This window comes from Astyanax mexicanus, chromosome 22, assembly GCF_023375975.1.
Source record: "Astyanax mexicanus isolate ESR-SI-001 chromosome 22, AstMex3_surface, whole genome shotgun sequence".
In the NCBI taxonomy this organism is placed as follows: domain Eukaryota; kingdom Metazoa; phylum Chordata; class Actinopteri; order Characiformes; family Acestrorhamphidae; genus Astyanax; species Astyanax mexicanus.
In genome coordinates this window covers 25,252,422-25,355,634 of record NC_064429.1, presented here as the reverse complement: position 1 = coordinate 25,355,634, position 103,213 = coordinate 25,252,422, and the positions used below count along the sequence as shown (strand labels likewise).

General features: G+C 36.8%; 5 protein-coding genes across 11 annotated transcripts; 2 read left to right on the top strand and 3 right to left on the bottom strand.

The window, feature by feature from the left end:
* The first annotated feature begins 12,039 nt into the window (after positions 1-12,039).
* fam169aa (family with sequence similarity 169 member Aa) lies at positions 12,040-35,361 on the top strand. Of its 2 annotated transcripts, none has more exons than XM_007243920.4 (12): positions 12,040-12,177; positions 19,595-19,730; positions 21,078-21,177; positions 21,281-21,366; positions 21,520-21,691; positions 21,781-21,960; positions 22,078-22,200; positions 22,303-22,418; positions 22,520-22,550; positions 23,086-23,185; positions 24,293-24,368; positions 25,071-35,361. In XM_007243920.4, the coding sequence occupies exons 2-12, from the start codon at positions 19,596-19,598 to the stop codon at positions 35,352-35,354; spliced, it is 11,403 nt and encodes a 3,800-aa protein (XP_007243982.3). In that variant the 5' UTR covers positions 12,040-12,177; position 19,595; the 3' UTR covers positions 35,355-35,361. The 2 variants fall into 2 exon arrangements, with proteins under 2 accessions (XP_007243982.3, XP_049326774.1); XM_049470817.1 differs by lacking the exon at positions 12,040-12,177 and adding an exon at positions 14,611-14,884.
* Positions 35,362-38,964: 3,603 nt separating this feature from the next.
* pomt1 (protein-O-mannosyltransferase 1) lies at positions 38,965-48,986 on the top strand. Its single transcript, XM_007243922.3, has 19 exons — positions 38,965-40,074; positions 40,923-41,029; positions 41,108-41,158; positions 41,323-41,469; positions 41,569-41,677; positions 42,014-42,073; positions 43,025-43,118; positions 43,222-43,377; positions 43,677-43,807; positions 43,914-44,009; positions 44,578-44,670; positions 45,082-45,178; positions 45,298-45,390; positions 46,046-46,166; positions 46,421-46,518; positions 46,701-46,814; positions 47,442-47,568; positions 47,675-47,852; positions 48,365-48,986. The coding sequence occupies exons 1-19, from the start codon at positions 39,956-39,958 to the stop codon at positions 48,537-48,539; spliced, it is 2,166 nt and encodes a 721-aa protein (XP_007243984.1). The 5' UTR covers positions 38,965-39,955; the 3' UTR covers positions 48,540-48,986.
* Positions 48,987-49,999: 1,013 nt separating this feature from the next.
* On the bottom strand, positions 50,000-70,991 carry ccdc180 (coiled-coil domain containing 180). Of its 3 annotated transcripts, none has more exons than XM_007243924.4 (37): positions 70,757-70,991; positions 69,252-69,397; positions 68,631-68,716; positions 68,311-68,420; positions 68,037-68,165; positions 66,773-66,883; positions 66,590-66,685; positions 66,339-66,502; positions 66,025-66,144; positions 65,848-65,927; positions 65,660-65,748; positions 65,453-65,572; positions 64,751-64,924; positions 64,532-64,647; positions 64,083-64,209; positions 62,977-63,019; positions 62,748-62,884; positions 62,463-62,650; positions 62,199-62,374; positions 61,864-62,044; positions 60,775-60,921; positions 60,543-60,687; positions 60,338-60,454; positions 59,985-60,083; positions 59,811-59,897; positions 58,936-59,123; positions 58,058-58,128; positions 57,868-57,958; positions 56,640-56,720; positions 56,062-56,131; positions 55,810-55,954; positions 55,160-55,320; positions 53,364-53,501; positions 53,172-53,277; positions 51,860-51,935; positions 50,740-50,881; positions 50,000-50,581 (listed from the first exon to the last, which is right to left on the bottom strand). In XM_007243924.4, the coding sequence occupies exons 1-37, from the start codon at positions 70,814-70,816 to the stop codon at positions 50,453-50,455; spliced, it is 4,446 nt and encodes a 1,481-aa protein (XP_007243986.3). In that variant the 5' UTR covers positions 70,817-70,991; the 3' UTR covers positions 50,000-50,452. The 3 variants fall into 3 exon arrangements, with proteins under 3 accessions (XP_007243986.3, XP_049326775.1, XP_049326776.1); XM_049470818.1 differs by having other exon boundaries at positions 62,748-62,875; XM_049470819.1 differs by lacking the exon at positions 68,037-68,165.
* A 231-nt stretch (positions 70,992-71,222) lies between these two features.
* card9 (caspase recruitment domain family, member 9) lies at positions 71,223-82,236 on the bottom strand. Of its 2 annotated transcripts, none has more exons than XM_022667569.2 (12): positions 81,703-82,236; positions 81,493-81,630; positions 80,230-80,555; positions 78,111-78,290; positions 77,798-77,944; positions 77,251-77,379; positions 74,962-75,156; positions 74,645-74,680; positions 74,410-74,458; positions 73,498-73,604; positions 73,287-73,360; positions 71,223-73,125 (listed from the first exon to the last, which is right to left on the bottom strand). In XM_022667569.2, the coding sequence occupies exons 1-12, from the start codon at positions 81,908-81,910 to the stop codon at positions 73,014-73,016; spliced, it is 1,701 nt and encodes a 566-aa protein (XP_022523290.1). In that variant the 5' UTR covers positions 81,911-82,236; the 3' UTR covers positions 71,223-73,013. The 2 variants fall into 2 exon arrangements, with proteins under 2 accessions (XP_022523290.1, XP_007243985.2); XM_007243923.3 differs by having other exon boundaries at positions 71,224-73,125; positions 77,251-77,376; positions 81,703-82,198.
* A 923-nt stretch (positions 82,237-83,159) lies between these two features.
* Positions 83,160-102,129, bottom strand: snapc4 (small nuclear RNA activating complex, polypeptide 4). Of its 3 annotated transcripts, none has more exons than XM_007243927.4 (25): positions 102,045-102,129; positions 100,221-100,365; positions 98,071-98,111; positions 97,570-97,672; positions 96,593-96,627; positions 96,359-96,502; positions 96,122-96,238; positions 95,365-95,443; positions 95,002-95,083; positions 94,779-94,880; positions 94,490-94,562; positions 94,229-94,393; positions 93,325-93,475; positions 92,072-92,178; positions 91,557-91,651; positions 91,323-91,417; positions 90,770-90,858; positions 90,051-90,479; positions 89,013-89,084; positions 87,582-87,786; positions 86,641-86,711; positions 86,484-86,543; positions 86,144-86,174; positions 83,901-86,041; positions 83,160-83,530 (listed from the first exon to the last, which is right to left on the bottom strand). In XM_007243927.4, exons 2-25 carry the CDS (start codon positions 100,342-100,344, stop codon positions 83,459-83,461), a joined length of 4,683 nt encoding a protein of 1,560 aa, XP_007243989.3. In that variant the 5' UTR covers positions 100,345-100,365; positions 102,045-102,129; the 3' UTR covers positions 83,160-83,458. The 3 variants fall into 3 exon arrangements, with proteins under 3 accessions (XP_007243989.3, XP_007243991.3, XP_007243990.3); XM_007243929.4 differs by lacking the exon at positions 102,045-102,129 and adding an exon at positions 101,738-101,893; XM_007243928.4 differs by lacking the exon at positions 102,045-102,129 and adding an exon at positions 101,742-101,893.
* Positions 102,130-103,213: the final 1,084 nt, after the last annotated feature.

Genomic DNA, 103,213 nt, shown 5'->3' with positions numbered 1-103,213 from the left:
TCACAGCTCTGTCAGCAATTGGCACAACTTAAAGTGGTTACAGAACACATTCATTAGAAATGGTGTCCACGTGTATTTGGACATATTTGACAGTCTACCATACAGAACCCCTCTTTTATTTAGAAGCTTATAGAACAGTATAAAACGAACACACTAACCCTAGAAAAATATGCCACCTGTAGCCACTGCATTTATTAAAATAGTTATGTAAATCAGCACACCATGTTAACTGACAAGGGCTTCAGAAGAATAATTGCCCTGGTTGCTAAGAGGCATTTCCGTATCTGATAACACCTGCAGCCACGCTACAAAAAAACAGGGATGGTGTCATTTCCTCTCTACGCTGATTAGAAGCCTGTTTCGGTATAAATGTTGAGATGGTGGTTAGAGTACATGCCACATGTCAGTATTGAGAATCTGATGCTGAAATGAAACTCAGGGCCAGGACAGTGAACCACATCCTTTGGTTTAGATCTACTTTGGACTTCTCAGAATTACTATTTCAAGCAACTGAATAATTTTGAGTGAAATAGACCGTATAATTTAATATCCCTTAAATTCATCATTAGGGTAAATTTCTCAGACCTTTAAAGACGGCAACATTAACAGATGCAGCCTTTTCCTATGGGCACTGTGGCCTTAAAACAACGGTAAGTCACAGGGTCAACCATTACGTAAAATATACTTATACTTAAGAGGAGGTAACCCAGGGGAAATGACTACACACTGATGATGAGAGTCAAGGACAGAAAGACATATCCAGTATGCAAATTGGTTGTGCCAGGAGCCAATGGGAAATGTGTTTCACTAGTTTTACTCATCAAGGTTGCACTGTCTAAAAAGTTATTGTTTCACCCTGAAATTAACAGAATCACATAGAGAAGACATGGTTGGTGATATTAGACAACAGACAGTAAATTCACAAGTATGCATGCCAGCCAGCTGTATTGCTAGACATAACTACATGCTAAAAACATAACTATATACTAGAGCCATACAGGGGTTGAACAATGAAACTGAAACACCTGTCATTTTAGTGTGGGAGGTTTCATGGCTAAATTGGAGCAGCCTGGTCCACCTAATTCACTAATTGCACATTGCACCAGTAATGTCAATGTACCACCAAGAAGGTCGAACCACATCCAACAGGATTAACTGTGGACGCAAGAGGAAGCTGTCTGAAAGGGAAAATTCAATGTGCACCTCAACTCTCCTATTTCCACCAGAACTGTCCGTCAGGACAATAAATTATTGTGGTTTAAAACCAGGTGTTTCAGTTTCATTGTCCTACCCCTGTAACTACATGTTAAAGAGACTAAATGCTTATGTCCACATCTGCTTCCATTTTAAGCATCGGTTCTGCACATTCTCAGAAATAACCTTGACGTATGTAGTGATACTCTTCAAATTTAGTATTTAGCTTTAGCAAAGTCTAACACACATGGGGAAACCACATAGGAGTTTTTAACCCAAAGGTTGCATATAGATAAGGTAAGGTAAGGTGTTTTGTGTTTGAAACAACTGAAAAAAAAACAGGTACTTTACAGATATTTTTATATTAATTCATGAAATCATGGTGGATTGGATGAGGGGCACAGTGTTTTTCGGGGTGCGTGTGTGCGTGTGGAAACACACTAAACATGCTAGCTAATATTTATCCTGCTTAATTAGAACATTATAGGCATGTAATGTATTGATTTACCTCATGGTTCAATCCTTAAAACTACAGTGTAAACTAAACCATGAATTTTGTGCACCGATACACCCTTATTAGCTATGGTACTCTACTGTGTATCATTCCATTCAATAGGATGTATATGGCAAGAACCAGTATCAAAGACATAATAACAATAGTAACAGTGTTATTACATTGATATGACATGGACTCTTGTGTACACTGTATATGATGAGCACATGGAGGTTTCTGAGTGAGAGTTCTGGCACAGGCCTCATAGATGAGGTCTCACCTTTGTGTTATTCTTCTCTGAGCTATTTCAGAATGTCACACCCTTACAACAATCTAACACGGGCATTGGCTACACCAGGATGCAGCGTGAAATGTAATTTATGCTCATTGGTATATTAATCTTGCATTCTCAGCTAGTGTGGCAACCTATGAACAATTCAATTTTGATCAAGTCCAAAAAACAGACTAAATTAAATTTTCTACACTCTTAAAACAGAGACACCAAAAGAATTAGCTGGTAGCATACAAAGGAAGATCTTTGTTTTTTCCTCAAAAAACACAGTGTACTTTTCTTCAAGCCAGTAAATATTTCACAAACTTGTAAAATGTAAAATTTGATCCATAGAGGTTCTGTGCTCTTAAAATAGAGCAACAAAAAGACCCTGTAGGCAGGTAACAGTTTTAGACATTATCCTGATGTAAAATGTTTGTCATCTGACATCATGACCAACATTCAACCTGAAATTAATGTCTGCCGATATTGGTGGCCAGCTGGGGAATTTGATGGATGCTCTTTATTCTTTCAAAATGTTACAAGCTAAAGTAAACTAAAGAACCACTTTAAGTTTAATAAACATCCCCAATTTCCACATCAAAAGTTGTGACGGTATCATTGGTAATTATATTATCACAATATAAGATTTTTTTAATGATAAATCCTGTGATAAAGACTTGAAAATCAGCAAAGTTCAATTGTAATACCTCTGTTCAGCAAGTACAACACAGAGTGAGGTAGATTGATTTAGAGTGAGACAGAGTAAGATGTAGGATGAGAATGTAGCAGATAGCTGGAGATGTTATGGAGATAGTATGTTAATACATGCCCGCATGCAACAAAAAACGTGGGGCGAAGTGAGCGACTTGCATTCGTCTGCCAGTGTGCACACAAATTAAATTAGGATCTTAATTTATCATGTTTCACATCAATATCCAAATATCCAACACCGTTACTGTACTGTACATTTTAAAGGTTCAACAGTCTTGTAAAGAGCTCTCTGGAGTGATCGCACACCTCTCATCAATTTTACCCAGCCATCTTTCAGTGGTTCTCGCCACAAGCCACTGCAGCCTGATCCGTCCTGCACTCTGGCCTCCTCTGACCATGATCATCATCCAAGTAATCAGACCTGTAATCATATCCATTGTGTTCCTCATGACAGGAGCCTCAAAGCCATGACACATATTCAACATGCATGGGATGGATTATCACAGGACACCATTAGGCACATTTACAACTTCAGGCCGAGACTTCTGGAGTGTTGCGTTACAGATGCGTTACACACTACTTCTGATTATGATGATTATGACCAAGAGTTTTTTTTTTATTGTTATTGGTAACCTTTACTGTATATTCCATCTGAATAGCATTGCAATTCATCACTTGGATCTAAGCTTGATTTATCTTTTTAATTGTAGCCTCTACAATTAAATTATTTTATGTGTGTATTGTTGTGGCCAGTTAGCATGCTAGCTAATCTAGCAAGCTACCTATTGAGCAATCTGCTACTTTCTTCCTTGCTTAATTTTTCTTCAGATGGTCAGAAAAAGAAGAAACAGTGGTTATGAGCCCACGTCTTCCATGTAAAAAACTACACTGTTGAGAAAAGGAAGTAACTGCAGTAGGAACTAAAAGTTCAGAGAGCATAAGCTGGGAACCTTGTACCTTCGTGTCTTAATTTGTTCAGCCAGTTGGATTAGTTGCGTCACTGCATCACAAATAATTTGCTGAGGAAAAAGTAAAAAAAAAAGAAAGAAAATCCTGTCACTCTGACACTGTGTGACTAGCTGCTGGTTGCTAAAACATGGCTGTAAATCGTCTCCACACATACAAAATGACTGGTTGGTTGTTGCTCTGTCACCTGCTATTGTGAACGCAGGATAAGAAGTAGTTCTGTGGTTTGAGGTTCAATATGGAACTCTACCTTGCTCCACCTCCAGCTTTGTTATGTCACGTGAGTAAGTCTGCAATCTGTTGCTGTTTAAGTTTACTGCTTTTTCAATGTGTTTACGCTGAAAATTTATATCGCTATAACGTTAAAAGTGCATCTGCTAAAGGCCTTAAATGTAAAACCAAAGTCAGACTTCTTTCTGGGTGCAACTATTTTAGTTTGGAGTGAGCACACAGACCCCACAAATGTTTCCCAAGAATCTTTCAGTGGTTCTTGCCTCTGTCACTGCAGCTTGATCTGGCCTGCTCTCTGGCCTTCTCTGACCACGACCATCATCCACGTAATCAGACCTGTAATCATACCCATTGTGTGCTTGATGACAGAGGCCTCTAGGTTCATGACAGACAAGCAAGCGCCATGGCGACTGCGAGACAAGCCTTGTCACTCAGCAACGCCCGCCCAGAGCCGGCCTGAGGACACTGGAACAAAGAAGCTTTATCCAGAATCCTCCAGTCCTCAGTGCTCAGCCCTCCACAGTGTGAGGGAATCACCCCCACCCTCCACTCATCTGCCCCAAGGACAGTGGCTAGAGGTCAGCCAAGACAGACACAGGCAGAGCTTTATTGGAAAAGACAAATACAGAGCTGCTATCTGTCACTGTTTAAATACTGCTGATTGTTGGACTGAAGGGGGTGGGGTCAAGTGTTAAAAACATGTTTGTTAAACACATTTAAAGTGTTGTCTGAGATTCAATTGTATTTCTAGATGATCCTTTAAACATTAGTTTGAGTAGTGTGTAGCCACAGTTAAACAGTCCAACAGTGTCATTCCCTTCCAATATATCAGAACAAAAACTGAATACTTTTGTCATTTTTGTCATGTCACAAAACCCTGCAGTTTTAGAGACACTACATGCCTTCAGGTAAACTGGAAAGGAATTAGTCTGCTCAATTCAAGTTGGGCACTTTGGCAGACCAACATTTCGTAAATGAGGATCCAACAACCTCCAAACTACCTCCTATGAGCCCAACTTTGGTACACTCTGGTTTCAACAGTACAATGCTCATCCACATACTGTTTTCTAAAGAGCTTGTCTTGAAGACCAAGGTGCCATACCATGAATTGCCACATCAGTAAAGCTTTACCCAGCTAAAAAATGTGTGGGATGCTTTTGGGTGACCTATTAACACTCCACCCTTACCACAAAATCTGAAACTCTACATGTCCAAAAAGCATTGCCATACGACACATCCTGCTACTATTTTTGCAACTATTTCTTTAAGTGTATATGTAAAACAAATCAATTTTTCGACATCATTAAAGCAAATAATTTGAAATAAACCTTTTGTGGTGGATTTTAAAATTTTAATGTTTTAAAGGAACTGTAGATATTCCATGATATGGTCACTTTAAGCTATTTTAGCCAAAATGGACACAATGAAAAGCAGACCCTATCTAAGTGTGATGGCTACCTGTTGAATATATTTTTGGTTGCTTTAAAAAAGGCCTTAAGAAAACCATCATCATCACTGTCCTGTAATTGTCCCATCATGTTGCCCTTCTTTAAAGGGTAACTTCAGAGTGTACTGACCACTGTACTTTGGGAACACCACAATAAACCTGCCTGACAGGGTCAGTTTTGACTGGGTCAGTTGTCTTGCTATCGTCATTTTGCTCTGATACTTATGCCCATTTTACTGCTTTCAAAACATCAAGTTTTCAGAACTGACTGTTCATTTGAATTCTAACGTCTATGTCCCACCCCTCGACAGGTGCCACTGTTACGAGATACTCACTGTGATGTTATACAGTTCACCTGTCAGTAGTTTTAATTTAATGACTGATAAGTGTACTGCCTATCTAAAAAGAGCTCAGAATTACCTGTGGTGTTCTATAATCTGAGCTATGGCTTTGCTCATGGGCAGGATTAGTTTTGAACATTCATTACACACAGCGTTTAAACAAAAGAAATATACTTCAAAGCCTTGTGCTTTGGCTCGAACCACAAGAAGTCACAGTTGTAAGGCAACACCTGGTCTTGTTCTCAGCCACACAAGGCCGTAGTTGTTAACGGCATGGATCATATTTTTCTATTTAATATGCCGTCGTCTACATCCTGCCTGCCTGGGCTCGCAGCTGGAGGGGTATTTAAAGAATATTGTTGGATAAGTTCATTAATAAAAGAAACTAGGTGGGCAGGGTTTCCTTCAATAATTCATACCTGGGCTTGTGTGTCTTATGGCTTCCTGTCTTTCTCTTGCTGGGTGGTGACAGGTCAGCGACCCACCCCACAGGGAGCAGCAGTATTTGGGGGAGTGAATATGGACAGATGAGCCGGCTCTTACATGATGCAGGTTATTCTGCGGCTTCCTGGCCTCCTCGGGAGAAGTGTGGGCAGACACAGAGGAGTACCATATGGTGCTGTGGCAGCAGAGAGAAGGAGAGAGAGAGCTTAAGAGAGAGAGAGAGTTTATTATCTCTGTTTACTTTATTATCTGTATCTGAATCCATAGATATTATTTGAGTCTTCAAAACAAGTTCTTAAGACAGTAGCAGTAGCTGGATGGGTGTTGCCCTGTCGAAATAGCTCATCACATATTCTCACAGCTGGAAGGGTCGTTAAAGAATATTGTTGGATTAATATCTCTATTATTATGCATATATAATCTCTATTATTCTCTCTTCATCTCTTTTATCTTTATCTCTATTAAAGGTGTGGCAGAAACAGAGGAGTACCATATGGTGCTATGGCAGCAGAGCGAATGAGAGAAAGAGAATGAGAGATTGTGTGTCATCTGTTTCTTTGTATACCAGTACTGGTGTCATGTAGTTTTAGTGGTGTTGACAGATAATAAAACATGGCTAATAATTAATCTCTGTCATTTGCCATATTTTCCTTTCACAAGCGTTATCATGTTCAGGACTTTTATGGGCTGCTCTAACTGAAGTAGCTCATTGCTATTTAACAGTGAGCAGAATAAACAATATGCTACTTACAATAAATGTCTGTTACAAACTGTAAATATTTCCTGTAAAATCCTGCTTAAGACCAGCTTTTGCTGTTAGCTGGTTTTTAATATTAAAGCTGGTTTTCCCACAAATAAAAACAATTGATATGTCGCATCCCACCTGTTACGGAAGTTTAGGGAGTCTTCCACATGTCTTTCAAAGGAGAACTCCAGTGTAAAATTGACTGTTGGTCTAGTAAAACATGATAAAGAGTATTTACCTTTGTTGAATAGCCCACCTGCACTCTCTCACAGATTTCTGAGATCCAGTAATTTTGTGCTTTTTGCCCATCACTCTATACAAAGGGCTCTACTTGCCGCTACATTATCCAGGCTCAAAGTAGGTCCACACCTCATTGGTAGAATTCGGAGAGCCCTGACATTTTAAGAACTTTAAAAGTGCATAAGACGTTTATTAAAAACCACTGTTTACTACCTGTAGTGTAACCTAATCTCCGGGCATCGCCATCTTAAAGTAAAGTCATGATCAATACAGTGATGGCAGCGCCCGGAGATTAGGCTACACCACAGGTAGTAAACAGTGTTTTTAATAAACGTCTTATGCACTTATGTAATAAGCTTCTTGTGAACTTTTAAAGTTACTAATGCCTTGTTTTAAATGTCAGGGCTCTCTGGATTCTACCAATGAGGTGTGGAGCTACTTGGAGCCTAAATAACGGTGTAAAAAGCAATTTATCTTCAGGGGAAAAAATATGCCCCTAAGCCCTCATTGTAAAGTGTGCTGGGCAAAAAGTACAAAATTACTGGATGTCGGAAAGCTGCGCGAGTGCGGAGGTGTGCTATTCAACAAAGGTTAGTACACTTTATCGTGTTTTACTACACTGAAAGTAAATTTTAAACCAGAGTTCTCCTTTAATAGGGGCTCCCTGATGCCTGTAATCTTTATAAACAAAATCCTGTTCCTGTTCTGTAAAAAAAATATATGTATTTTCAGTTGAATGCAAATGAAGCAAGCAAGTGGACTAGAACTATTTTAGAGTGGCACCAAACACAAAAACAGGAAACATGAACTTTCTGTGTGCAAAATATCCTCTTTGTACTTCTTCTTAAGAATCCAGTATTTGCTGGTTAAATCTTTGTGGTAACATGGTAAAATGCAGCCTTGAATTTTATTCTGTTTTGCTGTTTTATTTGATTTTTTCATCTTTCAAAAATGTTTGTCTTGCGTTTTACACTATGTTTGTCTACAAGTGTAAAAATGCTTCAGTACAGTCTGTCAGTAAAGCCCACTTAACACTTTTAATACCATTTAGTACTCTGGAATAATGGTTCTCCATCCTATACTGGAATATTGGGATGAGTTGATTGACCTGATATTGATCCTGATCTCACTACCACTAACTCTTATCGCGGAATGCAATCAAATCCTCACAGCAATACTCCTCCAAAATCTAGTAAAAAAGTCCAACAAAATCAGAATAAAATCTCTCTGATTAAACACCCTTGATGTCTGCTATGAATGAACAAGGGTTTCAATATTTTCGATTACATAGTGTATGTAAAATATGTAAGGAGAAATATGTACAGCTCTGGAAAAAAATAAGAGACCACTTAAAAATTATGAGTTTCTTTTTTTTTATCCTTATTAAAAACCTGTGGAAAATAATTAAGAGGAAGATGGATGATCACAAGTCATCAATTCAATCTGAACTGCTTTAATTTTTGCACCAGGAGTGGCATAAAGTTATCCAAAAAGCAGTGTGTAAAACTGGTGGAGGAGAGCATGCCAAGATGCATGAAAACTGTGTTTAAAAAACATGGTTATTTTACCAAATATTACTGAACTCTTAAAACTGTATGAATATGAACTTTTTTTTTGCATTATTTGAGGTTTGAATTATTGGTATGACTTATTTTTTTTAATCAGCACAGGCAATGAGTTGAAATTGATTAAATAAATGGGCACAATCTATAAAGGACCTCTGTATGAATTCTGACTATAACAGGCCAGTATCAGGTTGATAGTGGGTGTTTTAGACATTTCTGCTACAACGGCGCCACCATGTGGTCAACAATGTACTTGCAATATTTTAGACATTAGATCTGTAATTCCCAATCCTGGTCCTGAGTAAGGCTTGAAGCCACAATATAATAATGAGATATTCTCTAAATGCATTTATTGGTTTATACCTAGCTAAGCTAACTGAGGTAGCGTCTCTAATTTGCATGAAAATGTTAAGTTAAGATTTTTCATTGCCAAATGTGTTAGCATCCCTTAAAATTTTCCAGAAAAGTAATTAATTTTGAAGTTTTGCAATTGCCCCTTCCTGGTGTCCCCACTGTTAACCAGCAATGCTGAAAAAAACAATGTGCTTTACTTTTTATGAGAAAAAATGATCAAGTTCCCCCTAGGGTGCCTAATTTATGATTATTTGCCCACTACATCCAGAACATTTAATAAGTGTCTTAACTTATGCCCATCTATGGTGGGACTGATGCATTTTTGCACACTGGTGGGGCCCCTATTTTGTGGGGTATGTGCCCTTTTTATTTTTTTGTTCCTGCATTTAAAACCTCCTGCATTTAAAAGTCCAAGTATGAAGTCTTGTGTGGTTTTGCCTCTTCATGCTTTTGTCTGCCTTTATCTTCCACTGCCTTATTGGCTCTCCAATAGTCAAGAATACATTTACCAAAAGTGGTTAAAAAATTCTTGGATGTGTTTTTACTCCACCCTAAAAACTGAGGATGCATCGTTGTTTGACTCAATGAGAAAAAACGGATGGAATGGAAATACCAAGCATTCCTAGTGAATTCAGTTTAGTTCTTGTATTTTATTTTAAAAGTGCTCCTGGTTCTGCTTTTTTTTTTTTATAAAGATGAGAAATAACTAGTAATGTTGTCAAATATTTATCAAAAGTTAATTTAATACAAACAACAATTGTTTATTTTGTTTTGTTATGAGACTTGTATAACCCTGCAGTGGTATCTTAGCTAAGCGGGCTAGCTTTGAGTAACAGTGACTAAGCTAAAATGTGGCTTTCATTGTTATAAATAATAATACACAGCACATCCTAACAGGTGTCCACGCTCCTCCTTTCTTCTGTTTTTGCGAGTTCATTCTTGCAAGGTAACTTTTAAGAAGAATGGAGAAAAAATAAACACACAGCCCAAGTGGGTTCGAAAACGGGTGGAAAACGAAAACCGGTATGAAACAGAAACAGGTGGTAAATGAAAGCGGTTGGAAAAGGCAAACCGTTGGAAAACTAAAACGGGTGGAAAACGAATACGGGTGGAAAACGAAAACGGTCGGAAACAAAAACGGGTGGAAAACGAAAACAGGTCGGAAACAAAACGGGTGGAAAATGAAAACGGTTGGTAAACAAAAACGGGTGTGAAGCGAAAACGGGTGGAAACAGAGATCACGCAAAGCGTAAGCGAGGAAGACAACAGGTAGGGTAAACAAAGGCTATCCTGGGAAGCCAGACCAACACACTGGAGAGAAGCAGGAGGCAGGAGGAGCCAGGGAGAGAGCAAATTCTGGGTCCTGTACACTGTCAATGTCAGTGGGCCCCTATCCATGCCAGTACACAAGAAACATGGGAGAAAAAAAAATCTGGATTTTCATGGGTCCCTCTCCCTACTGGGGCCTTGGGTAGTTAGGTCCACTTTTCCCCCCACTACCACGCCCATGCTTGGTATTAAGGAACAACTTAAGGAAGAACTTATAACTGGTTACTTTACAGCCCTGGAAAAAGACATGAAATGTTTTCCCTGTGGATAACTCCATGTTTTTAAAGTTGCTAAACTTCTGCATTTGCATTTCTGGCAGTGGCAGAACCTGAATGTTCTGACAGCAGCCTGAAGGAGGGGGCGTGGGTGTAGTATTTTAAGCAATACAAGTTTAAGAGTTTTTTAAAGAGCCAACAGCATTTTTTTTACTCTATTTACATTTAGTATCTACATGTAACTTACATGTTCTTACATTTTTTTAGATTGACTGACCTTCATTTACTTAGCTGAGTAGTTCTTTCCATTATATGCCAGTAACTTTTAACCTTTTCACACCTTATTAATTGATGCTCTCAAACACATTAAGAGGGAAAGAAATTTCAAGTTGATAATAAAAATAAATAAATAAACATTCTATTAAAATGAACAAATGAAAATCTGACGTTGATTTTGAACTGTGGTTCAGCAGAATTATTTTAAAAAGTAAACTCATGAAACAGGCCTGGGCAGAAATGGTTGTACCTCTGAAGCAATGTCTGACTTTCATTTGTTCATTTTTTATAGCATTTTTATTTATTATAACTTTTGTCAGATTCAAGTTATTTCTGTGACCATTGACTATCGTTGAATTTTCTTTCATTAACCGACCAGTTTCTGAATCAGTTTCTCTGATTTTGCTATTTATAATTAGATCTTTGAGTAAAATGAACATTGTTGTTTAATTCTATAAACTACGACAACATTTCTCCAAAATTCCAAATAAAAATATTGCCATTTAGAGTATTTATTTGCAGAAAATGAGAAATGGCTGAAATAACAAAAAGATGCAAAGCTTTCAGACCTCAAATAATGCAAAGAAAACAAGTTCATATTCATACATTTTTAAGAGTTCAGAAATCAGTATTTGGTTAAATAACCCTGTTTTTTAATCACAGTTTTCATGCTTCTTGGCATGTTCTCCTTCACCAGTCTTACACACTGCATTTGGATAACTTTATGCCACTCCTGGTGCAAAAAGTCAAGCAGTTCAGCTTGGTTTGATGGCTTCCATCTTTGATCATCCATCTTTCCCTTGATTATATTCCAGAGGTTTTAAATTTGGTAAAATCAAAGAAACTTATCATTTTTTAAGTGGTCTTTTATTTTTTTTTTCCAGAGCTGTACATATATATGACACACACAAAAAAAATCAAATTAAAATGTACTTGTGGGATCCCCTTGTGGCTCAGGTGGTCCTGACTGAATAATATGCTTGAAGCTCTGCTTTTCTCTGGTGACACAGAACTAAAAACACGGCTTTACTCTTTTTTATCATTACATAACCACTGTTTACTCTGTGCAGGCTGGCTAGCCACTCAGTCCTATATTCTGAATTTAGGACGCCGGCAGGGCTTTAGCGCTGATTGGAGTTATGTAATGCGATTGCGCCGCTGCTGCTGCTGCTGTAGTAGCGCCGGTGTTCCGCCGGTGTTCCGCCGACAGACGGCGCTGCGCTGCACGCGGAGACACGGCGCTCTCATGAAGCTCTCACATAATGCCTGAGCCACGGCGGATTACGGAGCTGAATTAATAAAAACACAATTATTTCCTGCAGAACTGAGGAGATATTGGGAACAGAGACCAAGTAAGTGTTTAATTCTGTGTTGGAAGTGCGTTAAAAGTCTGTAGTTTAAGCGCAAAGTGATTTTTTTTCTGTAGTAAAAACAAAACAAACTGCATTGAGGTTTATTTAGCTTGTGCTGGGGGTGTTTACACACGCTTTTCTAACCCATATTACACTATTTTATTATTTTTGGTTGTTTTTATTGATTATGCATTTTTTTTATGTTGTCTTAAGTCTGTTTGGCGCTTACATTGCTTGCACAGAAAAATAGAATAGAAAAAGAAATAGAAATATTCTATAGAAATAGAATATTCTTTATATTTATATACATTTTTTTAGTTTAGCCATTTAAATGCTAAATTTCTGTAAATAGATATTTATTTATGTGCATGTGCATTTATGTGTAGTGGAAAAGTGCATGGTTTGAGTTGGGCTCTTGAATTTGTGTGTCTTTGTTAGGTAACGTTACAGTATGTCCATACATAACCCTATATAGCCCTGAACTAGCAAAATAAACTTGGGAAATGTACTTATTTTTAACATTATCATAATTTGATAATGTTAGCCTTGACACAGCAGCTCCTCACACACCCACTTCTGCTGTTACTCAATGCGCGCAGTATGGCCGTCCTTCTCCTCGCTTTTCTGCGCGTTGTTGCTGTTTCAGCGTTTTTCTCATCTTTCTGCGCTTTTGGCACATAATTGAGTATAACCGTGCGGCCAAAGCGGCTGTAAACATCACACCAACTCCCTCTCACACTATAAAACAGTTCTTTAAACAAGGCAAAAATGTTTAAATGACTTCCAGATGTGTAAAGATTTTCACATATAGGCATATAAGTAGGCAGTGTTGTCTCTTTGAGGAGGGGTGGTCAATATGGGCACGATATTGTTTAATTACTAGTGACTGAGGCAAGAACTTTGTGATTCGATACATATCACCATACACGGGTAACGATTCAATATATCATCATATATTGCAATTGATTAAATCAGATTTTTGGAAAACTTAGGTTAAGTACAAAAACACACCATCATATTAAAGCTGGACAACATATCAACATTCAATCGCATTGTGATAAATGTTCTTATCATATCAACTACATGCTTTTTTAAAAGTCTAAATTAATCATTTTTTATTAATTGTTCGGTGATTATTGTATGAATAAATAAATGCACAATGACCGTTTTTTTTTGTGAAGAAAGTGCTCCGGTGGTCCTGTTTCAGGCGGTTTTAGTTCAGTGGAAGAGTGGACGGGAAAAAACATTTTTTTTTTTTTCCAGCTCTCATAATCAATACTGTGTTTTCAAGTAGTAATACAGTATTGCGACATGTAATGTGATATGTCAATAAAAAAATCTAGAAATATATTTATATTGGCTGATATTTGCTAAAAAAAACAATACTGAAATAAACAAACCTTAAATGTCCATTCATGATGAACCTGGCAGTTGCTGTTTACATTGTTTGTAATCCCTTGGATCAGGGGAAATGTTTTAAATTTTATGGACTGCCATTAAAGTTTTTTACCCCAAGTTTTTCCTACTTCCATTTCTGTAAAGTTTGGAATGCAACACTTATCTGTGATGCAAGTAGATGTAGATTCATGTGAAAATAGTTTATGTAACAAAATTGACATGTAAGTGAAGAATATCAGACATCGACAGACATCAACCCAGAATCTCCATATTTGTGCACCCATAACTTTATTCATGTGGAATTAAACACATTCAAATGTATTCAAAGCACAGCGGTTTCATCAGAAGCTCTTTTGTTTATTAAGTCAGAGTCTATAATTTAGTAATATGTATGCAGGACCTCCATGTACATGTACATGTTTACTCCATGTAGAACTACATTTTTTCATAACTTATGTAACACAAACTTTTGGACACATATGTTTTGGTGCACATTGTGTTCCAGGTTTGGCTGTGCATGCAGCAGACTGCTTGCTGCTGGAAGTGATATTTGTTGTTGTGTTCTCCTTTCCTGCTTAGTGAGACAAATATGTTTTTTAGCTTGTGCTTCTTGTAGCAGGCTACCCGTGAAGCCATCGAATGAATCCAAATGATAGGCTGGAGAAAGTCTTCTAATGGAATCCATGTGAAGCCAACATTGTGGAAGCGCAGTGCGAGGGGGGTGGACTTTTTTGCGAGCTTTGCGGGTGTTGGAATCTCTGAGTTAAAGGTACACTGTGTTCTTTCCCAGTTTTCCAGTGGCTTCTGTTCATTGGGACCTTGAGAATTGTAATTTCCTCACATAGACAAAAGGCTGGAGTTTTCAGTGTATTGTTTTTTTTTGTTGCAAAAATAGAACTGAGGAAATCTTAATCATGCCAAATGGAAAATTCTCTGCTTACTAGCACATTAAAATTGCTTTTATACCTAAGACACTCCTAGAACAGTTTAGTTTTTTGGCTGCATGGTGCATGTGAACAGTGTTGTAGTCTTTTAGGACAGTACAGTGGAATGGACGTGCAGAAGAAGTGCGCCACAGCTCAGAAGCGAGTGCTGGTTTTGAGTTCCTCTTACCCCGCGGGGGTGCACAGGGGTGGAGGGAGTGTATGGCAGCTGGTTTTTCAGCGAATCCAAACACGCTCATGCACATGGGCTTGATTTTCTGCTTCACTGGTAATATCCCCTGACAGGGGAGCCATTGACTGCTACAGTGCTGATTCACAGACGACATACACTCGGACTGTTCCCAGCCTGACACTCCAACACAGAGGTACACACCCCCTTTCTACTCTGTATCTGTATGGTGGGGTATTACACAACACACACACTTTCCATGTGGAATGACAGACGATGAGTTATTGCTTAGCTTTCCATGCATTTTCTTTTTTAAATCACTTGCGTTCTGAAATATAGGTGCCAAAAAGGAGATAATTAAATGTACTAGTCTGTGTGATGCCATTAAAACATAACATAAAAAAGTGCATAGAGCTGTTTATGTAGAACATCTTGTATTAATAGAAGAGCTAAAAACTTATTTTTTCATTATGTATGCCCTTTAAAGTATAGCACTATGGAAAATGGTGCTTTAACCCAACACGATTTATACTTCTGTATCGAAGAAAAACAGTCAAAGACATACTTTGACGAAACATGAAGTATGCATTGTGTTGAAGCTGTTATTTTAAGGTAAAATGATACATAATGCTAATTTAAAGTGCAATTTTAAGAGTCTGTCATTTGCACAAGCAGTTGACAGCAAGAATGCATCTAGACTTGTATTTCTGGTGTGTCACTCCACTCCACTCAAGTTCTTCAGCTGAAGCAGATATTTATGTTAACCCTGACCTTTCTTCTCTCTAGAGTGTCATTATAATATACACCATACATATGTTGTTAATCAGTGAGAACAATGTCTTCTGTGTGGAGCTCATGAATTCAGGTTTGGATAATAAACCCTAAACTCTAACTGTGAGATGTTCTGGGAGTTTCAGACCTGATACATAGATCTTCGCCTGACTGATACAGAGGGATAAAAAAGGCATTTAACACATAGTGAAAAGAGTCCTGCTGTTGGAGAATGTTTTGCATGGGTATTTATACTTAACTGTGAAATGTCTGTTAAAGACTGCTGCTAATTTTGAAGTGATGAACTTTTATATTTATGAATGCATCTGACCAAAAGTTTCACACTGGACATGTTATATTGATTCAGTTGGTTTGCAGTTTTAATGATATATTAATATTTTAAAATGTCAGATACTGCCCTTTAAAATCGCCACTTTAGCACATAGTCCAAAACCAGCAGAGATCCGGTCAACATGCATTCAAAAACAAAATGTTTTTGGAGTGTCCAAAGCATTTAGGCTCTCTGAAACCAGAAATGCTGCTTTTTTCTACAGTATGTTTCTAGAGAAAACACTGTTCTTAGTCTGGTCCTGCGTGCTTCACCCTGCCCAGAAGCACATGTCTATCATAAAAACCTGTCATTTTTGGGGGGGGGGAAAAAAGAAACAACCTTCATCAGTTGCTTGATGGATCTCTTAGACAGACTTAGGGTTAAAGCTCAAGTTCACAAGCCAACTTTTGAAGTACTTTGCATTTTTGTGTGAATTGACCTACCGTTCAAACACGTATAGCCTATTATAGGGGTGCTGAAATGCAGCATTTGTGGGATCTCAAGAGTAAAGGTCCTAATGTGTGACTCACACTGGCTGTGCTGACTTGTTTTCATACTGTCCAGTCAGTTTTGCATAAGAAAAAAGCCCCCAGGCCCTGAACGTTCCCATAAACCAGCCTGAAGCTGAGCACAAGAGAATGTGTAACATTCTTCTCAATGGAGAAAAAGATGAGCCGCTCTTTGAGTCAGTATGGCCCACGAGCAGTCGTTGCGTAACTTGGCGTAAATGTTTCATGATAACTTATAAATGCTGCAAGCTTCTGCATGTTCATAAATATACACCACATCTAAAATAATGTGGAGTCAATAAGCTGAACTCGTTTAATAACTTGGGGTTCTGCATGTGTGTTTTTTTTTGCTGAAGCTTGATTGCTGATACCCCCTTGAGGCCTGAAAATAAAAAGTACAGGGTGGAGACTGGGTGGTGCAGGGTGCAAGTAATAACTGCATGATAAACAGGCAAGAGCAAATGTGTTTATGCTTAGGTATGAGTGGAGGGGGGTGTGGGTTTAGTATTTTCTACAACCTTGCAAACTGTTATTGCATAATAAAATTGCATAATTCCTAATTTTGGTAAAGGAAGAAGTGGAATAATGCCTTATAACACGTGTTATGAACATGATGTGTTATGAAACATCAAAACATTGAAAGTAGTTAGGTATCTCCAGTCCCTCCTTACAATCGAACATTCTATAAATATAACTCTTTAATCAACAACATGACATATGACATGACATTGGCAACATGATATATCTCTTTCCTGGCTCCACTAATCAGATAGGAGAGAATAGCATCCTATCACCTACTACTGAAGGTATAAGCTGAACTAGCCCTCGATTATTATATGTTGCCAAATTTGAGAGTAACTACCCATCTCCTTTCTTTATTTTACCCCATTTTCTATACAATTTGGAAGGCCAATAACCCAAATTCCATTCCTCTTTATATTAATACCCACAGCACTTGGAAACTGAAAACCAGCACAAGCCTCCTCTGATACATATGATGCCAGACTCCGCCTCTTTTCACACTGCCACAGACACAGCAACACTGGGTAGCCAGTACACTCTGAGTAAAGCACCGGATCCCAAACTCTGAAACTCAGCTAACAGAGACCTGCGCTGATTCACATCATACAAGGAGGGATGAGGGGAGAGAGTGCCATCTCCCCCACTAAATCACTGCCACTATGATTCTAGGATCGCTGATTCTGAATTCTTGAATTCTGGCTCATGCTTGCCATCAGTCTGAGAGAGCATTACCAATTGTGCTTCCAATGGCAAGCAGCATGAGTCAGGATTCTAATCGGCAGTCCTCAAATTATAGTGCCTGGACCTTAGTCTAAAGGACCACTCTCTTCACCTATAATGAAAATTTTTGGATCTAAATATTATATTTCCTTTGTAAAAGTAGTGATTCCATACTTTCTGGCTACTGGTAAAAAGTATATTTCTTCAATCTCATATTAGAGCTGTGAATTGGCAAAACTCTGAAGATATAATATTTATTACAACAAAGGGGTTGTGATTAAATATATTGTGATACTGTAAGCAAGGTGACATGTAGTTTGGGGAAACTGTCATGTACCAATGTCTGACACCTGTCTTTGCATGTAAACTAATAATTAAAAATCAATGTTCTTTTGAGAATCAATAAAGTATTGCAAAACATAATTTTGAAAATTTTCCCATTTTCTCTCCAATTTACACGACCAATTACCCAACCTGCACCCCCTATCACTAGTAATGCCCCAATACACCAGGAGGGTGAAGACTAACACATGCTTCCTACGATACATGTGAAGCCAGCCAACGTTTTTTTTTTCGAGCTGCTGCTGATGCAGAATTGCCGAGCAGCCCGCACACTTGGAGGAAAGCACAGCGGCTCGGTTCCAATACATCAGCTCACAGACGCCTTGTGCTGTGGACATCACTGTAGTAGTTATGTGGGGAGAGAGCGCCATCTACCCACCCCAGGGAGCGGGGCCAATTTTGCTCCCTCTGAGCGCCAGCAGCTTAATGGCAAAGCTGCATGAGCGGGGGATCGAACTGGCCGCTGGACCACTCTGCGCCATATCGAGATAATTTGATATATTCATATTTTCTCTCCTACAAACATGGTTCTCAATGGAAATAAAAAGTGTCCTTATATGGTATTATTCCAGAAACCATTTGAAACACCTTTTTTACGAATACAAATTAGTAATTTACTCAACACCCAAAACTAGCAGCTGCGGAGATACTTTAAAATGTACTGCTCTAAACTAACAGGTCACTAGTGCTTTCATCAAAATAATTACTGTCCTGGATTTGCACATCAGTCACGTTTCAGATGTCACACTTCAATAGTAACTCACGACTGTGCTGGAGGGCTCTATAGGTGGAGCCTCATTCCTGTGAGAGCTTTGTTTACCTCAGCATTTGTGCAAACTCTTTCTCAAACAAGGAACATCAGTTTTGCTGGAGGCTCTGTGAGGCCTCTGTGGCCTTATTGAAAAAGTAGTTATGCTGGCATCAACACAAAACCATAAAGCCCTCGAGGCTGTTCAGAAAAATACTCTCTTCAGTGGTTTTAAATTACAGAGTATCACCAGCAGGTAACACCATTTCAATTATGTGTTTAACTCTTTTTTTGATGGAATGCTCTTGTTAACCTCTTAACAGGCATGCATTTTTGTCTAATTCTTTACCTGTTATTACATGCCTATATCTTGATGATTTCAATTAATGCATTACATAACATATGTGGTTTCATGTTTGATGAGAAACGTTACTGAAAATACTAATTGAAATTGTAACAGAAAATATTTTACAAATTTGAAGTAAATCTGCAACTGTCAAAATATGATTAATACAGTCACAAAATTGGTGCTTTACTAAACTTTTTACGCTTTTAACTCAATATTTCATTAATATTAATATTTTTTCCTTTCATTTCATTATGATTGTCTAGATTGTATGTCTGTTTTCAAACATGCAAAATTAGGGCTTGATTTCTCTTACTGATCTGAAGTGTAAAGTGGTGTAGAGAGTGAACAGGCAGCTTCTCCAAATGTCCTTTGGGAGTCTCCAAAGCCCTCAATGTTTTTAGAATTCAAAAAGTTCCTTTTTTACTGCAGATAAAAAGAGTTTTGTATAACCTACACTTGTAGCTAGTCTACAGGCGAAGGCCTGTTTTTGTACACTGTACACTGTAAACTGTCACTGTGGTACAAGGTTATACAGAGGTTATGAAATGAGAGTCAGGTTGTGATTTACAGTATCTACATAAACATCTGTGACACTTGTGATTTTTGTCCCTCAGGATGAAATTCCCAGTGGATTTATTGGCCAGTGTGGACCCTGGAGCCCTGGAGCTGTCAGCAAAAGACTGCATGTCTAAACTGCTCTATAGGAGTCCAGAAATACAGGAGTCCCTCAGACTTCCTGATTCCAAAGAGGTAACAGCCATTGTTAATTAGATCAAATGGATCCAAATGGAACAAATGGATCAAATCAAGCAAATATGACAGGTGTGCAATTACCCCCCTTTATACCAGTTTTAGCAGTTTTAGCATGTTTGTCAAGTTTATATCAATAATTAACAGAAAAACTTTTTTTGCTGTCGCTTTAGAAATTATTTATTTATAATGAGTGTTTTTAGGGACTAATGAAGCCAAAATGAAGTGGTGACTACATATGAAGTACACCAATCAGCCATAACATGGGTCCCATCAAGGTCACTTGGGCAACCATGTGCCTGCGTACCAGGAACATCCCCCAAGACCTGCCTAATGTTTCGGATTTTGGTGATATTCTGACCCAATCGGCTAGCCATTAGAATTTGTCGAAGTGACATGTTATACAGAGAAATACAGCTTCAAAAATATTTGGCACTGCCAGCCTAGCTGTTAGCATTGTGGCTAACTACACTATTGTAGGCCTTATGAGTTCTCATGGCAGATTGTATTAATTAACAATATATACTAACAAATAATAAAATTATGAAAAATAATAAAACGTTTTTTTAATTTATTTAAATAAAAGTATGTTAAACTATTGAAAATTGGTCTAAAGTTCTAGGAGTGATGGCCGTCATTTATTTTTGATATCACCATTATACTGTGAAAGAAATATATTGGGACTAAAATGTAAACTTTGATCCTGCCCTACTTTAAGCATTGACTGTTTCTTGCTGCCTTTGCTGCCCTTGAGAGAAAAGACTGGTAGAAATAATCAGTGTTGTTCACTTGTCAGTAGCCGCTAATGTAATGGCTGGGTAGAATTTAGAAACCTTGTAGGAGATAATAACGATTCCTGAATTAAAAAACTTTTAATGTAAAAAGCTTTTAGATAAAGAAAGAGATATAGAGATAAAGAGATATGGCTAATGGCAATAAGAAGGCTAACTGTAAGGGCTGTAGTAAGATGGAGCTGTTTTGTTAAAACCACTTTATGCCCAATGCCAGGAAGAAGAGCCTTTAAAGTATTTTTATTATTTTGTTATAATTTTTAAGAAGTGTGGGATTCAGTTACAGGTTTAAAGGTAAATATACATATTTAATTTGTAATTTATGTTTTTTTTGATGAAAGGATGGACAAGAATAATCATTAATTCTTCTGGTGGGTTTTAAATGTTGTCTAAAGTCTAAATTGTGGAAAACAAGATGGAGGATGACTATTGACCAGCAGTTTGTCTCCAGCCAAATCGATTAAAAATTTTTTTAACTGAATTAAAGAGACTGAAAAACATTAGAGATATTCAAAACATATTATAATATATGAATTATTTTTATTTCTTGCTGTAGATTGCCATTGACCTCTGCAATGTGAGCTTCGTGCCCCTGTATGGATATGACACCGATCATAAGATTCTTGGATTGTACTCGAGAGAAGACATTCACACAGGTGACAAGATTGAAATGAAAAGTTTTTATTTTTTTATTTTAAAGTCTTTTAAAGTGATTAACATTAAAAAAGAAAGGCATCTGACTCTGTTTGATTTTGCCAGCTGTTGGATTTCATCTGTTGGGGAAGTGGTGGTCATTTGAGGATATTCTGAAAACTGCTGACCCCTCTCGAGCAGGACTGCTTGAGGTGTGTTTGAAAAAGATATTTTATCTGTTGCAGATAAAAGTGCACATCACATTTATCACCTGCAGCTCAAAACACCAATACTGTTTTTTTTGTAATTACTAAATACAGTTTTATTCATTTTGTTAAAAAGCCTGTTTTGTCTTTTCACTTCAGGTCAGAACACCTATAGAGCGAATAGTCCTGCATGTCCTCAACAAATTTATATACAAAGCGAAGGAGAAAGACAGTGATGAGGACCCCTTTCTCTGCCATAAGGAAAATCAAATCGCTAAAATCCTCTGGAAAGATGGAGAAGCTATTGGATTCTACTCATTCATACCAGAGGGTACTAATGTTTTTTAAAGAGGAAAGCAGTAAATATAGAATCAGTGTGTTTTTGCTAATAAAAATTCTCTATTTCTCTCCCATCAACAGGCACCTTATGTGATAGCTTTGTGACACAGTGCTATCAGCTTCCTGTCATGGATACTCTATTCGTCAGAAAGCTTCATCGTGGTAAAGGATATGGCCTACAAATGCTGGAAGACTTTGTGCACACTTTCAGCAATAAATCTGTTGGTTTAAAATATCCACTTCCTGCAGCAATGTATAAAGGTACCACCATTAACCATTACCATCAAATGTTCCACCAAAACACAGTGAAATTATTATTATTATTAAGGTTTCTCAGTTTTCTTTCACCTCTTATATGCCAGTCTGTGTTTTGTCCAGTTTGTAGAAGCTATCTCAGTGCCTACCCAGACGAAAAACAGCTGCTGTGGGAGGTACATGATGTAGGAGCCCCCTACCAAAGAACTCTAATATCTAAAAAGCTGCAAACAATGGAGCTGAAGGGTAAGAAATGTGTAAAATTACAATAATATCCAATTCAAAGAAAGTCAAATGAAAGTGAGTTGCAAGCTAAATTTATTAATTTCCATGATCATTTCTTGATAGTGCATCATCAGTTTGTTCGCAAATTAAACTTTGAGACAGAAAACTCCGGTGTCCTAATGGATAAAGTGATCCACACTCCCCCACAGAAGACAGGAGTGGAGTACACTGTCATGGAGGTTGTGATTAATATTCTTTTTCATTTTAATATGCTCTCACTCTATTTAACATTCCAAAAAGACAAGCTAAACTTGATGTTCTTTCAATTCTCCACCTTTAGGAGGAGGAAGTCCAGCTTAAAATAACAAAAGGCAAGTCAATTTTTGTCATACCATGACTAGAGGTGCACAGAAGCAAACATTTTTGACTGAACAAAATTTAACATTTAGCTGAAAGCTGAATAATGAATGTTTTATAGACCTTATTTTCAAAGCTGATTAAATTTAGTAGCCTAAATGTACTTTTGTCTTACAGGACTACAATTTAAAAATATCTATTTACTCATATACATTATAATATCCCAGCAGGCATACCAACAAAACACAATACATTTACCTCTCATATTTTATTTGAATAAAATATTCATGGTAAAAATGAAGTTAAACCTGCCATTTATTTATTCCCTCACTCATCAGTAGTAACACTTGTAAACACTAAAGTAAACACTGAAATAGGGCTTACAATAAACAAGTCATTGTTCTGTAGAAAGTATTATTATCATCATTATTCACTAATTCTATTTTTGGCCAAGTAATTTTGATTGCCAAATGTTTATTGTATTAATAATCATGTCTACTAGAATGTGATTCTTAAGTCTTAGGTACTATTATTTGTTTTATATTTTAGAGGTGAACGACACACCTGTTACAACACTTGCCAGAAGCGGCAATCTGAAGCGCAAAATGCTTGGACAAGATACAGAAGCAACAATGGAGAAAACTATCAGGTTAAATAAAATTTATGATTAACTCTCTGGGGTCCACACACTCACTGGCATATCAAATTTGATCGTTATTTATGCTTATTTATGCGATAATACTGCACAGTTGAAAAATTCCACTTTTGCTTTTTGCCATGTCTAACTGGTGGAGTCAGAGACTGTAAAAAAGATGGACGCTGAGTCGCCGTTCCCATTCATTCAATGAAAATGAAGCCAAAATCTTCTGCCATGTTGGCGATCCTGAAACCCGAGTCTGCGCAGTAGAGACCAGAGGAGGGAGAAAGACTGTGGAGAGACAGCCTACTCATTTAAATAACCCCGCCCCTGACGGCTGCGTCCACAGAGCTATACACAGTCTATGGTCCCACCCATACAGTCATTGGTCCCACCCCGGCTAGGTGTTACCCAGCCCTTTTACAATAACCACACCTTTTTGAATAGAGCTGAATACCGTTTTAAAAAAACGAATTCTGTGGGGATATAAAAAATTTACAATATAAGCAGAGGTTACACTAGCTGTTACATTGAAATAATGGAGTTAGAATTACAGTATATTGGAAAAAAAATGTGATTGAAAGTTGTCTGTTTTGCCATTGAAACCTATGGGGATGGGTGGGGTTACACAGCTTTCTGCAACCGAACAGCAGGGGGCGCCCGACCTGTGGGGACTATACTTTTGAGAGATGATGCTCTGTCCAGCTATACACAGTCTATGGGTGGAGTCTATGTTTTGTGTGAAACTGATCAGTGGAAATCATTATGGGCTTAATTGAGGAAGTTAAATTACAACATTAGAGTTTCCAATTAAATTTGCTTTTTGGGCAAAGCAACAACAGGTGATGAAGTATGATGGAAATCTCAACTTACATACAATGTTGTGATGATGGTCTATGGATTCAATAAATATTTGAACCTTGTTTCTGTGCTGTATTATTGCAGAGATATTGAGAGAAATATTAAAAAACATAAAACATTTGATAAGCCAATGCATTTGGTGACCCAAGAGTGTTAAAATTTACTCTAAATGATAGTAACACAGCTTATGCAGAAATTTCACTTTGATTGCTTGTGGATTATTTTTGTAGTCCTAAACTGATAATATGCCTACTACAGGGTGGAGGCCATTGAGGCTGCAGTTCAGTCTGCAGTGCATGAGGCTGAAGCGGTCAGAAGTGGTCAGAATATAAAGGTAAGGTTAAGCTCTACATTTAAAATGCAATGTCTATTTTTAACAGAAATAGCTATTTGTGTCAAATATTATCTTTTTATTAGTCTGCCACTGCCACTTCTTTGGTTTGCCTTTTTTGCTTCTTAAACTTAAATTTGTTATTTTAAGTTTGTCCTTTACCTTAATTTCACCACTGATACTCTCACTGTCACCCGTCCCAAATCACAATGTTTTTGGCATATTTTGATTGTATGCAGATTGATTGTTTGTAGTCTGGACTTCCAAAAACCATATGAAATCAGATTTGTACATATATGTCTTGGTGAGCTGGTAATGGAATGGGATGTGCGGAGAAGAGCTCCTGTCTAGATTTCCTTTATTTTATATTTTATTGCATTTTTTTTTGTGCCAAACGTTTTAACTCTAATATGTGTAAGGACATTAAAAAAAGCCAGTTGGATCCATATAAGTTGTACCTAAGGCCGTCATTCTAAGTACAAGTAAGTAGTTGGCCTAAAACCAACCCGCCAAAGCAACACAAATCAGTGGTTAGCCCACCGCTACAATCAACCATGGACACAGAGATATGTCTCAGTGTATCTCATATTACACCCTTCACTGGACACTCTGGATACTCAAATCTGGCTGAATTGATTGATTATATATATATTATAGAGTTTTACAGCCATTTGTAATACTGTATATTGTCTCATTTCTTTGCAGGAAACAACAACCACAGTGAATCGCAGTGAGTCAAATGTGGTATGTGTCACCTGTGTTCACTGTGGAAAACATATAGAACAGACCACTGAATCTGAAGAGTTTGTGCAGGAAATGAGTGCTCCACCCAGAACAACTGCAGAGCTAGCTACAGTAACTTCAGAAAAAGGTATGGAGCAGACAGTGTTACTACAAATGACTTCAGATGTTGCAGAAATGCAGAGTATGAACAGCAGTGAGGAAACACAGATATCCGAATCTGTTGAAGCCTCTATTGGTGCAGCAAGTCTTCAGGCATTAGAAGTTCAGCAACTGGTAGAAGAGGATATTGAGAAGTTGACATCAGAAAAAGCTACGGAGAAAACAGAGTTGCTCCAAATTACTTCAAATGTTGCAGAAATCCAGAGTATGAACAGCAGTAAGGAAACACAGATATCAGAATCTGTTGAAGGCTCCATTGGTGCAGCTGATCTTCAGGCATTGGACGTTCAGCAACTGGTAGAAGTGGAGATTGGTAAATTGACATCAGAGAAAGCTATAGAGAAAACAGATTTGCTCCAAATGACTTCAAATATTGCAGAAATTCAGAGTATAAAAAGCAGTGAAGGCACCATTGGTGCAGCTGATTTTCAAGCTTACGAAATTCAACCACTAATAGAAGTGGAGATTGATAAGGAACTGGCATCGGAAACTGAAATGATAAAAGAAAGAACAGAGAAGGCTGGAGGGGTGAAAGATGGCAAAGATGAGGCTGATGACAAGATGTCTGAAAAAGTAATAAGTGAAGTATCATCCCTAGAGAAGTCTTGCCAACAAACTGGGCTTCATTTTCAACCGGTCACAATGGGCTCAGAGAACAGTTCTACCACAGAAATGAGAGTTTTGAGAAAAAGCACTGCAGCTTCTCAGCAAAAATCCACATATCTCCACACAGAACTTCAGGTGACCAGCGAATCATGCCCAACAAAAGCTACTAAACCTGTGATCAAACACAAATCAGTGCAAAGGAGCTTTAAAGCAGTTCAGCAAGAAGAAAGTGGACAAATACTGGACATGACTGCAAATGAAGCAGACCAGCAAATGAGGAGTGAAGTGCAGATGGTAGAAGAGGTTGTGGAGAAAGTCAAAGGTGCCAACAAAATATTACAAGAAAAAGATGTCCAGAGTCAAGATGATGCAGCTATACAAGATGAAAATATTGAGATATATGGTGAGAAAATGATAATTGAGGTAGTGGAAATAAGTAAAGAAGGTGCAGAAATACAAAAAGAAATAGATTCTGAAATGAATCTACAGGAAAAGGGAGAGGAATCTTCAGTTGTTTCAACTGTATCACCAGCTACCGACGTAGAGCAGCATGATACCACTCAAGAACTATCACAGCCAGACCACCAAGCCATTGCTGAAGAAACAGAGGAAAGCAGGAATGAAAACATGGAGATTGACCAAGCTGGTGTAGCCATGAATGAATCTGAGGTGAATGTAGAGTTGTCTGTGATGGAAAAGGAGAACACAGAGCAAATACCAGAGCAGGAACTTACAGAAGACACCAGAATCATTCAGAAAAGCATGAAATGCAAGGAAACTGTGAAAATAACAGAGAAGAATGAAGAGTTTCAATCAGATTGTACTATACCAATTGAAGAGGAACCTGATGCACCTCTGAAAGAGACCCAAACTCATCAAGAAATCCATGGCCACCTGGAAATAGATGCCATTAAAGATGCCAGTGAACCAAGTCATGTAAACGTAGGCGAGAAATCATATAACTTAACAGAACCTACTGAAAAGGAAGTGTTAAACAAGCCAGGAACCTCTGGAAAGCATGGTGGCAGCCAAAGATCAGACTATTCAACACCAGTAAGGCATTCTGGGAGATTTAAAGATCAGTCTGTAGAAGGTGAACTAACTAAAATAGTTCTCAGAAGTGGTACAAAATTAACCACACCCATTTCCATACAGAAGCAAGTACAACACACCAAAATTGTTAAGCAACAAGAGTCCAAAATGACTGAAAAGGACTTGGGAGCAGAAGATGGTTCTAAAAAGGAAACAAGTGGGGATGTCATGAAAATAACCATTGTCGATACTCAGGATGGTGATGAATCAAAGGATAAAGATCAAGGAAGAGTTGCAGACTCTGCTGATACAAACCAAGGCATAATGGAGGTGGCACAAGAAGAGGAACCTTTGAAAGAGACCCAAACTCTTCAAGAAATCCAAGGTCAATTGACTGGTAGAGTTCTAAGAAGCGGTACAAAATCAGTCACAACCATTTCCAAACAGAAGCAAGTGCAACACACCAAAACGGTGAAAAAAAGTATACAAACAGAAGATAAGTCTCAAAAGGAGAGTGCAGAAATGGAGACTGTAGACACTACTAATGTAGAGTCCATTACCAACCTACAGTACATTGTTGAAGAGGAGAACAAGTTGGAGGAGGAACATTTCGAAACCGAATCAACTGCTGAAAAGGACGTAAAGGAAGTTGAAGGTGGTTCTGAGGATAAAACAATTGGAGATGTTACGAAAATAGTAGCTGTGGATCTTGATGTTTCTGAAGTTATGAATGATGGAGAAATACAGGTTGAAGGAAAAACAACATTACAGTCAGATGTAGAGCTTATTGAAGAGCAAGAGAAGGAACCAGCAACTGAACTGGCAGAGAATGAGGATAGTCAGAGTGTAGTAGTGGTTTCCTCAAAAGAAACAGGTGAAATTAAGATTGCTATGGAACAAACAGCACAGTCTCAGGAGGATCAAGATCAAGACCTGGCTAAATTAGCATGTACAGAAACAAATGTTGAGGAGAGCGAAGAAGATGAAGTAGAAAAATCGAAGCAGACAGAAGCTCTGATTGAACTATCTGAAACAGAGCAAACGGATGGGAAAGATGTGGCTTCTACTGAAACAGTTTACACTGTGGAGGAACATGAGCTACAAAAGGACAGTAATGCAGAAGAAATGGATGTACTTGCTGCAGAGTCTCATGTTGAACCAGCAGAAAAAGAACAAAAAGATGGAAATGATGATATATCTGCTGAAATTATGCATACTGAGGAGGAAGATCACCTACACAAGGCCGTCATTTCAGAAGAAATTGATGTACTTGCTGCAGAACCTCTGGTTGAACCCGAAGAAGAGATACAAGAAGATGAAAGTCATAAGACATCTGCTGAAACTATTCAGCCTGAAGAGGAAGACCATCTAAACAAGGCCATTGTTGCTGAAGAAGTGGATGCATTTGCTGAGATGGGTGCAAAGGAGCCCATGGTGCAAATGTTAGAAATGCAAGTTGAAGAAGTGAGTGAAGATAAACCTCCAAGGACTGACAGTGGTCAAGAAGAGAGTGTGCCAGTTGGAGAAGAAGTAAAAGATGATACAGTAGAACCTGTTACATTAGAAGAAGAGTCTGTTGCAGCAAAACGTCACACAAGTGAAAGAGCAAAAAATCAGACAGCAGTTCAGGAGAGTCTGACATCTAACAATGAAGTGAATATCCAGAAAACCTCACCTGAAGAAGGCACACCAATTATCACAAGCAGGAGTCTCAGGCAGAGAATAGTAACTGTCCAGGGTTCACCACAAAGAAAGTCCAAACGCTTTCAAAAATCTAAGATGGAAATAGCAGAAAATGAACATGTGGTTGTGGTTGAGGTTACAGACAAAACTGATGAGAGCAGAACTGAAGAAACAGAAGAAAACAAAAGTGAAATAATGGAGACTAAGGATGATACTATATCAAAGGACCAAGACCAAGGAGGAGTCCAAGGGTCAGCTGATGCAGACCAAGACCTAATGGAGGTAACACAAGAAGAGGAAACTCTAAAGCAGACACAAATTCTTCAAGAAGTGCAAGGTCAAGAGTCTAGTCATGTTCATGTAGGGGAGAAATCAGCTATCTGGACTGAGCCAACTGAAGAACAAGTTTCAGACAAGCCAGGCACCTCTGTAAAGCATGGTCGCAGCAGAAAATCTAACTATTCAACCCCAGTAAGACGTTCTGGAAGATTTAAAGATCAGTCTGTAAAAGGTGAACTGAGTAAAATAGTTCTCAGAAGTGGCACAAAATTAACCACAGCCATTTCCAAACACACACATGTGCGACACACCAAAACTGTGAAGCAACAAGAGAAAAAAAGTGTACAATCTGACGATGAACCTGGAGCTGATCTACAGGACAGTGTTGTAGAGCACAGCAAATTGGGTAACGAATGTTTAGAACTAGAAACAACCAATGATAGTTACCTTAAGGAAGTGGAGATCAGAATAGAGGATGGTTCACAGGATGAAACTACTGGTGACAGCGTAAAGATAACAGTTGTTGATGTGGCTGAAGTTGGGAAAGATATTGAACCAGAGGTTGAAGGGAAACCACAGCGTGAAGAGGAGGAAGAGCTAAACAAGACCAGCATTTCAGAGAAAGAAGATGCATTAACAGAGATAGGTGTAGGAGAACCCATTACAGAAGGTCTAATAGAGCAAGCTACAGAACCTAGTGCAGATAGATTGACAAAAGACATTGAGGAAACTATCCAGGAGAATGTACCAGAAGAAAAGACACCAGTTATCACAAGCAGAAGTCTCAGGCAGAGAACAGTGATGGTCACATCTACACCACAAAGAAAATCTAATAAGAAAGTTGCAGAAATTGGTCAAAACATAGATGAGGAGATGGTGACTGAGATCAGTTCTAAGTCAAATGATGAAGACAAAACCACAGAAGGACAGGTGGAGGTAGACAAAGCAGGAAAAATGTCCTACACTCTTCAAGAAATCCCAGAAATTGAAGCAACAAAGGACAAAGAAGATGCCTCACAGAATGAAACAATAAGAGAAGTGGTAAAAATAACAGTTGTGGATATGGCTGAAGAAGGTGAAGGGGAAATAAAGGAGCAAGCTATAGAACTTTGTGCAGATTCAGATACATTGGTAATAGACAGTAGTGAACAAGGAGTGAGTATGCAAACAAAAGGAGAAGATAATAGAATAGGAGATACCTCATTGAATAAGGAATCCACTGCAGAAATGGTTATTGAGACATCAAAGGTGTATACCAGAGAAGATCAAGAGGTTCTAGAATCTGACCATGGGGAAACTGTTCAGGAAAGTGTACTTGAAGAAGAGACATCAGTTATCCCAAGCAGAAGTCTCAGGCGGAGAACAGTAATGGTCACATCTACACCACAAAGATCTAAATCTAAACATCTCCAAAAGAAAGAAGGGGTACTGGTTACAGAACAAATTGAGGACAGCATTGCAGAAACAGATCAAAGCAAAGATGAAAAGATGAAGGCTGAGGTCAGTTCTAGATCAAACAATGGAGACAGAGCTCCACGAGGACAGGTGGAGGTGGTGGACAAAGAGGAAATTGTAAAAGTGTACACTTATCAAGAAATCTCAACAACTGAATCAAGTCAAGCTGATGAAACACAAGAAGAGTTGCCTGCAGAGCTTGTAGAAGAGCATCATTTGGAACCAGTGATAGAAATAGCACTTGGACAAGGTGAACAGAAAGATACAGAGATAGCAGAGGAAGCAGTAGAAGCAGCAGCACCTTCAAAACTGCAGGAAGCCTCAGTTGTGCTTGTGGATTTCTATAAAGCTTCTTCCAAACAATCAGCTGAGATAATTGAAACATCTAAAGAAACCGATACAGTGCCTCATGAAGAGATCACTCAGGATCTGGATGAACCAGCAAGTACCAGCATGTATGTAGAAGAGAGAAAATCTGAAGAAGACATGCTAAAAAAAACAGATGTTTGTTTTGTACAAGCTTATGAAGAAGTAGTGGTAATTGCAGAAAATAAAAATGTGGCAATGCATGATGATGTCAGTAAACCTTCTAAAGGGGAAACCTCTGAAGGAAAAGTTGATAGCAATAATGAAAATATGGAAACAGAAGAAGTTCAAGGAAAGGACCTTGAATCAGTCATTAGCATTGTTCAGGAAATCCAAAGTGACACTCAAGAACTAAAACAATTTGGAGAACAAGAGAAATTAGCTTCTCAACCTGAACTGGCTGAAGTAGAACACTCAATCAAGAGAGACAAAGCACAGTCAACAAGAATAACTGAAATTTCAGCTGTTGGAACCCCTGTAAGACTTTCTGAACCACTTACTGAGCAGCCTACTACAAGTGAATTGACCATAAGAATTCTCAGAAGCGCTACAAAACAAGTCCAAAGCACTCCTAATAAACGATCCACACGGCAAACCAAAGCCATGAAGCTGAAGGACATAAGCCAAGCTGTGGATATGGCTGAAGAAGAAGCCAAGAAGAGCCCTCCAGAGGTACCAACTGAAATTGCAATGGAAGACAAAATAGAGGCAATAAGTGTTACTACTGAGGAAACAACAGTGCTTCAGGACATCGAGCTCAGGGTAGCCGATTCTCATTCTGGAGATGAAGAGATGGAGGAATCAAGTATTAGGTCTGAACTGTTTCCAGAACATGAAAAAGATACTGAGGTTCTGCAAGAATCCAAAGAGGCAACCAGAGAGAAGGACTCTGAAAAAGACATTAGCACTGATCAGGTAATCCAAGGTGAAACCCAAGAGCAAAGGCAACTTGACAAAGAGAAGAAATCAGATACCCAAATTGAACTGGTTGAAGCAGAACACTCAAAAAAGAGAGGCAAGGCATACTCAACTAGAAAAATAACTGAACAATCTGCATTTGTAACCCCTGTAAGACATTCTAAACAACTTACCGATCAGCCTACTACAAGTGAACTGAGTCAAAGAGTTCTCAGAAGCTGTACAAAAGAATTCCAGAGCTCTCCCAATCAACGATCCACACAGCAAACCAAAGCCACAGTGCGAAAAGGTAAAACAATCAAAGCTGTAGATGAGGCTGAAAAAGAAGAGAAGGACAAACCTACAGAGGTACCAACTAAGCTTGCAAATGAAGACAAAATAGAGACAGTAGGTATTACCACAATTGAGCTAAGTGAAGAGGATTCTCATCATGGGGATGAAGAGATGGAGGTATCAGATATCAGGACTGAACTGTTTCCAGAACATAACAAGGAAGACGAGGTTACAACAGAAGATGTGGTTCTCAAAGAAGCCACAGAGGCAACCACAGAAGACAAAAGAGAGAAAATATCAGATCTTTATGATAATGACATTGAGATAAATGCTGAAGGTGAAAATAGGACACCAGTAGAGACAATGGCAGAAACTGGGCCAGAGGAGGCACCAGTGCCTGCAGCTGAAAACGGTGTGGGTGAAAAGACAGACTCTCTGCTTGAACCAGTTGAAAAATCTGTTGGTGGTAATGAGACATATACTGAAACAACACAACCACCACGAGAGGAAGAGGATGAGCTAAACAAAGCCAGTGTTGCAGAAAAAGAGGATGCTTTTGCAGATACAGGGGTAGCGGAACCCATCAAAGACGCATTATTGGAGCAAGCTATTGAAACTGGTGGAGATGCACATACACTAATAATAGACAGTGGTGAGCAAAAACAGAGCACGCAGACAGAAGACACAGACAATACATCAGGAGAGACCTCATTGTACGAAGAATCCATTTCAGTAGTGGCAAAAGAGACTGTAATGGTATATACAAGTGAGATTCCAGAGGTTCTTGAACCTGACCATGGGGAAACTGTTCAGGAAATTGTACCTGAAGAAATGACATCAGTTGTCACAAGCAGAAGTCTCCGGCGTAGAACAGTAATGGTCACTTCTACACCACAAAGGTCTAAATCTAAAAATCTCCAAAAGACCAAAGTGGCTCTGGTTACAGAAAAAAGTAAGGGCAGAACTGCAGAAACAAATCAAAGCAAAGATGAAAAGATGGAGGCTGAGTTTAGTTTTAAATCAAACGATGGAGACAGAGCTCCAGGAGACCAGATGGAGGTGGTAGATGAAGAGGCAGTTGTTGTGTCCTATACTCCCCAAGTAATCCCAACAAGTGAATCAAGTCAAGCTGATGAAAGTGCAGTTACTGAAACTTATCTTACTGAAGGTGTGAAAGATGCTGGACACACAGCACAAGAAGAGTTACCTACAGAGCTTATAGAAGAGCATCATTTGGAACCAGTGATAGAAATTTCACCTGGACAAGGTGGGCAGAAAGATATTAAGATAGCAGAGGAATCAGTAGAAACAGCAGCACCTTTGAAACTGCAGGAAGCTTCAGTTGTGCTTGTGGATTTCTATAAAGCTTCTTCCAAACAATCAGCTGAGATAAGTAAAACATCTAAAGAAACAGATTCACTGCCTCCAGAAGAGGTCATTCAGGGACCGAATGAACCAGTAAGTAGCAGCAGTTACATAGAAGAGAAAACATCTGAAGAAGACATGCTGATACAAACAGATGTTTGTGTTCTACAAGCTGAAAACAAACAAGCTGATGAAGAAGAGGTAGGGAAAATTGCAGAAAATGAAAATGTGGAAATAGATGCTGCCACCAATAAATTTTCTAAAGGGGAAACCTCTGCAGGAGAAGTTGACAGCAATAATGAAAAGATGGAGACTGAAGAAGTTAAAGGAAAGGACCTTGAATCAGTCATTAGCATGGTTCAGGAAATCCAAGGTGACATCCAAGAACCAAGACAAGTCGGTGAACAAAAGAAATTAGACACTCAAACTGAACTGGCTGAAGTAGAACACTCAAATAAGAGAGGCAAGGCACTCTCAACAAGAATAACAACTGAAAGGTCAGCAGTTGTAACCCCTGAAAGACGTTCTGAACAACATACTGAGCATACTACTACAAGTGAAATGACCATAAGAGTTCTCAGAAGCTCTACGAAACAAGTCCAGAGCACTCCTACTGAAGGATCCACACAACAATCCAAAGCCACAGTGCGGAAGGTTAGAAGCAACCAAGCTGTGGGTACAGCTGAAAAAGAAGACAAAGGAATACCTACAAAGTTACCAACTGAACTTGCTATGGGAGACAAAATAGAGGCAATAAGCATTACCACTGAGGGGGCAACAGTGCTTCAAGACATTGAGCTCAGTGTAGAAGATTCTCATTCTGGAGATAAGATAGAGGTTGATATTAGGACTGAACTATTTCCAGAGCAAGACGAAGTTACAGAGGTTCTTGAAGAAGCCAGAGAGGCAACCATAGGGAAGGACTCTGAAAAAGACATCAGTACTGTTCAGGAAAAGGAAAATAATGACACACAAGAGCCAAGACCAGTTTGCGAAGAAGAGAAATCAGTTACTCAGATTGAACTGGTTGACATAGAACATTCAAGAAAGAAAGGCAAGGCACATTCAACAAAAAAAGCAACTGAGAGATCAATAGTGAGAACCCCTGTAGGACGATCTGAACATCTCATGGATCAGCATACTACAAGTGAATTGACTGAAAGAGTTCTCAGAAGCTCTACAAAACTAGTCCAGAGCACTCCTAATGAACGATCCACATGGAAAACCAAAGAACAGGTGCGGAAAGGTAAAAGTGCCCAAGCAGTGGAAATGGCTGAAGAAGAAGACAAGGAGACAGAGGTACCAAATGAACCTTCAATGGAAGACACAATAGAGGCAGTTAGTGTTCCCATTGAAGGTACAGCAGTGCTTCAGGATATCGAGCTCACAGAAAAGGGTTCTTCTGAAGATGAAGAGATGGAGGAATTGAGTATTTGGACTGAACTGTTTCCAGAACAAGACAAAGATACTGAGATTCTTGAAGAAGCCAAAGATGCAACCACAGGGAAGGATATCAGCACTGATCAGGTAATCAAAGGTGATACCCAAGAGCCAGGGCAAGTTGGCGAAGAGGAGAAATCATCTTCTCAGATTGAACTGGTTGAAGCTGAACTCTCAAGAAAAAGAGGCAAAGCATACTCAACCAGAAAAACAACTCATCGGTCTGCACTAGAAACCCCTGTAAGACATTCTGAACAACTTACTGATCAGCCTACTACAAGTGAATTGAGTCAAAGAATTCTCAGAAGATCTACAAAGCAAGTCCAGAGCACTCCCAATCAACGATCCACGCATGAAACCAAAACCATGATGCGAAAAGGTAAAATAGTCCAAGCTGTAGATAAGGCTGAGGATAAAGACAAGGATAAATCTACAGAGGTATCAGCTGAGCTTGCAGAGGAAGACAAAATAGAGACAGTAGGTATTACCACAATTGGGCACAGGGAAGAAGATTTTCATCCTGGGGATGAAGAGATGGAGATATCTGGTATCAGGACTGAATTGTTTCTAGAAAAAGATAAGGAAGATGAGGTTATAATAGAAGATGGGGTCCTCATAGAAGCCACAGAGCCAAAGGAGGCATCAGTGCCTGCATCTGAGTCTATTTGAGTTTTCACAGTGCAGAAACCTACTGTTGTGCTGGTGGATTTCAAGAAAGTTACCCCCAAGCAAACAAGTGGCATACAAGCTACTCAGGAGTCTCAGAAAGAAGATGAACAAGAAGATGGAAGTGGGATTGAGGCTTCAACCAAAGCCACGCTGGAACTTGAAGAGCAGTATGTCCTAAACAAGGCTGATGATTTAGAGGAACAGCAGAAAGTGATAGAAATCATGGTAGAGAAGTCCACCACAGAAACCCTAGAGGAGCCATCTGTTGAAGAGGGCAAAGACACTATACTGAATAATGACAGTAAACAAGAGAAGGTTATGTTGGTGGAGGAAAAACTCACAGAAACAATCATATTAGAAGAAGAATCTACTGCAACAGAGGTCGAAAAGATGGTGGCAGTGTGTACAAGTACCACTGAAGCAAGTCAGAAAGAGAATCAGGAGAGTTTGACACCAGACCACAGAGGGAATGTATTGGAAAAATCTCCTGAAGAAGAAACACCAATTATCTTGAGCAGAAGTCTCAGAAAGAGAATAGTATCAGTCAGTTCTTCACCACAAAGAAAAACTAAATGCCTACCAAAACACGGGGTAGAAGCGAATGCTGACAGTGTAGAACTAGACAAAACAGTTGATAACGTAAACACAGTAGAAAATTCAAATGTGGAGGTTACAATTTTAGAGAAATCTGTGGAAAAGGATGAAGAAGTTGGAAATAAGGCATCCAATTCTGAGGAAATGCTGCTGGAGATACCTGAGGCAGAAAGTTGCTGTCGTAAAGACATTGAAGCAATGGCATCAGAAACATCAATCACTGTTGAGGTAGAAGCCACAACCTCACCAGAAGAGCACCAGGTGTCAGTAGTGAAGATCACTGAAGTGAATGATGGACATGAATATATTAAGAATAAAGATGGTGGGTTGATGGAGGGTTCACATGTTAAGGATATGGAGGAGGAAAAGGATCTGGACAAGATACCTAGCGGAAATGATACCAGTCCAACAAATGTGGTGGTAGAAACCACTTTACTAACAGAGGAAGGAATAGAAAGAGATGTGGAAGTATCTGAAATGAAAAATACAGAGTGCCATTTAATTAAACCTGCTCAAGAGAAGAGGTATGAAGAGAGTTCAGATGAAGATGAGCTAATTCTTACAAAGAATCTCAGACGAAGATTTATAACAGTTGAGTCTCCAAAGCGAAGAAAAGGAAAACGTCACAACATTGTGGAAACTCGTACTGAAAAAGCACAGCCTGTACCTGAGGAAACAACAATATTGGTTGAAGTTTCAAGCCAGAGAGAGGCTAATACATCAGCGGGAATACAGATTACAGAAACCCCAACAAATTCCAAAGATGGCAGTGAATATCAAGCTCAATGTATAGGCGAAGTGATGAGAAAAGAAGTCACAAGTTCAGAAAAGCAAGGCAGCACAAATGTTACTGTAATTGTTGTAGAAACAGAGGAAAGACAGAAAATTGGGAGTATAGGTATGGTTGAAGGTGCTCCAGAAGAAAACATGGAAGAGAGAACGACTGAGCACACAATATTTGAAAAAGTGGAGGTCAAGGACCTAACAGTTACTAATTTACAAGAAAAAGCTGCAGGTGCAACCTCAGAGAAAAAGAGTGGTCAACAACCACAACAGGAGCAGGAGGTGCTGAACAAGGCTGAGGAACTGTTAACTGAGGAAAAATCTGAGGGAGTGTCTAGAAGAAGAGTCGTAGGAGAGAAAAAACAAGGAAAGCAACTTACTGAAAAAAAAGATATTGGTAACGAATCAACCGCAGAAGAATTGTTTTACGAATTTGAGGAGGGAGCAGAAGATGGAAGAAGGTTACTGAGAAAGAGAACAATAACTACCACTAAGACAACTAAAGCCACCACCGAGAGGAAATCCAAACGCATGTGCAAACAATCAGACGTGGCACATGCTGGAAGTGCCTTGTCTGTAGAAGAGCAAGCGACAGAGCAGAGTAGTATAGTGTTAACTGCAGAAAAGGAGAAAGAAAAAGAAACTACAGGTCTAACTGAACAAGACAATGAAAAAGATAGAGGAGAAATGCTTCCAGAAAAAGCTAAGGACCGTGGAAATCCGGAAGGTGAGGGAACCTGTGGAGAAACTAATACAAGCATAAGTGTCAGAAAGGAGACAACCAAGGACATAAGTGTCTCAGTGGAAGAATTAAGCACGAAGATAGAGATCAAAAAAGGAGAGAAAGGAGAGGAAAAAGATGGCGTCACAATAGTTGAAACAGTGAAAGAGCTAAAGGAGCTAAATGAAAAGAATCCAGTGGAATACAGTGAAATCACGCTCGCTACAGATGAAAGCTTCATTTTGCAGTTAGAAGAGGAAGATGAGAATAATGGCCCAAAAGAAACAAACATGGTTGAGGAGATGGAAGTTTCATTAATGGGATCTTCAAATTTGGGCTCCCCATCCATTCAAACACAAGAGCACATGACACAAGGAACAAAAGTGGAAAAAGAGGGAAAAGAAGCTGCTGTGAAGTCCGAAAGAGTTTCTAAAGGCAGATCACCAGTGACAGCTTCACTTCAGCAAATATCATCTAGGCAGAGCAAGCGATTTCTTCAGGAGAGTGAACTAGAAGGTAAGTCAGAAACGATAAAAGAAAAGGCAGAAAAACACGTCACTGAGGAGCAATCTCAGCTAAAAAGAAAAGCCATAGCTGACACACCTCGTAGATCTAAACGCCTCGCAACACCAAAATCGGTATAGATCTTCGTCTCCACACTGCTTGCTATGCATCTCTTCAGGAACCAAATTTATATGCGAATTCTCTATTTTTTTACACTTACAGTTTTGATATGCAAAATAAAATGTACACTTTTAATTTGGTATTTTAACATTTTGTCAAAATAAATGAGACTTTTTGATATTCTTAAGATGTTTATTGATTGTTTATTTCAGACTATATTTTATTATGCACTTCAAAGGGATTGCTATTTTTTAATGGGGTAATAAAAGCCATTTCTTTTTTATTCTTTTGATTATTTTGTGTATTATCAATTAGCTGCCAAATCTATAATGCGAACATCTCATAATGCATTATAAACTATGGTCAGAAATGTTTTGCTTTTAATATCTATTTTAAAGTTTTTATGAAGCAGGCAATCGTGTATATAATCTATTTTTTGTGTGTGCATTTTGTCACAATTTTTGTTTTTCATATTTCATTATATTTTACATTAAGTAGACGAGCATAGATCTGACTTAAAACAATTAGCTATTAGTTGATATTAACATTAACAGCAACTGTGAAACAGCTTAAATAATTTTTATATTTCTTTCCTTTGGTCTTTTGTTAAGTCTAGCACTTTCCAGAAATTGTAACACATTATATCAGTAAAACATAAAGATATTATTCGTTTGACAGGTGTAAACATGAGCAGATATATACAGTATGTTCTACTTTCCAGTATAATATAAGTAAGTTGTGTTTCTTTTCTGTATTGTTTCTGTGCCACTATGCAATTGTTGCAGTTTTTTCTTTAATAAAGTTTTTAACTTTCTCAGTGATGTGTCTCTGAGTGTGTTATTAATACTTTTATAAAGCTGCTTTATATTTAATATAGTTGATATTGATAAAATATCTCAATTTGTGTTTAACGAATTAACACAGTTATTTTGTTTTAAATCGATACAATACGAAGTGGACAAGGTGCCTCTCTTTATAAGAACAATGCTCCACATATTTAGAGCATTTAGTGTTTTTCTTTTCTTTTCTTTTTTTCTACATTGTAGATAATATTAAATACATGAAAACAAGAGTCACGTATGGGATTAAGTAAAAACAAAAAAGTGTTTTTCCTCCCCTGACCTAAACCTGATGGGGAGTATAATTGAATTTTATATTGTTATATTAATGTTTACGGTTTCACAGCCTTAAAACATGTTTAAAGCTTTTCAGCAATGTGAATTTTGGGAACAAAAAAAGTATCTCTGGACATACATATACATGCAAATAATATACTAATTCAATATACTAATTGTCTATTTTGATAATTACAGTTTTAATATACAAAACATTCGGTTTGCATCCTGCAAAACCGAAATAAACTTCTAAACTAAACTTTAATTAAATATCTGGTGTATAATTTCAATGGCTATATCGCGGGAGGCTTTTATTTTGAAAGCGTCAGAGGAAAGAGCGGAAGTGCTGCTGTTGGCAACACAGAGTTCACTTGGTTAAGCCCCTGCAGGTTCAGGTACCTAGAATAACACTTGTTTATATTAAATAATACCTATAGTTTTAATAATGTAGCTCAACCAGCGTCAGCTAATCTATCTGTTAGTATTAAGCAGTGCTTTAAGGGTTTACTGAAGTCGCGAAGAGAGCAGTGAGGAGTAAAATATGAATGAAATTCAAAAGTTAGCTAGGTAACTAAACTGACTGAAGGCTCATTAAAATCCAGGCTCATTAACTTCTCACCATGTAACGTTAACTAATTTAACTAACGGCGGGAGGATATTTGTGTCTGATAAATATTTTAAAACAGCGGACACAGACTCCAGTACTGTACAGTTACAGTGTTTCGTTATTCTTTTATTAATAAAGGTAAGCTAAAGCTACAGTCATGCAGGGGCTTAAACTGCCGCTTACTGTAAAGTGTGAAGTGGATCTGCTGCTGGTGGCGGTGACCGTGCTGAGCTTTCTTACCAGACTGTCCGGGATTCAGTTTCCTAAAGCTGTTGTGTAAGTATATTACAGTACAACACTGCCTTAGAATAGAAAAGAATATCTTTATACTCTTTGTTATATCAAGTATAGCGAGATTATGATGCAAACCTCTCCAGTTTCATAAACAATAAAAAATATACAATAGCAGATAACGGTGACTTCATGTTATAAAATAAAATAATCCGTGGCCACAACTTACTAAGGTGTGGGAATTTGATCCTAAGGCGGCCCACGACTTATTATAGTGCTGGAATGAGATCCAAATTACTTCACATTGCATCTGTCTGACTTTCCCATACTTATCCCATAATACAGCATTCTGCACCCTGTACTTTCCACACAACTCATTCTCTACCTGCACTTTATTCATAATTACTTTGTCACCTACTGGACTATTTCTTCAATTCCACAAACACATTGTATACTTTTATAGTCAGTCACCAAATTACCCATCTCATTTAGGTTTAGGTCAGGGGATTGTGGAGAAAAAAAAACACTTTTTGTTAACCACATAAGTTTTAATTGTTTAATTGTCTTTTTCTGTCTTTTACTCACTCACCCACTCATTCACAATTTTACAAAATTCTGTCTCGAAGGAAAACTTTAAAACTTTCTCACAAATCTAGGGGCAACAAAGAAAAATAAATCCTATTAAGGCCCATGATTTTGCCGAAAACCCTACAATATAGGGGCAGGTTTTACAACATTCATTAAGCCTAGTCTTAAACTAAACAGCATTCTGAATAGAGAATTTACAGTAAAATGCATAAAAATATATACAACTAGGGTTAATCCAATGTCTGGAAGCTCCTTATTGTATGAAATGTGAAATTTCTGAAGTTTATTGTGCCTTCTTGCCTCAGGTTTGATGAGGTTTACTATGGCCAGTTCCTGTCTCTGTACATGAAGAGAGTGTTTTTCATTGATGAGAGCGGACCACCTTTTGGCCATATGATTCTAGCATTAGGAGGTTAGTATTTTCCTGCATATAATTACGGCATTATCTGTAATGTTTTTGCATTATATTTTAATGGCATTTGATTCACAGGCTACCTGGGGGGCTTTGATGGCAATTTTGTGTGGAACAGAATTGGAGCAGGTAAATAAATATGAGCATATATATTGAAGTGACCTGTTAATCTCAAATGACTTCAGTCTCTAGCATCTGCTACTAACGAACTAATAACTAATAATATTAATACTAGTTGTAATTCTGCTAAACCAAACCTTAAATATTTTGGTCTTTTTTCTCCACCATCAAAGAATACACCAGTAATGTTCCTGTGTGGACCCTCAGAGTGATTCCTGCCTTGGCTGGGTCATTGTGTGTGCCCCTTGGCTATCTTCTCATGGTAGAACTGGGATTTACTCATCTCACTGCTCTTGGTGCTTCTGTGCTGCTGCTTCTAGGCAAGTATACACATCTGTGACTGATTGCATACTGTTATAGGGCAAGATTAAATATTGTGATTACATAAGTGATTCATATTTCTTTTTAACTTTTAATAGAGAACTCGCTGATTGTGCAGTCTCGCTTCATGCTGCTGGAGTCTGTCCTCATCTTTTTCCTGCTGCTTGCTGTTGTTTCCTACCTGCGGTTCTACAACGCTCCAAACAAGTAAGTACACAGTAAATGCATGAGATGATTTAAAGCTACACAGGAAATTTGCCATTGATAAATCAACTTTGTTAGTGTTATTTTTTTTCATGTAGGGTCATTGTTTAGTGTTAAATTTACACTATATTTTACTTTTCATGGGAAAACTCTATTCAAAATGCTGTGTAGTACAAGAATAAGCCTAATCTCTGTCTTGGAAACTGCTCTTACAAATGTGGATTTTAAACTTAGCAATTTTACTGTCTGCTTTGCAATCATGGCTGTTGCATAATTCTCCTCTCTTTGTTCATGCAGTTACTTTATATATGGTGATTGATGAGCTTCCTTGTTTTTCAGTTCTTTATGCAGGTGGCTGTGGCTCATCCTCTCTGGGGCAAGTTGTGCATTTGCAGTGGGGTAAGTCTAAACAACAGTCTAAACTTCACAGTGTTTCCATAGACCAAACAGTTAGTTTGTACTATAATACTTATCCTACTGATCCCTACTAGTTCCTACTATTTTGCATAGGAGGGCAGTATGTAAACTAATTGAGTGTTACCTCAGGGGACAGTTTAGAAATGGTCACACCTGTATAAGTTGTGTGCTCTGAGTTTGAGTAAGTCTGGAAGTGGGTGCCACATGGATGGTATGTCCCATTTCTGAAGTTTTGCAGGCATTGAACCTTTTCTTAATCCACACAGTGTCACAAATGTACCGGTAATACATCATAGAAGGCATTACCACCAACAGTGTAATGATTGTGACCTGTGGTGTCTGGCTGGAATTGTCAGTGCGATCAAACAAGTTACCCTGGCAGAAAGCACATTCACATTCAGTACAGAAGACCCTACATTCCCTAAAGTCCCATTGCTTTTTGCATGTCAATTATTTTTATTTATTTTTTTATTATTTTTATCCCCCTATCACTAGTGATGCCCAACACTCCTCCAATACATGCCCACCACCTCTTTTCGAACTGCTGCTGATGTAGCATTGCCGAGTAGCATCACAGCGCTTGGAGGAAAGCGCAGCGACTTGGCTCCTATACATCAGCTCACAGATGCTTTGTGCTGACTGACATCACCCTTTGGAGTGATGTGTGGGGAGAGCGCTATCTACCCACCCAGAGAGAGCAAAGCCAAGTTTGCAAGTTCGCTCCCGCAGGGCTCTGGTAACCACATGCAAGCGTCATGAACAGGTTTCGAACTGGCAATCTTCTGATCATAGTGGCAGCGCTTAGCTCGCTGGACCACTCTGAGCCCCCTCATGTCAGTTTGTTTTGTACTATTACTGTGACTTGCTGGTATAATTTATATGTTCAGCTAGAATAAGCTTTAGTATTAATTAGTATTAAACTCCTATTCCCAGATTGAAGTACATGGGTCTCTTCACCTACTTGCTGCTGCTTGGTCTGGCTGCAGTTCACACCTGGCATGTCATTGGAGATAAAACACTAAGCAATGTGAGTTTTTATTGCTATGTTTTAAAATACTGTAAAATCCAATGTAAGTGAGTACCACTGCTTTTAACTGCAGCAAACTCTTTTTTTTCTTCTTTCTCTGTAGGCCAAAGTGTTGGTTCAGGTTGTGGCTCGGTTCTTGGCGCTTGTTGTGCTCCCGGTTGTTATGTACTTAGGATTTTTCTATGTGCATCTGACTCTACTGTACCATAGTGGACCACACGATCAAATGATGAGCAGCGCTTTCCAAGCCAGTCTAGAGGTAAGGCTACTGTCCAGTAGACACTAATTTATATGCAATTTTGTTATTTTTTAAAAATAGTGTTAATGTTAAGTTTTAATTATTATTTTTTTATTGTTTAGCCTTTTAAAACTATGATATCTCTGTTTACGTCTTAGTGTTACTTAATGATTAATGATTTATTTTAAAGTTATAGGAGTTTTAGAGTTGAAGAGGTCAATTATCAATGATTGATTACTGACCACTGATACACAGTAACTATTAAAGGCTGGTTTATGCTTAGTTTATAATCGGTTTGTATTTAAAACTGTCCATTCCAGGGTGGTCTGGCGAGGATCACTCAGGGTCAGCCTCTAGAGGTGGCATTCGGTTCCCAGGTGACTCTGCGCAGTGTGTCCAGTAAACCTCTTCCATGCTGGCTCCATTCCCACAAAGCCAACTATCCAATCAGGTCAAACACTATAAGTCTGATGCATTAATTAAAATATATCCAGATATAAATCCTGGATTACATGGAGTTATAATATATGTTTTTTTCTGTTTCTGTTGGTTCATAGATATGAAAATGGTAGAGGCAGCTCCCATCAGCAGCAGGTGACCTGCTACCCTTTTAAAGATGTCAACAACTGGTGGATAATCAAAGACCCCAGCAAGTATGCATACATTTATCAATGAGTATTTTAGTTCCAATATAGATCATTATTAGTGTCTATTGCATCTTCACTGTATTTCATGAAGACCCAGCTCATTACTAAGAATTTAAAAGAACATTTATCTTGCACTTATATCTCAGACGGCACTGAGTATCAGCTATTGCATTTCTATATATTTACATTTCAGCTAAAGTGTATATTTAGACTGTAGCCCATTTGCACAACCTGGGATATATCTTAAGTGTGGAAAACAAGCAAATGTCTAAATAAGGGATTGTATAAACAGCAATTGGATTTTCTGTCCAAATGTTATGTTTTGTTTTAGATTTCATTCTTCCCAGAATCACAGGAGCTATTGGGTAGTTAGTTCTAGTGGCTGATAACTAGGTTTTTACAGATAATTTGTTTGAGCTTTCTTTTATAATTTAACTTAATTTTTAAGATTTTCCTTTTGACGCTGCAGCCACATCCGGTTGTGTGCAGGTTGGGTGACCTGTAATATTCATGTAGAATTCCAATGCCATGCAAAAGGTTTGTCTAATATTGTAATTAACTCTTTTTTTTCAAGGCAGAGTCTTGTGGTGAGCAGCCCTCCCCGACCTGTCCGACATGGTGATATTATACAGTTGCTGCACGGCATGACGTCAAGATTCCTCAACACGTAAGAAAACTCCATGTTCACTCCTTTACTTTAAACAAGAATACACTAATAGACAAACTTCAGGCCAGGTCTGAACCCAGACACGGCCCTAAATGGACCTGGACTAACCCTAAACACTAACCCTAGGTAATATATTTAATTTGAGAATATCTGTTATTTATATATTTAATTTAAGAGTATCTGTAATTTATTATATTTTATTCAGATATGGTTAAAATATTTTTAATTTGATTTCTCATTCAGTTGTTGAAAGCATACAATGTTAATGTAACTACTAGGCTGCTTCAGGATATAGATTTGGCAGGTTACAGGTTAACTGAAACTGATTGATTTTAAATTAAATACATCTGTTCTAAACACTCTCTACATATATAAATACTTTAGAGAGTCATCTGTGTGCTGTTTTAATAGACATGATGTTGCAGCTCCTATGAGTCCTCACTCTCAAGAAGTGTCTGGTTACATTGACTTTAATGTATCGATGCCAGCTCAGAACCTGTGGCGCGTGGTAAGTAACCTGCCAACACTTTTAAAAAAGTAAAGTTTTTATATTTAAATACTAAAATAATTCATTGATGAGCTGTTAGAAAGGCTTAGTTGTATGATGATAAACTGTCCTCTGTGCAGGACATTACAAATAGAGAGTCTGACCGGGATGTGTGGAAGACTATTCTGTCGGAAGTGCGGCTCATCCACGTTAACACTTCTGCTGTGCTGAAGGTGTGTATGTATGTCAGACATTAATTGGACTTTATCTCATTAATCCTTTAGACTCTATATATAAGTCCATACTTTATATTACTATCATATTATTATAATTAATATCAAGTATATAGGCCAATGGTACTCAATAAGCAGACTCTGGACACGTTGACTTGTATTGTAGGCCGAGCATAAAATCAAGGAGGAGATAAAAACTCTTCATAATCTGCCTAAACTTCATAAGATCTACTTATGTTTCCTGCAGTCCAATCACTAACTATAATAAGACAGAGATGATCATTAGTTTCTTTAGGAGTGGACTGAGAAATTTAAGGACCATTCTTTCATTATCAGTCTTGTTTTTTGTACTTTTTGGAATGCAAGACATTTGTGTCAAATGTTTATTATCTATAGACCTTCAATCCAGTGGAAATTTTGTAAACTGGCCTATAAGATAGGTGCTAAAATATGTTTTGCTCTGGAGTTACAGTATAATCTAAACACTTTAAGAGTTTAAGGGATTATGGTCTTTCCCTTCTTTCTTTTTTACATGTTGTATTTTGGTAAACAAAAGTGTACTTTCACAGATTTTTTTTTTAGCATTGAATTGGAATTGATTTTATTAGTGTCTTGATTCTGATTCTGTTTATTAATATTTCCGTATATTTCGCAGCTGAGTGGAGCATCTCTTCCAGACTGGGGCTTTAGGCAGTTGGAGGTTGTGGGAGATAAAATCTATAAAGGCTACCAGCAGAGTGGAGTGTGGAACGTGGAAGAACATCGCTATGGCAGAAGTATGATTTTTTTTTTCCTTTGTGCAAATTTATAATTTGGAGCTAATGCTTTTATATCTGACTTTTTCTCATTCTGTGGAACAGAAAACAAACCGTGGTTTCATGTTGAGCTGCTTTCATACTGAACTAGAAATTTTGTTCTACTTATGTCACTTTTTTTTGACAGAGAAGATTTTTGAAAGGTCTCTTGTACTTTATACATGTCTGTTTAAAAGATACTTGATTTGTAAAGCTGTCCATAATTTGGTGTTTAGGTCATGAGCAAAAGGAGAGAGAGCTGGAGCTGAATTCTCCCACTCACGATGACATAAACAGAAACCTCACATTCATGGCCAAGTTCATCGAGTTGCAGGTAGGTATGGCTGTAAACTTTGGTCAGTGAAAAATGCTGCATTTTATATGAACTCTGATGGGGAAATTTCAGAGTAGGACAATTCAGATTTCCCACTCAAATTCATGGGAGTCCCAGTACTTTTGTCCATGTGATCTAACTATCTTTTTGGCCTCACGTTTGTGTGTTTACACATCCAACAGTGGAAGATGCTGACAGTCCGAAATGAAGAGGCAGAGCACAAATACAGCTCCTTACCTCTGGAATGGATCAGCATGGACACCAACATAGCATACTGGCTTCATCCATCTAGTAATGTAAGTCTGTGTGTGTGTGTGCATCCCCTTCCATATACAGCTCTGGATAAAATTAGGGACCACTTATAAATGATGAGTTTTTTTATTTTACCAAACTGAAAACGTCTGAAATATAATCAAGAGGAAGATGGATGATCGCAAGCCATCAAACCAAGCTGAACTGCTGGATTTTTTGCACCAGAAGTGGCATAAAGTTAACCAAAAGCAGTGTGTAAGACTGGTGGAGGAGAACATGCCAAGATGCATTAAAAAAATGTGATTAAAAACCCAGGGTTATTCCACCAAATATTAATGTCTAAGCTCTTAAAACTTTATGAATGTGAACTTGTTTTCTTTGCATTATTTGAGGTCTGAAAGCTCTGCATCTTTTTTGTTATTTCTGTCATTTCTCATTTTCTGCAAATAAATACTCTAAACAACAATATTTTTATTTGGAATTTGGGAGAAATGTTGTCTGTACTTTATAGAATAAAAACAACAATGTTTATTTTACTCAAACATATACCTATAAATAGCAAAATCAAAGAAGCTGATTCAGAAATTGAAGTGGTCAAAACAGTAGAAAAAAAAATATTAGTTTAATAAGTAATTAACCTACATAAGTTGTTTTTTGTTTGTTTTGTTTAGGCTCAAATCCACTTGATGGGGAACATTGTCACCTGGACGTTTGCGAATCTTGCACTGTTTGTGTATGTGCTCCTGTTTTTAGCTTATCTGCTCAGACGACGACGGAAAATAAATGATATTCCTGAAGGTACGTTTGTTTTTTTTGTTTTTTTATTAAAACAGTGTTTTAACTTTATTGTCTTAGGCTAAGTTTAATGTTGGACAATAACAGTACCCTCTGTTCCTGTGAACAGCCTCTTGGGAGCAGCTGGTTCTGGCTGGCGTTGTGTGCTCTGGTGGATGGGCTGTTAACTACCTGCCTTTCTTTCTGATGGAGAAGACCCTGTTCCTGTACCACTATCTTCCAGCCCTCACATTCCAGATCCTGCAAATACCTGTTGTTGTAGAGCACCTTTACATTTATGTATTGAGGTAATAATTCTATGTAATGCTTGTGTATGCAAATGATATATAAAATTGGCTTCAGTATAGATATCACTGTTATTAGATACATATATGCATTTCGCAGGATATACAGCTCTGCAAAAAGTTAGCAGACCACTTTAGTTCCTTAATCAGTTTCTCTGATTTTGCTATTTATAGGTATATGTTTGAGTAAAATAAGCAGAAATCGAGAAATGGCTGAAATAACAAAAAAGATGCAGAGCTTTCATACCTTAAATAATGCAAAGAAAACATTTATAAAGTTTTATGAGTTCAGAAATCAATATTTGGTGGAATAACCCTGGTTTTAAACACAGTTTTCATGCTTCTTGGCATGTTCTCCTCCACCAGTCTTACACACAGTTTCAAGCAGTTCAGTTTGGTTTGATGGCTTGTGAACATCCATCATCCACTTGATTATATTCCAGAGGTTTTCAATTTGGTAAAATCAAAGAAACCTATCATTTTTAAGTGGTCTCTGTATGTTTTTCTTCCCCCAGATCTGCATCTCAGCAGAAGGCTTTTGGTGGAGTTGTCCTGGCAGCTTTGTGCTCTGTGTATCTTTGCTACCACACCTTCAGCCCCCTCACATACGGCCAGCCTGAGCTCACCTCAGAGCAGCTAGCCGCACTGCGCTGGAGAGAAAGCTGGGATATTCTCTTTCGGAAACGCTGATGCTAAAAATTCTCCCTGATGGTTTCCAACAGCACTAAACAAATTTGTGGTAAAAGCAACATATGGGCTGTGTCTGAAAAGTGAGAAATGCTGACTTGATGCCTTGCTGCCTACGTCTAGCTCACTTAGAAGGCACTATAGTGATAAAGGTCTCTGGTGTTAAAAAAAAAAACGAAAAGGTAACAGTATGTCCTGATTTTATTAAGGTAATGGCACCTCATTGAGAGATATTACTGAGACTGTTCCGCTGTGTTAGTATTAGCTTTTCACCCAATAAAAAGTAGACTAGACTACTAAACTTGAGTTCAGACATAACTTGCCTTCCTGCCTCAGAATCCTGCCTGAGTAAGCAGCATTTCTTACGATTCAGACACAAACCATGGACAGGAGATGGGATTTTACCAGAGTGTATTTATCACTGTAAAGCCAGATTTGAAGAAATGTTAATTACCAGGTGTAGTGTCTGTCTTTTGTCTGTCTGTAAGCAGGGAAATGACCAACTGCTGGACACTGGCCCTCCAGGCCTTTTTAATGAAACTGAGAGTGAGGCCTACAAGACATTTCATGTGAGGTTTGAGGACTTTTGGACACAAATGTGAAAAGCATTATCCATAAAAGCTGCTAAATCTAAAGATAAAATAATAAATATTTATTCTGATCTAAAATAAAGTTAATTCGTTTTTGATAGCTTTTATACTGTGAATGTTTAAATACTGTGTGTTAAATGTAAAGTATTTTACATTTAACACATTACCTTGCTGCTGTAACTGGTTTCCATTAATTCTTACACAGCACTAAGCAACGATACTTGAAATGAGGGAATACCTGTTTGTTTGTTTTTAACTATTGCCAGTTGTAGTCCTTTTTCATATTCATTCACCAGTTGAGCACTTCCAACAAATAACCATAAATTGACCCTTTTTTGAGAAATCAAGCAGTTATTTCCTTTAAAAAAACTAAAAAACTAAAATGTGACTTTTTATTCATGAAGGCACTTAAAATAAAATAACTCAATAATATAAAAATCTTATTACATAATAAATAATAAATAATATTACTCCCAAAAGGGAGAACTGTTTATATATATATATAGTTATTTATTGGAAGAGCTTAAATGTGATAGAGAAATGTAGTATCAAAAGTATTAGAAGCTAAGTGTTTACATCATGTTCTGAAAATAGATTGTCTATCATGTATGATGGTTAAAAATTACTTTTTTTTTTACCAGTATATTAATGAACTAATCATTGGACAATCACAGCAATACAGATGTTTTTTTTGTTAAACACTGTAGAATGTTCTTAATTTTGTATAAATGCAAATGAACAAAAGTGCTGTACGATTTGTTGTTTCTCTTTAATTAAGGATTGATTTTATAAAGTTGGTAGTGGAAAATGGTAACTGTGCAAATACTTTTTTATTTTTTATTTAAGCCGATTTTTCAAATTGAGCCAAACACATTAAAGAATGGTGCTGTTTATTTATCATATTTTTCACAATGTAGATTATTTAAGTAAATACATTTTTAAACAAATAAATATATCATTTAATCCCTTTTAAATTTTTACACATTGCTTACTCGGATGCTTTAATCTGTATATATATAATTATTCAAACCAGCTTAATGAAGAAGAAAAGATGGGTCGTGTTCTTAGTAGCCTTACTGGTCACACGTCTAATCTGTGTGCTTTTTCATTTCCTCGCAAACATTTTTGCTTTATTTTTGTGGTGCTGTTTTCCTTTTACCCTTAGCATTTTATGCATGCAGTGAATTACCTTAGTTTCATTCTCCAAAATATTTTTTGAACATCACCTGCAATACTCAAGGATCTTTCAGTTTGGAACAGCCTTTTCTGATGTAGTGAATAATCTGCAGCCTATGCTTCGGAACAGCTTGTGTCTTCCAGTCTCTGTTAGTTGAGTGTAGACAGAATCTTGAGCTGGTGTCTCCAATGCTCCTGCCAATTCCGCAGCTCAGCCAGCTGCTGCTGGCTGGATTTCTCCATTCTCTTCAGCTCCTCCATCACCTGCTGCTCAAAGCTCTAGGGTTAAACAGACACATACAATACATACATGTTGAGCACAACAACAAAGCTATCCTCAGGCATGCTAAGAAGGTACTTGCCCATTAAGAAGTATGGAGTTAACAAGTGTAAATGTGCTGCACCTACTTTTACATTATTATTTTACCTTCACTTACCTGATGCAATGCATTTCGAACTTCTATAGCTTTAAGATGCACCATTGTGGTCTTAACTGTGGTGATGGTGGCAGTTTGTCGCTGTTGTTGGTTAGCAGAGGAGTTATCGGTGCCCCCAAAGTAATTAATTCCTTGCCAGGACCTGTAAAATAAAGTTCAACAGATGGATCACACTGTATATTCTATAGTGAAAAGTAAAAGTTATTAATTAAGATGCTAGATAAGTCGATTTTTTGATTTTCTGTGCTCTACACTAAAGCAACTACACACAGCTGGCTAACAATATTTAATATTGAATGATACTGATTAATATTGCTTATTAGTTTTACCAGTTCAGTAGAGTAAAATCAGTTAGTCTAATGAGGGAGGAATGCTGTTTAGTTCACCATTTTCTTTACCACCAGCCTTTCCTTAAAACCAGTAAATAACTGGAAATCGACACAGTTAAACAAGAGTTGAATTGAAGGGTTGTTGAATTCATATGGGTGGTATCAGCACGAAGCAGACATCAAAATACCATGTGTTTTTTCTGCAGTTTATTCTTCAGTTTTTTTTTAGAACTTAATTTTGCAAAAACTTTGCAAACTTATTTTGCAATATAGCACAACATAAAAACACAATTTTACCTTTTCCTTTTTTCAGTTTTTGATTCATTCACACCAAATTAAAAACAAAAGTAAGTATAAGTGGGTAACGTCCAAGTTTAAAAAAAATCTCTACTTCAAATGATTCATAGTCACATACAAAATGAATATGTAAGAAAGAAATGTACAAATAAAAGGTGAGGGATAAAGTATAACAACAGGTAATACACAATGAAATTCCTTACTGGTATAATTAGACCCACAACAGGACCACATTGCTTAGTAAAATGTCTGTTTTGAAGCCTTATTGTATATGTTATTTGTTCCATCTGCTAAATATTCCATAGCTTCATAACACTTAAGTACACTTTGGAGTGTGTACTTCTTACTTTTACATGAGCAAAAATTTTATTCATACTTTAACTTTTTATCAAGTATTTTCTAACTAGAGTATTTGTACCTTTTATTAATTGTGGCACTTTTGTACTTCTGCCACCTCTGTTGACTGCTACAGGTGTTAGAAAATGTGTCCTCACCTGCTCCCTCTCTGCAGTGCAGCTGTGTTTTTACGGTGAAAAAGAGTTCTGCTGTTTTCCATGTTTTTCTCATCCACTGTAATCAGAAACAAATTTCAGGCAACAGATATTTAATCACTTAACTATTAATCAAGTGCAAATGTTTGTGGACAACTTTTCTAATAAATGTATTTGTCAAATTACTTTGCATTGCTAGAAGGAAATAAAGACCCCTAGCATTGAGCTCTGGAGTAATGGAGCTCTATCCAAATCATATACTTTTTGGGGTGAGTTGGATATTTAGGGTGGGTGGTGATAATCCAATACCATGGCCAAATGAATGTTCTGGTCACAAAATGCATCAATCAAATTCTCACAGCAATGCTCCAAAATTTAGTAGTAGTAATCTAGTAGAAAACATTGGATTCCATTATTACTTGACAGTGTTGGAGACAGTTACTCCAGTAAAAGTAAACCAATATTTTTTAATACAATTTGTTTCTGAAGAAAAAAGAAGAAAGAGTGTCATAATACTTTTGTCTATATTGTATAGGTATGTGTGTACATTTACGCTGAAGGGGAACTAACAGCACTGACTATTGTTTAAATGCCAGTAAGTGATACATAATACAGAAACCACAGATCTCACTGGTTCTCAATCAGAAATCAGGAAACCCAGCTATGAATATTTATTCATTTAGAGATAGTAAATCTGACAGCATTACAGATTCCCCTTAAATAAATAACTGATTCAACTTAAAACTGATCTACATTAAGCGTGTTTACATGCATTTTTGTTATCAGATTACTGCAGCTATCTAATCATTCAGATAGTCATATAAACAGCATACCCAAAAATAGCTTGGATCTAAATATCTGATTAAGAAACCTTGTTGGAGTTTAGGTCTGTATTTAGATTTCTTAATGCATGTATACTCCAAAGTATTCTTGGATTTCTCAGTGTGCATAAGAGAAAACAGGCTATGGTAGCGGAGACAAGTAAGCAGTGTTTAACACAGCACTCGTAAAATGAAGACAAGACACTTTCATGGCGAGTTGAAAATAAAGGATTAAATATCTTCATCTTCTAGTTGATGTACTGTATGTTCATATTGTGGCTCCATGTGTTAAAAAGCCACAGCATGAATTCTTATCCTGTGAGTTTTTTTGGCTGGATTATTATAAATAATCTGATTATTATTAACAAAGTTTACTTATTACCTGACTACCCTAGTTTACGTAAATATGTTGTTTGAATTACTAACAAACTTTGATTCTGTTCTGCAGTAATCAGCAGTAACCCAAGTTTTCAACCTACTGTACTGCACTCCACCTTGGATCTCTTCAGTAGTCAGAATGTTATCCAGCTGAAACAGTAAGCTCTCTGTCAAAGTGGCGAGCGCAGTCACAAACTCTTCTGCACTCTTCCTAATACAGGCCTTTTAGGGAAAAAAAATCATGATAGTCTTTATGTACATTGACTCAATTATCTACAGAGACAAGATAAAGGATAAAGCAGACTAACCTGGAGTTCCAGTCTGGTGTTCTGAATGACCTTCTTCTGCTCTTCTTGTCTGTCTTGCTCATCTGTGATCAGTCTGTTCAGCTCCTCCTCGTAGTCCAAGTGGCTCAAACGCACACGCAGTCTGCTGATGTGATTTTTCTGAAGAAGGGAATTGGAAAGACTTTTAGTGTATTAAAACATTTGGACTAAATTTACATCCGATTAAAATCTTGCTTAGCTAGTTTAGCTAGTAGATTAGCTAGTGTTAGAGTTTGATTGGGGGTATATGCAAGGCAAAAAGGTTCTCTAGGCCTGGGAACCAAGTTAAAGGTTTTCTTATGGCAATTTTCCTCTGTATGGAACCTAAACTACTTCACTTGAATCAAATGGGATTTTTTGCTCCTCCATGTAGTACCTCGTATTTTGCCAATACTCTATCTTGTGTATTTACAGAATATTACATTTAAATAAGCAAAATTTCTATACATATTAACAAATAATAAATTAATACGATAATTATAACTAAACTATTATGTGCAGGTGTAGCAGTTTTTTTTTCTTGTATGTTTGTCTTTCTCTCTCTTGATTGTCGGCCACCAGTAGCCCTGCTCACCTGCCCTAATAAGAGATGGAATCCAGTCACCAATGGGTGTCCTTGCTGGAGAAGTTGGGGGAGGTGCCAACCTTTTAAATGGAGGAACCAAGATGGCTGTTTAAGAGGGGACTGTTGTGTCACCATGTGTTTTTAGTTTGTTTGGGTTTTAGTGTAGTTTGTTTTAGCTTTAGTGTAACTGTTACTTTTTCTGGGTAATTTACCAACATATTCCCTATTTTCAAATTCAGTTTTACTCTCGTTTTTAGTTTTTTTTTACCAGTAGCCCTTGATTTATGCTTGGTTTTATACCAGGTTGTTTGTTTTTGTTTGTTTTCCACCTGGGAGTTTCAGGCAGGTAAGAAAGGTGCACCTATGGATTGCTTCCCAAAGATAGGTGGTGGAATTCAACTGCTATATTTGTTATTGAACAGAGAGGCTTAGAATAGTGAACTTTTGTGTGATTTGTCTTTTGTTAGCTGTTTTTTTTTTGGTTTGTTTTTCTTTGATGCTTTCCAGTTCCCAATTCTCCCATTGTGTAATTGAATTGCTTTATTGTAAATAAAACTAACCTTTTCTCCACAACAGATTATAAAATAAATAAATGATTAGTATACAAATTGATTGTTTAATCTGAGTTCAATAAATGTGTACAAACTGAATACCATTTAAATGTGTTTCACATGTGTACAAGAATGTTCAAATAACTAAATCTCTACAGAATGTACTACTTTCTTAGGTTAGGCCAGGTTTTGGGCACAGGTTTTTTGAGAATGTTACTAGCTCTGTAGCTGTGCTCATATGGTCAATACTTCTGTGAGTCTGTGGGTTATATAAAACATGTTCTTGAGGGTCTTTGCACAAAATCACATCTCTCCAGCTGTATTCTTGCCAGTTTCAGTCCCTTTCAGCATGAGCTGTTTAAGGGTATATAATAAAAAATATATATATTTTGGAGTGTTTTTTTTTATTTTAATAGGAGTAGGAGGCCCAAGTGGACAAAAATGTTCTGGGACCTTGATTTAACTAGCACTGAGGTACAAAAAAACAAACAAAAAAAAAGTTATCTGTAAAGTCATTGTAAGCATGGTAGCATTTTACTGAGTTTTCTAGAATGAAATATGAACGTTATCCCCAGAAACAAAGACCCATTTATGAATCCTGTGCCACACATGTGCCATGTGTTTTATTTACTACTTATGTAGAAACTGTATTGTCTACTTGCCTTCTTTTGTTCCGTTTGTTGCTGAAACTGTTCAAACTGCTGCTGAATGAGCACCACACTGTTGCTCAGATCCTCTATATGCTGGTCCGTCAGTTTTTTAAGGATCACTTCTGGCATCTTGCACATACACTCCTCTATATTAATCAGCTGCTCCTGAAATTCTAGTTACAGAACACATGATCAGCTCATATTGCCTGAAATCACATCAGTGTTTTTTTTTTTTTTAATTTTATTTCTAATTTTTTCCCATTTTCTCCCCAATTTACACGGCCAATTACCCAACCCATTCATTAGGACTCCCCCTATCACTAGTGATACCTCAACACACCAGGAGGGTGAAGACTAGCACATGCTTCCTCCGATACATGTGAAGTCAGCCACCGCTTCTTTTCGAGCTGCTGCTGATGCAGCATTACCGAGCAGCCAGCGCGCTTGGAGGAAAGCGCAGCGGCTCGGCTCCAGTACATCAGCTCACAGACGCCCTGTGCTGCAGACATCCCCGTGGGAGTGATGTGGGGAGAGAGCGCCATCTACCCACCCAGAGGGAGCAGGGCCAATTTTGCTCCCTCTGACGCCGGCAGCTTGATGCATCAGAGTGTTTTATTAGGATTGCTTAACTTTATTTGAATGTGTCAAAGAGGCTTGCTTACCTTGCACACAGCGGTTCCTGTAATCCTGAGATTGACTCTGGTAGACCAGAAGCCTCTTATTTAGCTCTTCAGCACATTCCCCAAAAGAGTCCTGAATGTGCTGAGGGCGGCTCACGGGACGGCGCTCTTTCCTCTTGTAGTATTCCTAATGGAGTAATAACACTTATCTTGTAATGGAGTAATAACACAGATCTTGAGTTGAGAGTTTATTTTTATATTTTTTAAAATGGTTAGAATTAGTGTTGAACGTACCTCAGCCACCTGGAGGAGAACATCATTAGCCTTCCACAGAATGTTGCACATGAGGCCCTTAAATGTGGGGCTGAAAAATTACAAATTTAAGATCATTTATTAGTATTTTTTTTTTTAGTCAAATAACTATTTAACATAATACTGAGTTAAGTGGAAATCAAAGCCAAAAAGATCAGCTTTCTGTCTAAAATATCTCTTCTAATTTCACTGTTCTATCCATCCCCTTTTCTGTACATACATTCTAAATGAACTGTTAAACAGTCATCCTTCTTAAATAGTTAATAAATAAATACAAAAAGGTTAGTATGTCTCATTTGTTACAATCTTTCCCTTACATCCCAACAAATTAGCTTCCATGATTTGAGTAGATGATTTGGTTTTATTGATTCTGACTGTTGACAACTCAAACATAGCTTTATCATAGATTAATTAATCAGTATTGTATGTTTAAATTGTGCAGGGGAAGCCACCTCTGTTTGTTTGCTTTAGTTAGTCCACATAACTTATAAAAGTAATTCCTGTATGAAATGCAGGATATGAATGTGGGATGTGTTTTTCCTTTTTACATAATGACTTACTTGCCCTGCTGATCTTCTGGTTTAGGGCCAAACACTTGGAACCTTTTTTCAAGCCGATTAGGTTTGCAGTATCTTCTCATACTGGAAAAGATGGCACAAAAAGGTTTATGACTTTTCACACCTCTCAACAGTTAGTTCTGCTCTGAATCAGTTAAGTTTTTAAATTTGTAGAGTTTTTCTATAGCAGATTAACACCTGGCCAGGGTATCTATTTAATTCATACTTGCAGAGTACACTTGATGGTTGAAAGAGAACACTCCTGAGTTTGCTTGGACTTGTGAGACACCATTTCCCCAAAATTTCAGCGTAGGTGTTTTGGTCTGTGTTAGAGTGCAATAGTTGTCTACACACGTGCCTATACTATTCACATCAATTATGAAATCCAGACCAGGGTCTAATTTAACCAGACTAAAAAGTGCAGATGTGAAATATGTGTATTATATGGCATTCATAATTGTAAACGTATAAAGTACAAAAGAAGAGGGATGTTTTCATATATAGAAATGAGCAGATGGCACAAATAGACACATTCTTCATGGAAGAACAGGACAGCTTAGTCTATTGACCCGAAGTAATGTTATTAAACAGGCTAGTACAGTAAAACTGAATATCAAAAAGAAGAACTAGACCAATAAAAACCAGCATGACTCAATACAGGAAAAACTCAGAAAGATTATTAGTTGGAAACCACTAGAAAAGTACATATGACCGATCCACAAAACCACAAAGATAATGCTTTAGTCAGCTACAAGTCTGATTTGACAACAGAGTTGCTTCTCAATGTAAAAGGGGCCCAGACAATAACCTTGTTTGTCAATTTAACATACTGTAGATTACAGTTTTGAATATTATATTTGAAATATACAGTATTTTATATATTTGTTTTATATTTATTACTTTATTAATTTACAGAATAAGTATCATATATAGGTACACTCAACATTATAGACATATCTACAACTTTTTCCCCAAACTTTTTCCAAAACAATAGTTTTAACAATTTTAAATTAACAGCCAATATCCTGACCAACACAAATAATATTTAAAAACACCGACATACATAATATGTCTAAATCTTTGTGGAAACTCCTTTTAATAAATGCATTCAGCTACTTTAGGTTCCACCCAGAGATAGTTACATGTGCACTTCTAATGCCTTAAGTGGTTCAAGCAACTGTGTCTACTGCTTACTCAATGTAGCAAAACAACCTGCTAAAATGCTTCTAACCTTTGAGAGCTGCCAGTCTCCAGGCCTGTCCTGCCCTGGCTTCCTCTTGACCTTTGGCCTGGCCCCACAGGAGATCTTGGTCTGGCAGTGACTGATGGGTCAGAGAGGACACAACATTGTTACATGTTACACTTCAACTGAAAGAAGAAGTCTGTCATAAATAAGGATTAAGAAAAACCCTTTTGTGTACCTGTCCCTGCTGCTGACTGCCTGACTTTATCAGCAGCTTCGATCTCATGACCGGCTTTGGGTTTGCTAAACCTGCGGTTTTGATAGGAGAAAAAAGTCAGATATCACATTCACTGTGTCATGTGTCAACAATCAGTTAAAAAAACTTCCTGTTCATGCATGTTCCCTGTTGAGAGGGTATTTTCCAGGGTGATGAAAGAACTGCTCAAAGAAGCATAAAGCAGTGGATAAAATATATGATAAAATATCTTATCTATAGACATAAATATCATTAGATATTACATACTTCATTGTGTTTAGAAATAAAAATGCAAATTCCATACAATGGGTGTATTTTAATGTGTAACCAGCGTCTGTTAGCTAATGTATGAGAGCTGGGTCACTGTACGTAGTGCTCTGGAAACCCGGTAATGCTACATAAGGGCAGTTTAAAAAGAGATGAGGGTTGGCTTCACGTGTGTCAAAGAAGTCAAGTGCTAGGCTTCACTATCCTAGTGCTGGGGGAGTTTATATGACTGGTAATTTTTTAATTATAAAAATAAAACAGAATATTTATTTATAGAAGTGGGAATATGTTGATCATGTTTTACATACTTTGTAAAAGGTATTAATGTGTGTAGAGTCTTGTTTTACATGAAGAAATTCATCAATCAACTTCACTCGATTTGTTGTTTTCAATGCTTTGTCATCACTTCACATCAAAACAGATGAAAAAGTGCAAAGAAGTGCATACCTGAACCTTCTGATGCAGAATGTGAATCACACTGCATACCTACATAACCAACTTCATTGCTTAAAGTAACAATTCTACTTATATTAAGATTTCTAAAGGTTGATTTTAAACATTTTAGGCAACTTTTCACTGTATGGCCTGTTTACCTCAGCAGGTCTTTGATGACCCCTACAACTGTATCGCTCAGGAAGTCAACATCCCTGCTGCTGGGCTGGAGAAGGTCACTCCCAGCTGCAACTGTAATATTCTCATGCTTACGGGAGCGGGGACGAGTAGCCACAGCAAATGACCCCTGCAGAGGGACATCAGGCAATGGAACAGCCATGGAAGGGTCCTGCAACAGAAGATTATAACCAACACTCATAATCACCATCATTGTTATTAGAATTACATAATTATGTTATAGAAAGTGTTCAATACAATCAGCCTAATGACTTGTAGGTAAGAACAATGTACAAACTAACAAGTTTGATAATTTTCTTCTATTCTCTTAGCAAAGCGACCTGTGATTTTTGTCCATATTAAGAAAGCTAATTCTACAGATATACCCATCATGGATGTGTTTAAAAATAACAATTAATCTTAGGTGGTTTACAAACTTTAAAAAAGAGATATAATTCTAAGAACTGCAGTTTTAGCAGCGTTTCCTTAGCGTCTTCTTAGGTCTCCAAAATTACAAATAAGTAAGTAGTTCATTGTTGAATCTGCTACTTGATTTGTCAGTATACTTCCAGGTAGGTAAATAGCAAAAATGGCATTTTTGAAGTAGAACTGCTGGTGAACCTCAATTTAAGAAGTGATTAGTAAATTATGAATGGCCAGAAATGCACATATTTTTTGGAATGTTTTTAAGTATGAGGTTATGAAGCACTATGAATTTCAAAAGTTTTGAAAACCCCATCCCAAACATATGTTTTTATTTCTCGCAGATAATCGTGATAAAAGTTGCTCAGAAAAATCATTTTGCCCAACCAAAACACATTAGGTTGCTTCTCATTCTCCCTATGGTGCTCTGACGTACCAAAAAGCAGTCAAGATACTGACACCTCTTCTTTAGTTCTTCTATCAGCGAATTTGTCATACTGATGATGTCTTCTGATGTCACAACCTGCAAGATATTGCAGAGCTCTTTACATACTGCACATTATAATTAACATAAATCTGAACACATACATTTTATATTTGGATGTATCACCTTCTTATCTGGTGTGGGTTTAGAACAAGCATGAATCAGTTCTTCCAGTTCACTCATCATAGTGTTGATCATTTTCTTCTGCATATTGCTTTTTACAACCTGTGGTTGCAAACACATATAGCTTTTTCTATAGTTTCAATTTTTTTTTTGATCAAACAACAGAAGTGAACAAATCCTCTACAAAATGGCAGCCCATTGTTACAGCATATAAACAGCAATTATGGTTTAGAATATGTACTAATGTTTTTTTTCTCAAAAGAAATGATTTTTGCATGTTACGCTAACATGGATGGATGGATTACAGAGAGTGGCAGCACAATTGTTTTAGCATAAAAACAAAATGCTTCAAATACCTCTGATTTGAGCTTGACCTGTGTGTTAGTCAGGACTCTTTGGATTTTCTCAAGAAACATCAGATCCACTGTGAGAACGTGAAACTTCTCTTCAAACTTGCTGCTAACATGTTTTGCCTTATTAAGAGACAAACAAATAGAAGTCCAGTTTTATTCAACTGAGCAATATTCCAGCACTAATACATTGTATTAGGCAGATTGTTACCTGTTCTATCCACTTGGACTCAGTGCTCTCCATCTCAAGCATCAAAGCCTCATCAGTGGAGTCAATGTCCTTGGCTGTCTTCTTGAGGTGTTTTTGGTATTTTTCAATTTCTATGGGGGTGAAATTTCCTCCTTCAGAAAACAGCCTTTAAAAAAAGCACAGAACAATCACATATTTATTTACTGGTTTGTAGAGAATTCACTTTAGAACATAAACATTATCACTTACTTACTTGAAAGATTTCATGAATTGGGAATTAGCCTCTCTGAGACCCTCAAACTTGTCCTCTGTGTTTTGTCGAAAGTGTCGCTGTTGTTCTTGAATGACATTTGTATGTTCGGTTAAGCTGGTTTGTAGCGAAGCACAGAGTTTTACCAGTCTGTTAAGGACAATACCAAGCATATAGTTAAACATGGAGCATGCACAGTTAAGTTTAGTTTATTAGCACACATCTAAATAAATGTAATACTGAAATCATTATTAGACTATTACAGAGACCCCATTTTCACGTAGTTACTTTATGTGACAAGCTTATAGATTGTATCCTGAAGATTTAAATAAGATTTTAATATAACAATTGATAAGTAAACTAGTGCTGAAAGTCACTCACTAGTGCTGAAATCATTACTGTATTTCAGTTGCACTGGAGGCTTAGCAGGTTAGAGTGACAGTTAGTTGTCCACCAACCTATTGACAAAAGGGTTGTGAGATATAATAACAGCCCATATACAATAATGCTCTCTGTGGGCACTGCAGCATTGGTTACCCACCGCCTTGGGCATGTGTTCTCACTATGAGTCACAGTGTTTGTGTTCACTAGTGTGTATGTGTGTGTTCACTGCACAGACAGGCTGAAAGAGGAAGCCAAATTCCATGGTAAAGTATGGTAAATATGGTTGTCTTGTTTTATTTTCGATTGGATGGTAGGGCCCCATGATACAGTATTTTATTCCTTAATAATATACAACTGCAACACAATAAATGTTAAAGTTTTACTTATTACATAAAACAGTAATCTGTTTTGTAACTAAAATAACTTATCAAGAGTTTGATTTTATATAAATTAATCAAAATGTAACAAAATTAATAATGTAACATAAAAATACAAAAAAGAGTGCAGAATATTAAGTGTGTGCACATAAACTTAAAACATTATATGAAAACAATTTAATGAAATTTATAACTGTTAAAAAAAATCATAGAAAATAATGAAACAGAAAACTGCTATTTTCAAAATATAGATTTTGTCTTTAAAATATTACTGTGTCAAGATATACTGTGTACAATAAAATATGATAAACTCCTTCACAGAGATACTTACTTATCAGACTTTGTTGCAGTTTTAAAAGTTTCCTCCATGTTGTAGATTTGAGTGTGAAAACCTTCAGTTAATTCCTGCTGTCTGACCTGCAGCTCAGTGAAGTCAGTTCGTAAATCAGCTAAGGCCTGTAGAATACCCTTGCAGTGTCTATCAACACAATCCTGATGTAAGCTTAGTTCAGCTGCCAATATCACAGAGAGACACAAAAAGAGACATTTACTAAATACATAAACTTAAAAACACAAACAGACCAAAACCACAAAATCATTTTTATTTATTTCTCACTTGTGGCTGTTTGTAAATAAAATCAAAATTAGTATGTAGTACTGGGGTACCTGCTCGGATATTATGAATGTCCATTTCAATCCTCTTGGCTTGAGACTGGAGAAGATGGAGGCGGAGCTCTAACTCAGACTTCAGCTCCTCCTTTTTGCCTTCAACAAAGGTCACTGTGTTATTCAGTACTTCCTGATATCTTTCCTTAATGCGATTAAGGAATTCCTCTTTCACACTGTAATAAAAAGCAGATTAATAGTAAAATAATGAAATAATGACAGGCTTATGCTGTTTGTTTGTGCTTTTGAACATTATGGGCTTACATTTTTTGTAAGTCAAGCGCTAGATCCTTTGGAAACAAAACTCGCTCCACTTCCACAAGGATCACATCCACTTCACTATCGCACGACATTACAAAGCTGTGGTCGCTGAATGTGTTTCCGCTTGCAGTTATGAAAGTTTCAATGGCTTGTGAGTCTTTAAGCTCATGTGAGACAGTATCAAAGTGTTCCTGGAAAACAAAAACGTGCACAACAGGTTTTTATACAGATGGAGCAGGAGAAAGACAGGAAAAGGTGAAAATAGGTGAAAAGAACACAAACATCTACCTTAGTGAGGACTGAATCAAGGGAGCAATGAGCTCGAGAATGAGCTTTTAGGGACACATCTGTGCAGTGCTTCCTTCCAGGACTTCCTAATGTTTTCTTCAGCTTTATACTGGCATTCAAACTGACGTCTGAGCAAACTGAACAGTCAGACATCAAGTACACATCAAAAGATTACCAAATTCTAAGACATTTGGAAGTTTTAAATGACATTTTGGAAGTTTTGACTCACCAAATTTAAGAGAAGGATGCAGCTTTTGGAGCTCCTCAATGTCCTAGTATATGTAAACAGATTAGTTTAGACTCCAAAAAAACAAAGTATACAAAGTTATTGAGACACCGTCTCAAAAAGTGTTTACTGTTTAGATCTTGAAGCAAATGCAGTGAGGATTTGATTGTATTCATTTGAAGAGAAGTTCCACAGTTTGCTCCAACAAAGTGTCATATTTTATTGGAAATTCTTACTTATGGGAAATAAATAAAATGTGTTCATTTGCACATCTGTTTTAACAATATGTGCAACTTAAATAGCTGAATGCATTCATCAGGGGTGATAAAATGAGCAATATATACCAATTTCCTTGTGTATTGACATACATTTTGTTATTGTTAGGAACAATATATGTTTCTAGACATATCCTGGATTTCAATGTGCCTATGGTAACATGTTGTAATAAATATAGTCTATTATAAGATGCCTTTGTGGATTCAATCTATTAAAAATATGAATCAAATTTATCACTATAGATTTCTATAATTATTCACAATTAATCACACTTTTTCTTCCTTAAGACTAAGCTTTTGATCATGCGTATGTTTTATTAAATGTGAATAAAACAAGCAGTGTTAGAAACACCTACATTTGTATTATTGGTGCCAATATTATTATTATTATAATATCCGGTGACTAAATCATGCATAACATCATGATAATATTTTTTAAATGCTGTTACTTAACTGTATTTTTGTGAAGGGGACAGAATTAATAGTGTATTGTTGTTTACACCTGGCAGAGCATAAACTAAAAATAAATAAAAATAAATAAAATATCTTCTGAACAGAACAGTAAGCGTTGGTGTGTTATATCATTAAATAAGACTGCTAATACAGCGCCAGGCTCTGTCAATTTTGTCATGTGATTAATTCGTATTAAAGTTTCCAGATAAACTTAAATCATTAACCCATTAATGTTGACAGCCCTAATCGTGATATAATATAATATAATTACCATATCACATAGCCCTAAGACGTGTCCTCAAACACATACAGTTTATGGCTACACTGTAACAACATGTCCAACTGCAAGTTTGTCAGCTATCATGCTAACTGAAACTTTACCTGGCTGTATACTTCTTTGACATCAAAGTATTGGCTCACTAATGAGCTGTATGTGTGTAATTCTTCCAGGACCATTGCAGGGTAGCTCTCCACTGTATGGACTCCATCCTTATTGAAAGTCATATACCTACAGGATAGGAAATGTAAAATATTCTGTAAAAATTTAGTTATTATTTATGGTGAATGAAACATAAATATTAAGTTTAAATATGTAGCAGCAGTGTCATCACAAGGCTAAAAACAACCCACAAACCGGGCCCACATGCATATCCCACAGGTCAGTGTAGGGTTCTCTAGCTTCCATTAGACAATGCTAGTTCCTGTTTGTGGCATGTCATTGTACTGTATTCCTACTTTCTAATTTTTAAGCAAATCTGAGACGGTCAATTTTTTAAAAATCTGCTGACATTCCATTAAGAAAGAAAGCAGAAGAATTCTTTATAGATTACCCATCCTTCACTTCCTCCAAAACACCAAGAGCATTCTCTAGTGTTGTTTTTAGGGCCTCCTCTGTGCTTTCCTGCCTGAGTTTGTCCATCAACACATGTAGCTGGGCCTCTTTCTTCTACAGGTAAAAAAACAAATCAGCTCAAAATAACTCAAAAAAACAGACACACATGTTTTCTGGCTTGTAAATAAACGGGTAACAACAGTGTGGTCTGTCTCACCTGGTTTTCCAGATCATAGCGGCTGCGAAGGTCATCAAGATGATCCTGTAACTGCTGCTCTCTCTTCTGCAGGCCTGCAGTGTGCACCTCCCAGAGACGAGCTGTGCCATTCATAAACTTGAACATTGACTTACTTAAGAGGGCTGCAGTCTTGGCCAGATCTTCAAAGGCTTTCTGTAAATGGCATAGATTAATATGTTTTTTTTTTGGTAACTCTATTTTTCCCCATATTTCACAATTCTCCTGGCAATAGAAGTACATGCAGAAATAAAGAAAAATACATAATACAAACAAATATAAATAAATAAATTACATAATTGCATAGTGCTCTGACCTCATATATAGATATTTATTTGTAAGGGGACATTTTTACCAATTGCAAAGGTTAAGATTCATTTTTCTTTTTTTTTAAATAATCCCTTGTTATATGAAATAAATGTCTTTCCACTGCATACATTTTCTAGATTCACAACTAGTACATTGCAATATTTAAAGTAAGCATGTTAAACAGGGATTCCTTTATTCATTAAGGTTTACTTTAATTATGTATATAAATACACTATGTGGCAGTTTTTCAGACACATATAGACACATATATAGTTTACAACTAGGCTTAATTCCTCCCTGAGTAACTGACCCATAATTCCCAAATATTTGTGTAACATACAAAATAAAAGCATATAAAGTTTCTTTCTAACTTACATCCATTGCTGCCAAGCGCTCCTCTGTTTGCATTTGGCACTTGCTAGTTTCAGGTAGCAGCTCAGCATTGACAATGTCTTGTATCTCATTTGAGGTAAATCCATAGGTAGATACTTCATTCTGTGGGAGATAAATTTAATGAGGTCTCACAAAATTAAATAAACAGATGTCTGAGATAAAGTATGAAATTCTTAAATTGCTGCTGACCTTGAATTGTTCCACTTCATCCAAACACTCTTGCCATGTGGTCTCATAGTATTTATGCAGTTTTGCCACAGTCTTAATGTGCATACAATCTAAAAAATGTGTAATATAAGTCAATAAAGAGTCAAAAAATGTGCTGACTGTGTTGATGTTATCTCAGTATAACTGGTGAACAGTAGGTACAACCTTACCAATCTGCTCACTGACTGAAGATAAGGCAGAGTACCACTCAGAAACTAATGACTTTGAGCATCTTGGAGGGATCATAGTTCTAGAAATGGACACACAAATTCACAATAATGTAAAATTAACCAAGCATTTATTTTAAAAGTAGATTAATAATTGCACACTGAATTTGAATGTTTAACCTGATTTGCTCCAGAATTTTGATGCGTTGCTCATTGTACATTTCTTGTTTTTTCCACAGGGTGCACAGAGTTTCTTGTACATTGTGTGGCCTTTGGATTTGAGGGCTGTGTATGAAGTCTCTGGTAATTCAGAAAAGGAAGTTAGGAATAATAATGTTCCTTTTTGTAAAAAAAAAATGTATATGTGTACATTTCACAGCATATCATAACACATACAGTATCACACACATTAGTAACTGATGAATAATCAGTACAAATATTATAGCCTAGATGCCTACAATATTAACACTTGTCAAGTCTCAGAATGGACTTACTTAAACTTGCTGACTGTGGTCAAAACTTTCATTCTTTTCCAGTCCTGAAGCTTATCCTCCCACTTTAACCGGTATTGACTTTCTTTCAGTATATCATTCTCCATCAGGTTCAAGTGCAGTCTGGCTATAGCTTGTTTATTTGCTAATAAAGACTGGTTTATCCTCTGTTTTAAAAAAAATTTAATGAATATATTACATGCAACACTTATAAAAAATCATGATTATTCTTCTATACAGAGAGTGCATCCTACCATGGCTTCACTATTTATCAGTCGGTGGACATCAAAGGGCCTCATGTAAGCGATTTTTTCCAGTTCCCTTACATATTTCTTTAATAATGCTGAAATCTAAAAACACAATTTTTTTTTACATAACATGGCCCCATTAAATATGTTTATAGCAATACAAATAGTATATTTTCATAGATTTTGTACCATAGATGCTCTTTCAGTCTCATATTTAATGAAGGTCTCATCCAACTCCTCTATCCATTTTCTCCTTGTTGCAGAAGTGTAGCTAACAATGTTCCACAAGTCTTGCAGATCCTGAGAGGAAACGAAAAGGACATGTTCCCCACTGAGATGTCAATGACTCAACAGGAAATTTGATTAAAAAGAGAAACTTGCGCAATAGCACACAAGAGAGAATATTATAAGATGAAATATTGGCACTTTTGGGGGTCTATGATCTGTACACATGTAACATCATAAATATGACTAGGCAATATATTGTAAATATCAATATATAGATATACAAAAGTGTTTTGTATTTACATCAACAACTACCATATCATAATATTGCACCTGCTATGCAAGTTATCATCTGTGTATAGTTTGATACCAAAAAAGACTATGTGAGTCATTTGGGTGGAAATGAAAATCAGTGTGGAGTCAGTAAAGTACAATTGTGGTATTTATATACAATTGTGATTATTCATAAAAATATATGTTAGTTGGATACTCATTTAGACATTCTGTGTTTTTGGTGTTTACAAATAAATACTGATATTTTAACATTATACATTGTTTATTTTTTATTATAAAGTAACATATATCACTATTTATTTTTAGCATATTAGGATATAAGACTGTTTAGTAATATCGTCCATCCCTGAGCACTATCCTTGAGTGTATTATTAGGGTACAATACCATAGTTCCATTATCATCCTTATTTTAAGATTAGATAAAGATTGTATTGTTTATCAACATTTCATGATGTATAATATTTACATTGTAACAGGGACGCTGCAGTTAAAACACCAGAATAGTCAATAGTCAACTGTTTACATATTTTAATAATAATATTAATCCCATGGCTACATGCTCTGCCAAAACTGTTAAAAGTTGAGAAGTTACTTTTATGTGAAGCTGAACTTTTTTTTTTGTTTTTTAATTTTTAATTAAAAGATTTGTTCTGTGTTAAATGATGCCGCAGATCATGCTCCCTCTTATCGAGTTCTGTGTCGTTAAACCACACAATGTACCCGACTGACCTTACTAGCAACGGTATTGCTCTGTTTTAAACCCACAGTGTCTATTTTTATTCCATTTTTGTGCAGTTAAGGACACTGTGGGAATAACAAGTTGAAATCTCGAGAATTCATATTTTTCTCTAGAATTTAACATTTTGGGTTTTTTTTCATCTGACTACTCTTACTTGTACAGTTGTTGTACATTGTTGCTTGTTATTTTCCTCACCTCATAGCTAAATGCCCCCAAGTCATCAACATTTTCTGTTTTCTGCATAAGTTTTGCCAGCTCGTCATCAGATTCCAACAGTCTGAGAAGGAGACCTTCTCCGGTCTGTTTCAGTAATGGCTCAAACCTCTAAAAAAGAGACTACTGTTCAATCCAAGCCATGACTCAAACAAATTTACAGTATGACACACCCAACGGTAACTATATGGTTTTATGGCATAGTTCCTATTCATAAATCATCTCTTGTTCAGAACAAAATTATCAGGGTGTTTACCGCACTGATCATAGAGAGGTCTCTCTGGAGCTGAGCAACGGCTTCTGAGTGATCCCTTTGTTTTTTCTCTGCGAGACGTGTAATGATGTCAGAGCCTGTCTTTGCTGAAACTGAAGACAACAGTTAGTATAAAATAATTTTCATGAAATAAAGTGAGCAAATATCCCCAATACAGGGATTACACATAATCCTGGACTACACAGCATATAGAATACAGATTTTCCATTGAAAAGAAAATACAGTCTACCACTAGCCTTAATCTTAATCCAGAAAACGGTACCATTATGTTTTAAGATTATTTACCAATTACCTCAACCTACCAACATTATCAGGCAGTCCTTGAACCTCTTCAGCCTCAACCTGATGCTCAGTCCTTGAAGGCCTGTTGCGTGAAAACTGCTGGTTCCTTTTAAACATGTTTTATATATAAAAATATATTATTTAAATCAGTAAAATGCACAATACCAATTGTTTTGTTACAACATTAATATATTACAATACATTTTTTACAATACAGATTTTTTACAGGTTACATTTATGTTGTTCCCCTTCATATAGCATTCATATAGCATCAGCTGATATTGACTGGACAACTGACAATCAGATCAGTTGTTGTATGCAAGTGTGCCGGTATGCAGCCTTACGACTGCATTCTGTATCCTGTTGAATTGAGAAATGTTTTTCTGTGATTTGGAACACTTAACCAGTTACAGGTACATATTACTTTTTTATACTAATCTACATATGAAGGCAAATACTTGGTTATATTATTTTACCTTGAGTATCTACTTTACCCAAGTTCATTGTTTGTGTACTTTGTCCAGCACTGGTTACAATGCATATTACACGAAATAACAGAATAGACTTAATAAGTTAAATTATTAATAAATATTAATATTCTATCCTTCCTGTTCATGTCTACGGAAATGCTAATGCTGTACCTTTTGTCTTCCGAGCACTGGTTAGCCCCAGTGGACTGGTGTGGGCCACTGTCTGTGTCCCTGCTCACAGGGTCATCTCCACTAAAGTAACCTTCTTTAGTAACACGCCTCCTCCGAGATTCATGAAGAGACAATGATAAATGAGCCTACAGAGAGTGAAACAAAAAATGCATTTGAATGATATTACTGTTAAAGAAAAATACAGTTGTGAAAAATTTACATAATTTTTTACATTTTTACTTGTTACTTGTTACTATGTTGATTTTTAACTAATTTGTGCCTTATTATAACATATTTTCTTGCATTCATGAAGGCAATCAAAATAAAATAACATAACAATATTAAGGAACATAAGAGATTTCTCAAAAAAATGTATATTATTTGTTGCAAAGGCTCAATTATGAACAGTTCCTTGACTATTATGACAGAAGGCATACAGTCTGATGTTTTAGCAGTGGGGTGCCTAAAAGTATAGAACTATGTTATCTTGTTGAGTGCTGATGAACAAACAAATCTTTATTAAATATATCTTAAAATCTATTCACTACAATACGCGTATTTAAATGAAACGGTCCAACTCATTTCCTCAGAAGTCAAAAAGAAACCAGAGCTCAATACCAAGTGTGGAGAAACAGAAAATTTGAGTGTGGGTGTGACTTACACTACACAGATGTGTCAATTAAAGATGACACAATTCTTTCTCCAACAGTTAGTAAAGATTTTGGGGCTTGTGCTTAAACAAAAAAAAAATCAGCTAAAATAAATGGTTCTAAAATAAAACTGTATGTACTGTCTAGAGGCGGGCGATACAGCGCATTATATTTAAGGGTATTTATCAATAGCTTACAGCTTTGAAAAAAAAGACCACTTAAAAATTATGAGTTTATTTAATTTTACCAAACTGAAAACCTCTGGAATATAATCAAGACGAAGCTGGATGATCACAAGCCATCAAACCAAGCTGAACTGCTTGATTAAGGAGACATTTTTTTTATTGTTTAGCCACAGACAGTGAACAAAACCCATGTATGTTAATACTACAATGCAAAATAGTAACGTTATATCAAAAATAGTACATCTCTTTTAAAGGTCATTCTCTACTTCAAAAGAAGTATGTAGTCTGAACAAACTCTACCACTAAAACTAAAGTGCAGAATATTTAGTGCATGTAACCTATATAAAAAGCTAACTATAGCTAAATAACCACACAAAATATGTTACCTAACTTAACTAGTTAACCAACCTACCCTATAAGCTTCACAGTAAATAACAGACTGCTTTCAAAATAAAAATACTGCTATTATCACAATTTCAATTTTAGTAAAAGCTACCAAGTATAGTCTGTGGCTTTCAAAGGCCTTTAGTTTATTAAATAAATTGGTTAACATTTTATTAAATTAATTTAACACATTTTTAGACGTTTTTTAGACTTTAGAACTTAATAAACGCAATTCCTAGTGTTAGTTAGCTAACCTAGCGTTAGTTCGCTGTTTGCAGTTTCTCACCTGGGCATCAAACATCTGTCTGTACACCTTACCGCTCGGAACAACTCGTTTTTCAGCCATGTTTACTGCACAGTAAACCCTATAACAGTCTGTTAACTACCCTCGCTAGAGTTTAAGTATGATTAATACACGTTATTTTTATCTGGGGAGCTTCATATCTGAGTAGTAAAAGGCTGGAGTTTACAGCTAGTCAGTGCTAACGCTGCTCCTCAATCGTTTAACTGTAGTTATGGAAACCAGGGGGCTGAAACACAAAAGGTCCAACCGTAGCGCCGCGCACACAGATCATCCTGATCCAAAAGTCCAACCAGCAGCACTCAACACTGAACTTTCCAAGAATTATATAATATTTATAGTTTAAAATTTAGACCAACCCACAAATAATCTTTGGAATTGTTGGAATTTATTTATTTCATATATAATTATCTATACATTTGAATCATTTATCCCGTTTAGACCCTGTGTGTACTGTTTTTTTGGTGTATTCTTGCAATTAACACAGATTGAGACGTATTGTCCATCCGAATAGACATTCATGAGGCAGAGTAAACACTGTTTTTGAGTTTAAGAATGCTTATGAATGATAGTGAAATAAAAAAAATATATATATATAAGTTGCAGAATGAAAATAACAGTGTTGCACAAATCATTCCACAATGCAATGCACATACAAATCACAAGTAAGGTATTGATTTTTATTTTTTTATTTATTTAATTGCTGATCTTTTTTTGAGTGCATTATTGACAGGCAAATGGCATCATTATATAGTTTTAATCACTGGAACATAAATCACGTCTGAAAATTTTATTCACTGCACATTGAAAAATATTATTATTGTCTCTGCAAATAATCTGAAACGCTTTTGAAAAGGATTCAAATTATTTCTAAAAAATCTGAAAATTATTCCAATCCCTTCTGTACGAGACTCAAAATGATTATAATTGGCTTTAACAATGTTTCACATTCAAGTTGCAAAGGGATTCAAGTCACATTTTAAAAAGATTCCAAAAACATTTTAAAAAAGAATCAGTCTAAAAACAATACTTTGAAAACTACTTTTGCACAAGTCGGCGATCATGTTTCCATTTGAATGAAAAATGAAATCAATTTACACAAATTGATATTTTTGAATAAATTCCAACCATATTCACTATAAAACATGTTTTTAAGGCCTCTTTTTGTGCAATCATATGTCCAAACAAATGGCTATATTTTTCACTGTCATGTTTTACCTAATTTTCTTAGAAGTGAAAGAAAAAAGAGCTCAATGCCAAGTGTGGAGAAACAGAAAATGAGACGCGTGGGTGTGACTTTATCCTACACAGATGCGTTTCAATCAAAGGTTACACAAAGAGTCAAGACTCTGTTTTAGGGCCTGTGTTTAAACAAAAATACAAACTGGATTAAAAAAAAGAGAATCATAATTAAATTAAATTGTGAAATTACAATATAAAAGTGGATTTACTACTAGAAATGTAATGTAATGTAATGTAATAGCCAATCTGTTTGCAAAAGAAGACAGCAATGTTAAAAGGAAACGAGGAAACTCAAAGGCAGTGTCCATCTAAAATTGTCCACCCTGTCGTGAAGCTTGCTGTGACAGGGTAGACACATGCATGACAGGAATTAATGAAAAGTAAAATGGAAAGTGATTAAGCTGGAAGTGTGAAGCCTTATAAATATGAACAGCCAAAGGAATTAAAAACCTAAAATAATTCTAATAAATAAATCTAAAAAACATTTTTTTTTTTTAGCCTTAGTGAACAAAACCCATATATGATAATACTACAATACAAATTTTGCATCAAAAGAATCACATCACATGTAAAAGTCATTCTTTAGTACACTTGAATGAATATGTTGTCTGACAAAATACATGACAACACAAAATGATATACATTTGTATTTTTGGAATGTTAATGACAGAGTTAAGAAAAAGTAGGAGAACTATACATGGCAACTAATGGATCATTTACAAATTTGATGTTGATTTTGAATTCTGTTGGTATGAGCCTACAGTTGACAATTAAAATAAAATGTAAATGTATTAATCATATAATTATTAATATTAATTATAATAATAAGCCAACCAGAGAGAAAGTCAGTGTCAGTGATCAAAACAAAAAACAAAACAAACAAAAGCACACACAAATAATAAAATCTGTTGGCCCTGGGCTGCACCATAAGACCCAAATTTAATATGACGTAAGCTACTCAGCAAAGGTAGCACTTCCCCCCCTGGTTGGACTGCTCATGTCATATTCCGTCGGTGTCGGTGTTATCACTCCCACTGGTGTTGTCCAGAATACACTGAGCACGCTCTATAGTGCACTCTTTAACAGTGGCTTTTGTTCTCAAAGCACGTTTCCTGCCAATAGAACAGACACAATTAGAGGCTGTATTTCATTTTTTAATCATGTCACTTATACCATTCAAAAAAACAGGACTGGTATAAAAAATAAATAAATAAATAAAAAAAAAAAACAGGATTTTTTTTTCTTTCACTTTTTTGTATATAAGAACACAAACCTTCTGTTGTGAAAATTGCATCGTGTCCTAGGAAAATAGCTTGCTGATAGGTCCTCCTCATTGAACCCCCTCTCCTGTAATAGTGAGAAATGTGTGAAAAGAAGGCACATTATTTATTTTCTTTAAGTATTTTATGCACTAAAGTAAAATCAAAGCATGATACAGTTAGCTAACAGTATGTGCGTGTGTGTGCATGTGTGTCTTGTGGTACCTTAAAACCTTCTTCCTTCATGTCTGAGGGACACGAATCTGTAATACTTATGCAGACATTAAATTCCCCAGAGGTTGGGCTTTGAGAATCCTCACTTATTCCTGATGCTGAAAGTAGAAAAAATAAACAGATAAATGATCTGGTTACCAGAACAAGGAATGACCAGGAACCAGAAATGCTTACATTTTATATTAGATGTGTATAAGATCTGGTAGAAATCTATACTTTTCTTGGCACAGTTGAATATTGAGATATTGGGCACAAAACAAAGCTATAAAAAGCTGTAAAATAGCCAATTAAAAATTCCATCTGTTATGTAACAGTCTTAAATCATGCTATTTAATGCTCAGCAAATTCAATTTCTTGATATTTCTTTTAATATCTAAGCAATAATACAGTGCAGAGTCTGCCCTTTCGAATGCAACCTATCGTATGAACATACATGGTTTCTCTTGAGCCCAAGTGCATAATTTGTTGCATCACCAAAAAAGCAAATTTCATTACAAGGTTGTATTTAAATTAAGTTATTTTCTCAAATTTCCCGATTGTTAGATAATATTAATAGAAACATTGAGCAACAATAAATATGAGCTACATTTAAACACACTCCCAATAAGCTTGCATTGCATAAGCCTTTCAAGGCTACATACAGCGGCTAAAAGCTGACACTAGCAGACTGAGTGAAGTACCACTTGGAGAAGGGCTAACTGAAGGAAGCGCTGCAGTGGGTATTCATAGAATAGAGATGATACACTAAGTGACTAGGCATGTTTTACCCACACCACAGTCAAATAAATACTATTTATACACCAAAAAAGGATTTAAAATAGCCTCCAAAAAAAATTCAATTGCACCTTTCAATGCAGAACAAAGAATTAATGAATTGAAACGTAATCAACAAAAATAGAGCACCTTTGTCATATCTCTCCTTGAAATCCTCTTCACTTGTCTGGCTCTTTAGCTAAAGAGGAAACAGTAAGCAGTCAGTTGAAGCTGTGGCTCTCATAGGAAAGCAAAAAGAATCGACAAAAGAGGAACAAACTTATGCAACCGCTGGAGGAATAACATGTTGAACTTGGCTGGGCTTAAATTTATGAAGCAATAAATTACAATAACTATACAACAATAAATATCATATCTAATTTACCTCCACTGAACTTTGACGAAAGCTCTCTCCTGAGGTCTGGAGGACAAAAAAAAAAATACACGTTATATTATCACATTAGAACTAGATGATTATCAGATATGTGTACTTAAATGATCTGTTCACTAAATGCTCAATAAAAAAAGTGTTAATAAAGCATTGCCAGAAATAACACAGCCTTGTGTTAGATCAAATAATAAAGTGACTATAATAATATGTAGTACTATGTTCTTTAAATCACACAAACTGTTTGATTAGCAAATCAAGAAGCAGTACAGAAAGTGTGAAAAAGTGCTGCATTTGGTGTGAAAGTGTCTTACTCCTATGGTTTCCTGTAAGTCAGTCTGTTTGCGAAATTTGGTCTGGAGAGCAACAACTTCTCCTTGAGTCCGGAAGTGCTGGACCTGCAACTCGTCATACTGCTCTCCCATCTCGCGGATCTGTTTGCGGTAGCGATCCTTGTCCTGGAGGTTTTTACAGTTTTCTTGGTGGTACTCCTCTCGTGCAGTAATAGCCTTTTAACAACAAACCAGAACGTTTTACAGTATGAGAGAGATTGGTATTTTTTTAAAGCATGTAAATGGCCTGGATTCAATTGTATATCATGACGATTTAGAATACGTAACATTCAGAATAATAGCTTGCATTGTTTTTCTACGAAATTACTGAACAATAAACCTTCCACTCTTTTAGTTACAACTGGCACTAAGTCCTACTGTATCAAGCTGTCCATTACTTTCTACTACAATTCTTCTTTTTTTCTCCAAATCATCCCTGAATATGTGCAAAGACACAGAATACAAAACAGGAAAAGAATATATGTGTTTCTCTTCCATATTTTAAAACAACACTGCTAAGAAAAGGAACAATTGTTTCTGAGGGCAGAAACTGAAGGCCTTAAACCCTAGTGTCTACAATTGGTCTAATGAATTTTTTCGGCCAACCGTTTTTTTGGTCACTGCACCAGGTCATTTATGTCGGTAGGGGCTCCAAGGGGTTCAGTGGTCTAAGGTGCATCTATTGTGATCTGAGGACTGCTAGGTCTGAGAGAGCAATGAATTGAGTCTGAATTGGCCTTGTCTTTCATGGGTGGGTAGATACCGCTCTCTCCCTACATCACTCCCTATGTCAGGGGTCAGCAATTAAGTTTGGTAAACCCAAGAAGGAAGGAAAAAATAAATGAACACACTGCTCCTGATGCAGGATCAAACCTGGGTCGTCAGGGTCACGGTCCAATACACTTCCGTTGCCCCGGCTATTGAATTGGGCAGAAAAACGAGAACAGGCGAAAAATATAATAACCAGAGTTTTTCCACCAAATATTGATTTCTAAATTCTTAAAACTTTATGAATATGATTTATTTCTATTTGAGGTCTGAAAGCTCAGCATATTTTTTGTTATTTCAGCCATTTCTCATTTTCTGCAAATAAATGCCAAATAAAAAAATATTTTTATTTGTAATTTGGAAAAAATGTTGTCCGTGGTTTATAGAACAACAATGTTCATTTTATTCAAACATATACCTATAAATAGCAAAAACTGAAGTGCTCTCTTAATTTTTTCCAGAGCTGTATATCTGGACCAGATTTTCTGGACATTTTTTGAAATTCTTTTGTTTTAAGGACTCATTAGATTTGCGTGTCTAGACATCACAAATCTATCTTTATGGGTTATGCTTGTGGTAATGACGCAGGACATCAATAACTCATTGCCACACAGATGCCCAGTCATGTTGCGATTTTAAATATAATGACGCAATGCACACGGAGGTGACGCAGGAGGCTGGTATGAACTGCAGAGTTCCGTGCTGTAGTCATGTCCGGCTTCACTGTGCAGCAAGCACTGCGGTGCTTTCTGTCATTTTGGAATTGGCTTGGTCAATTTTTGGAGGTGTTGCAAGTGAAGCAAAAGAGACTTTGAAATCTGGTCAGTTTCTCAATATGCGTTTGTTTGTGTTTTTTGTCTAATGCCATCTTCCACTGCTCAAGTTGCATTCCATTATTCAAGTGCATATTTAATCACAGCTGTTAAAGTTCCCGGATGTGTTCCCAGATGCTGTTCAGACCCACAATTTTTTTTTAAGTTCTAGTATTTTAAATAAACGCTGCTGCTGGTTCTTCTTTTCAAAAAATTGACAAGAAATGGGTAATAAAGTTGGTAAAAACTGGCTCATTTGATACAAACAGTGACTAATCTGAAAGGCAGATTTTATATTTATAAACATCGGCACAAATCATCTATCAAAAATTCATTTGGATATAATACAAAAACGCCATAAAATCTGTTTTGGACTGGCAGTCTGAACATAGCATAAGAAGAACCATGTTTATATTTTTAATGACCAAAAAAAAATACTTTTGATGTATAAGCTCTTACATCAAATTTCCTAATCACTCTTCTTATAAACATTGGGTTTTTAATAAATAAAAGTGGATCTTCTCTGCCATTACTGTGAACTTTTGTAGCACCTTTATTAAAAAAAATGGTGTCGGCTGTATTAAGCCAAGGAAACTAAATGGATAAGATCAGTGTGATGTAAATGTAATGAAAAACTGAACTGCTACAACAAAGAAATAAGTGAAACATTTGAAATTCAATAATGCATCACCTTGTCTCTTTCTTTGATGACCTCATCCAGCTGCTTTAAGATTTCCTCCATGCGGTTACAATACATTTTGGAGTCTTTCTTTAGGATCGAACACTTCAGCTCCAGCTCATCCTTCTTTTCTCTGTACTGCTAACACAATGCAACTCTCATTAGAAGCTAGAAAACCAAAACGTGAAACTTAAAGCAACAGTCTGTATGTTTGAGGGATTTGAGGATTTGAGACCTCTCTGGTGAGAATGTGTAATTTGTAAATTGTTGTGTAAAAATCTGTTTTAAGTACACTATTTACTTCATTTTGTTCATTTCTAAAATACTGTCAAATGCAGAGAGCAATTGCATCTAACAAACCTACCAGACCTCTCTGTTTTTTTGTTAAAAGAATATATTAGACATTGTAGGCATGATCATGCCAGGACACTAATAACATTAATTAAAATATTTTGTCCTCTAACAACTCAGAAATACTACTGATTCAAATTAAATAAATAATTGGGACAGATACTTTAAAAAAAAAAAAAAAAAAAAAAAAAAAAAGCTTTGCCCAAACCTTATCCCGTAGCTCTTTGACATCATGCAGCTCCCGCCGTAGTGCATAAAGGCTGTTCACCAGGTCCTGGTGCTGTGCTTGGCTTTGTTTCTTGAAGTCATTCTGAATGTCCATGCTCCTCTGGTCGTGCTCTGTTGGAATCTGGACCTAGAGGGAAAATCTTGATCAGTGAAATCTGCTTGACATATATATATATATATATATATATATATATATATATATATATATATATATATATATATATATATATATATATATATATATATATATATAAAAGTAAAAAAACAGGGGTTGATTTTTGAGGCAGGCTTACCTGGGACGAGTTCTGAAGCTCTTGCAGTTGGGCAGTAAGAAGATCATTCTTTTTCTGCAGCTCAAAGATCATTTCCTGCCGAGGCCTCAGCTCCATGGCATTTTTTAGGGTCATGGTCCTTTTGCGCTGAAGCTTTGAATCGCTCTCTGCATTCATTAAACTGTGCTTCAGCCTTTCAATCTGACAATCACAAAAGAGTTCAGAGTTAATCATGATCAAATTTGCATTACAATAACAATAATAACAACATTGTTACATAAAGATACAATAAAATATGTACTTCAACATAACAAAAGCAAAATTGAACCTTTCTTCTGAAGAAAAGTTTAGGACACCAACCCACATTTATTGTTACTTATTTATTTTTAGAATCAGGTGCAGCACATTACCTACAAATGATTATAACATGGTTGGAAAAGTTTTTGGAGGAGCCTGTCTTATTTAAACCTCAGACTTTTCTGATGGCCTCAAAGAGCCCTTTTAATCTGGCCACAGTAATCCTACTTACTTTAACAAATCAAGAGCAAACTAAGCTAAATGCCCAGATTTTGTACTAACAATTATGTTAGTCCAAAATAAAAATAAAAAACAAAAACAACAGCCTCCTTCAAAATCCTAAAGCAATGTTTTAATCATTACTCATTTTATTTTGTCATAAACGTTAGGGTGTTGTTCAGTTATGTCTAGGAATTCACAGAAGGTCTGGCAACTAATAATAACCTATACACCCACAATGCTATTTTCTATACAATAATACAATGTTATTTTCTATTCTGCAATACAATAATACTGTAGCACCACCATGGTGAAGTAATGAGGCCGGGCCATAGTCCTGTTTCAGCAAACAGGAACAGGAGAAAGTGTTCCACTTTTACTTCACTATATATTTTCCATGAGTTAAAAAAAAACAAAATAAAAGAAGAACCAGATGAGGACATTATGCAAAGCTGTCCTTTTACTGAATTAGACCAACTCATCTGGCATTCTACTCCATTCTTCAACTCAGTTTGATATACTTTGAACCTTGAACCATGAAAACTTATACAAATGAGAAAAAATGTAAAATAAATCAAAACCTGAAAAAAGCTTTTTTTGGTACTAGGTCTTCTGCCAAATGCATCTTTTATTTAGTTTTAGTAAAAAATCTGCCTAGATGCCAAAATGCCTAGATATATCACCTCCATCCTTCAGTTTTTAAAGGCCTCATTCCATCGTTTTTTCATTCATTTTAAATTGTCATTTTAAAAGAAAGCCAGATGAGCTGTTTTTTTTTGTGAAAAAAAGAGTGCCCAGGTGTTTCTAATTACCCCTGATTTAGATCACTGAATTACTGGTCTCTGAAAAAAGACAGGATTTTGGCTCTTGCTCATGAATATTTATACATGCAAACATATCGTTTCTAATTGGCTAACAGCACTGCAGAATCACCCCAAGTCAATTTTACAGCTCTAAAAGGACAAAATGTTTTCAGAAATACAGCTTTAGTTGTAACGATATAGCACTGAGAGCTAGGTAAAGTTAACCCTTAAACATCGCTTAATGTCAGATTCTCAGCGTCACAAGGCGAGTGGAGGCTGCCGTGGCCCTCTGCCTGTGGGCGGTCCTAAGCCAAGGTGGGCGAGGCCTTTCCTGATCGATTTGTTTTTTCTGAGCTTTTCTTTTTACTAGCTACTGCAGACAATGAGGTTGAGGAAGAATGCATATACAACTCAAAGACACAAAGAAAGGTGTAGGAACCTGAGGGGGATGGATGGAACAGAAATAGGTGGATTGGTTGTGCCCCAAAAAACATTAAACGCAGAAAAAGCTGAAATTGTTTTAAGATACAATTATAACGGTTATATTATTTTAAATATTAGGTTATAACAGACCAGTTTTTGTCTTATGTGGATATAGTTCAGACATTGCATGCATAATTTTTTCTAAGTTTATGTAAGTTGTAATGTAATGTGGAGTAACAATTTAGGTTGTAAACTGACCTATAGTTGGATTTAACTAATAATAAACAGAATTATAGAAAATATATATTTTGTTTATTTGTGATTAAAAGTAATTCCACACATGTTGTTCTAAGTCACTAACAGGGTGGGCTTTGATTCATATTAGCAAATGTGCCTACCTCCAGCTGCAGGTCCCGGTTGAACATCAGCGCTCCGTTCTTCTCCTCGCTCAGCCGGGTCACGTCCTGCATCAGCCGGTAGTTCTCGTCCCGCAGACGCCGCGCCTCGTTCCACAGCTGCTCCCGCTCCTCACGCATGCGCTGAACCCGCTCGTTCTGTTTGCGAAGCTCGCACTCGCGCGTCTGCAGCTGCCGCGCGGCGTCTTGGTGCTCGGCCGCGCGCGCCGCCGCCTCTAGCCTGGACCTGCGCTCGTCCTGAAGAGCATTCTGCAGCCGGGTCACTTCATTCATCAGAAACTGGGTCAGCCCGGACTCTCCCGCCGTGTCTGAACATTATACACAACCAATACATAAAAGTGCATCTCAAAAAAATGTAATATTATTCAAAGGTTACTTCATTTCAGTAATTCAGTAATTTCAGTCAAAATCTGAAAATCATATATTACACAGATGTATTACACACAGAGAGGTCTATTTTAAGCTTTTATTTATTTTATTGTTGGTGTTTATAGCTTACAGCCAATGAAAACCCAAAAATCAGTCTCAGAAATGTTTAATATTATATAAGACCAATTGTTTTTTTTGGCAGTGTGGCCAGCCAAGTCCCGCTGGAAAATGAAATTCACATCTCTATAAAAGTTGTCAGCAGAGAGAAGCGTAAAGTGCTGTAAGATTTTTCTGGAAAACACTGCTGGCACTGATTTTGGACTTTTGGATATAACACAGTGGACAAACACCAGCAGATGACATGGCTCTCCAAACCATCACTTATCGTGGAAACTTTACATTAGACCAAGCAGTTTGGACTGTGTGCCTTCAGACTCTGGTCCCTTGATTTCCAAATGAAATGTAAAATTTACTGATGATCAGTGATGGTTTGGAGAGAAAGGTCATTTGCTGGTGTTGGTCCACTGTGTTATATCAAGTCCAAAGTCAGTGAATCATATATGTAATTTTGACAATGGTAAAATTGTGGTCAATTTCATAAATTGCATTTTTTGATTTTTCTCTCTGAAACGTGGAAAAATATTAAAACAAAAAAACAATTTTTATGCTAAACTTATTTAATTGTATGCAGTTGCTTTGAGACTGCAGATGTCTGGTTCAATTCAACATCACCATTCTGACTTTTTGACTTGAATATATTACCTTTAAAACTGATCTATGTTATATTTTTATTATGTCAGTAACAGAGGTGACACAAAATGTATCCGCATATTCCACATTTGAAAATTGATGCCCTTTAATGAGCTGTTATCTTACCTATGAGTATAGAGAAGACACGAGAAGGCTCTTTGCCTGTGATCTTCTGATATAACTGAGGATAGTCCAGCTCCAGACTCTCTAGGAATGCCACATAACCCTTCAGACCAGTCCTTTGTAATATATCCAGCAGCACACCTAGATGACAATAGAGTCTTAAGATCAAGTACATATCAACACAAGAGATCCTTTAAGGCCAAAGTTCCTTACCCACTTTCCGCCGTCTCACAACCAGACTCGGGTCATTGTAAATCTGCTCCTCATCCTCACTATTAAGCACCTTGCATTGTCTAAGGTATGGTATTATTCTAGAAGGCTCAATAGTTTTGATAAGGATCATCCTGTGGTTCTCCAGTCGAATCCAGCACTCTTCATCCTCCTCCAGCTCGAGAGCACTTGGGCCATCAGCAGTAGTCATTGTCCTCTGCAGATGTTTCTGCCTCTGCTCCTCAGTGCACAGTGGTTTACAGTCACGTCAGACGTGCAGTAAATACGACAGTCAAAAAGGAAACGAGGTTGGCCAAGCCGAGCATTGTTTCTAGTTCCTTTTTTAAGCTACCATTACATTTTTTTTCCATTTCCATCTATTTCACAATCAGCTTTGCTAGTATTATTACCTTGTGACTAAGCAGAAATGAATTGAATGAATGCATGCTCAGTTGTTCATGCAGTGTTTCTCAACTCTGGTCACAATTTGGCATTTTTCTCCTTTAACACACCCTTCTGAAAGGACTTTAACTCTGACAGGGTTTGTTAATAATTAACCTGAGTACGTCCAGGATGGAGAGACACAGTTCTAATGTCAATGCTATTTGATTATTATTTATATTCTATAAATATGAAAGCTGCAATTAACTATGTGTTTACTATTACCTCCATTGCTTTAAAATAAAAGAAACAGCTCTATGTGGAAATTAAATGCCTAGGAAATGCCTGTTTAAATGTGTAAACTACTGATTTTTAGTGAGCAGATATGCATTATGTTGCATTTGGGCACTGTTGAAGAGACAAACCAGTGTAAGTTCAGTGCAGCGCTTTGTGAAGTTTGCTGCAGTTACAAATTAATGGATAAATGACATTGAAATTTGGAAAGTGACATCTTTGATTATACTGACTAATCATTGCATACTGTAATAAAAACCAGTATGGTTCAGACTAGGGGTGGGCAATATGGCTCTTAAATAATATCATTATATTTTAGAGCATTTTTGTAAAGACAATATTTTCGATAATACGAAAAAACAGAAAAACATTTTTGAAATTTCAAGCTACTGCAACAAAATAAAAAACAAAAAAAACTAAATAACTCAATAAAAAACTTCAACAATTTTTTTTTTGAATAATGTATGAAATAAATAATGTAATAATGTAACATGTATACCTGTAACTTAACATACTACAGTACTAAAGTGCATAATATTTGGTGCATCCACATTACCTGCAAATATAAACAACTGTTCAAAAACAACTGTTCCTTAAAACTTCACAGTTAAAAGCAAATCAAATACAAACCACTCTGATTTCAAAGCCAGTATTATCCTGCTATTTTTTTGCCATAGAAACATTTATGTGGATATTATTGTGTACATTATGATGTAGCACACCCCTAGTTCAGACTGAAAACAAAGGCAATTTTGTTATTTTAAAAGTAACAGAAAAGACACAGATTACACAAATTATTTTATTGAAAAAATAATAACTTTAAAACAATTACTCTGAATTTACTCTGTAAAAAAATAATAATATAGTAACAGAACATATTTTAGGTTTAACTTTTGCTTGTGCTCTCAGCCTTTTAGTGCATTTTAATAATTTAAACATGAAACATATTTAGGAACACTTTATCAGCAATTCAACCAAAAAGCGAACAAACACAACGGCAATAGGGTTTTTTGATTATTTCTGAATATCTTACTGGCAAGTACTCTGCACTGGCATGGCAGTCTGGCATTCCCAGTCATGCGTTTCACTTTTTTGCACTCATGCCAGAGAACTCTGTTGCTGATGCTTCACTTTCATTTGTGTTGAGGACGGACTCCTGCAAGAGAAAGTAAAAAGAAATATTAAATTACTACAGCAAATTATCTCAAGAACAAAAAAACATACTAAAATAAAACATACTTTTATACTTTGCATGTGTGTTGATTTATTGGAAATATAACTGGTTCACAAAGGTTAATCTGTGTTCGAAGTTACAAAAATGCAATAAAAACATATTTGAATATGAGTAAAATCCCATTCTGATTATCTTTTTTTCACTTCTATTGTACATTTAAAAATCCATTACTATAAGTTTCCGTGTTATGCAAAGCTATTATTTGGGATCAATCACAGCAAATTGTGCAATTAATTTGTTAATTAAAAAAAAAATTAACAACAGCCCTAACATAAATATAAATAAAACTTACAGCAGGCTGGACCTTGTCTTTTTCATCCTCATCATCTTCAAGCTGTTGCAGATCACTGAATTCGGGTTCTTTGCATGGATGGACTGTGGCCAGGAAAGCAGGGAGAGTAAAACAGGATAAAAAACGAGCCTTAAGAAGAGAGTACGCGGGGTTCGATTTCAACTTCTCTGACACCACTTTACGAACAGCAGAGACCTTAGCTTCCTCCTCACTTCCTACTCTCTCTTCCTCAGGCAGCAGATGCAATGCCTCCTTCAACAACGACTCTTTTGCCTTTAGGAGAGACACCAGCGTTTTGATGTTGCTGACAAACGGAGGAAGATATGGCATCTTGTGTTCTAGGTCAGGCAGTGAAATTCCATCATCACCTTTCATCCACTTCCTCACCAGAGCTGGATCCTCTACAAACATGAGGTCAGAGTCTAAAGACAAACCCTTGGAGCTGGGGTTGGGATTGGAGATGGGGTTCGGACTTTCGGTGGTGGTGGTCGTCTGAAGGGGTGGATTTGTGGCCTGCGGGGGGACAAGTCGCACCACAGTTTGAGGCAAAATCTGGTAACCTGGATTGATAACATTATTGGCACAGAATCGGACTGTAGCTGGAGTTTGGATGTTGACCGGTGAGCTGCTCTGGATGGGAGCTGGGAGACCGTAGATAAAATTGACCCCTGGAGTAGCAGGGGATGTTACAACTGTGGGAGCTGGAGAGACAGTGACAGAATTTGTTGCATTTTTGGGAGAGGACATTGAAGAGACACTAGATAATGGGCTAGGTGGAACTTTTGGAACATTTGTAATGGGGGCTGGAAAGCGATTTGTGGGTAGGCATGGTCCAGCAGTGTTAATGACTGTTAAAGTGCCATTCTGGTTCATTATAAGAGGTTGGCGAAACATCACCTGAGGGACTATCTGAGGGTTCATCATTTTTTGATTCTGTTTACTTGGGTTTCGGATAGCAGGCGAAGGCATCTGGACTAAAGGACTAAAAAAGTTATAGGCAATTGGTTGGGCTGGAGTGGTCACAGGTGAAGTTGGGATGGCAGAAGGTGAGGAGACACCAACTAAAGTGCTGACTACAGGTGGTGCCGAAGAGTCTTTGGTTGCAGTTGAACCAGAAGATGGTGTAGAACTGGTAATGTCCAATTTATTGCCAATGGAAGCTTGAGAGGAATCTGAAGAAGTCTTGGGTCTCACAACATTGGAAAGTATTCCGAGGGAACCAATGTGATTCACTATTATAGGTGGCTGAAATGGCGTTTGAGGGACAACATTCAAAAACTTCGGGCTTTGCATTTTGATTGCAGATCCAGGAACAGACGTGAGCATTGTAGTGTTAGGTGGGACTGAAGAAACACTAGTTGGTGTCATCAATGTAGCTGTTCCAGAAGTTTTTACACCAGTTGGCAGAACATTTGTTAGATTGCTTGGTTCTACAGCACTGACAACTCCGGCATTCTGGGTCACTATTCGCTGGGTTGCCTTAGGAACACTGGAGTTTACTTGGTTTATATCACCCCCAGGTACAGGAGATGGTAGCTGAATTCCAGTCACAGGCATCAGACCTGCAGGCGTGACGATCCAGGCTGTAGCTTGTGGCATTACAGAAACTGCAGGGGCAACATCTTGCATCTTATTTTTATCCAAAGATCTCTTGGAAGACTTTGCTCTGATGTTTTCCATCAAGGCTTGTGCTTTCTCTGTGGGCTGCCGTTTGCGTTTTGAAGCCCTCGTTTCGTCTGAATGCTCTGGTAAAGTGGATGAAGCAGAAAAAGCAGGTGGAGCTGCTGGCAGAGCTGATTTCACTGGTTCTAACGGAACCAGTCGCAGTACTGTCTGAGGAAGAGTTTGAGAAGTTTGTGAGGCACCCTGTGTTCCCGACTGCAGAAGAACAATTTTCTGCCCAACAGGCTGCGGGATTCCTACTCGCTGGTGTGTATTTGGCTGGGCCACAACAAAAGTTTGGGGAGCCATCAGACTAGAACTTGTCTGAGGGTCCTTGTTCTGTGGAGGACTTGAAAGAAGTGCTACTTCAGATGATTGAGGAGTTTTTGAAGACTTCTCTGCCTCTGCCTTCTTCATTTCCCTCTCAGCAAGCAGCATCCTCACAGTCTTAACATTTGAACTGTTGGCATATGGTATGACTGAAAAAGAATGGAAATATTAGTAAATTATAAAAAAGTGAATATTTTTATGTTTTAGTTGACCTATAACCAAGAACCACTTAAGTTCTTCTTAATATTTACCTTCATAGGGTCTCAGCCCAGTAGATGGTGTCTGAAAGAAAAGCGGAGAAAGTAGATACAAGTCCACAAAACAGGAATTACTGAACCATAAAAACAAAGGGCTTTTACATTGCAAAGAATCCGGCCCACGGTTTAGTGGACCCGGACTGAGACCACCTCTTTTGGCCATGCCAAAATGTTGGTCTCTTGGTCCAGACTGTGGTTTGCAGCATCTTTCACACCTGCTACTTTGTTTTGGTTTTGGTGAAAATAATGTACAGTAGGTGTGAAAGCACACTAAAATTGTTAGCACACCACATGCACTTAATGAAGTAGTGTGAATATGTATTATAAAATGTACCCCTTTGGTGTTCATAGCCTCGATGACTTTCTTGCAGCCCTCAGCATCAATTTGAAGAACCTATTGGAAAACCAAAGAACTTTGTTGAACTGAGTTCCATCCAATAGCATTTGTTATTGAACCAAAAATGAATCCATAAAAAAAGCTTGTAGCTCACCTTCAGGAAAAGCAGAAACACTGGCGTTTTTGGGAGAGGGATATCTGCTCCTCTACTTTGGACAACGTCAGCTGAAAATAAATGTACAATGGTTCAGCTTTAACTTGAATTAGAAAAAGCAGCTACGCTCCATTTGAGCTGATACTGGAATTCCCTAGTTCCAAGTAGAAAATCTTAACTGGAATGCTCCTACAGGTTGTATTTCCTGCTAGGGAAGATAGAGAGAGCTGCTTTTACTACTGTTATTGTGCAGTGCAAATTGTGATATCATTTCCAGCTCCGACATCTAACACCTGAGGTAAATGGAAAACACCCTTTTTATAGAATTACATGATCACCTAAAGGTCTCCTTCCGGTAAAACTCACTTTTTATTGTTCTTTTATTAAATACAATAGGTCTCTCTGGGTTGTATATGCATGGTGCATATAAACTGTTCTTCAAACTTCATTGTCTGCAGTAGCTAGTAAAAGAAAGTGTTCAGAAAAACAAGTCGATCAGGAAAAGCACCATGTCTACATCAACCTGTGAGTTCATGGCCTTGCCCACCTTGGCTTGGGACCGCCCACAGACAAAGCTGTCTTTTGCATAGAAACTATAGGTTTAAATCAGATATCCGGTTGATTCTGCATTTTACAGATACCTTAAATATACACTATGGGAGCATGGTTTGACAAGGTAGCACAAGCCGACAGAACATCGGTCAAAGTGGGCACCAGGGGCTTCGTTAGTTTAGCTGAAAGAAACGTTATCAATGCCACGGGGAGAGCAGCGATGCTCTGCCATTGGTGGGGGGGGTTGTTAGGAAGAGCCACTCGGCCGCAAACTATACACTTTTTTTCCCCCCCACAAAAACAGCTCACATGGCATTCATTCATACCAGAGACCACGAGTAGACATTTTAAAATGAATGAAAAAAATGATTAAATGAGACCTTTAATACCTTTACAAACTTTCCTTTCACTCTGTGGCAGGGGAATTAACATGTTGCCAAGCCATGGAACAACAGCCATCATTAAATCATAGTAATAGCGGTCATGTCTGCGGCTTAGTATTTGACGCCTCTTTTTTGTGGTAATCTTTTGTCCATTTCTTGGTGCATTCTCCTGTGCTTTACTCAAAGACGTTGTTATGGTTTTGGCACGTCCCTGAAAAACAAAAAATTAAGGATTTTTAATAAATAAAAAAACAATAACCAAGCATTATAAAGCCATAGCAGTCTGTCAGTCAATGTGTGGAATAAGAGAAAAGGCATTTTCACACTTGCTGAATTAATAAGTCTGCACTGATTGCAAAGAAAAGCGCCTTTTGATTGCATGGCATTTCACCATGACAGAGGTCCTTGAAACAAGCAGCCATTTCTGTATATGATTTTTAAACATACATGGCCAGCACAAGACCTGCATTTCTCACCATGTGGTCAGTACATGTTCCCCGTTTCACAAAGTTAACCTTATTACAGTAAAAGTTGAAAGTCAGTTTACAAACTGAACCACTCATGCTACACCACACACTGCATCAGGAGAGGATAGCTTTCCAACCTTGAAACTCTTTATATCATATCCAAGACCTGCGTTTTTTACCATGTGGTCAGTACATGCATTCCCTTCACAAAGCTGAGCTTATTAGAGTAAACTCACTCAAGTCCTATGAAATGTGTGGATTAATTAGGATATACTGCTGAAAAGCGGCATAACCAAATGAGTCAAAAGCTTTTAAACCTGCAGCAGACTGTATCACTGATTTCAGAAGGAGCAGCATTCTGATCCCCTGCTCAAAAATTGCTTTAGCAATCAGACCAAACTCCCGAAGTTGCGAAAGAGGAATTCCTGGGTCCGGAAAAGAAGACTAGTGTGAAAATGCTTCATTGTAAAAAAAGTCACAGAAAAATGTCCTATTTACACCAAGTCACTTTGTGTGATTAGTATCTGGATTGTATTTGGGTCCTGATTAGATTTTAACCATATGCATTTACAAATTGTAGCCAAATGCCTCTTCAATTAGACTGAAACCTGATTCCTGATAGACCGATTCCTGTGTAGAACAAAATATGCAAATTGGCTCATTGTGCTGCAAAATTACTGGTGTTTTGGTTGTGCTGGGAGGAGTTTAAGTTGTGAAATGTGTCTTGAAAAGATGAATGTGTTTATATTGCTACAACACATGGCTCAAATGCATCTCAGACCACCTTCTCAAGTAGTTTGAGTGATTGTTTGATTGATTGTTTGAGTTTGTTTGGGATCTTGGGTATGTTTACACTTGCGTTTTATGTGGTTTGACATAATTCAATTATAATCCTCCTACTCGAGACATATTAAGTGACCAGGTTAAAACTTGGTTCAAAGTTTTAAAGATCCTTAAGATGTAATATTACCCGTAGCTTTGAAAGAAAGAGTTTGATATCGTTCATAGGCACCCTGATCATGCTCCTTTCATTGTAGAGATCCTGCAAATTCAAACAGAACAAGAAAGAGATCAGAAAATGCATCGCACACATGCATTGTGTATAATCACGGTCAAAAACATGCAAGTTCATTTTTGTCGATTTTCAGTGTAGTGCAACATTTGAAAACAGCAAATATTTTTCCACATTCTTTTAAACTTTCATGATAAATGTATTAATTGAAATGCTCCAACATTAGTTGAAATATACACAGCTTTATATATACAGCTCTGGGAAAAATAAGAGACCACTTAAAAATGATGAGTTTCTTTGATTTTACCAAATTGAAAACCTCTGAAATATAATCAAGAGGAAGATGGATGATCACAAACCATCAAACCAAGCTAAACTGCTTGAATTTTTGCACCAGGAGTGGCATAACGTTATCCAAAATCAGTGTGAAAGACTGGTGGTGAATAAAAAGCAGGGTAATTCCAACAAATATTGATTTCTGAACTCTTAAAACTTCATAAATATGAACTTGTTTTCTTCGCATTATTTGAGCTCTGCAACTTTTTTAGTTATTTCAGCTATTTCTCATTTTCTGCAAATAAATGCTCAAAATAAAAATATTTGTATTTGGAATTTGGGAGAAATGTTGTCCGTAGTTTATAGAATAAAACATCAATGTTCATTTTTCCTAAACATAAACCTATAAATAGCAAAATCAGAGAAACTGATTTTTTATACATTGTTTATATACATTGACTTTCACTGAAATTTATCAAGATATTTTCCATCTACTATAAATATGCCATTTTAAAGATATATGTTTTGTTTGCTTTGGACAGTGAGGACATGAAAACAAGTGAAAGCTGTGTCCAAATGAAAGCTGCGTCAAGAATAAAAACCTTAGTTTACTGTAACAATTGTCTAAAGATTTAGTACGATTTGTATGTGAGGTAAAAATGGTCTAAAATGTTGTGCTGTCGCATTTAGAGTAAAAAAAACAAAAAAACAATAGCTTACCCACTTATTTACTGCTGACACTACTATATTCACGTAAGTCTTAACAGGCTTCCCCATGTTGTTTAACACAGTGCTCCGAATTGGCCGCCAGCTCTCATGGGAGTTGTTCACTTCCTTCTCATCGGGCAGCCTGACCAATCCCGTTTTCAAAGTCTTCGAACTATGCAATTGTGCCTTCCCACATACAGGGATCCACTCCTTCATGTCTGGCTGGATGTATTCTTCTCTGGGATCTGTTTCGGTATCTGAAGGCATGTCTGCTTCATTGTCTTTCTGCTTTTCTTCATCGCTGTCCATGTACTCCACTTTTATATTCTCATCTTCAGAGGTGGAGTCGCTGTCGTCTTTTACTTGAACCTTTTTTCGTGTCACTTTCTTTCTTCTTTGTTGTTGCTGTGCTCTTGCTGGCCTCTTTCTCTTTCTTTGAACCTGAAAAATAAAGAAATATACAAGACACCAAAGCTTTCACAAAAACATGTATCTTAAGCTTTGCCATATATAATCTGGAGGGTTTTTGTTTGTATGATGAATTGATCAACAGAAATTCTCCAATATGACTTAAAACTCTTTACACTGACTTTCGACTAAAAATGAAGAAGGTAACTTCTTAAACTTCTTTATCCTGTAAAGTGGCAATTTTTTAAAGACACTAAGTTAAAGCATGAATGAAAAAAATAAAAATATATGTTTTAGCATCTAACATGAAATATCAAACTCACACAAGAGGTCTGCATCATCCACTTCCACTTGTTCAAACACTGGGAGTCAAGCCGGTTTGGAATTTCTGAAGCAATCTTAGACCATTTGCCTGGAGATAAAGCACAGTTATGACAAGACAACTGACAGTTTACAACAATTTAGACAGATAAATTCTACTATAGGAGTAGGGAGTATAGTAGGGATGCGGTACATATTTGGCAACCGTAAATATTAATCTGAAAATTCACTTTTACTAAAATCACTTTTAGCGTTTGGTGTTAGTAATTCTTCTGCACAACTTAATTTATGAAATAGCAATTCTGACATAGCTTCATAACTAGAATAGCACAGCTGAAGTAAATTCAGGTTTACAATAGCACTGCTGTGGTTTGTCTGCTGGCATATTAAAAAGGTATATAAAAATAAATTCTGGATATTTCATTTTGTTGATAGTTATGGTTTATCCAACATTTCTGTGCATTCCTAAATTATAGACATAATTTTGGTCTTTTGATGAACAGGCTCCACAAGCAATATAAAAGATCTTATTAAGGTTTCAGGTTTAATACGTACCTACACCATATTTTGCAACCATTCTTTTCAGCAGTTCCACTTCTTCAACACTCCATGTCCCTTTCCTCACATTTTCTTGCAGGCAATTCAAATATCTACATTTGAAGATAAATGAACACTGAGTAAACACCATCAGTTTTCTCACTTTTAACAGAACATGTTAATTTTTTTATACTGACATCTATATTTACTATATTCAAACGCCTCACTACAGGAGAAGGGAAATCAGCATACCTTTCTCTGCATGCATTGTCTGTCCTGCCTGGTACCTCCACTCGAATTTTCCACCAGTCCTTTCGCCCATACTTCTCCACAGCTTTCAACAGCAACTGCAAAAAGAAGAGTGTGAACTGACTTATACTCTACAAAAAATAAAGCTAATAAAGAAATATTACAAGTAACTGGTTGTGTGAAAGACTTTAACAAGCATTAAGCCCTGATTTGGGTTTTAAGGCAGACTGCACACGTATGGTTAATTTGCTTTGGACTGAATCATTTAACAACTTTGAAAAGAAGTTCTTCACACAGGGAAAAATGAAAGCTTGCTAAAATGCTCAAAAACAAAACACATTTTGTTCTCTCTGTCTGGGGCAGGAGAAAAAAAGTATATGCTGAAAGAAGATCCTGTGTTCTGGACTAGTGTATAGTTCTGAGGAGGCATTTGTTCATAGTTGTAGTAATAACCGGACTATGCGGTGCAAGTGTAAAATAGTACACTCTAAAAGTACACTCTAAAATATCCTCCATACCTCATCCTCTTCTTTTGACCAAGGGCCTTTCTTTATTGAGGGATCAAGAACACATGTCCAACGGTACATGAGCTGGGCATGATCACGGCCCTCCATAAAATAGGATACTGTGGAAATATAAAAAATACAATTGTAAAAGTAAAGACTTTATAATGAAATGCAGTCAATCTGCATAGTATTGTATAAATACTGTCCATTTAAGTGGATTTTAGGGCATGTTTACACTTGGCATTAACATGCTTTTTTTTCGGTGAAAGGATCATTGTTTGGATTTCACTTCACATTAGAAGTCAGGTGTGAATACCAGGGGTGTGACAATATATTGATATTACGATAAATTGTTTCAATCGTGACATAATGTACTGATACATGGTGTCAAATATCAATATTTTTATTCAAACTTAAGCCATTGAATCTCCCTAAGGACCCCACCCCCTAATCAAATTTACAGGCCAAACCTGTGGTGAAGAAAACTGGTTGCAAATTCTGTGAAACTGACACCAACAACGCCATAATTTCTGGTATTTATTTATGTAGGAGTATTTTATCCTCTTCAGTAACATAAAGTATTAAAGAGAATTGTCTTGCGATTCATGATGCCCTGTGATTCCCACCCCTAGTGAACACCCTCAAGAGGCATTGTAAACAAATTACATTATATCTCTCAAACCACTTTTGGAGATGTACAGTGTCTTGTCCACATTTAATACAAGACTAAACAGAATGTGTTTTCTTTTATCAGATTCCATTAGATAAGTGGAAATACGCCCATCAAAACAGAAGTTTTAAGTACTTATTACTGCAAATCCTGGTGTTGCTCTCTTTCTTGTTCCCCTTAGTTGTGTGTGTTTTAGCTCAGAGTAGAATGAGTTCCCTTGCGGTTTAAATAGTAAGTGGTGTTTTTTTATTTTATTTGAGCCATTATGAAAATATGAAAACTACTTGCAGTACTATGGGATTAGACCCCTCCCACTGTTACTCTAAACTATATACACACTCCTGGATCCTAAAACTGCTGTTTACAGAAAGTAAAAAAATATATATATGTAATCAGATCTCATCTGGTCATGCTGTGAATGCATTTTAATCACAGGTGTAAATAGAATCTGTGCAAAGTATATACAGACACTATCCAGACATAAAATTCATGTTAATGTCAGGTGTAAACAGACCCTAACAATCCTGTGCAATATCAATACCAGAAACAATCCCAAGACCAATTAGGAAAGAAATTGTATTTGTGAATGAATTACTTTGTGTGTACGGTATAAAGTTGCCAATTCTCATCCTATCCACCAGGTCACGGAAGGCCTGGTCTTCCTCTTTAGTCCAATCTCTCTTCCTGAAGCTTTTAGCAATGTAACGCTGGTATGTCTGGAAGCACATGAAGGCTGTCCTGTTGGTCTAAAAAGGCACGAGAGAGCGAGGAAAAAAAACAAAGAGAGAAAAAGAGGGAGAGAAAAAAAAAGCCAGAGAGAAAAAGAGGGAGTAAAAGAGAAAGAGCAACATTGATCAATATTTTAAACAGAATATCTTATGCTAAAGTTTGTAACACAGAATCTTATCTAAAGCTTAACACTAGCAAACATTCCATCACTCATCAGTGTCTTTTCCCATGACTGCATGTTCATAATCTGCATGTTCATATAAACAGCATCCTGTGATTTCTTAGATCAGACTAAGCTCTAGAAAACAGATTAAGATTTCTCAGTCTCATGTAAATTCGTAATCATAGTATTCTCCGATTTTTTTTAATCTGCACATGAAAACAGACAGTTATGTGGAAACAAGTGAGCAGCCTTTAACACAATGCACATGACCGCAGTCGAAATGCATCAGTAGCAAAAGATCCTTAAAAACAACAATTCCAATTTTAATCCATCCTGAGTATTGTGTTGTCTTTCATCCTAAACAAAAATAATAATTACACTCTTTGTAATGACTTGGGCACTTGGGTTAGTGTTCTTTAATGGTGGTATCCTTGATATGCTTATAAAGGAAATTTCTATGTAAATTACAAACAAAAGATCATGATTATACAATAAAATATTGTTATATTACCCTAATATTACTCTCTACTGCACCATTGTGGCCAAACAAGTGTTTTTTTTTTCAGATGTATACGGTCATTATAAACACAGCACTGTTTCGTCTTACCCCAAGAGCCTCTGTTATCTGGTCCCAGTGGCAGAAATCATACTCCTCTGCAATTTCAGAAAGCTTCTCAATCTCATCCTGTTTCCATGTGGATTTGTTGATGGAGGGATGCAGATAATTCTGCCAAAATCTCATCAAATCGTTAGGTTGGCGGAGGCCCTCGAACTATAAGATTCACAATGATGAAAATAATTGTTAATATTTTACACCAGAAAGGACAGTGAATATAGAAGTTGAGAATTACAGGATTACAAGACGTACATCAGTATTTGCTATTTTGTCCCAGTCATGATCATCATGTCGATTACCATACAGTTCTTCATCCTTCATTGAGCTGGAAAACATTAATTAAAAAAACCCCCACAATTCTTAATCTATCATTAAGACATCACAATACAAGTTTATAAACAAACTAATCCAAGCATGGTTTTACAATTACAAAGCTGCCCCCTACAGGTCGTATTTAGACTTGCTTCATATAGGGACAGTTAACTTTGGTATGCTAATAAAACAATTCAACAACAGATTACCCGTAAATGATCATACACACCTAATCTCTGCAATGTTCTTCTCCAAAATAGCAATCTGTTTTTTTAATTCTTCTTTGTCTTCGTCTTTTGCGTTAGACATCTTTGTAGTCAAGTATTCCATCCTATAAACATACAAATACATGTTGTGAACACAAGCACAGTGCACAGCAAATTATTGTGTGGTTCAAAGCTAAATCAAGAACAATATAATAATATGGGGGAAAAATTATATGTAAAACCTACTTGGACAGTTTAGGCTGCAGCATTCTTTTCATGGTGTCTGCGGCTACAGATTTGGTCAGCAGTGTTTTCTGCCATGCCTCCCCTGAAAGGCACAAACACACCTACATTTAATGACTCAAGATTATGTATGCATGTATGTACAGTATGCACATAATAGAGCAGTGTTCTTCAATTCTGGTCCTGATGTCCCCTGTCCAGCACATTTTAGAGGAGTGCCTGCTTTAACACACACACTCCAACTCTGAAGGGTTTACTAATGAGCTGAGTAGTGGAATCGTCCATAAATTCATAGGCCTGGGGCCACCATTACCAGAATTAAATAACCCTGTTTTAGAGAGATTGTTTAAAGAAACAGAAACATACATCTTCTAATTTTCATCTCATCACAGCCTCTCGTCCCCTGACTCATCTTTTCCCTGGTTTCTTCATTTGCTGGAGGCCCCTAAAGAAAATAGACCAACATATATGATTTTGTTTAGTTGCACATAAGCTCACATGCACGTGAATCTTGTAAGCCATTCGAGATTCACTTTAAATTGATTGAGCAGGATAAGGAATAGTTTCTTTCCACAGTCTCTTCATGCACTCAACTGGGAAAACACCTATGACTAACACCACCCACCACACACTAATTTATTTTATTTAATAGTTTATTTAACAGGGACAGTGTACATTAATTAACATTACTGTAAATGTACCAGAATTAGCCTAAAGGCTATTTTTCACCCGTTGTCCCTGGACAGATCTTGAAATTGGACTCCTGAACATTAAATTATTTACCCTACACCATATTTACACACACTTGCACACACTTATAAACAAAATTAATATACTGCTGAAAAAACATGTAAAACCAAAACAACAACTTTACAGGAGAGAAAGTGAAAACCTCTTTAATGCAGGAGGTTACATACACACACCCTGAGACCATGAGAATATTATCTCCTATCTCATGACTTCTGGCATGTCAGTGTAGAGCATCTGTACAGCTTTACAACTAGTTATAACTGACTTTTGAGATTCACTATTTTATTTTTGACCACAATAATCCAAAAAACATAATAATAATAGGGTTGACACAACTAACAGCACAATTGTTTAGCAACATTTCAGAACCTACCAGACCCATGAGCTTGTCTTTAAAGTATGGTTTCATAAAGGTACCAAGGAAGAGTTTCAGGTGAGGCAGCCCCGCGGAAGAGGGCACAGGACCAGAGAGCTGGGCTTCAATCTCTTTCTGAGGGGAGGAAAGAAGAAGAAAAAAAAAAACAAAAAAAAAAAAAACACAGCATCTTAAAATTTACACTTCAACATTGCATTACAACAAAACCCAGTTATTCATATAAATCTGACTAACCTGCTGTTGCTGGTTTTCACTAAGGAGGCGCTCGAGTTCAGCTAGTTTTTCTTTCAGCACCTCCTGATAGACCAAATTCACTTGCAGGCAAGTCTCTGCATTTTCAGGAAGTTCCAGCTCATCACCATCACTATCCTCATTACTCTAATTGGTAAGAAAATAAAACAATTCAGATATTAACAGTAATTAAAGCAAACATTTTTAAAAGAGTTAAAGCCTTTAGAACATACTTACAGAATTGACATTACTGCCAGAGCCATGTTCACTGTCTGTTTGAAAAGAAAAAGAAAACACACAATAATGCAAAATACATTTTATAATATGTAGAGATCACATGCTCCCCACCCACGATTACAGTAAGAAGGCGTCCGTCATGATAACTAGTTTTGTTTGAATGACATTTTATTGTCTAAAAAATAATCGTGATAAGCAAAATACAAGCAAAATAATTGTAATTTTAAGACCAATTGATTCCACTGATACAATAATATAATAGCAGATTAATGTACTTAAAACAATTTTATTGAGGAATTAACTTTTAATGATTATGGTAAAAATATCATTGGAACTGATTTTCAAACATATTTAAATGTCGTACATAAAAAAAAAATAACAATAACATTGTTTAAAACAACCTGTCGAGCCCATACAGGCTCTCCTTGCTAAAAAAAAATATTAAGGTGATTTCTTTTTTTTTTTATCAGTCAATATCAGTCTACCCCATACTATAAATATGAATTACTGTTTCTATTATACTTAAATGTTCTTTTTTTTTCTCCAAAGTGGGACGTAAACATTTTAAAAAGTACATTTGGTTTAAGTTCTATATATTTTCTGTCAGAAGTTGACAAATTAACTGTAGAACATAAAACTGTACTTTAATAAAGAAAAAAATATATATAATAAACTAAACACCTACATTTTGATTAGAGAAAAGCTGTTACAAATGTGTTACCGGACAAAACAAAATTGTTTGGTCAATTCCAAATAAATAAAAAACTAAATAAAGACTCAATTCCTTCCAAAACATGTAGGTTTTTACAGGTTTTTACAGGAAAACACATTTGTTCAAATCCAGATAAATAAAATAAATACATTCTTCATTTAAAATTGGGTCATTAGAAATGATTGACTTTATGTCAGCATAATTATTGTGACAGGTACAAGACAACTATAAGAAATTCAAATTCGCAAACGCTGCAATAGTTTACCTGTTAGATTATCCACCAGTGCTGCGTCTCCACCAAGTGTTCTCTCCAGCTCATCAATCTCCCTCTGGATTTGCTGACGCTTTACCTCAAGGTTATCTGGTACCTGAAAAAGACAAGGTAGACTGTTCAACATTAAATGGCAAATCATTAAAAACTAATTTAGTATGTTAAGTTTTCAGAAAACCTATTGTATTGTGGATAGTAATCAGTTATCTGTCAACAAATTACTATTTTGAAAGGCAATCTATAAATAATTGAAATAAATAATTATCTAGATTACAAAATATATGTTATGCATATGTATTTGTATGTATCTTGAGGGTATTTTAAGCATTTGCTAACCATCAATGAAGACAGTACCTTATTTACGACAAGACAATTAACTGTTTTAATGAACTTATTATTACTCATTTTAAAGACAAATAAAACTCAGTAAACTAACCAGTAAGTGTAGCTTAAAGCTTAAGTTAGCATTTATTTTTGTTATAGCTATAACCATACCCTTTCTTGCTCTGCATGTCCGCTGTCATCAGACTCCTCATCTGTCAGCAAAAAAGGGGGATAGACAAGTAAATAAATCACTTTATTAATCCCATAGCATAATTGCATGCAAAAGCATATTGTAGTAGCCCAATTAACAGTAAAAGCAAACACGGTAGCAAATAAAATTAAATAATATTACACAGTGTAGAGACTACACAATCAGAAAAGGTAAACTATTTTTTTCATTTCAATTGAAAATCTCATGCCAGTATGATATACAGTAGAGCAGATACAGTTGTGGTCAAAAGTTTACATACACTTGTAAAAAAACATAATGTTATGGCTGTCTTGAGTTTTCAATAAGTTCTACAACTCTTATTTTTCTGTGATAGAGTGATCGGAACACATACATGTTTGTCACAAAAAACAGTCATAAAATTTGGTTCTTTCATAAATTTATTATGGGTCTGCTGAAAATGTCACCAAATCTGCTGGGTCAAAAATATACATACAGCAACAAAATTTGTCAATTTTGGTGATGTAGCGAGTTGTGTCAATCAAATTAGCTTCATGTCATGGCCTCTTCACTTCTTGTAAGTGATTCTGATTGACTACAGCTGTTGACTTCTCATGAGCCCATTTAAATAGGGCTCATTTGACCCAGTGATTAGACTCAGCTACAAAAGCTACAATGGGAAAGTCAAAGGAACTCAGTGTGGATCTGAAAAAGCGAATTATTGACTTGAACAAGTCAGGGAAGTCACTTGGAGCCATTTCAAAGCAGCTACAGGTCCCAAGAGCAACTGTGCAGACAATTATACGCAAGTATAAAGTGCATGGAACAGTTGTGTCACTGCCACGATCAGGAAGAAAACGCAAGCTATCACATGCTGCCGAGAGGAGATTGGTCAGGATGGTCAAGAGTCAACCAAGAATCACCAAGAAGCAGGTCTGCAAGGATTTGGAAGCTGATGGAACACAGGTGTCAGTCTCCACAGTCAAGCGTGTTTTACATCGCCATGGACTGAGAGGCTGCCGTGCAAGAAAGAAGCCCTTGCTCCAGAAAAGGCACCTTAAGACTCGGCTGAAGTTTGCTGCTGATCACATGGACAAAGATAAAACCTTCTGGAGGAAAGTTCTCTGGTCAGACGAAACAAAAATTGAGCCACAACACCCAGCAATATGTTTGGAGGAGAAAAGGTGAGGCCTTTAATCCCAGGAACACCATGCCTACTGTCAAGCATGGTGGTGGTAGTATTATGCTCTGGGGATGTTTTGCTGCCAGTGGAACTGGTTCTTTGCAGAAAGTAAATGGGATAATGAAGAAGGAGGATTACCTCCAAATTCTGCAGGAAAACTTAAAACCATCAGCCCGAAGGTTGGGTCTTGGGCGCAGTTGGGTGTTCCAACAAGACAATGACCCAAAACACACATCAAAAGTGGTAAAGGAATGGCTAAACCAGGCTAGAATTAAGGTTTTAGAATGGCCTTCCCAAAGTCCTGACTTAAACCCCATTGAGAACATGTGGACAGTGCTAAAGAAACGGGTTCATGCAAGAAAACCATCACATTTAGCTGAACTGCACCAATTCTGTCAAGAAGAGTGGTCAAACATTCGACCTGAAGCTTGCCAGGAGCTTGTGGATGGCTACCAAAAGCGCCTAGTTGCCGTGAAAATGGCCAAGGGACATGTAACCAAATACTAATGTTGCTGTATGTATATTTTTGACCCAGCAGATTTGGTGACATTTTCAGCAGACCCATAATAAATTTATGAAAGAACCAAATTTTATGACTGTTTTTTGTGACAAACATGTATGTGTTCCGATCACTCTATCACAGAAAAATAAGAGTTGTAGAACTTATTGAAAACTCAAGACAGCCATAACATTATGTTTTTTTACAAGTGTATGTAAACTTTTGACCACAACTGTATAGTGTCTGTGCATTGTAAACATCCAGTAAGGTATATGTATTAAATGTAAAAACAATGTGCGCTGTATGCAGAGTTTTAGAAGAGTGGATATTAATGGATAAACTATCAGTATCTGAAGTGATAAAGTAGTACTTTTTAATCTTTTAATAATCAGTACTGAATGTGACCCTATTTGAAAAAGAAAGCCTAATAACAGTCCTAATTCTAATGTTACAACAATTAGTTGACTCACCACTGCCACTGGATGATGAGAGCAGGTCTACGATACTACTATCTACACCCAGAGTGCTCTCTAGCTCCAAAATCTGCTGCTGTATTTTGTTCCTTTGCGCCAGGAGGTTCTCTGGTGAGGCCATTTCTTTTCATCTGAATTCACCCTGCATGGGAAACACCACAATATATTAGTACATCTCAAAAAATTAGAATACCATTGAAAAGTTACTTTTTTCAGTAATTCAAATGTGAAATCAATTATATAAATGTATTAAATACAAAGTGAACTATTTCAGCACTTATTTGTTTTATTGTTGATGATTATGTCTCACAGTCACTGAAAACCCAAAAATCTGAAAATTGGAATATTATATAAGACCAATTGATACTTTTGGCAGTGTGGGCAGTGTGCCAAGTCCTGCTGGAAAATGAAATCCGCATCTCCATAAAATTTGTCAGCAGAGGGAAGCATGAAGTGCTGTAAGATTTTCTGGGAAAACACTGCACTGACTTTAGATTTGATATAACACAGTGAACCAACACAAGCAAATTACATGGTTCTCCAAAACATCACTGACCATCAGTAAATTTGACATTTCATTTGGAATTTAAGGGGTCAGAGTCTGCAAGAAAGATGAAGAGACACACAGTCCAAGCAGCCTAAGGTCTAGTGTTTAGTTTCCACAATCAGTGATGGTTTGAAGAGCCATGTCATCTGCTGGTGTTGATCCAACGTGTTATATCAAATCCAAAGTCAGTTGACCAAATTGAAAACCTTTGGAATATAATTACGAGGAAGATAAATGATCAAAAACCATCAAACCAAGCTGAACTGCTTGAAATTTTGCACCAGGAGTGAAGTTATCCAAAAGCAGTGTGTAAGACTGGTGGAGGAGAACATGCCAAGATGCATGAAAACTGTGATTAAAAACCATGACAAATATTGATTTCTTAACTCTTAAAACTTAATGAATATGTATTCTTTGCATTCTTTGAGGTCTGAAATCTCTGCATTTTTTTCTTATTGCAGCCATTTCTCATATTCTGCAAATTAATGCTCTAAATGACAATGTTTTTATTCCTTACAAATTGTTATAAATGTTGTCCGGTGTTTATAGTTTTTAGCTTAGCTAAAATCAGTGGAAAAACAAAACTGAATAAATGATTTTGTTTGTCTTTTTTCTGCAGTGAACCCAGAATTCAACATGATAACTTACATTGATTAACAAGCTAACTTAGTTAACTAGCTAGCTTTAGCTAACTATGAAAAATTCATTATTATTTAATACATTAAAAAGAGCAGGGTTCAGCTCATAACTGAAATGTACGACCTTAAATCATATTAGTGTTAACAAACTTCCCTAAACTGCTTAATAAAACTACTTAGCTAACAAGTTAATCTAGCTAACCCTCGTTTGGTTAACTAACCTAGGTTAGGTTAGCTTAGTTAGGGTACCTTGCTCTCTTGCTAAGTTACCAGGTCAACTGTTTCACGCATACTGTAGGCAAAAATCACAAAATACAGATTACTCATACCTACAATTCCGAGTTTAATAAATCCTAGACGAGGTCTGCATTATCAAATCTTCTAAAACTAAACAAACAGCTTACTGTTTGAAAATAGTCTGGATATTTAAGATGTAAGTTAGCTAAAACGTCTCAAACCCGCACTTCACTCCCTATAGGTAGCTAGTTAGCATATTTCCCAGAATGCCCCTCCACAGATTCTAACTCAGACAACATATTCATGAATATAAGTCGCTAATTATTTTTTTAACTCAAAAAACGTGCTGAACTTTAGATAATTAAAACATTCTTACAACTTTTACAATTTTCTACCAACCTTAAAAATGAGCCCCACCAAAACGTTTATGAAACGTTGTTCAGCGCTTGAGTTGCAGGCAACACTGGGACACCGATGGAGGTTAGTTTTTCAAAATAAAAGTCCCGTTTTTATTTTACCCGAATATTGTGTTTAATGGATGACATGCAGCGAAAAAGGAGCTGTAGTTTCCCCTGGCTTTTTATTATTGAACCACTAGTGGTTTTAACAGTTTGTTTTTCTATATTTTTCTATACTTTTTACTATTGTATTCACTTGCCCAACTGTAAACTCAATGACTGGTGTTTTTTTAATGTATTGCTAATTACTTAATATTACTGTCATATTGTAGTTCTGCTCCTTTGCAGGAGAGACAAAAATGTTTGTTAAAATAAAGATTTGAGACATTTGGTTAGTGTGTGTGTTTCTTTTTAAAATACTTATTTAAAGAACTTGGAGTAATAGTGCAGTTATTTAATATAAAACATGGATTGATAAGATTATGGATCATCACCTGGCATATAGTTTTACAGTAACTATGTTTATGTATTCCAACGCAAACACAAATTAACAGCAACTGTACATTACATGGTGCAGAACATCCAAAGGTGTAAAGTAGATTAGAGTCTCTAGAATTATTTTATCACATATGAAAAAATAAAATAGTGAGGCAAGGCAATATGAGCGCTAAAGAAAAAATCAAATCCTAGAAAATGACCATCTTATATTTCTTTCATAATTCGGCTCAGAAAGGTTAATACTTTATATGTATGTTAATATGTTAAACATATTAACATATTAATATGTTAAACATATTAACAGATATACTTCTATCTATTGTAAAGTGCTTTGTGTGTAGGCTAAGTTAGCTTACTAGTTGATTAATCTGGTTAATATCAAAGCCACTGTGTACAACTTAATTTCTGACCCAAACAGGTTTTCTGTTCTTCACATTATTATCCTGGTTAGTGTTGTAAAGATAAAAAAATCCCTGGTTAAATAAAACACACAGACACAAAGTTAATAGTAATTAAAATTATATTTATTTATTTAAAACAGGAGAGAGAATGGAGATGGTGGGGAGAAAGTGTGGGGTGAATAGGGAGGGAAGGGTGGGAGGTGGGTGGGGGTTGGGGGAAAAGTGAGACAGAGGATGGAGAACGGGTGGGGGTGAAAAATATAGAACATAT

Bases quoted from the DNA above. Each gene is read 5' to 3' on its own strand.
- card9 (XM_022667569.2), bottom strand. From the start codon at position 81,910: ATGACTACTGCTGATGGCCCAAGTGCTCTCGAGCTGGAGGAGGATGAA. The intron at 81,631-81,702 runs GTAAGGAACTTT...ATTGTCATCTAG, and splicing joins TGTGAGACGGCGGAAAGTGG to GTGTGCTGCTGGATATATTA. The intron at 77,945-78,110 runs GTAAGCCTGCCT...TTTTCCCTCTAG, and splicing joins AGCTTCAGAACTCGTCCCAG to GTCCAGATTCCAACAGAGCA.
- snapc4 (XM_007243927.4), bottom strand. From the start codon at position 100,344: ATGGCCTCACCAGAGAACCTCCTGGCGCAAAGGAACAAAATACAGCAG. The intron at 94,394-94,489 runs GTACGTCTTGTA...TGAATCTTATAG, and splicing joins ACAAAATAGCAAATACTGAT to TTCGAGGGCCTCCGCCAACC. The intron at 90,480-90,769 runs GTGAGTTTGATA...TTTATTTTTCAG, and splicing joins GGATGATGCAGACCTCTTGT to GTTCAAAGAAAGAGAAAGAG.
- fam169aa (XM_007243920.4), top strand. From the start codon at position 19,596: ATGAAATTCCCAGTGGATTTATTGGCCAGTGTGGACCCTGGAGCCCTG. The intron at 19,731-21,077 runs GTAACAGCCATT...TTCTTGCTGTAG, and splicing joins GACTTCCTGATTCCAAAGAG to ATTGCCATTGACCTCTGCAA. The intron at 22,419-22,519 runs GTTGTGATTAAT...CTCCACCTTTAG, and splicing joins TGGAGTACACTGTCATGGAG to GAGGAGGAAGTCCAGCTTAA.
- pomt1 (XM_007243922.3), top strand. From the start codon at position 39,956: ATGCAGGGGCTTAAACTGCCGCTTACTGTAAAGTGTGAAGTGGATCTG. The intron at 44,010-44,577 runs GTATGCATACAT...TTTTTTTTCAAG, and splicing joins ATAATCAAAGACCCCAGCAA to GCAGAGTCTTGTGGTGAGCA. The intron at 44,671-45,081 runs GTAAGAAAACTC...CTGTTTTAATAG, and splicing joins ACGTCAAGATTCCTCAACAC to ACATGATGTTGCAGCTCCTA.
- ccdc180 (XM_007243924.4), bottom strand. From the start codon at position 70,816: ATGGCTGAAAAACGAGTTGTTCCGAGCGGTAAGGTGTACAGACAGATG. The intron at 60,922-61,863 runs GTAAGTATCTCT...TGTCCTTAACAG, and splicing joins ACTGCAACAAAGTCTGATAA to ACTGGTAAAACTCTGTGCTT. The intron at 50,882-51,859 runs GTGAGGACACAT...TTTATTTTACAG, and splicing joins GCACTGCAGAGAGGGAGCAG to GTCCTGGCAAGGAATTAATT.